Here is a 144179-nt window from a genome sequence, read left to right on the forward strand (position 1 = left end):
AAAAGGGAGGTAGGGATATTATCAGATATGGGATATTTCCCACTGGTGGAAGCCAAGCACAGACTTCCACAAAGCCAAAATCCACTAAGACACCAAAACACTGGGGCAGACTGGGCATACGTCTTTGCTAGGATTGTGTTTTCCTGTGTGTTCAATTTTTGTTCCTTTAGACAGTTACAACACTTGGCCTTCTGCTTTATTGCATTCATTCTTTTCTTACTGCATCTGACATTCTGACCAAATGTGTCTCACTTCACAGTGTTGCCTCATACACATACTTTGGACTCTATGTTTGGCTCATATGTTTCCCACTTGAAAAGCTGTGCTTCTACATCTCCCTGAAGCATTCTCCAATTTTCATGCTCCCACCTCCAGACAGCTGTAATTTCTCACTTGTTTAAGTATGCATTACAGTCTATTCTTCAGTTGTGACAGTAAGATATTTGAGCAGAAAAAGACAAAATCAAAATCAGTTTTTCCTACTACACTTCCCAACATGCTTCTGACAGCAGACATGTGGGGTTTCCCCTACCACCAAGCCAGCAATACTGCAGCAGAGGACACCAGCTGGCATCCTTGAATTCATCACAATTTTGACACTTCCCATACGTAATTTCAGAACTCGTAGGTTGAGAGCTCAGTCCTAACCAAGACTGCCCCCTCCATTTCAGATGCCAATTGTAAGCCCCAGGTCATTTTTTTTAACCTGTGCTTCTGACTGTAAATTGGGGTTCCCACAATCCCCTCCATGGGGTCTATTAATTTGCAAACACAACTAATAGAACTCTGGTATGAGCAGCTGTATGTGGGAAGGGTGTGGAGCTCCTATGTACTCTCGAGGTATATCAACCTTCAGAAACCTCTGTGTCTTCAGCTATCTGAAAGCTCTCTGACCTGATTTTTCTTTTTTTGGCAGTACTGGGTTTGAATTCAGGGTTTCACATGTGTTAGGCAGGTACTTTTTTGTTTTTTAATAGAGACTTCACTAAATAGACATGATTGAGCAAATCATTCACTTTTAGGCAGTTAATTTAACCTTTAGCTCCTCTTTCTACCCCAGAAGTTGAAGGGTAAAGTGGGAAATTCTAAGCCTGTAATCATGCTTTGGTCTTTCCTGTGACCAGCTCTCATCTTGAAGCTATCTTGGGATGCCAGCCTTCAGTTCATTAGTATAGAAAAAGAAACTTAGGACTTTAATTATTCCAAGCATTCTAGGAGTTATATGACAGGGAATTGGAGGAAGACAATATCACAGTGTTGTTTCTTTGGTTTTGGTGATTTGAGTACTTGTCTGACTCACTTTTTGTGACCGATTTTGTCTTACCAAATGCCTTGAACATGCTCAATATATATCTATAGAATAAAAGCATGCAGTGTAGTAGCACTCAACAATTTTAGGTCACAACCCCTTTAAAAGAATAGTTCTCCTTTTCCAGGCATTTGAAGTCCTCTTCCCTTTCTCTACCACCTTCCCAAGTCCATCAAGCCTTTGTTAAAACTTTTCTATTTCTTCAATCTCCTCAGAATGATATTGAGCAGTTGAAGCTCACAGAAGTCAAGTACTTGTCCTAGGCTAATGGAAAGGTAGAATGATGCTAAGAAGTTTTACAGTTTCCAGGATAGAAGTCTTTTTAGGTGTATGACATAATCTTGACCATAAAAATGTACTCCTACTCTTCCATCTCCAAATGGGGAGACAGACAACTCAAGGAAATGTCACTCACTTGTACCATAGAATGGTGTACTCGTGAATATTGCTGTTAATAGAGAAATACTATTCCTTATCAGAACAGAAAGTAGTGAACAGAAAAGAAGGAAACTGATTATAACCTCAAATCCACATTTATCATTTCTGGGTTTCCATCTTAGTCAAAACTTCTGGGAAATTAAGAGGATAATGATCCTCGCAAACCTATGCATACTCCTCGGAGGAAGTCCACAATCAAGCATTGGTCTGCTTGGTTTTATGTTATCAGAGGAAGTCAGACTTGTCTTGAAGTGTAGAGTCTTATATCCTTTTATATTTTAAGTGCTGATTTATTGCTTACTTCCTTTGGAGGAGCGCCTCAAACTCTGCACACCTGGCTTCTCCACAGAACTATAGTAAAGGTCAGTTCAAGGTGCACTGAGACATCCAGGTAAACAAACATTGTGTGATACACCTAAAGATAAATGTTCCTGCCCTTGTTGCAAAGAGCAGGCTGTACTTTTCTGTTGTTAAGCCGGTGGCAAGTCTCACTTCACTGTTCTTCCTTAAAGAAGCATATCAGATAATCCTAAATCCCAACCAAAACACTAATCCTTTTTCGGGGACAAAAATCAAAGTTATTTCCCTTTCCAGCCTTCAGTCTGAAGATTTAGAATCTTTTTTTCTATACCTTTTACATAGTATTACAAAGATACCAAACTCAGATTTTATGTCAATAGAATTTTTTTATCTTGCATTGAACAGTATGTAGTTTTATAAAAAAATACTAAGTTAAATTAATATAATCATCAGTGTTATATTCCACAGAAGGGAAACTTTATGGTCAAAATATTTAAGTTCTCTAGTGCTTTGTGCTATTGAAATGAAAACATTTGAGTGTTTTTCAGTGATCCAACTTTAATTATTGGTGGATATATTTTATTGCCTTTTTTTCCTTATCCACTAATTTTAGCTTTTGTTTCCATTCAAAATGTCTCTTACTTATAAAGAATATACAAAATCATAGTTTTATTGGATAGATAAAAAATAGCTTTATTTCCTATATTCTTCAGATTTACATATAGCTATGAGTGAATGAACTAATTTGTCTAATAAAGTCATGCTCAAATTGGTCTAAGGTAAAGAAAATAATTTTTTAAAAATTGACAAGCAGTGAACACCAACTTATTTTTAATTATTATATAGAGATATCTATATCAAGTATGTTAAAACCTATAAGATTTGCCATATTAAATCAAATAAACTTCAAATTTGTCAAAACAAGATGTTATGGGCATAAAGAATATTTGTTCTTTAAGAGGCCAATATGAAAACATTTGAAATTCATATTTGCTTATATATTTACCCCTTACTGAAAGCTTCTAAAAAGAACTTGAGATGACCTAAAGAAATTTATTCTTTATGGAAGAATAACAAGGATAGTAATCAGAGCAAAAGAAGGAAAACTTTGGGATAGTAAGATGAATCTAAGTATAGCTTAAACAGTGTGAAAATGTATGTTATAAGCTTATCCTTATGTCATAGAAATAGGCTGCAAATTTGGGCCTGAATTTGTCAGCTGCCAAAAGAAGAGTCACAAAAATCACAATAAATATACTAGTGGCTTTTAAATAACACCAAAGACTGAGACAGAGCTTCTTCCTCTCTGTTTTCAGAAAGAAGAACTAGTTTTTGGCAGCAAATGATCAAGTAAATATCAATAATCATTGCAAGAGGGATCTGGATGTGTATATGTTAGTAGATGGAGCAGATTTTAAGGTGACTCCCAATGATCTACACCTCCCAATTATATGTCTTTATGTACCCCCTCCCCCTGAGTGTGTGCAGGGTCTATGACACCCTGCCAACTAATAGATTATGGCAATACTGATGGGATATCCTGCCATAAATATATTAAATTGAATTCTAATTTCTTCATTCTTTCTAGAAGGCTCTTCCTTTCTGGTTTTGATGCAACATGCTGTTGCATTGTGAGGTGCTGAGTGGAGACATCCACATAGCAAGAACCTGACATTAACCTCTGGCCAACAGTGAACAAGAACCAGAAACTAAACCCTGCCAACAACCATAGACGTAGATCCTTCCCTGGCCAAAGTCTTCAAATGAGACTCGAGACCTGATCAACACTTTGATTCCAACTTTGTCAACACTGTAGGGCACAGGACCCAGATTGCTGATCCACAGAAACAGTGAGCTAGTGAATATGTGTTGTGTTAAGCTGCTGTTTGTGGTAACTAGTTATTGAGCAGTTGATAACTCATTCAAGGTATTTTTATATTACATATAAAATATATATGAAAACATTATATAAATATCACATATTATAAATATTATATATGGCAAATATTATATATCACAATATCCTTTAACAGAACATAACACCAAAGTCCATTTTAGCACTAAAGACATACGGGTCTTTAATAAATGGAATTTATTCATGGATAAATTTATTTATTTATTTTATACAAAAATGAGACTGATTTTAAATGGTGTTTATAACACTATGAGGTAAAGGATTGTTAACAGACTCAATGACAAGACTTCTGATTAGTATAAGGCACTATTCTACACGACATGTTTTCCGTGTGTATCCTAAGCGCATAGCATTTGCACACAGCCACTGGTGCATAACACAAGAATATCTGAAGTAGCTGAATCAGAATAAGGCTGTTTAACATGCAGAAAAATTTTGGTACTTATACTTTGTATAAAAACTGATTGAATTTTTGAACCAGCAGGTAGAACTCACCTCTACCAAACACTGTAAAATCCCACCACAGTGTCCGGTTCTACCCCTTCCATCTTCATAGCATCAGTAGCATTTAAAGTGAGTGAGGCACTTTTTGGCAATCACAGTTATTATGAACATATCTTTAGAACAAATTTTCTAGAAGTAAATGTGACTTTTACTCCCTTTCATTTTTAAAGATGAAGCTCTTGATGCTGCTGGCAAACTCTGCTTAAGTTTGTAATCTGTGCCACAGAAAATAATTGTGATGATATTTATTCAAACATCTTTTTGTAATGATGGCAAAAATGTCCAGGAGGAGCTACAGAGCTCTTGGGATAGTATAGGGCCCAACTGTTAGTGATGCCTTCAAGTAACTTCACATAAGCTGGCTACACATTTGTGGTACAAAACTTAGACTTCTTAAGGCAGAAAAGAAGGAATGACAAGTCCTTCAAAGAAGGTTTAGTGAATATCAAGCTGCACAATTGGTTTTTTGAACAGTTGTACACAAAGCATTTGGTATGTGTTCTGACTAAAAAAAAGTTGAAATGCTGATGCTGTAAGTTGCCAATAAGGGTAGAACCACAGCTTGCTGGTAAAGGTAGATAATTTAGACTTTAAGACACTAAAAAATTAAGAATAAATAGGATTAGCTTGTTGGACTTCTGTAAAACATTTTATTAATTTTTTAAATATTTAAGCTTATAAATGTGTGTGTGTGTATGTGTGTGTATAAAACTGTAAGATTTTCATTACTCCCTCAAATACTACTAGGCTGTCCAATTTTAATTACTGTGTGAGATTAACATTTTTATAGTCTAAAAATAAATATAGCTTAAAGAAAGAAGATTTTTTTTTTAGTACTGATGTTCAAACTCTGGGTAGACAGGCACTCCACCACTTGAGATATGTCCCCAGCCTTTTTTGCTTTCGTTACTTTTGCATTTTTGTCCTGGCTGGCCTGGACTGGGATCCTCCTACTTATGCCTTCTGCATAGCTGGAATGATGGGTGGGTATCACTGCACCCAGCTTTTTTTGTTAGGAAAGGGTCTTAGGAACTTTCTGCCCAGGATGACCTCAAATTACAATCATCCAGATTTCTTCTCTGGAGCAGCGAATATTACTGCTATGAGCCATGGCACCCATCAGGAAAATACATTTTCTAATAGGAATAATAAGTTACTTAAAATTAAATGATCTGAAACCAGTGTAAAAGACTGGAAGTAAAGGTTAAACTCTTTAAAATTAATTAATGACAGAATAGAAACATATTGGAACTTATGTCATTTTTATAATAAAACATTTAAGAGCTAATAGACAATAAAACACATTAAATTGATAGTTAATATTCTGGTTATGTATTTTTATAATTTATATGTAACTATTATCATATTTAATAAGAAGCATTTCAGTACAAAAAACTAGTGACTTAAGGCATGACACTTGCATTATACTTCACCTTTTGAGGGTTGTAAATTTGGGCAGGCGTCAGCTGGCAATTCTGTTCTACTACCAGTTGTCAGGAGGTTCAGTGGCAGATTCAGTCACACACAGTATTTTGGTAGGGGAAACTAGAAGACTGGGTTCAAGCAGGTCTGCCTTCTTTCCATATGGGTTCAGGACCTTTCTATATAGTCTCGCCAAAAGGGTTGTTAGAACTTTTGCATGTCTGCTTAGGGCTCATGAGAACACAGGGGGAGCTGCAAGATGTGTTTTGAAAGTTGGGCCCAGAACTGGCATAGTGTCAGTTCTACATTCTATTGGTCAAAGCAGTTCTAATCAGACCCAGATTCAAGGAGAGGAGAAATAGACACCACATCTAAATGGGTTCCAAAGTTTCAAAGAATTTGTGACCATCTATAATTTGCCACAGATGGTAAAATATGGTAAGAATGCAGGAAAAAAATAAAAGCAGATGAGAAAACATTAAACTTTTCATCAGTGCAGAACAATGTAGTTTAAAAAATAGAATGTGTACATCTCCAATAATGATAAGGAACTCAAGTTGATCAAGCAAACAAAAGCATCACTAAAAGTAGCCAAAGCAGTATGAGTCCTTAACAGAGTCAACCAAAGTGAAACAACATGGCAAGGTCAATCACCCAGAACCACTTGTTTGGGTGTGGGTGTGATGGTAGACTGCAGAATTAACTAGCTATTACTGCATAACGAATTACCCCAACAAAAACTTATCATCCTGCTATATAGGCTGACTTCTAAATAATAGTTATTTACTATTTCCATTCCCATAAGAAGGTACAAACAATTATTTCTAGGGTTTTATTGTATCTTGAAATATTTAGTATTAACTTCTTATAATTTAGCACTGTACCAAATGCATTTTCAAGACTACATTTTGATTTAAAAAGAAACTATAGCTTCAAAAACTTATCATAATGCAGTTTTTTGAGTCAAGAATCTGGGAGCAGCTTTGCTGGGTGGTACTGGTTCAAAATTTCTCATGAAGTTGCAGTTAGACTGTCAGTAGGATTGTAGTCTCTTTGGGATTTCTGGGGTAGGATTTACTTGCAGAATAACTCATGAAGTTATCAAGGGTTTCACTTCCTTCCTACATGGGCACAATCATAGGACTGTTCAAGACATAGCTTGCTCCAGGGCAAGTGATCCAAGATTAATTTGAACCAAATAAAAAGTTGCAGTATTTTTAATATATATCTTGGAGGTGACACATCATCACTTCTCTTGAATGCTACTGGTCACAGAGACTGTCCTTGGTATAGTGTATGAAGGAACTACACAAGGATACAAATACTAGGAAGCATGAATTAGATACCATCTTAGAAGGCTGGTAGCCACAGCCATATAGATCCAGATGTAAAGAGTAAGGGAAATCTAAAAGCTAATGCCCTCTGTAAGGAATAGGCTTCTCCAGTTTTTTCTTAAATTGAAGCAGCAATAAAGAGTCCCCTCCCCCCTCCAAAAAAAGCCCAGATCTGATGAATTCACTGCTGAATTCTACAAGACCTTTAAAGAACTAATACCAACACCCCTCAAATTTTCCATGAAATAGAAAGGGAAGGAACAGTACCAAACAAATTCTACAAAGCCAGTATTACACTTATTCCAAAACCGGATAGGACACAAGAACAACAACAACAAAAAGAATTGTAGGCTAATATCTTTAATGAACTTAGATGGAAAAATCCTCAATAAAACATTGGCAAACTGAATTCAACAGCATATCAAAAAGATCATATGCCATGATCAAGTCAGTTTCATTCCACAAAAGCAGGAATGGTTCAACATATGCAAATCATTACATGTTATACAGCATATTAAGTGAAACAAAGCCAAAATCACATGATCATTTGAATAGATGCAGAGAAAGCCTTCAATAAAATTCAACATCCCTCATGATAAATGCTCTGATAAAACTAAGAATAGAAGGAATGTACCTCAATATAATAAAGGGTATATAAAAGTAGCCTATAGCCAACATCATACTAAATGGGGAAACACTGAAACCATTTTCTCTAAAGTCAGGAATGAGACAAGGGTGTTCACTCTCTCCACTCTTATTCAACATAGTTTTGGAATTTCTAGCCAGAGCAGTAAGAAAGGAAGAAGAAATAAAACAAATTCAAATAGGAAATGAAAAAGTCAAACTATCCCTGTTTGCAGATGACATGATCCTATTCCTAAAATACTGGGAAAACACCACCAAAAAACTCCTAGACATTATAAACACCTCCAGGAAACTAATAGAATACAAAATCAATTTACAAAAATCACTAGCCTTTCTATATACCAACAATGAACAGACTGAGAAAGAATATAGGGAAACAATTCCATGTACAATTGCCTCAAAAAGAAAATTCCTAGGAATAAACTTACCAAAGATTTGAAAGACCTCTATAAGGAAAACTATAAATCATTGAAGAAAGAAATCAAAGAAGACTACAGAAGATGGAGAGACCTCCTATGCTCATGGATTGGTAGAATCAACATTGTGAAAATGACTATATTGCCAAATGGTAATCATTGAATATGATTTTACATGTTCAGTACAATTCCCTTCAAAATTTCAATGGTTCATCACAGAGATTAAAAAATCAGCCCTAAAGTTTATTTGGAAACACAAAAGACCGTGAATAACCAAGTCAATACTGAGCAAAAAGACCAAAACTGGAGGTATCGCAATACCCAACCTCAAACTATACAGAGCCATAGCAATAAAAACAGTATGGTACTGGACAAAAACAGACACGAAGACCAGTGGAACAGAATAGAGGACCCAGATATGAAGCCACATGGCTATGCCCACCTGCTTTTTGAGAAAGGTGCTAAAAACATATGATAGAGAAAAAGCCTCTTTAACAAATGTTGCTGGGAAAACTGGGTATCTATATGCAGAAAACTGAAACTAGATCCATGTTTGTCACCCTATACAAGTATCAACTCAATGTGGATTAAAGACCTTAATATCAGTCCTGAAATTTTGAAGCTAGTGCAGGAAAGAGCAGGGAATACATTGGAATTAATAGCATAAGAAATGACTTCCTTAGTAGAACTCAAATGGCTCAGCACCTAGGACAAAGGACTGACAAATGGGACTACATGAAATTAAAAAGCTTCTGTGCAACAAAAGAAATGATCTCTAAATTGAAGATGCTGTCCATGGAATGGGAGAAAATCTTTGCCAGCTATACATCTGACAAAGGGACTTATTACCAGATTATACAGGGAGCTCAAAAAACTAAACACCCAATTTAGAAATGGGCAAATGATCTGAAGAGAGTTTTTTCAAAGGAAGAAGTCCAAATGGCTAAAAAACACAGGAAGAAATGCTCACCATCCCTGGTAATAAAGAAAGTGCAAATAAAAACCACATTACTTTTCCACCTTACTCCTGTTAGAATGGCTTACCATCGAGAACACAAACGACAACAAATGTTGGCAAAGATGCTGGGAAAAGGAACCCTCACACACTGTTGGTGGGATTGCATATTACTACAATCACTGTGGAAAACAGTATACAGGCTCCTCAAAAAATTAAAAACAGAACTTCCATATGATTCAACGATTCCATTTCTAGGGATGTACCCAAAGGAATATAAGTCAACTTACAATATGTGCACCTGTATACCCATGTTTATTGCAGCATTATTCATAATAGCTAAGCTATGGAAACAGCCAAGATGTCCCATTACTGTTGACTGGATTAAGAAACGTGGTATTTATATACAATGAAATTTTATTTAGCCACAAAGAAGAATGAAATTTTGTCATTTGCAGGTAAATGGATGGAACTGGAAAACATCATCTTAAGTGAAGTTAGCCATGTTCAGAAGGCCAAAAGCCACATGTTTTCTCTCTTATGTGAAATACAGACCTCATACAAATACAGCAATATTAAGAAAAACAGGTGAAGCTAAGGGAAGGTCACATATGAGAAGGGGAGGGTAAAAGAAGGAAGTTCAGAAGGTGAATATGGTTGATGTTCTCTCTATACAAGAATGAACATAGAATTTTTAAACCTGCTGAAACCACCACAAGAAGAAGGGGACTCAGTTAGACAAAATAAAAATAGGGGAGATGAACTAATTTGGGTTATAATACATATATACATGGAAATGTCACAGGGAAGCTCCCTGTGTAACTATCTTAAACAAACACAAATGTCACTTTTTTTTTCTTTTGCAAAATTGGAGAACAGGAGGGAGGAACAGGTCCTGTCTGGGGGCTGTCTGGTATTGTCTAGGGATACTGGTACCAGTGGGAGGGGATAGGAGGTTGAGAAAGAGTGTGGGAGGGTGAACATAGTGCAAATACTGTGTACACATGTATGTAAATGGAAAAATGATACATGTTGAAAACTATTCCAGGAATGAGGGGAGAAGCAGATAAAGGAGAATGTTGGAGGGGGTGAATTTAAGTATGATATATTTGATATATTACAAGAACTTATGCAAATTCCACAATGTAACCTCCACTCAGCACAATAAAAAAAAGGTGAAAAGAATGCTCACAGACATCAGAACTTTTAAAGAGAAAGGAGTTTAAAATCCTTTTGTTTTGTTTTGTTTTTTTTTTGAGAATGAAATAAGCTTTAGAGCAACTAAAAAAAGCATTCTATCCTGAGTACATTTCAGCGAGGGTAGAGGTGGAACGTATATGCCCGAGTGTTAAACACATTAGAACTTATAGGGCCATTCACTGAACGCGGAGATTACGCTACCATGATGCTTTTGGTAGAGCATTAATCCTGGTTCCTGAGAAGAAGAAAGATGGTTTTCAATCATAGGTAACAATTGAGAAAAATTGAGATTTATAGTATTTTCTTATAGAATTCAGATGTGTTCTCCTGGTCATGAGACATTTTTGGTTTCTGTAGTGCTGTGACTTTTGTTCTGATATTGACAATGTCTGGATTCTTCTTTCCAATCTGCTTTCAGTAAGTGTGGGCCCATGGGAAGTGACTCAGAACTAACCCAGGGTAACTTCACTCTAAAAAAGAGAAAGTGGACAGATAGATTTTGCTACCTTCCTTCAGTTGTGTTAACTTCACTCAGGATATTTTTAATCCAATAAGGATATTATAAATAAACAAGTACTGATGTCCAAGAGGTGGAAAATCAAAAGTAGTAAATGTGTCTCACTGTTGGAAGTTCCATAGTATTTGCCATGTGTCATAGTAAGAGATCAATTCAAAGGGTAGTTCACCGTTCACAATCTGTTGATCGTGTGATTCTTCAGATCATATTTTCATTGCTCCATTTTTCCAGAAAGAAAGCCATGTGGGAATTTGTGAATATGCATGCAGATTCATCCTTATGTTTCTTAGCATTTTACTTGATGATCTCTATAAATTGTCACTCACAAATTTAGTTGTTTCTTTAGTTCGAGGTAAGAACACTGAAAATTATATATTAGAGTCAGAAAAGAGGTTGTACATTAGAATAAAGTTATCTTAAGAAGTATTTATCTCCAATACATGTCTTATTGCTTTGTCTGCAGTGTTCTTCATGAGGGACTTGAAAATATTTAGAATCATTAGACCCTTTAAACATCTTTTAAATATATTGCGATCATTGTCTATCTATGCTCTAATAAACCTTGTGGTAGACAAATTTCTGTGAAAAATGGAAACAGATGCCCATGCCAGGCTGAATAGATATCCTTCACTTGTTCATAGAAACTGGTTCAGTTAAACTAAATCAGGTTTGATGGCACTTTGATTTGGTAATTGGAAGAAGACTTCCAAAAAGCTGTGAATTTTAAACTTTCCTGGAGGACCACAGGAGCATGGAATTGTAAAAGTGGAAAGAGTGAAGATGAAGATGAGAGTCACAATGAACACATACACACCAAAAAAAAAAAAAATACCCAAAGGAAATAGAGTAGTCATAACTTCCGAAAAACAAATGTTATTACTTGAGTAGCAACAATAAAATTTCCATACACCAATTAAATTGTGTCTTTTTTCTTGATAATAGCATCTAAATGTAGTGTTGGTTAAAGTGAAATAAACATAAAGTTGTTTGGGAACATGTGAATACAAACCACAGGATGAGTCATTTGTATTTACATATGGGGCTTCACTCATCATAGCTGGGTTATAGGATTTACCAAAAATCTTCTGGATATTTTATAGTTTTTGGCTACTCTATTTTGAAAAATTGTTTTCAGCAAAGGATAGCACTATCCACACACCACTTTAATAAAGTACTAACTGTCATGACTGTTAATTTACCAGACTTAAAGGAACGTGTCTTGGCCTCTGATTGAAAAGCACCATGTGGTTTTGCAAACTTAGAACACTGAGAGGGAAATGGTGTACTTGGTCTGGCATTTCCTGTCTTGAAACAGTCCATTTTTGACTCTAAAGGTTAAGTTAGAGGTCACTTGAATTTAAACATCTCAATACACAACTCAACCTAAAAGACAATATATGCCCAACAAAATCTAAGGAAGTATGGCACTGTTTCATTTAAGATCTAAGGTTAGTAAATGAAACCCAAAGTTTGCATAGTTTAGACAATAGTACAGCATTTACTGCAGGAATGAACACCACCAGACAACCTGAGTCACAGAAGCACATGACTAAAATTGCATCAGAGTAAATAACATTATTGTAAGTCCTTTCCAGCCAATTCCTATTGATCATGCTCTTGTCATTGACTATAAATAGCAAGGATTACATCATTCATTTAGCTCCCAGGTCTCTGAATGCACTGAAGAGAACTTACCAAAGTGATAACCATTCTTCATGCAGGAAGGAAGAGGAAAGACAGCCTTCTGTGAGCAATGTGTACTGTAGACCTCACCTCTGTCCCATTCTCTCAGTCAGATCCCTGAATAAGGTTATCAGAGGGAGGAGGGATGAGAGGTTCAAGTTCGCTTGTGAGCAGATGGGCAAAAGAAATTTATTTGGGGGAATTGAGAGCACCAATATGCAGACCTGCCTTAGAATTAAGTGATTTTTACTATAGATACAGAGACATGGGAAGTTCCTGCCAAGTTCTATCCTATGATAGTCATCCAACAGAACTTCTTTCAATGGTGGAAAAAGAAATTCTCTACAATCTGTGCTGTCCAATGGTCATATGTGGCTATTGAGCATCTGAAATGTATGAATGAGAAAATAAAAACTTAATGTAATTCTAAGTTTAAGTAGCCATATGTGACTAGAGGCTACCATCTTGATAAGTGCAGTTTTCAAAGCATCTCGACGTTCATATGATCCTGACCCAAACTTACTATTACAAAGGCTGAAACATTGTGGTTTGTATTGAAACATTAATGAGATGACAAGATATGTAAAATAATTTGAGCATAGATATAAACAAATTATTTAAGAATCAAAGTCTGGCCAAAGAAGTTTCCAAGAAAAGATTTCAAATATTCATTAATTAAATATTTACTGAGAGGCCATTAGCAAGATGCAGTAGTTGATGTTTTAGGAATATAAAGGTGAGACACTCTGCTCTTAATAAGCTTCTAGTCTAATGATGAAAGAGACAAGGAGATATTTACAAATGTATTGTGAAAGTGCTTGGGTAGAGAAAAGAGTTGGGACTAAGGCAGCACAAATGATTTTCATAACAGTGTATACCAATGATCTGTTTGGTAAATATTAACATTTCAAACATATATAGAAATGTAAAGTAGGTGTTAGGTGCAACAAAGGATACAAAAATAAGTGAGATAATTTTGTATTGAAAAACTTTCACTGTAAACATCTGCAATAACTGAACCATTAGGGTTTTTTTCCTTTTTTTTTATTGTTGTGCTGGGTGGGGTTACATTGTGACATTTTCAAAATGAACCATTTGTTATCCTCCAAATATAGAAATCTGTTTTGATAGTAGTAGCATAGTTATTTCAATTCTTAGCTGTAAGTGAAACTACTGGTAGTCACTGGATCTGTTGTGTTTGAGTACACCTCAAACCTCCTCAAAGAACAGTTAGTTCATTGTTGCCCTGGCTCCCAGTCTTCTTTAGCTTCAGTTTATCTAGTCATCGATAGCATAGGCCCTATACTAGACCTTCTTTTGTTCATTCAAGTTTGAGTAAAGCAAGAGGATAGGAATAAACGTATGGAGGTAAGAATGAACAATGCATGTGACTGATGATTTCATTGCCCATGACCTAGCTCCCCTTAATACCCTCTGTGGCTGTGGTCAGCAGACCATACTTGATGCAGCTGTCATGGTCAGTCTGGCTGCTATGATAAGAAGACCATAGATTGGTTTGTTTAAACATTTATTTCTTATAGCTCTGGAGGCTGTGAAGTTTGGGATCAGGGTGCCAGCATGGTTGGTTGAGGGTCTTCTTCATATAAAAGAGAGAGAAAATGTATTGTATCTATTCATCCTTTTATAATGGCACCAACACCACAGTGAGACTGGCACCGTCAAGACCCCACAAAGCAGATTACTTCTCCAAATCGCCATTTCAAATACCACCACATTGAGACAAAGTTAAATTGTGTGTGTATGCATATGACATCGATGCTTAGAATGACTTTCTAACAATGTAGTACTGTTTGTGAATCTCAGACTATATCATGAATTCTTTCATTCCTTAGGGTTCTAGAATGTTCTTTGTTTTTTCTTCTCAGGTGCATCACATTTTTCAAAAGTGAAGTCCCCACATTGGCTATCTCTTCTCCCTGAGTCAATAACTTTCTAAGCCTTAACTGGTTGGAAATCAAAGAAAGATCAGTTAAATATGGCTTCATTATGACCTCATCTATTTACGAAAAAACCTGATGAGGAAGGAAAACAGCAAAAGCTGACTTTGACAACCCTTTGGATTCTTTCACAAAACACTTCCATGCTTTCTTTGTGAAAAATGTAAAATTTTTCTTTTTCTTTTTACTACATTTTTTCATGGAAAAATACTGCTTTTTGTAGTTATTATTGTTTCTTTCTAGCAATTGTAATAATTTCATTTCTTTAAAATTGTTAGCAACTCTCACACTGACCATGTTTTTTTTTTTTATTCATATGTACATACAATGTTTGGGTCATTTCTCTCCCCTTACCCCCACCCTCTCCCTTACCTCCCTGCCCCCTCCCTCTCTCCCTCTGCCTCCCCTTGCTACCAGGCAGAAACTATTTTGCCCTTATCTCTAATTTTGTTGAAGAGAGAGTATAAGCAATAATAGGAAGGACCAAGGGTTTTTACTGGTTGAGATAAGGATAGCTTTACAGGGAGTTGACTCACATTAATTTCCTGTGCGTGTGTGTTACCTTCTAGGTTAATTCTTTTTGATCTAACCTTTTCTCTAGCTCTTGGTCCCCTTCTCCTATTGGCTTCAGTTGCTTTAAAGTATCTGCTTTAGTTTCTCTGCATTGAGGGCAACAAATGCTATCTAGTTTTTTGGGTTTTTACTCTCTGATAGCAAACTGTGTCTAGTTTCACAAAATCTGGTAAATAAGTTATTTGCTCTCCATTAATATTCCATTTGGGTTTTCTAAAATATATTTTAAAATTTTAGTTGACACATGGTAATTATACATATTTATAAAGTATAGATGAAAAATTTCAATACATGTACACAATGTGTGATGATGAGATCAGGTGACACCATCACTTCAGACATTTATTTTTTATTACTCGAAATCCTCTCTACTAATTTTGAATATACAATATATTTTGAAATATACAATTAATTGTTGTCATAATTATCCTACATAGCATAGAACATTACAAACTGTTTCTCCTATCCAACTACACTCCTTTGCCCATTGCCCATCCTCTGTCCACTTCCTCTCCTCCACGTATTCCCCAGACTCTGGTAACCACTATTCAATCCTCTATACCTATAGGATCTCTTTTTAATTTTCATATAGGATGTCTTTTAGCTTTCATATATAAGTGAAGAGATGCAGTATTTGCATTTCTGTGCCTCACTTATTTCACTTAACATAATGTCTTTCATTTCCATCTATGTTTCTGCAAATGAGACTTCCATATACTTATGACTATTATCTATTATATATATGCACCACATTTTCTTCATCTATTCATCTGTCAATGGATAAGTAGGCTGAGAATAGTGCTACAATAAACATGGAAGTGCAGATGGCTCTTTGGATTCTTACTTACATTCTTATAAAAATTTATATATATACCCAATAATAGGATTTCTATATCATGTGGTAGTTCTATTTCTAACTTTTTCAGGAACTTCTATACTGTTTTCCATAATAACTATGTTAATTTACACTCCCACCAAAAGTATATAAGAGTTTGTCTTTCTCTGAATTCTTGCAGCATTTGTTATATTTTGTCTTTTTTTAACAGCCATTCTTCTGGGATGAGATTATAACTCATTGTGGTTTTCATTTCCATTTTCCTGATGATTAGTAATGTTGAACATTTTCATATACTTGGTGGTCATTCATATGTCTTCTCTTGAGAAATTTCTAGTCAGATCATTTGCCAATTTTTAATAAAATTATTTGATTTATTTTGGTTGTTTGAATTCTTAGTATATTCCATGTATTAATCTATTCTTGCATAAACAGTTTGCAAGTATTTTTCCTCTTCTGTAGGTTTTTATTTTAACACTGTTGATTGCTTTTTTTGATGTGAAGAAACTTTTAGCTTGATGTAATGTAATTAATGTAATGTAATGTAATGTCATTTCTCAAATTTTGCTCTGTCACCCGTTCTTTAAGGGTTATATCTGAAAATATCTTTGCCCAGACCAATGTCATGACACACTTTACCTGTTTTCTTCTAGTAATTTAATAATTTGGGGTCTTTTGTTTAAATCATTAATCTGACTTTTATAGATGGTGAAAGATGGGCATCTACTTTTATCCTCTTACTGATACCCATTTTTCTCAGCACCATTTATTGAAGGATCTTCTCTTTTTATGATGTAGGTTGTTGTTGCCTTTGTTGAAAATTAGTTGGTTGTAAATATATGGATTTATTTCTGGGAGTCTCCATTCTATTCCATAAGTCTGTGTGTCTTTATACCCATGCCATACTACTTTGGTCACTACAGATTTGTAGCATGCTTAGGAGTTAGGTAACACTTTGTTCTTTTAGTTCAGCATTTCTTTGGCTGTTCTGGGTCTATTGTGGTTCCATACAAATTTCAGCACTGCTCTTCCTATTTCTATGAACAATGTCATTGGTGTTTCAACAGTAATTTCATTAAGTGTATAGGTAATTTTGGGCAATAGAAGTATTTTCACAATATCGTTATTTTAATTTATGAACATGGGTTGTCTTTTCACTTTTAATACTGTCTTCAATTTATTTCCTTAGTGTTTCATAATTTTCATTATAAAGAAGATTCACTGTCTTGGTTAAACTTATTCCCAGGTAAAATTTTAGCTATTGTGAGTGGGATTGTTTTCTTGATTTATCTCTCAGCAACTTCAGTATTAGTGTATAAAAATACTACTGATTTCATGTATTGGTTTTGTATCCTGCAACCTTACTGAATTGAGTTCTAACACATTATGGTGAAACCTTTAGTTTCTTTCTGTATGTAAAATCAGGTTGTCTGCTATTAGAAATAATTTGACCTCCTCCTTTCCTATTTGGATGCCCTTTATTTATTTCTCTTGTCTTATTGTTGTTGCTGAGACTTCTACTAGAATATTAAATAAGAGTAGTGAAAGTGGACATCCTTGTTCTGTTTCTAATCATAAAAGAAATAATTTTAGAGTTCCTCATTTGTTATAATGTTGTGTAGTTTTATATTTGTTGAGATATGTTCCTTCTATCCCTAATTTTAAATTTTCATCATTCAACTATGATATATTTGATATATTGTAAGAACTTTTGTAAATGATACAATGTACCTCCATCCACCACAATAAAAAATTAAAAATAAAGAAAAAAGACATGATGAATTTTATAACTTTTTCATATAGTTTCTGTTCTTGAGTCTGAGCTTTGATTTGATATATCTTATTTACTTTTTTGAGCATGTTGCGCCATCTTTACATCCTGTGGATGAATCCCACTTGATCAAAACATGTAATCTTTTGGATTTGATTAGTATTTTGTTGAGAAGTTTTACATCTATATTCAGCAGGGATATTCTTCCACATTTTTTGATGTGTCCTTGTCTTGTTTGGGTATCAGAATAAATTTAGAGGTGCATGTTTCTTCTCCTTTAACTACTTGGAATAGTTTGAAAGGAATTGGCCTCAGTTCATCTTTAAAAGTTGGTGAAACTCAACAATAAAACCATTCAGTAGTACTGGGCTTTTTATTGCTGGGATACTTTATATTACTAATTTAAATTTGTTACTCATTTTTGGCCTGACCAGATTTCCTATACCCTCCTGACTCAATTTTGATGGGTTGTATGTATCCAGAAATTCATTCCTTTTTTTCTTAGCTTTCTATTTTGTTGACAAATAGTTTTTCTAGTTGTCCCTAATGGTCCTTTGTATTTTTGTTTCTAATGTTTCCTTTTTCACCTCTGATTTTATTGGCATCTTCTCTCTTTTTTCTTGATTAAAAATTTCAATTCTCTTTTTTTTTTCCACACCCCCCCTCAGCTGGGTGATTTCAAAAGACTTGTCCTTCAAGCTAGAAATCCTTTCTTCTGATCTAGAATGTTTTTGAAGCCCTCAACTGTATTTAAATTTATTTTTATTTCATTGTTGGCTCCAAATATTTCATTTTTAATGATCTTTATCTCTTTTCTAAATTTCTCATTCAGATTATGAAGCGCCTTTCTGATTGCTAAATTTTCAGTATTTTCTTATTTCACATTGAGCTTCCTTACTCTCATGTTTTTTTCTGGCAATTTGTCAATTGCTTTTCTTTAGCATCTGTTGTCAGAGAGTCAAGTTACTTTGGAGGCACCACATTACCTTGTTTTCATGCTCCTTGTGCGTCTAGTAGATCAATTCTCTACCTATTTTATGGGAAGGTTTTCATAGTAAAATATTCTCTTGTTAATGTGTCCTCAGGTGCCAGTTAGATAAGACTACATTTACCTTGCTGCCAAGTGGGCACTTCAGCTGTAATCAATTTCAGTGATATCTACAGGTGTCATGGTGATCTAGCTGCCAGGCTCATTGAGTTGCACCTCCAGCTGTGATGCAGCTTTCCTACGTGAATTGGGTTGGTCAGTGGCTCTAAGCATGGTGCACCCACCTGTGAGCATGAGGTGTCCATCAGTTTTTATAGATTGTGTGGGGATGAGGTCACTCTGGGAGACCCATGCAGACAAGACATGATGATGTGGCAGCAGAGCATGGTGCCTGTCAATTTTTGTAGTCTGTGTAGGAGTGTGGCCACTTTAGTGGGCCTAGGTGTGTGCGACAATATACCCAGTAGAGGAATGGGGCTCTGGTCAGTATCTGAATTTATGCAGAACCCTGGGCATGTCAGTGGGCACTGCTACAGTGATCATCTGTGTTGAAGAGCTCTGCAGGTGACTTTGTATTTGGAAGAAGTCTGCTCTCAGCAGTTCACATAGCTGCTTCCCAGAGCTAAGTGTGGGTAGAAGAGGTCACCTATTTGCTTCTCAGGGCTCCCTGGGCCAAAGTGCTTAGTTGGAAAAAGTTGCTTGGTAGATTCCTGGGGTCATGAGTGGAGGACAGGATAGCCTGACTGATTTCTGAGGGTGAGGATAGGTAGGTTCTGTTTGCAGAGGAATAGCTAGGAACATTTGCCAAGGTTAATGAGGAGATTTTAGCCCTCTGGAGATGATGACAAGATCATGACCTTTACTGCTTCCATTTGTCTCTTACTCAGTGGTTCAAGAATTTACTTCTAATGATCTAGAAATTTGAATTTCAAAATAAGATGTTTTTCTTCTGCAAGGTTAAGAGTTATCACTGAAATAAAAACAATGAGGATAGCAATAAGGTTTCCAGTACAACTTTAATCTAACAATCCACAAATGAATAAATTTGATGTGTACTTCAAACAACAAATAATCCTCACATATTTATATCCTCTCCAAAGGTCATAATTCAATGAAATGTTTTATAGATGACTTTTAGTCAATCACTTTAATCATCCCTTTATTTTCTCCATAAATTGAAAGAATGTACCTTATGAATTTGAAAATTTTCCCCCATTAATTTATTTATCCTAATTTTCAAATACAGTTAAAATTAATGTACTGAAAATTTCCATCTAAGGAAGCTGCATGAAAATTGTATATATATGCAGATGGTATATAAATATTATCTTGATATTAATTTCAAAGAAGTTAAAAGGTTTATAAGAAGCACACTAAGTGACACACTTCTGAAAATTCACCAAGAATTCTCCTTTAGTAAAATCTTCTGCTAAAATAATCAAAAGAGAGAGAAAAATGTACTTACATTCATTTATTCAAAACATTATTTTTCAGCTTATATAGATAGCATGGTATTAATATAAACATTAAATTTCTGGAAACCACCAATGCAGATGTTAACTTTCTGGTCTTTTATGTTTAAAAAATTAGGCTATTACTTAATACTTTATATGCTATTATTTTTACTTATTACTTATTAATAATATGTTACTATTATTTTAATTAGTTAAATAAAACATAATTTCTTTTGTGCTGTCATTATTTCTATCATATGGTCTTTAAAAGTATTATAATGCCAGACAAGGTGGCCTCCTCTGATTACATGAACTGAGACTAGTCTGGATAACATAGTGACCCTATCACACAAATAAAAAATTACAGTCCAACTATTGGCATAAAAATAGAGACATAGACCAATGGAACAGAATAGAAAACAAAGGAAAACCCAAGTTTCTATAGTCAACTGGTTTTCTTTCTTTTTTCATGGACTTGAGCTATGCTCCCAGACCTTTTTCAAATTATTATTTTGTGTTTGAAATAGGATCTCATTTATTTTGCCCAGGCTGGCCTTGAACTTGTGAGCCTCTTGCCTCTATCTCCTGAGTAGCTGGGATTACAGGCACATGCCACCACGCCGAGTTCTCAATATGATGCTAAGTACACAGAGTTGAGAAAAAGTGGTTTTTTCAATAAATGCTATTTAGAAAATTGGATAGCCACATGCAGAATTATGAAATTAGGTCCTCTCTCTCACCAGTTATAAAAATTAACCCCAAACAGGTTAAAGACTTAAATGAAGATATGAAAGTGCAGAAGAAAACAGAAAGGAGATGCTTGAGGACAATGATGGAATAGGAAAGAATTTTTTATGAAATCCCCAAAGTACAAGAAACAAAAGCAAAAACAGACAAACTAAAAAGCTTACAGACAGCAAAGGAAATGATACAGAAGGGACAATCTTCAGAATGGGAGGAAATATTTGCAAAGTATGCATGTGGTAAGAGTTAATATCCAGAATGTAAAAGGAGCACAAAGAAATCAAAAGCTTTAAAAAACCCCAAAGAAACCTAACTTAAAAATGAGTGATAAACCTAAATAGACATTCCCAAAAGAAAACATACAAATTTTCAACATGCGTATGAAAAATGTCCAATATCACTAATTATAAGTGAAATGCAGATCAAAACCACAGTAAGACATTTTACTGCAGTAAGTATGGCTATTGTCAAACAGATAGTAAGTGCTGGAGAGGATACAGGAAAAAGGGAGCACATGCACACTGTTGGTAGGATTGTGAATTAGTACAGCCATTCCGAAAAGGAATATTTCAAATATTGATTTCAAAAAATTAAAAACAGAACTATCGTATGATCCAGTTATTCCACTACTGGGTATGTAACCAAAGGAAACGAACTCAGTATGTCAAAAACACCTGCAGTCCCATGTTCTTTGCAGCAACATGCTACTGAAAAAATAAATGGAACTGGAGATGTTAAGTGAAATAATCCAGATGCAAAAAGATAAGTACTACATGATCTCACTCATATGGGGAATCTTAAAAAGGTGATCTTGTAGAAGCTGAAAGAGCAGAATAGTGGTGGGTACTAAGTCAGTGATAGTGAAACAAAAAGTCCTAGTGCCCTATTGCATAGGGGAGAGAGGGAGAGAGAGAGAGAGAAAGAGAACAATTCAAGACAGAAATTGCAGTTTCTTTGTAACCTAGTCATCAAAATTCCCATCAGGTATCCTGTGTTCTATTCATCATTGACTAGTCATTCAGCCACACACTCAAGGGCACAAAAAGCAGAAGGTAGGAGTCATGATGGGGAGGTTGTCTAACTGGTTGCTTTTCTATCATGAGTTCAGTCCACCTACAGATAATCCCACACAGGCAATGTTGGACACATAAAGAACTCTCTACAAACAACATGGTGACTATTCACAAGTGTCTTAACAAAATTTGATAAGCTATTTTGATGTCCATTTGCATATATTTGGACCATTGAGAACTTATCCTCTCTCTTCATCAAACTATCATTTGGCTTGACTAAATGGAAAACCTTTCTTAAGATATGGTAACTTTTCTGAACAAACAGTCTGAAAAGAAAATTCTAGAAGTCTTGAACTCCTGCTTTATTTCCTCTTTTCCTGCTATATCAGGGAGTGCTACAATAATATAATTGGTATTTTTAATACTGTCCTACAGAAAGACATGGGCTACAGTGATGTTTTTACATGAGAAAATAATAGCTACTTAGGTAGATTCAGCTATATAGCTTTTTTTCTCCATTACAAAATAAGTGTCATGATTGCTGGCTTTGTGGTTGAGGTAGGCGGGAGATACTTAATACTTGTCCCACAAAGATTTCCATGCCCTAGTCCCAGAAACCTTGAATATGCTGCTTGACATAGCAAAAAGATTTTTCAGATTTAAAGTAATCAGAAGCACTCTAACATAGATTACTTTGGGTTATTCAAGTGACTCTAATCTAATCACATAAATTCTTAAAAGCTGAAGACTTACTCTTGTGGCAGCAAGAAAGAGATGCACCAGAGAGGGAAATCTAGGTTGTAAGCACAGGAAGGATTCTGTGCAGTTTCTGCCCCTGAAATGGAAGGGCCCGTAAGTAAGAACTGGACAGCCCTTTAGAAGCTGAGGGTGGACCCCAGCCAACAGCCTACAAAGAAAGGGAACCTTAGTCTGAGACCATATGGTACTGGATTCTTCTAACAACCTTTGATGAGCTTGGAAGCAAGTGGTTTCCAGGGTGTCCTGAATTTTGTAGATTGATAAAAGTATTTACTGAGACAGAGAGTAGGAGAAAGTAAAGCTTTATTAGGATGCCATTGAAAAGGGATATATTGGTGGGTGGCTACAAAAAAAGAGCTTAGCCTGTCAAGACAGGGTGCAGAGCAAGTTTAATACCTCAGGTTAGGCCACTTCTGATTAACCGTCTCCATTTTTGTGGACCTTACCTATTGGTTGTGTCTTCCTGAGATCATGATTTGAATTTCTTGCACATGGGAAAACGTTTGTTCCATCTGGGCCTCCCAAAAGGGATCCACCCCCCACATTCCATCTGTTCCTTGTTATTTTTTTGTCTGCCATGTTTCCTTAAAACAGGGACCTCATCTACCCAGAGTCCCAATAAGAGACAGCTTGCTGACACCTTCATTTTAACTTGGTAAGACCTATGCTGGACTTCTAACCTATAGAGCAATGAGGTAATAAATGAATGTTTTTCTAAGCTTCTAAACTTGTGGTAATTTATTATATCAGAAATAGAAAATTAATACAAAGTGTGAGACACAAATCTCTGTTTTCTAGAAGATGTAGGATCAAGGTAGGCAGCTGGCTAAGGGTGGTGGTTGGAATTCCCCTTAGGAAATCAGTATTTTAAAGGGACTAGAGAATCCAGGTGTCTAGAGGAGTCTATCAACCTGAGGAATTCAGTATATACAGAAAAGACCATAAGGCACATCCTCAGAAGGTACTAATTTATCCATGAACAGTGCAAGGCCAATTTTCTGAAATAAGCAGGCTGCTCAGCCAATTCTAGTTTATACTGGCCCCCTGCCTTTTCCTTTGACTTGGGAATGTTTCAACCCAACCAGTCCAGCCCTACCCTCAGGCCCTACGCAGATATTGAGAGCAGCTGGAAAGCCATGCAATGAAGAAAGGGCTGACATTTAGATTGTAAAAAAGGGTAGGAATGGGGGTATGAATAGAAGACAATAAACTGAACAGGAATAAACTTCATGAATTAACACCCACAAAGGCAAGGGTCACAGCATGAAACCAGACTCATCACAGGAATATAAATCATGAGATAGACAGAAAATATTTAATGAAATAGAATAACAACAAAGATGTTCTAGTCTGTTAAAAAAATGGGTGCTTCAAATTAGTGATGTAGCATATTCTTTAGGAAAATGAGAAGTATGCTCCATTAATGTGATTTATATTGAATAGAACTTCAGTAAAGAAAATATTCATCACATTCAGTTTAAATGAAATTACTTTAATATAGACCTGTGGGGAGCATCTTGACGTTTCTATTGCAATGACCCTACAGAGGTACAGAGTAACAAAGACAAAGGGTCCAGATGTTATGGAGTTTTACGACAAAAGTATGGGCTCAGGGAATCCCCACAGACTAGACTCAGCTACCTGTCCCAATATGCTAATTGAAGATAAGTAGTACTGAAGGGCTGAAATAATCAAACATGGCTGCAGGAAGAGGAACAGTAAACATTTCAGCCCATCTTTGATTACTGACATGAGTTTCCAGATCATACAGGGAAGGGTTATACATAGTTAATCAGTCTTGGTCAAATTGTGGTCTGATCATTATCTCAGGATTGGTCACAAAAAAGAGAGTCATTACTGCATAGGGGGTAGATTTAACTCTTGTCACAAAGATGTTTTTGGATCAGTCCTGTCCTTCCTTGAATCCAAAGTGACTGCAGAAGAACAAGACTCAGGAAGAAATGGTTAAAGAGACAAAAATAGAGTCAGAGAGGGACAAATGGAGTTAGTGAGGCCAAGGCACTCCTTTAAATAAATTCCTACTGTCAAGTCCTCATCCCATTTCTATGCGGAGGGTGTTTAAAGATTGAAAGTCATTTCCTTCAGTAAGGAAATGCCCATAAGAGGGTGCTGTAGGAGTCTATTGTAAGACCCTTGACAAGGTCAGAAAATTTTGTTTCCTGTGTTTTGTGGGATGAGACAGTTTAGGTAGAACCAATTTTTAGACAAACACTTAAGTGATTAACATGGTTATGTGCTGAGTTAAGCTGGAATCTGACCCAAAGTTTTAAGACAAATGAGACAGATGCAAAATGAAGACAGGGATGCCAGACTTTTATCCTGCTTCTAGTTAACTTGTGGGCCCAAGTTAGGAGTTAGGTCCAATTACCTGTTATATAGCTCTACTTGTATGTGAAATGTTTCTCCTAAATATGGTTGGCTTTTATCTCATGAACACTGTGAATCTGATAATAATCATATTTCTTCATGAGTCACCAAGATGCACAGAGACAAAAATATCAACCTGACAATGAGGTATACATTCCCCTCCGTACTGTTACCTACGTGTCCTAGCACCATTTTGATTTTGTGCTTATTTATTCTTCTACTTATTTTTATTACTTTGCATTTTGCCACCAATTTCAATTTCTTTTTTTTAGAACACTAAGAAGGAGGGAGTAAAGGAGAAATTGAGAAGAAAGAAATAAAAAAAAAATACCTAGCATTTATTTCTCCTACAGATGGCTGGGGACAGCCTTTATCTGTGTACATGTCTGTTTCTGTATATGAAAAGAAAAAAAAGGTCATGTGAATTCTTGGATGCTCAACCATTTGTAAATGCTAAGCGTTATTGAAAGGGGTAAAGCTTTCAGCTATAGATGGGTGGCTAAATTCTTGTTTATCTGGTGGGAAGTCCTGCTTGACAAAGCAGCTACCTCTATTGCCTTCCTTCCTGAAATCTGTGTTTTGGAAGTGCTTTAAGCTCCATAGCAAAGCAAGCATAGCAACCACTCCATAAATAATTGTGTGTTGAGATGAAATCTATCTTTTTAAAATTAACAGAATTAGTATATGGTAATACTAGTAAGAATCGACATCAATAGCTTTCATTTTTATAGTATCATATAACATACAGCATACTTTTTTGGATATAATGAAATTTTAATTCAAGTGAATGAAACTTTTTTCTTGGCAAATCCCAATTACTTTTACAAGTTTACAAGTATATTTGATATTCTCAGTGAATATTATACTAATGTTTCAAAATATTTAGTAAGAACTTTTTCAGTTATCTGGATTTAATAAACTAGCAATGAAAGTATTTAAAATACACTTTTTAGTTTTAACAAATTATTATAATTTTCCTTTTAAATTGGCGTACATTGATTGTATGCATGTATGCAATGAGTTTCATTGCAATAATTCCATAGATGCATATAATAAAATGCATTTTTATTTGAACTAAACAGGCTTAGAATGAGATATGTTTAGCAATTAGTAAATGTCTTGTATCTCATAAATCTTCTTCATATCCAGGAAACTATGGAAGTCCACATTTATGGAATAAATAAGTTACTTATGGAATAAGTAATATAGTAGATTGTGGAGAACATGAAGTGATTTAAACATTAAAAAAACAAGTTAATGATTTAACATATAGGATAGAGGAAAAATATATGATTGTCACAAAGAGCAGATATGGTTTTTCTGATTGGAGAAAAGGCAGAAATTAAAATTAGAGATTAAATAGAGAAGTTTAGGGCAACTGGAAAGTTAACATGTAGTCTTTTCTGCTTCATGTTGAATCTAGAGTTGGAAGAAGCAGACAGAAAGCACACAAAACAAAATTTCACTAGACTCAGGACAATCTGAGAGCAAACTAATTATATCCTCCTTTCAAAATGAAGCTCAAAGAGATGATAAGATTTGTTGAGCTACCCACTCACAGAAAGGCATAGAAAACTAGAGTTGGCAGAATTTTAGGCATACAAACCAGAGAAAACCCAGTGATTTTACTTGTGCCCTCAGGATCAGGAGGAAGCACAGGTTTTGGAGTGCCTAGGAGAATGTCAAAGTAGATGAGATAGAACCAGAACTGGAGAGTCCTGGGCGTGGCGGGTGGAGGGTGGTTGGTGGTGGTAATGGGGATGATGTTTCTGGTCTGCCTATACCGATGAACAAAGAAGCAAATGTCAGTTTCAAGAGCTGATGATGACTGAGAATTATTTTCTATTCCTCTTGCCATCTCCTAGGTACAAAACAAATACTTCTTTCAACTTAGAAAAACATGGGGCTCCCAGACCAGAGTGAGATGATTAAGATCTTAATTGATAATGTTTAAGTTTATAACACAGAACGGAATGTGAATTTAAAAATATATAAATGTTTCATTTCTGTTATTTCTGAATTTGTGTGTTCAATGTCAAAACCATATCTTGTGCTAAAAAAATTGTGGCACCAGAACTTCTCACTAAAGATGACTAAATGTGTGCATAAGTTCACCTCTCTACTCTCCTAAATGGAAAAATCAATATACCCAGTGAAGATTTGGACAATATGAACAGGAAGTCTCAAGACTTCCCTTCTGTTATGGACTTTACTGAGCTGATCAGATCATGCAAAATAATTAAGCTTTACTGAGTCACCAAAAGATGCTATAGAAGCACATTGGAGAGGCACTCAACTCACCTAGGGACTTAAAGACATCTAGAAATATCATGTAATCTAGAATATAAATAGGAATTATGTAGGTAACAGTGAAATAAGACTGTGTCCCTGGTGGAAAGCATGGATTATGCAAAAACCTTGGAGTAAGATAGGAAGTACAATTCATTTTGACTGGAAATTAGAGGGCTAAGCATAGCAAAGCACTCAGGAGTAAAGAAAAACACCCCCTGTATTTCATGCTAAAGAGACTTAAGGGCAATGAAGAGTCGCATAAGTGCCTGAAGCAGAGAAAGGTCTCAGGTACTAGTTAAGAGGGGATTGAGCCTGGAGGAGGGAAAAATATTAGGGGCTATTGCAGTAATCTTCAGAAGTACACTGGTAGCTTGAATTAGGGAGCCGACAATAGGAATGAAGACAAGTTGACAGATATGGGAGCTACTCAATCCCTTTTTATAAGTCATTTCAGTGAAATTACAAAACAAGATCTCTTTTGCAACATTGTTTGGGCCTACAAGTTTCTTCTTGATGTTGGTCTTAGAGCTTTACTTTTTCCATGAAGTTCTTTGTGGTTTATATCCACAACCTATTTCTACTGCCTCTGGTCCCAGAGATCAAGTGATGCAATAGCAGAAGATCTATGTGGTTTCCAAACTCACAGTAACACAGATTCACAACTTTAAATTCACATCTTCTGACTTGAGTAGTGGCTTTTTTTAACAAGATTGAGGTAGAAAGTCCATCTGTGTGTGTGTGTGTGTGTGTGTGTGTGTGTGTGTGTGTGTCTGTGTGTAGATAAATATTCTCCCACATTTTTTCTAGATTATATGTATTAGGGTGGGTCATACATTCTAAGTGTTCTTATAAATGTTCAGCTAGTACTGAAAAATTCACATAGTTGGAAATGCAGTAAATGCGGTTTATTCATCCCATCCTGATATCTGTAGAGAAAGAAGGGAAACATGACAGCAAGGAGCTTATTGGGATGGAAGGAAGTTTGTGCTACTCATAGACATCAGGAATGGACTTAAGCTCTCTAAAGTGCATCTATAGATTTAACTGATGGTATGATATCTCTACTCAGAGGAGAGAAAAAGAAGAAAAATTATTCTCGGGTGAGGTCTGTAATAAAATGAAATTTTGAAATGGAACATAGAAAGTGCATCTAGAATTTCAAACCATAGAACTGGAGAAGTCAAAATTACCCATGTCTTATGGTTTGGACATGAATGAAAGTGTAATCTTCCTATTAGGTGCCTAAGTGGCACATTAGGTATGTTGATAGACTAATGTGTGTTATGCCTGTTTGAGGGGCATTTCATTCTAAAGATTTTAGGAAAATGACCACACAGTGAATTACTGGGCATATGCTGGCACTGCATCCTCTCCACTGCTTATAACCACACTCAGCTAGTGAGATTTGAGTCACACTACTACAAAGTTTATGTCAGAAGACCTGCAACAGAAGCAATGGCACACTGCTTGTTCCTAAATGAAGATGTGGTTAACAAAAGGCATGAAATGCTCAAGCTATAATATTAAAATGTTCTGTCAGTGAGATCATTAAGCCTCAATCAAGATGGCTAGAAAGTGGGGCAAGCCATTAGTTTGTATTTTGTGGTCAGCTGTGGCTAATGTGGAAAACCCCTTTTTGGTTTGAAACTTATTCAAAACTCTTCAGAAATGCATTAAATCATTCTTTTGCCTTTGAAACTTGTGGATTCCACACAGATTTGTATCAATACATGAGCTTGGGAGCCTGGCCTGAATGCACTCTTGTCTCCCAGATTTGTGTTGACATCTGCTTCGTTTATGAATCTTTTGATTTCTTGATTTCTCATGCCACCTTCCTAAAAAGTAGAATACTAAATTATTCCTATTAGTTACAAGATTTAGTATTACTTTCAGTTAATTGAGATTTTTCTATATTATGGTTACATGGTGAGCATATTGTATATTTTGAGATGCTCAAAATTACTTTGTAGCTCAGGCTTGTATGGTTGTTTTTAAGTTTTCATTGTTTTATTTTTTTATCCTCTGACTTGTAGTTACTATAAAACTTTTTTTCAGTTTTAGGTTAATAATTTTGGCTTGTCCCACTAACTATATTTCTAAAGATGAGATCAATGATAGTTGTAAGCAGCATGTTTGCCCATATGACTGTGCTTTTAAAAAATATCATGCTTTATTAAAAACCTTAAGCACAAATGCCAGTGGAGCTACACTTAAATAAGGTAAATTAAGGGCAAGATTTATAGAAACAAGTGTTATCATTAGATATCTTACTCACTAAATTTCAGCTTTTAAAATGTTATTTGATCTGCCCACCACCTTTCTGTTTTCTAGGTTTAAACAAAAACAACACATCATAATTTATTTCCTGGTAGTTAAAGTGTGAGGTGGAGATATTTAAATCAAATATGATATATGTCATACCTGAGTAATTAGGCACAGGAGTCCCTGGGAGAAAGCATTTCCCAGTAAAAGAGTTAAAAGAGAAATGGGATAGATGCTGAGATGGGTTTTAAAGAATACTTGGATGAATCAGCCCCTCCTCTTTACTTGATTAGCTCCCACCTAACCTTCAGGTCTCTGTAACCTCCAGTGGCCACTGTGACCTACAGCACCCATGGCAGAGGGGAGCTGACTGATCACTTATCCAAACTAAGTCATTTCCATGTGTAATAAATTTCAGTAAAAGTAATTTGACCCTGAAATAGCTGCCATTCTGATGAAAGTTGAGGATGAATAAACACAACACCTATCTGAACTTGGATATTCACTCTGTGGATGGCCTGTGTTTCTGGCTGATTCTCCAATCTTTGTTTTCCTTTTAAGTATTGATGGAATATGTCATTCCAATTAGCATTTGAGTACAGATACTTTATAATTTTAAATGTTTTCATTTTATTTTTTCAAGTAAGTCCTTAAAAGGCAGGGATTTTGTGAATGCTCAACATTCCGTTACAATTCTGTGCAATCAATTACTGCCATTTTCATTTCTAGACTAGGTCTCACAAAAAGTACACTTGAAGCTTTTGACATTATTGATTGGAATATGATTTGGGGGATAAATGTGTCTTTCAATTTCCCATGCTACTTTTATTCTCAAAGAGGGACTATGATTTACAAGTTAAAGATTGGGTCTTTGAGTCTGGGTAGGTTTGCATATGAGCTTTACCATTTCCTAGAAATGAAACCTTCTGTACGTTACTTTCATCATTAAAAAATGGAAATAATAAAACTGCCTACCTTACTACTTAATCTTCCATTATGCACATTAGCTAAATTAATACATATGAGAAATTTAAAAATGTATCCAACATAAAAGTATTTGTGATATGAAGAATTTTCTCCTCTCCTACCCCGCCAGAGACGTCCCAGTTCTCATCTCTAGATGCCCTTTTTCATGGTAAAAGGGACTTTGCAACTTGGACTTCATGATTAAGTTAAGCATCTTCCATGGGAAGATTATCTTAATTATCCAGGTAGTCCCAATGTGCCACAAACATCCTTGTAGGTAAAAGCAGAAAGAAAGAGGGTCAGAAAAGAGATGCGACTAGGTAAATAGAGGCTACAGTGAGGCAGGCCCTATGAGCCAAGCAACATAGGCAGCATCTAGAAGTCAGAAACATCAAGGATGTAGATTTGGCTTTAGTGCTTCTAAAAGGAATGAAGTTTTATTGATCGGTCATTTCAGCTCAGTGAGAAGCTGTGGAATTCCGGCCTCCAGACCATATGGTAAATTTGTGTTGTTTTAAGCTGCTGAGATTGTGGAATTCTTTTGAAGTAGCAAGAAGAAAATAATATGGTACTCAATAAAGGTGATTCTTACTCTTCATAAGCACAAACAATTGAGACGGTCTACCAGAGTAGGAAGAATTTATATAACTAAGGCAAACTATAGAACTTTAATGACAAACTACATAGCTTTAATTTCATTAACTCTGAATTTTGCAACCTCTAAAATCAAGATAAAAGAGATGACAAGAATTGTAATAAATATTCCAGTTCCTCTACTTTATTTTTGAAATATACATTTAAAAAAAAATAAAGCAAGCACATGAAGTTCCCTCAATTCCCACTTTTAAACAGAGAATGGCCATTAGTGAGCTTGTGGTTATGCTGCTTGAATTTTTTTCTCTTTCTTTCTAAAACTCTTCTTGTTCCCACGAGAACCCAGAGGTACCCAAGTCACATGGTGTTCTTCCTGTAGTATTTTGTCTTGTACAAACAATAGGATGCCAATTATCCAGCCTTCAAATGACAAACAATAAGAAACTATGACAATTTTATTTTTGTTGGACTGGTCATATGAAATTAGAAGATTTCAAGGAACCACATGCCTAAAAATTATCCAGTTTATTGTCTCTTTTTAGAGGGTTCATTTTTATACCATCCAAGGCACCCAACAAATCAACTTTTTCTCTTTGAAAGCCAATGCTACTTCAGACAGCTGTATTTTCCTTTCAGTTCTTACTTCCCTATACCCATATAAATGATTTTATTTACACAGACCAAACTAGGCTCATGATGCAAATGTTTAAATGTAATTGTCTCTGTGCATCTTAACAATATTCTCCTTCACGGTCCTAAAAAAAGGAAATAGTATTGGTATCTTTTCTCCTTATTGTATTGCAGATCCATGTTCTCTGTCACAAAATATATGGTGGTAAGGGGAGATGTGAGATAATTGGGAGTTTTCTCCTCAGTGACTGCTGTATATGTAGAAGGATTTAAACCATCCTTTAATTTTAGGTTTGTCTTCATTTGTATTCAGTTGATAACTATCAACCACCTGGATGATATTTCCATTAGATATAGCTACAAATATTTGAATGTATACACACAGACATGAGTATTCTGATCATGCTTCCACTATTTCCTTAACTACAACTAAGATTATGTCTAAATGGCTCAGGAAGAAACTTGAACAAGCTGCCATTAATTGGAGCATCAAAATGGATTATAAATAAATGGGTTATATATACCAACTACTTTGGGGGATAAAATGGTTTTCTTTCTTCTATCTTTTCTTATTAGCATATTATAGTTGCTTTTAAATCCAGTTAATTCATAGTAAGACTTAAAAATATAAGTGGTGACTGTTGAAGGATGCAAGTGAACCAATTTAGTGTTCTGAAAACTTATAAATAAAGGAAAATAATCAGGTTTATCTTGTCTTCTATATGAACTCATTCTCTGGGTAACCAAATAGTGTTGAGGGGAAATTTTTTCTTTATAGAATATTCCAGTTAACAATGATGAAAATAAAATTAGATAATCACCTCTTTGCAACTCTAGATGAAAGAATGGATCTAGACAATAGGCACTGATGGCTGTTACCATCATAAAGGCAAGGGCAATTCATCATTACATACTTCTTAAGAGGTGTACACATCACTCCTGTGAAGTAGTCTTGCCAAATAAATTGATCCTGAATCTCAACAAACATCCAATCATAGACAATCTAACTGCCAATCATAGACAATAGAGAAAATATAAGAACATACCCAGTTCACCAGGGGAAAACAAATAGCATATCCAAACTGTGGACACTGTAGGACAGATAACCTGGCTTTATAAGGAAAACCTACAGGTTAAAACCCATAGTTTTTAATCTTTTAAAAATTGTTATTTTTAACTAACAAATACAAATTAAATATCTTTATGCCACATATCATGGTGTTTGAAATATGTATATATTGTGGGATGGCTAAATCAAGCTAAATTAATGTATGCATAATCTCATATTCTTACTATTTTTGTGGTGATGTGCTTTTAAACTTGTATTTTAAAAGACCCTTGAGAACTGTGTCAATCAAGCAAAAATATATGCATTTTAAATACCATTTAAAATAATTTATTTAAAAAATTATGATACATTTATAAGACATCTGAATATGATTGGATATTCATTTTTATGTTTTATATTTACATTTTAATTTTTATATCTATATTTTTATATTTTAAAAATGTGTATTTATAACTGAAATAATTAATTTTAGTGATTACATTTTTTAGCTCAGGAGTATGCAATTATTTTTCTAAGGAAACAGATTTCATTCTCTGAATAATTTTTCCTTTTTGTCTTATACATTTGTGAACATATTAATCATAATTCTTTTAAAGATTGTTGATAGCTACACCAATATCTGCAGCACCTGGGATCCTTTTTCTTTTCTTTTTAATTTTGGTAATGTTTCTTGGCATGTCTGGTAATTTCTGATTATCCAATATTGCATATGAAAAGTTGCAGATGCTCTTCCATTATTCTGACTGACTAGTTACAGAACACCCCAATTCACTCAGTATATTTCTGGTTTTCTCCTTGCTAGAAGATAGCTCTCTAGGGTTTGGTTGGCAGGGCTGAATTTTTGCTTTCTCTTTTTAGACCTATGAGAAGACAATCTCTGCTGGCTTTCCTGCCTCTTAGCAGGATCTAGATTTTCAATCTCTCATTTCTGAAGCTGAAGGACTGGCAGACTGCAAAAGAAATAGCAGCATGAAGAATGTTGGGATTACTTAGTGAGCTTACTTCCCCCTGGGATCTTGACCTTTCAAGTACTGCCTGCCTCAAAAGCTCCCAGATGCCTTTAGCCCCATCCATCTTTTCTACTCCTTCGGGAGCTGTGCTGTTCTGTTACAAGCTACTTGTTTGTTGCCAGAAGCAAACTGGATAACTGATGGCATTAAGAATTATTGTTTTATTTTAAGCCTGTAATGGTATTAGGGTTATATCTGTTTTTGAAAAATATCATTATCTTTTAGAGAAAACTGAAGTATTTGAAATACTTGCATAATAACGATCTACTTAAAAAATAATGGGTGTGAGTAGGTAAGGAATGCACACCCAAGAAGATTTGCTGAGTTCATAATTGTTGGGTCTGTCTGTAGGAAACATTTAGATGAGTTATATACCTGAAATTTTCTATAATACGATGTATGACAGATAAATAACAAATGGCCTTTTGTATGTTGGTTTCTTATCAACAGGTGTGAGATTATCTTTTGACAAATAGACTACTTAAACCAACTTCTGCAAATAATCTTTCTTTTCTTTGTGGTTGCTTCAAGTGTGTTTTGTTTTTGATGTTTTATTCTCTTACTATAATGTGTTAAGATAAAGATTTCTTTTATTCTGCTTTTTGAAACTTATTATCCTTGTTAAATATATAACACATACTCTTCATCCATTCCAAAAAATTTAATCATTGTGACTTCAAATATAATTTGCCTATAGCTTCCATGTAGAACTCCAAAAAGACGTGTTGAAAAGTTTTTATTTTTATCTTCCATTCTCTTAATTTAATAATTTTACTTTTTTATTGTTCAGGGTGTACATTATGACATTTACAAAGTTCTTATAACGTATCATGGTTCAATTCACTCGTTTCATCATTCTCTTTTATCATCTCTCCCCCATTCCTGGAATAGTTTCAACAGGTCTCATTTAATAATTTTACTTTGTATCTATTGGTTTCCTTCCAAGAAATTTCTTGTACTTCCTTAATTGTATCAGTTATTGGTGAATAAAAAACCATCCCAAAACTCAATGGCTTAAAGCAAAATGAATGAATTCATGCTCATGAACCAGATCAGCAGGCTGGTCCACCAATTCTAGGTTGAGCTTACATATGTATCTGTAGGCATCTTCGAGTCAGTATGTACCTTTGCTGATTTTGTCTGGTTTCTTCCAAAATGTCTGAGGTTTCAGGTGGGATGACTCAGTTTTGCTTCAGGTAATCTCTCATCCTCCATGAGAATAGTCTGTGTATATTCTTGTCACAGTGGTAGGGTTTTGAAAGAGAAGGGCACATTGAAGCCTACATTCACACTGGCATAATATCTGGTTTCATTATTACTTTGTGACCACTCCATACTTTGTCTTTGAACTTCCTTCTATAAAAAAAGTATTAAAATTACATATTGCAATTGTGTTGTTACAAAGATGAATGTTATCCAACTGGACTCATTACTATATATTCATCTTTCTTCTGCTTTTAAAAGAAATTAAGACTACAATATTTTTATGGGCTCCTCAGGCTCCCGTGGGTCTTTGGCATTCTAGGTATTTTGACCACCTTTTCTATGAGTGTTGGTCCAGCACACTGCCTCTTATGTATTGCAGTAGTCAAAGTCAATCAAAAGGTAAGCCCAGACTGTAAGACTGGAAAAACAGACTCTATCACTCAATGAAAAGATCTGCAAATTCAGATTGCAAAGGGGTGAATTGATTTAGGAATCAATCTACTGCATCAATTTTCTCTTCTGGTATTTTTAATCTATTTAGTTCATCTGCTATTTCATTTCCTCCTTGTTTTGTTTTTGCTTAAGTTGTTATTTTCTTCTTTTGTTTCCAAAAGCATTTAAAAATGCTTCTTTTAGTATTGGGATTGTAATAATTACTTTCAAAACTAATTGTGCTGCTTTTGTTTGTCATAGCTCTTGCTCTTGGGAGCTTACACTTTATCATTTGGTAACTTGGGTTTGATAGTATGTTCATTTGTCTTTGCTCTTGCAAAATGCCTAGAATATTAAACACAGAACCATGTAAAGTGAAGTTTATTTCTTGATTTGGAGTTTCTTGGCACTATATTGGCCAAGTAGGTAATGTGAATTCAACTATCAGTTTACTGGGATGGAGTTATTCTTGAGGGAGATGTTTTCCCCTCACATGGAGCTGAGAGAGTTTCCTTGACATCTCCCCCTTTTTGAGAAGCATGAAATTTTTCCTTTCCCTTACCCAAAGACCTAAGACCTTCCCCATGCTTTTTCCTGCTCTTTATAAAACAAAGAACTAAGTTCTTCTTTTAGAGAAATGTTCCTGGTGAAATTATCTCTTTAGAGTTTTCCCATAACTTTTTTTTAGAAAATTTATTTTTTCTTCCACAAGATACTCTTTTGGTTTCCTGTGAGATTGTTTTTATGCATTATTTTTACAACTATTTGTTACAACTATAATTTTTAGGAATTCTGTAGTTAAAGGGCTTTAAAATTATAGTCTGTCATAATGCTGTAAATGGAGGTAAGTTTTACCTGATTTAATACATAAATAAAAAAATCAGTGAAAAAATTCTATAGCTGCAAGAGGGACATGAAGCATTGGAAGTGTACTGGAGATGTAGGTAAGTCATCGCTAAGAACTCAAGGAAATTTTCTTTTCTTTAGTTTCTTTGCAGACCTTGATATCTCTCTTCTCCTACTCTGTTTTAATTTTTCCATGCATATTAGGCTTGTCAGTGTCCACATATCTCTTCAGACTGCCAGTTTCTTCCACATATTTGCCTCTGTTCTTGCTGGGACTGCTTCCCCACTATGTAGTATTTTTTAGAAACATCATAGTCCATCAACTCTTATTTGGCCTTCATCATATTCTCTAAGGGTTTTATTTTTCTTTATCTTGATAAGAATTAAAAATTAAAATTGGTAAGAAAAATTCTGTGTGTCTGCTTGTGGTTGAAGATGGATTAATGTGTATCAAGAGAAAGATATGTGGGCATGGGTATTTTTTTCTGATGTTTAATCACATATGACTCCAAAAATATCACTCATATTCACTAAACTTTAGCTTTATTATTCATACTATAAAATCTTTCCTAGTCTTTACAGAAGTTGGAAAGGCCATATTCTAGCATGTCTATAATAGTCTGTGAATTCTGATGTGCTGGGCAGTTTACCAGTATCCATTTCAATTCCAATTCAAAAGGGGGTACAAATATAAAAACAATGATGAACACAACAAAACTTGACCTTAAGTCTCAAGGTATTCCCTTTGCAGTGCAGAAGATAAAAGGTAAACCCACAAATGGCCAGATATGGGTAGATTTGAACTTGAGGTAGAGGCATTGGCACAGTAGAGACCATCACATTTCCCCAGGTGGGGGTAATAGAAGCAGAGTCCCTAGGGTGAAGAAGTTTCCCTAGGAAGACATGATTGAGAAAGACATAATAGATAAACAAGCATTTTCTGGAAAAACAATGTGTACCCTTGTTTGAAATAGTTTTATTTTTCAATTTTCAGGAAAGTGTCTTCAATTAAATCCAGTGAAGATCTGGCATATAGGTCACTGGAAGGTCAGGAAAACTTCAGTTGTTTAGAGTCAGTTGTGATGAAATGCAATAGTCACTTTAATGTTTTCTAGGCACATGCTGCTGGCAGTGGAAAATTTTTGTTCACATTGGCTGGGGGAAGATATATTTAGAGCGATGTAAACTATGGATTTAGTCTCTGCCTTTCCGATGAACATGTACTCTGTGGACCATAGAATAGGGGTTACCTGGTACTTGCTGAAAGCTCTACTGAATCAGAATCTGCATTTTAATAGAATCTTGGGTTTTTTCTCATGCATACATTAAAGAAAGAAAACAAGAACAACTTTAAAACAAAGATCTAGAACAGTGGTTCTTCAACTGTGTGTGTAACAGAATCTATCAGAAGGTGAGTCACAGACTCACTGTAAGGGCACAATGGCCCAAACCTTTGTATTTTTTACAAAGTTTCCCATGAGAATTTGGTTCATATTGGAGTGGAGAAAAACTGTTTTAGAACGTACACTTTCTATTTGGGATCGCTAAACTCAAAAATCTATAAGAGGTATATTCCCTAAGAATAAAGCTCTGATTGTATTACTGAATCAAAATAGATGTACTGTTTTATTTAAAATTTGTCCACTTAAAATTACAGTCACAAAGATTTGTGGCATCTTGAATTTCTGTCACTTGAATGTGAATTGAGCACAAGCAACATTATTTTTAATTAGAAAGCTGTAAAATGGATACTGCATTTGGAAGAACACTCCAATAAAAATAATTCTTATTAAGAAACAAAGAAATTCTTAGTTCTTTAAAAATGGCATAAATAATCAGCAGTTTTAGCTATTTACCGGGGGGGGGGGGGGAAGAAAGGACTGAATCTCAAATTATATTTCGAAAATTTCTCCATGTTTTGTGTATCAAAGCATTGTCTTTGAAAAATTAGAAACTCCCTCTTTCAGTTGATAAAAGCTGGCTTTAGTTCTCAAGGTTTCTTTTATGAAAAGGTAAATTTTGGTGTGTCATACTTCTTGAAAGCCATTTTAACCAAAAGATGACAAGTTTTCTTCCCACCACTTCTCTCGAGGGCACCCTGATATTGGCATTTGAAAGAATGAGATCATGTGCTTTTAATAAGACCAAATGTCATCAAATATAGGAAATTATTTGGTTATTTCCTTTACTGGATACAAAACCTTATATTTATTAGTCATTTAATTATGAGTTCAGAAATGAATTTGTGATGCTAGAAGAACAATATTCATTAATAATTAGGGAAATGAGCAATGCACAAAATTTTCTAATAGGTCCAACCCTTCTATTTCCTGCATGGTAAACATTTGTGAAGGAAATATGCTTTAATAAGATAAGAGATTTCAGTGGAGGCATATTTGTAATTTCTCCCCGAATAGACTCAACATGATACTGGCAACTGTTTTAAGAATTATATTTAATCCTAGCTCATTGTTATTACATACCACTTAGACCATTAAATCCTCAGCTTGTTTTTCAAAGCCTTACACAATGCTTAATAAACAAGTCCCTCATTTACCAGTGAGGAGAAATTGAGGCCAAAAAACCAGATAAACTTAGCTATTTGGAGATACAAGAAACAAATTAGTTCTGCAAAGTATAATGCAAAGAATTTTTTAATAAATTGTTTAGCATTAGATTTATACCTGAACAATATAATACATTTGTGAAAAGAAACTGGAATATTGTAAAGAAGAACAAAGAGATTTTAAGCATATGTAGACTTTTAGATTGAGTAATTCCAGATCAAGGCCATTATCCAAAGGAAATACTCAGTAATCTGTATAATGGTAAATGGATGAGAATATGACTGCAATGCTAAGAAACATGAAAAAAATTTAATTTTTAACTCTGACTTCTGACTTCAGTTTATAGAAGTTGGATCATGTTACCTTGTGAGAAATTTAGAAGGTAATTAAGTCCATTTTCTGCCCAGACTCACATTCAAAATTTTAATAAAGTATGTTAACAATAGTTTAGGGTCAGGATATACCTTATAGAGAACTTGAAAGTTTTAAATCTGAGAAAAATCTAGATAGCCTGTTGACAGCATGGGAAGACATACTTTGTTTATATTGAAATTCCTATGGAGTTGCATGAACTCTGAACTCTTTTAATATATAGGCATAGTGTTTTCAATAAAAACCTGTCTAAGTTTTGGGTTAAGTGGTCTCTAAAGAGATCCAGTTTACTTTTAAGGCTTTGAAGCATGAGATTGGATCCGCATGGATTATCTAATACTCTCCTAAATTTCGTTCACTAGCAATTTTAATTCCAACCTGAAAGTCCCACCTTCCATTTAACAATATTGGAAACAAATTAAACATTCAAAATAGTGCACTAGACTGTGCTATAACTATTTGGTGGAATAGTATTAGCTAATAAGATTGTTTGTGGAAGAATGTTTAAAACCATGGACAGAATGTCACAATAAAATGTTGGGTTTAAAAGAAATATGTTCAACATAATTTAAAAATTATACTGATATATTTATAGACATAAAAAGGATAGAAAATTGTAAACTAATATGCTTACAGTAATTATCTCTGTTATCTTTGGGTAGGTAAAACAGCATTTTCATCACCTACAATCCTGCAAGCAAGTTACAAGTTTGACCACATAAAATTATCTTTTCACAGTTTTATAGATCAGAATTGTGGCAGGACCAGCCCATCGGCCACAGTCAAGGTGTCAGCCAGCTGGGGCTCGTACCTGAAAGCTCTAGAGGAGAATCCAATTCTAGGCTTATTTAAGTAATCGAGAGTTCAGTTTTTGTTATTGTAGGACTGAGGTCCCAGTTTCCTTCCTGAATGTCAGGAAGGGTTTGTTCCCAGTTCTGGAGAGTGCCAGCACTTTCAGGCTTGTGCCATCTTCATCTTCAGCTCTAACAAGAGTGGGTGAAGTTTAGGGTTTACATCTCTCCTGCCTTTCTATACCATGGCATCTCTCAAACTAAATCTAGCTAGAGAAACTTTTTTACTTTTAAGGCTCTGATGGATTAGGTTAGATCCACATGAATAATCCAGATTTTCTTAAATTCCACTTCATTCCACCCTGAAAGTCCCACCTTCCACTTAACAGAACAAGCTCACAGGACTCATAGATTAGGCATCTGTTGGGGATGAATCTGTGGCCTACCACAAATACTAAACTAGCTAATGGGATTTACTTTGGAGAAAGATGACAGATTTTGTTTTTATCCTAAAAGCTGCCTCTTTTTCATACAGACTTTATTAATTTTTTAAATATAGACTTTTTTAAGCTTTTGGAGTTCCATTTTTCCCATGTACAAAATGGAGAACACTGAGCATTTATGAAGATTAAATGACTCTGACAAAAGCATTTAGTGTAATTCTTAGTAATGGTTATTAATATTACTGATGTTACTTTTGGTACATTGTGTCTCTTTTGTAATGAACTTATATTCGGAGTCATAAGAAAAATAATACAACTCACTTTCAAAGAAAGAAAATCTTGATTTTTGTTTATTTGGCTTGGTCTGTTTATAAATCTATATTTTCCTTTTCTTAAAAGTTTTTCTTAAAACTCCTTTTTTCTGTTAGCACTTACTAACTGAAATTGATTTTCTATATCAAATATATACATTAAAATGCTAATCTATTTATTTCTTTTCTTTCCCAACTAGAAGAAGTGTTAGTTTTATTCCCCGCTGTATCCTCAGTTTTAGAAAAATTTCTGGTGCTTAATTGGTACTCTATAAATATGTGTTAAATAAGTTAATTTGAACACACACTTACAAGAGCCCAACAAAAACACAATTGTACCATTTAGCAATTTTCCTTTATATAAATTCTCCAGAGGAAAAAAAGGTGAAAAGAAAGTTTCCATTTTTTTGTGGCATTGAACCCAGGCCTCATGCATGGTAAGCAAGTGTTTTACCTCTTGAGCCACACCCCAGAATTTTTGTTTGATTTTTTTTAATTTTGTTTGAGATAAGGTCTTGCTAACTTTGCCTGAGTTGGCCTTGAGCTTTCAATCCTCCTGCCTCCACTTCCAGAATAGCTGGGATTAGAGGTATGTGTTACTATGCCCAGTTTAAGCTGAAGTTTTTGAGGAGTTTAAATACTCACTCATCTAAAATGTTCTTTTATCTTAGCATATTTAAAATACAATTTTTCATATGAAACTTCTCAACTGAAGGCAAGAGAAGTAAATGTACTCAATAATAATATAATCACGTTGCTGTATTTTAGCCTATGAAGACTGGCATTAAAATTACATTTCTTATTTCAATTATAAAAAACTATTATGTCTATATTTAATGCAGTGAGATTTACTTGCTTCCTTTGACAAGTAGCCTTGGCTCTAATAAGTATAATGGGATACAGATTTATATTTTCGATGAGTGATGCAAATCTCTAAAACTGTTTCATGAGTTCATGTTCTGGCTCCCTAAAACTTTCCTAAGCGCTTTCTTTTGTTTCAAATTCCACAGTCCTATTTCTCTTAGTAATGGTATTTGCATTTTAAAGGTCATAGCTTAGTGTGAAGAACTGTTATAAAGACAGGTGAGAGAGAGAGAGAGAGAGAGAGAGAGAGAGAGAGAGAGAGAGAGAGAGAGAAAAGATAAATACTGAAGAAAGATGCAGTATGAAGGAAAAGAGGTGCTACCATGAAGGAGGGGAGAACAGATGAGAGTAGCTTTAGATGACTGTGGGGACTGAGAGACTAAATTCACCTATATGGGTTTGCAGTAACTGTCATGATACTGTTGAGTCAAAGCTCAGAACCCTTAATGCATACACAACTCCACTCTGCCAAATGAGTCCAGAGCCCAGTAAGGAATGTGAAATAAGACTTCATTTCTGGGTGGCACTCAGGATTGATGAAATGAAAATGTTCTGTATTAGAACTAGCCTTACATGTTTTCTCAGGTTGGTGAACAGTAAGAAACAACTCTGAAATAGCTGGGTATTCTATTCCATGAGGCAGATGATTGCTGGAAATGTGTGACTAATGCACATTTAGTGAACCAAATCACATTTAGGCAGATAACAGCTTGGATAATGTGTTTGTTCTGTGTGTCTGAAACACAAGATGAGGATATGATATTATGGGCTTGGACTTTATCTTTACCAGGCCATTAGGTCAAAGGAATCATGAAAATGAAATAATGGATGAAAAGTCATGATTCAGTTGAACAGGAACAAAAACCCACAATTACAATTCAAGGAAAAATTTAATTGTTTGAACGCATCAAAAACTTGAAGAAACTCTTCTGCTTTTAAGGAATAACACAAGGCTGAATCCTACCATCTCTACTAGAGTAGTAGTTTTCAAACTTTATATAATCCATTAGTAAATTATGAAATGAAATTTGTGAATTCCATCCAGAATTAATTTTAAATGAAATAGGAAGAAACATAGACTGCATTCCTTATGAGAAAGATAAGTTGTTTTCTTCTTTTTTCTTTGTGATGTCAAAGGTGTAACTTACTGCTAGCTGTTATCAGAAATGTTTCAAATGGCTACAGAAAACCAGGGTTCATAAACTGAGACTACAGAATAAAAAGATCACAGACTTGACTGGGGAAAAAATGACACCCTTATCTCCACTAATAGTGAGCCAACATTTACCATTGCTTTCAATTATTACAGGCAAAAAACCAGCAATATAATTAGCTATACCAATACCGTGGCTATGTCACTAAGATATATGACATTTTTATCAAATTATTGTTGCAAATGTTTTAACAATATCCCCCAGTTACAGTATTGTTCTAAGTGCCCTAGATCTTGCTATTTAAAGTGGTTATTAAAACATCACATAAATTACTGCATCATTTTTTGCACTTTGATAATTTCAATACATTGGATTCTTTGTTGTATTTTTTGCCTTACCTGTATAAATACAAAATAGTAATTTAAAAAGATGTTCATAGGCTTCACTAGGGGCCCAGAGCATGAAAAAAGAAAAGGGAGAGAGAGAGAGAGAGAGAGAGAGAGAGAGAGAGAGAGAGAGAGAGAGACAGAAGAGAGAGAGAGAGAGAGAGAGAAGGAAGGAGGGATGGAGTTTTGTTCTTACATGGCAGAAGAGCAGAAGACAGTGAGCTCACTCCACCAAGACCCTTTAGAAAGATCCCAATCCCATCTATGAGGACCCTACCCTCCTGACTTAATCACTTCCTAAAGCCATACCTCTTAATACTATTATCACCTTAGTCATTAAGTTTCAACACATGAATTTTGATGACATATTCAGTCCATGACAGTCTCACTGTGGTACAGACTCGGTAGTACAGAGCATAGTACCCACTGTGGGAAAAGCATGAAGTCCCACCCAGGATCCTTCTCCCTTACCTCTAATATGAAGCCATGAAGGGAAGAACAGCAAATACTGTGCCTCAGGCATAGTGAGTGATTATTGCTGCTGGGGGAAGGGGAACAGAAAAAAGAAAACAACAATAACAAACAAAACACAAAGAGTACTGAGGGTAACTATAGAAACAACAAAACCCAGAGACAGTTTATCTTCTGTCTAGATTGAATCAACTCCAAAACTAAGGGTCGAACAGAAGGAAGCATGCCCAAGCATAGGCTTATGTATCTCATCTCCATTTTCCATTTTAGTATGTCTTCTGTTGGATAACAAAATATCTGGAACTGGATACTTTCAAAAGACAAAAGCTTTATTCTGGCTTATGGTTCTGGAGGTAGGGAAGTTCAGGATTGGGCAACTATAGCAAGTGAGGGCCATGTACTGCATTACAAGATGGAAGATAGCATCATATTGGGGAGCATTTGTGAAAGTGGAGAACAGGCACAAGAGGAAGAGACAAAGCAAGAGGGACAATCTTGCTTTAGAAAAATCCAATTCCAGGACAGTGAGACCCTACTTCCAGGAGATGGCATTAGTCTATTCATGAGGGTTCCAACAGCCTTCATTAGGCCATAGCTTCCAACACCACTGCACTGTGGAATTAAGCCTAACATGAGTTTGGGTGGAGATAAATCATATTTAAACCATAGCAACTATCCTACACAAAGCATTGAGCTTTCATCCCCAAACTGGAATACACAAAGAAGCAAGAACAACAACAAACTACAAAAAGGCAAAATGATGTAGTCAAACTTAGATGTGACTCAAATGTTGGAACCTCTACATGGGAAATTTCAAATATACATACTTGATAAGGGCAGGCTTTAGTATAAAAGGAGGGCAACAAATATGAGTGGATGTGGAATTTCAGCTAACAGGTAGAAAACTAAGAAAGAACCAAACAGAATAATAAAAGAGAAAAACATGGTAATAAGAATATGAGGGCCTTTGGTGGAGTGATCAATAGAATGAATGTTGCTGAGGAAAGAATGGGTGACTTGGAAGGGAGGTCATTAGATACTACTTGAGTGGACATCGAAGAGAAAAAAGGCATAGAAAACAACAGAGCAAGAGATGTGGGGCAATATCTCATGGTCTAACAAACATGTAACTAACACAATAGAAAGAGAAAAGGATAATGGAAAAAAAATCCCAAACAATGAAATCATCAAACAGACCTCAGATGGGCACCAAATGAGCTGAATATCTAATTAATTAATTAAAAACACTTAGACATATAGAAATCAAGGAGTAAAACAAACCTTGAAATCAGTCAGAGAATTAAAAAAAATTAGAGGAATAAATATGAATTTTAGAAGACATCTCATTAAAAATTTTATATGACAGAAGAAAGTGAACTGACATCTTTAAAGTGCTGAAAGGACAAAAAAGGAGCTATCAGCTCAGACTTCTATACATAACAAAAATATCTTTCAAAATTTAAGAAGAAATATTTTTTCTCAAGTATAAGCAAAAGCTGAGAGCATTGTACTATAACACATGTACTACATGTAGCAGGTCTATCTTTGTTGGGGGTCCTGATTTAAATTTCTTTTCCACCAACTCTCAATTAAACTCTCACTAGCTCTGGACTTTAGTGACATTTCATAAATATTAATTTTACAAGTATTTTTAAGCTATAAATATATTTTTGATACTCCTTTATATACAAAACTCACTTTAAAAATTCAAAATATCATGAAATGTAACAATTTGACAAATCTCAATGATAGATACACTGTTTTTCACTATGTAAGTCTCTTCAATTTTATATGTTTGAAACATTTTTTGAAAGTTTTTTTAAAGGAAAAGGAGTTTGAGGTGTTATGGAAACTGCATTTGGTTTGTAGTTGCCAGAACACTGAGTACAAGAGGAAGTATGAGTTAGGGAGCTCTTGGTAGTGCCAGGGAGCTATTCCAGATCTTTTATGGAAAATCAGTAAGATGATGTCTATCTTGCAGAAAGCTAACTCTGGTAAAAATGTAGTCAGAAAGACTGGTACTAAATCAAATCTTTATTCAGTTTATATCAAACATTTGATCTTTTTTAAATATCTTATTTGTTTCTCACAATGGAGATACAAGTGGGCAGAATAATATTATAATTTCAGTTATGACATTTTCTTAGTATGTAGTTTGGGGACAGTCACTCTGAGCAGTAATATTCTCACTTTTAAAATAGCAATGCTGAGTCATAACTTATGGGTTGCTGTGCAGCTTAAATGAGATAAAGGATATAAATTACGGACCTATCTAATACATACAAGATATGCATCGTATGTTAATTCCCTTCATTATTCTTTGCTAAAGAATTCATTAGAAATAAGTTGTTACCCATTATTAAGGTCTAGTGTGGTGGAATAATCTCTCCATGTTGATCAACTCTGAAGGCTTTCCTTCTGGAGTAACCAAACAAAACCAAAACTTTATTTTTTTCCTTCTTTCTTCTTATAATGAGTTTGACTTTATTTCCTTATATAAGTTAATTTCTGCCTCTTAAACAATTGCTCTAAAAGTTAATTTAATTGCTTCCAACTTTTTAGCTCAAAATTCTGTGTGTCAGCAATTTGCTTTGAGTTTAGTTGGTGGTTATTTATCTGTGATCTCACACACTTCTGCCCTCAAATGGAAGTTGGTTAGTCTAGCAGATAGCTAGACTGTCATTTGGGATGACGATTAGGGTGATAAGAAAGACAGCATGTCTCTTTGTTAGTTAGACTTTCAATCACTGGACAAATAATGGAGAGATTCAGTTTAAAGGAGGAAACATTTATTTTGGCTTCAAGTTTCAGTTCATAACTGGCTGGTTCCATTGCTGTGTGCCTGAGATGAAGCTGAGCATCATAGCAGGGAGCAAGTGGTGAAGCAAAGTATCTTGTGACAGATTAGAAAGCAGAGAAAAAACTAACAGGAAAAACTAGGGACACATTTTGGCCTCCAAGGACTATAATGTCCCCAAGGACACACGCTCCAGTGACCTCCTTCCTCCAGCTATGCTCCACTTCCTCCAGCTTCTACCACTTTTCAAAATAGTGCCAACAGCTGAGGACCAGTGTTTAACACATGAGCTTGTGGGGGACATTTCATATTTAAGCTGTAGCAATCACTCATTACACATCTGGTCACTCCAGGCCTTTTCACATAGTAGTTGCAACTTTCTAAGACCAGCAGCAGAGGGTGAGCCCCAATGTACAAGCATTTTTTTTGAAGTCCTGTTTTTGAGCAGGCTTGCTAATTTCTCATTGGCCAAGAGGGGATTGTTTGGCCAACTCAGACTCATGGAGTGAGTACCAGACTTGATCTTTTGATATAATATTCTTTAACATCATACAATAAGGGTGAATTCAGAGACGGTAAAGAATTTGTGCTCACCTAGGATACTCTACCCAGCAAAACTATCATTCAAAATTGACAGAACAATAAAAATCTTCCATGATAAACAGAAACTAAGAGAATATATGCTACCACGCCACCACTACAGAAGATTCTACAAGGAATTCTGTACACAGAAGATGAAAGCAAACAAAACCACGAGAGGACTGGAAGTCTCAAACCACAGGACAAGTAAAGACAGGTAATCAGAGAGCAGCATTGATTCAATGGCACACAATCAAATCCTTAAACAACAAAAACAACTAAATGGCAGGAATCACCACATACTGACACTGAATGACAACAGACTCAATTTCCACATCAAAAGACAATGTTTGACAAACTAGATTAAAAAGAAATCTCCAACCATCTGTTGTTTACAAGAGACCCATTTTATTGACAGAAATAAACACTGTCTTAGGGTTAAAGGCTGGAAGAAGATTTACCAAACTAAAGGCCCTCCAAAACAAGTAGGAGTAGCAATACTGTATCAGACAAAGTGCTTCAAACCTACATTGGTCAAACAAGATAAAGAAGGACATTTCATTTTAATAAAAGGGGCAATACATCAAAAGGAAATAACAATTATCAAGCTATATGTACCCAATGTCAGTGCACCCAATTTCATAAAACATACACAAAAGGACCTAAAAGCACATATAGACACCAACACAGTGGTAGTGGGAAACTTTTATACCCTTCTATCACCAATAGATAGGTCATCCAAACAAAAAATCAGCAAAAAAATCCAATAATTAATTGACACCATGGATCAAATGAACCTACCAGATGTCTACAGAATATTTTACCCTGCAACAGTACAATACACATTCTTATCAGCAGCCAATGGAACTTTCTCCAAAATAGATAATATCTTAGAACAAAAAGCAAGCCTCATCAAATATAAGAAAGCAGAAATAACCCCCTACATTCTATCTGAACACAATGCACTAAAACTAGAACTCAACAACAAAAACAACAGCAGAAAATATTCAAATAATTGGAGGCTAAACAACTCATTACTCAATGAACCATGGATAATAGAAGAAATAAGAGAGGATATCAAAAGATTCCTGGAAGATTAATGAAAATGAAAACACACCCTACCAGAACTTATGGGACACAGCAAAGGCAGTCCTAAGAGGAAAGTTTATAACCATGAGTGAATATATTAAAAGGAGAGAAATCTCTGAAATAAATGACCTAATGCTACATCTGAAAACAAGAGCATCTGAAAACCAGAAAAACAAGAATAATCAAAACCCAAAACAAGTAGAAGAGAAATAATAAAAATAGGGGCCAAAATTAATGAAATAAAGACCAAGGAAAAAAATAATACAAAGAATCAGTGTAATAAAGAGTTGGTTCTTTGAAGAAATAAACAAGATTGATAAGTCCCTGGCAAATCTGACTAAAATGAGGAGGGAAAAGATCCAAATTAGTAAAATCAGAAATGAAAAAGGAGAGACAATAACAAACAATAAGGAAATCCAAAGAATCATCAGCAAATACTTTGAGAACCTATATTACAATAAGTTGGAAAATATTGAAGAAATGGACAAATTTCTAGATTCTTATGACCATCCAAAACTGAACCAAGAGGATATTAACCACCTAAACAGATAACATGCAATGAAATTGAAGCAACAATAAAGAGTCTCCCCCCCAAAAAAAGAAAGAAAAATCCAGGAACTGACAGATTATCAGCTAAATTCTACCAGACCTTCAAAGAAGAACTAATACCAACACTCCTTTTTTATTTATTTATTTATTTTTATTGTTTTATTATTCATATGTGCATACAATGCTTGGGTCATTTCTCCCCCCTGCCCCTACCCCCTCCCTTACCACCTACTCTGCTCCCTCCCTCTTCCCCCCACCCCCTCAATACCCAGCAGAAACTATTTTGCCCTTATCTCTAATTTTGTTGAAGAGAGAGTATAAGCAATAATAGGAAGGAACAAGGGTTTTTGCCAGTTGAGATAAGGATATACAGGGAGTTGACTCACATTGATTTCCTGTGTGTGTGTATACCAACACTCTTTAAGCTTTTCCATGAAATAGAAAGACAAGGAACACTGCCTAAATCATTCTATGAAGCCAGCATTACCCTCATCCCAAAACTGGACAAGGACACATCCAAAAAGGAGAACTATAGGCCCATCTCCTTAATGAACATTGATGCAACTTGGTCGTGGTGAATGATCTTTCTGATATGTTGATGAATTCAGTTAGCAATAGGTATAGGCAAGGACTTCCTCAGTAGAATTCCATCAGCCTAGCCAGTAAGATAAAGGATGGACAAATGGGACAACAAGAAATTAAAAAACTTCTGTACAACAAAAGAAATGGTCTCTAAATTGAAGAGACCACCCATAGGATTGGGAGAAAATCTTTCTACCTATACATCAGACAAAGGACTAATAACCAGAATATACAGGGAGCTCAACAACCTAAACTCCCACAAAAATCAATGAACCAATAAAGAAGTGAGCAACTGAACTAAACAGTACTTTTTTAAAGGAAGTAGTCCAAATGGCCAAAAAAACACTTGAAAAAATGCTCACCATCCCTGGCCATAAAAAAAATGCAAATCAAAATCACACTAAGATTCCACCTCACTCCTGTTAGAATAACTAGCATCAAGAACATCACCACCAACAAATGTTGGAGAGGATGCAGGATAAGGGAACCCTCATACACTGCTGGTGGGAATGTAAACTACTACAACCACTATGGAAAGCAATATGGAGGCTTCTTAAAAAACTAAACATAGATCTGCCATATGATCTAGCAATATGACTCCTAGGAATATACCTGAAGGAATGCCGCTCAGGTTATTACAAAGGCACCTGCCCACCTATGTTTATTGCAGCACTATTTACAATAGCCAAGCTATGGAAACAGCCAAGATGCCCCACTACTAATGAATGGATTACTAACATGTGAGAATGAAATTTTGTCATTCACAAGGAAATGGAAATGGGAGTGGAGAACATCATCTTAAGGGAAGTTAGCCAGGCTCAGAAGGCCAAAAATCTCATGTTCTCCCTCATATGCAAATTATAGACCCCCAAAAAATGCAGTAATATTACTGGATGTGGGTCATACACTAAGGGGAGAATGCACACAGGAGAAATAGGGAAAAGGAAGGACACCAAAAGCTTGAACGTGATTGATGTTCTCACTGTAGTGGAGCTAATAAAGTAATCTTAAACTGGCAGAGGCCACTATGGGAAGGGGGCCAGCAGGTAGCGAAGAGGTCTGGCAGAGATGAACCATTGTGGGTTGTAATACACAAGTGCATGGAAGCAACACTAGGGATACTCTGTAAAGCTATCTTTACCTCAAACTAGCAAAAATGCTAAGTCTTTGTTTTTATCGTTTGTGGTTTCTCTTCAACAAAAGAAGAGGGCAAAACAGATTCTGCCCAAAACTGATGGGGAGAGGAGAGGTGGCCCAAACAATGTACACACATGTAAGTGAATGTAAAAATGGTAAAATAAAAGAAAGGAAAAAAAATCAGAATAAAGATAATGGAGAATAATATACGTAATAAATGCTAAATCACAGTATAAAAAAAGAATTTGTGCTCAGGTTTATAATCTATTGCATTGCTGAAAACCTAAACTGAAGAAAACAGTATTTCATTTTTATCTATCGCTTCACATGTAGACACATTTTAATCCTTTGATATAGTGTAGCAATAGTGTTATAATAAGATTTTCCTCTAGGTCATGAAAAAGATACTTGATAAGGAGAGAACACTGTATATCTTTGGGGGAGGGTGCCATTTCATTCAGTATTAGTTGAATATTAAAGGATATTTCTGTATTAATGCTTTAATGTTTGGGAATTGAGGTTCTGGATTGAAACTTTCACTTTGATTGAACATTTTCTTTCTTGTAGCTTTGCTTGTTTAAGACCTTAAGGTATTAACTAATATATTCAAAATCATTTATTAGCTGTTGTGTACTACGTTTTGTATTACATGGTGAATAAAACTAGTGTATCATGGAACTTAGCACACATTTAGCAAAAGAGAGAATGGGTTTAACCTTAGAGAAATGGAAGATATTAAATCTAAGAAGAAAAGCAATAAAATTGCTCTAATGACCTGGAAAAATTCTGTAAATACACATTAGGAATAAGAGTAGAATACATAACAAACCAGTATTAAATGAAGAAAAACAGTGCATCTTTCATATTCTCAGATATGAGTATGCTCGATTTTGTTCTATCTTAAGAAACTTATAGAGCTAATTGACTTTTTACAATATTATAAAATACAGGCTAAATCACTTAAAACAAGCTTAATTTGTACAAATAACTATTTTTATGGTCAAGTGGACTAAAATGAGCTATGGGCCATTTTAAGAAACATTTTCCCCAAAGCACCATTCTTTGAGGGGAAAATGTGTAGCTCAATTTATTTTATGATAGTCCTCATGACTCAAATAGTGTACTTGATTTTGATTTTATAGGAATTAAAGAACTTAATTTTTCCCCAGGGTATCTTTGAAAGATTGTGTTCACAGACTACATTCTTTCACATTGTCTGAAGGTCATATTCTCTTTGACATCCAAGGATGCACATGATTTCGATGGATGTTGACGTCTTGTTTTTTAACTGAATTTTATTCCAATGGAAAGGGGCAGCAAATTAATTTGAGTAGCTGCAGGAATTTAGTTATTTAGATAATAATAATGGAAAATGTGCTCAACATCATTTGTGTCATTTACTGACCCACTTTTTTCCTATATTATTCTGAGTGTCAGTCTTAAATAACGCAGGGATAAAATTCAGTAGAATTAAATCTTTTTATTACCATTTATAAATTGTACAAAGTGAGGGTTTTCACTGTGAATTTAATCTTCACGTTTTAAATGTTACACCAAGTGAATATCTCATGCCATTGATTGTTTTTGTAATGGGAAAAAAATCCTTTACAATACTGAATTCAATTAGGAAATCAGACCTGTAACTACATGTATTTCTATAAATCATAAAATGTGGTAACTCAAAATACCTGGTTTGGAATCAGGATATGGTAAAATCTGAGAAATTGAAACCAGTAAATTGTATCCTGCAAATACCAAGAAGTTATGATTCAATAACTCAGTATCAGGACTAAGGAATCAGTCAGTTTTTTAAAGTTGTCAAGGTGATTCTGAAGCAACTAGCCTAGTAGTGGTTCCAGGAAAGGCAGTGGGTACTACCTATCTCCTCGAAGTGTGATAGAATAAATAGGACAGAGGCAGCTTTGATGTGTATAGCATGTTGTGAATGTGAATGTCCTTTCTGTGAAAGTATGCATTGTTTGTATTTTGTTTTCTAAACATCACATTTGTTCTATGCAATTTCTGTGAATTCTGCTGATTTACAAGCCAGTAACAAGCAATGATTGCACAATTCTTCAGGGCAATACCACTCTAGGTCACTAATTATTGTGTCTTATTACTGCATAACTTATAAGAATCCACCTGTCCCTTACTTCATTGTTATTGGTGCAATGACTGAAAAAAATACTGCAAGAAATGGGAATATTGGAGCAGAGTCAACTATAAGAGACATGTTCTGGTAATTCAAAGACTGGGTTATGAAGCCGAAAGAGCTGAGGTCAAATTTTTGAAATTTATGATAAGAACAGCTGGCTGAGAATAATCAACGAACAAATAGAACTAAGTGCATTTTTTTCTCTTGCGGCTACTTATGTGCCAGCTGTAGCATGTCACTTGTTTGGAGTGGAATAAGGCAAAAAGCCAAGCAGAGTTGGAAAGTAACCCAGTAGTAAATATTCGTGCACATGGAGTCTTACTTTGAGAAATTACAATCCAGTGGTAGAAAATTATCCATATGTTTGCTTGATTTTTATGATTTAAAAAATCTTTTACAAATATGTTAACTTGGATAATATTTGCAAAAAGATCTATAAAGTAGAAACCAATAACTACCTTTCATAAATTTGAGATGGAGACTAATAGATATTAAGCGATTTTTCTCAATTTACACAGACAATATGAGTTGGGATTTGAATAAAGAAAGGAGCTTCTTAAATACAGAAATTTTTTTCTCATTTTTTCTATACTCCATCTGCCATATGATACTTAAAATTGTGCTTTTAAAAATAGCTTCTATACAGAGTGACCAATATACCATTTTGATTCCTGAGCAGGGGCCATAAACTCCCTTTATTAAATGTCTGTTTCTTTTGAAATCCCACCTCTTGTGGATTATTTCTTTAGTTCTCAACTATTCATTTTCTTCTCAACATCTTTCATAGCTCCCTTATTTTTATACTCCATAGTTCCAAGACCTGACTGACTCTTATCTTAGTGTCTAGTCTTGGCCTAAGGGCACAATCTGTTCTGCATAAATACAGGGGAAACATTTAAGTTATACACCAAACACATACTTCCCCAAAGCTCATTACACAATATCCCAAATACCTTATCAGGGATTTTTTTGTTTTATGGTCACATTTCATGTGGGTATTCATGAGAGACATCCTTCAGAACATACCTGGAAGAAGCAAAATTCACTGATCCATCTACACTAGCCCATCAGTTCATCAGATCAGATAACTTAGAATTGATGACTTATTTGTGTTGCTCATTTTGATGTTCACAGTGGCTAAGATGAGTGATTAGTCTTGCAGGATCAAGAAAAAACTACTAGTTTATTATTACCTAAATAGTTGAAACAGGATATCAATAAACTTATTGTTGAATTTTAGTGCTGAATGAGACCTCAGGCATAATTCAGTTAAATATCTTCATTATATGGATGAAGTCATTGAAGTCCAATGTCACAAACTCACACATTAACATTAATGATTTTGTTGCAAAGATATGTTTTAGTATCCTAATTATTCATGGTTTTTCCCCAAACATACTTCTACAAAACTGTCCCTAGCTCTATATAACAATGACTGTGGTGAAATTCTTTTGTTTTCAAGCCAAGACAATGGGAAGGCTTAAAACACAGAAGAAGGGTCAGAATTCCAGAGCAGTAGGAAAAAGGTTGGATCTACAAGGAATAGAGATACAGTCAAGAGAATGATTTGTTCTTTTAAACTACATACCAAAGTGGGAGTTAATTTGGAAATTGAATGGTAATCAAAACTCTCAGTGTACCCAGAATAAAGCAGTGCAATGCAGTGGTTAAGAGTTTTGGTTTTGGAGATAGTCAAGTGTGAGCTTATAACCTGTCACTTAATCACTATGTAAAAACAATGAGTTTTCTGACTCCCCTTTTTCCCCCAAACAGGAATTTCTGACCCTCCTTTTCTCCCCAAATAGGAATTTCCCCAAACAGGAGTTAAAACACATGTTATGAAGATTATAGCTGTGTCTTAAAAAAGAGTAAACCCTGACTGCTAATAAATACCATACCAGCATATATGTAGAAAAGTATTAATTGTATTGTATTTGTAGAATTGCAGAATGAGAAACACTATAAAATATAGCTTACGAAGGATTGTTTAAATAGGGTACATTATAGACACATAAAGGAACATCACATTGCTGTTAAAGAATACAAGGTGGCTTTATATACCCCTTACATAGCTAAGTAAGATTTTAAGGAATGCAGCGTGCTAACATGACTTTATTGAAATATTTTAAGATGGTTCAAACCTGTGAAGAGCTACTTAGGAGGTAGAGATTAGAAGGATCACAGTTCAAGGCCAGCTGGGGCAAAAATTTAAAAAGAACCCATCTTAATCAATGAGCTGGGCATGGTGGTTTTTGTCTGTCATCCCAGCTACCCTGGAGACTCTAGACAGGAGTATCAGAGTTCTTTTTTTTTTTTAGGGTTACTCTGACTTTTAAGCATCACAGTCTTAAGCCAGACCTGAACAAAAACTTGAGATCCTATCTGGAAAACAAATAAGCAAAAGAAGGGCTGGAGGCATGGCTCAAGTGATAAAGTACCTGCCTGGCAAGCGAGAGGCCCTGAGTTCAAACCCCAATACCACCAATGCCTCGAGCCACTCCACCAGCCCTTTTTTGTGATTTTTTTTTTTTGAGATAGGTTTCTCACAAACTATTTCACCAGGCTGGCTTGGATCTGCGATCCTCCTGATCTCTGCCTCCTGAGTAGCTAGGATTACAGATGTGAGCCACCGGCACCCCCCAAAAATGATTTTTTAAAATGTATATTCTGAAAAGGTCTTGTGATCTTGGGTTCTTTTGACTTTTTTTTTTTTTTTTGTCTTTTGGCAGTACTAGGGTTTGAACTCAGGCCTCATGCTTGCTAGGCAGGTGCTCTACTACTTGGGTCACCAGATTTGCAATGGTTATTTTTGAAATCACGTCTCACTTTATGCCCACGCCTTTCTACACCACAATCCTCCTATTTTTGCTTCCTCAAGTAGTTGGGAAGACAGGTAGGTGCCACTGAACCCAGCTATTGCTTAGGTTGGGGTCTTGGGGACTTTTTTTTACCTGGCTGATTTCAAATTGCAATTTTCCCAATCTCCACCGACCAAGTATCTAGAATTATAGGCTTGAGCTGCTGTCTGTTCTTTAACAGATCTACAGAATAATTTCCCCTGAGGACTGAGATTATGATGTGGGTGGGGGAGGCAAGGAAGAGCCAATATCACCCTTGTTGTTTCTTTTGTTCACTCCTGTAACCTTCAAAATATTTCTCAACAGCAAAAATCTTTATTTTTAAGTAATAGTACAAATCTAGCAAAATATGGTATGAAAAGAATGCAGCACTAAGTCAAGTAAAAGCACACAAGGAGTTAGAGGCAAGAGGATCTTAAGATCAACCATACCCATATCTCTAAACTGATCTCAGAAGGCCACCCACTCTCATCCATAAGTAACAAACAGAATTGTTTTATTTCAGGTCACGAGAGTACTTAAGTGACATTAAATAACCGGTAAGAGTAATGCTCCTCTTTACACACCAGGAATACTTTCTATAAAGGGGAAAAACATCTGGCTCTTATCTATTTAGTGTGCTTATGAAAAATGGCTTCTTCCACACACCCCGAAATAATGACACAGCAAGGTCCATTTACTAAGCCTTGCATACATTCTCCAGAGCACTACCACACAACTGGAGCCTAACATTAACTTAATTTATTGATATTTTCATTGCTGCCATGCTCTCTTTCAAATTGGTGGAGCATAGCAAATGAGGGGAGAGGAAAGTTGTAAGTCTTGTTGAATGAGTAGCAATGAGAACCCACAATTTGCATAGGGAAAAGATCCTGGTGATGGATTGGCTGAGTGGTTGCAAGGCTTTGAAATTTGGAGCAATTGACTCCTCGAACATTACAGAGTAAGTAAGCAATTCATTTGTTTATAATTATTTGTCAACAGTCTAACCTCAGCTGTCCTTTGTGGTAATGTTTTTGCGTCAGTTTGAAGTACATCTTGTGTTGGATTAAAGAAGTAGGTCTGGCAATATAAACCAGAAGCATGGTTTTACAGAACCATCCCTGCCTGGAACTTACCTTGTCTCTAAATATTGGTGATATAAAGAAAGATAAGAGAAAATGAGAAGAAACAGAGAAGGGAAAGCACAAGTTCAGCTTTACTTTTTCCTATTGATTAATTTATTGATTACATTAATTTTATGTAACATTTATTTGATTATATTTTATATTATTTATAAATATTAATATTTATATTATTTTTATTTAACACAAATAATACCTAGTTATCTTTGCATTTATTGATAAAGTTAGGAAACTACAGTTTTCAAAAGGAAGATGCTTATATAGATCATGAAAAATTCTCAAGTTTATTAAGTCATCTGACATGCTGATTATAAATGATTCCATAATCATCAGACAACAGTTTAAAAAGTTCAAAATCCTGTATTCTTTGCCCCTCCTTGACCATCTCTTTCTTGCCCACACAGTATATACCTGTAGAGACTGCCTTCTTTACTGTTATCATACTATTTTTTTCACTGCTAATTTTATGAAAAATGATATATGTGTGTTATAACAAATTTTAAAAATCTTGATGGACCCCAACAAGATCTAGATGTGGGAGAAATGCAAACATGCACTGATTTGTTTAAACATAGTAATAATGTAATATATACTAAAATAGATTTCATCTCTCTATATTTATTTTACATGTTAGAAAGTCTCAATAATGATAAATTTATCCAAACATGATAAATTCAAACTCAGTATTTATTATATGCAGTTATTTTAAAATAAACATAATATCATGTATTTTATTAATTTCAACATAGTATAAATGCCTTGTTGGCATAATCTAATTGCTATAGTTCATTTTTTTATACTCTTGATTTCATTCTGTGGGAGGAGAATAATCTAGAATGTCCTTGAGTCCTAGGTGACAGCTTTAATCTTCCCATATGCCATACTACATATTCTAGCTTTTATTAACAGTCATTAATGAATATTTTGAGAAAACTATAGAAGCCCAGAAATGTTAGAGTCTTCCTCCTTATCTTCTTTCTTTATTTTTTTATATGAAAAATCTAAATTTATTTTATTTTTTTGTTAAAATATTTTATTTAATAAAAATATTAAATAATATCTTCTTTAAATGTATACTACTTTATCAAAGTAGCACCAAAATGTGAAAGAAGTTTATGTAAGAGTTTTGGAAAAGACCAGAAGCATGACTCAAGCAGTAGAGTAACTGCATTGCAAGCACAAAGCCCTGAGTTCAAAATCCGAGTACTACTAAAAAAAAGAGTTTAGGAAATATTAATGTGCTGTATGGATTTCCTTTAGACAGACAACACATGAGCAGAGAGAGAACTTGTGATCAGGGAAAGCATGGATGTCTGGGATGCTTTTGTGTATAGAAATGATTTCTGCATTTCATACACAGTATTAGTGATGTTGTTCCATATTCTATGAATGTACAATGAATTTTAAATCCCAACACATGTAATTGATATTTTGCTTTTTAGTTAACTGTGATCTGAAGTTTAACATGACTTAAATTATTCTACTATTAGGACATGGCCTTTTCAGACTTCTGTGAAACTTAATGATTTAAAAACAAATTTAAAATTTATTTCTGAGAATAGTGAAAAGACATTATGATCCAGCCCTGATCTATCATGTACACTTTTATATCATTTCTATAAAAATGGGGTGTAAATTCTTAGATCACAAGGAAAGTAGCAGGTTCAAGAACAACCTGACATAACCTTGTCTCAAACAAAACAAAACAAAACGAAAACACAAGATAAGAAGAGAGAGAGAGAGAAAAGTTAAAAAAGATCAGTAGTTATCATTGGTGAAATTATCTTTTCTGATATGTGCATATATGCATATAAAGATGAAAAGTAAAATGATTTACTAATGAACATATTCAATATTAGGAAACAATTTTAAAACTATTTAAAACTGTGATAAATGAATTTTGATGACTAAACACTATTGAAGCAATCTGGTTTTCTGCATAATATGAGCCAAAATGTCTTTTAAAAATCTGTATTATCATATTATTGTTATACAGGTGCTACATTGTGACATTTACAAATGGGCTTACAATATATCTTTGCTAAATTCACCCCCTCTTCCCTTCTTAGAGTAGGTTCAACAGGTCTCATTTTCCCATTTTCATACATGAGTACATATTTCCACCACATTCACTCTCCTTCAACCTTTCCTTATATCCTCCCTGCTCCCACTGGTACCAATCCCCAGACAGGAATGGTTTTACCTTCCTGTCCTTTGTTTTTTTTTGAAAGAAGGATATTTTCATTTGTTTAAGACAGGTATACAGAGAATTTCATTGTGACATTTCTATGTATATAGGTGCTATATCCTGAATTGATTCATCACTTCCATTTTTTTCTTTCTACTTTAGTTCACTGCTTGCAGTGATTTCAACGGGCTTAAATATAATATTCTATATTAATTCACTCTTTTTTTTGATGGAACTGGGGTTTGAACACAGGGCCTCAAACTTGCAAAGCAGATACTCTACTGCTTGAGCCACTCCTTCAGTCCTGTATGCCATTAGTGCCCTCCCCTTAGGATGACCTGTTTTTCATTCTTGTCCTTTGTTTAGGTGTCTGTTATTGGGGGGAATTTTTGCCTTGATAGTATACCTGTACATGCATTGTACTTAAGTCAGTGTTACTCCTCACCACTGCACTTCCTCACCCTTTCCCCCATCCTGTGTTGTTTTCAATGTGTTTCCTTGTGTCTTGTTCATACACAGATGTGATATATTTCATTATTATTTACTATCTTTCTTTGCTTCTTTTTTTCCTTCCTTGGTCTCCTCTATCTGTCCCACTTTCAGTTACAGGTTCTGTATATATTTGTATGTATATATGTATATATAATATTGATTATATTTGTATTGGATCTATTTTCCACATATTACAGAAAACATGTGCATTTTGGCATTCTGAACCTGGCTAATTTCACTTAAAATGATGCTCTCCAGTTCCATCCATTTACCTGCAAACAACAAAATTTCATACTTATTTATGGTTGAATAAAATTTAATTGTATATAAAACCACATTTCTTAATCCATTCATCAGTTGTGGGGCATCTTGTTTGTTTCATAGATTGGCTATTGTGAATAATGCTCCAATAAACATGGGTGTGAAGGTGAGTTTATTGTAACCTGACTTATATTCCTTTGGGTATATTCCTAGGAAGGGTATTGTTGGATCACATGGTAGTTCTATTTTTTGAGGACCCTCCATGTTGTTTTCCATAGTGCTTGTACTAATTTACATTCCCACCAACAGTGTATGAGAGTTCCCTTCTCCACACATCCTTGCCAACATTTGTTTATGTTCTTGATGATAGCCATTCTAACAGGAGTGAGGTGGAATCTTAATGTGATTTTGACATGTGTTTTTTGACCATTTGGACTACTTCATTTCCCATGTCTTCATTGGTTATTGATTTTTTAGGAGTTTAGTTTATTGATTTCCATATATATTCTGGTTATTAATCCCTTTTCAGATATATACCTGGCAAAAATTTTTTTTCCATTCTGTGTGCTGACTCTTCAATATGGTGACCATTTCCTTTGTTGTGCAAAGTTTTTTAGTTTCATGTAGCCCCATTTGTCAATTCTTTCTCTTGGTTGCTGAGCTATTGGAGTCCTATTTATGAAGTTATTGCCTATGCCATTGCATTCCTGAATCTTTCCTGCACTAGCTTCAACTTTTCAGGTCTTACGTTAAGGTTCTTAATTCACTCTGAGTTGATATTTGTACAGGGTGAAAGACGGATCTACTTTCAGCTTTCTTTGTGTAGATATCCAGTTTTCTCAGCAATATTTGTTGAAGAGACTATCTTTTCTCCAATGTATATTATGGGAGCCTTTGTCAAAAATCCAGTGAGCATAGCTGTGTGGATTCATATCTGAGTCTTCTATTCTGTTCCATTGGTCTTTCTGTCTGCTTTTGTGACAGTACTATGGTGTTTTTTTTGCTATGGCTCTGAAATATAGTTTGAAGTCAGGTATTGTTATACCTCCAGTGTTGCTCTTTTTGCCAAGTATTGACTTGGCTATTTGTAGTCTTTTGTGCTTCCATATGAACTTTAGGGTTGATTCTTAAATCTCTGTGATGAATGTTATTGGAATTTTGATGGGAATTGCATCTTAATTACTTTGGTGACTAGTTTATGATTGGTTGTCTTATGATTTCTTTCTCCACTAGTCTGTGGGAGCCATTTCACAAACTAATCACTTTCCTCTAATCTCTTATACTGTGTTATTAACCCAAATGTGTCACAACCAGAGACACTTTCTTATCTACCATGTATATCTGTGTTATTTCTCTGCCTTTATGCTGTATAACACCTTTGTTTCATTTTACCTATCATATTCTTTCTTGCTCCACTCCATATAGTTTGATGTTATGGGGGATTCTTGGGAAAAATCTTGAATAGAGGTAAGAGCTAAAATGTGGCCCTGGTTCTATCTAAAGTAGGGTAGCCACAGAGAGGGAAGATAAACAATGAATGACAATACCCTCTTTGAATTTACGCTTCTCTTATTTATTAGAGAGAATTTGTTCCTTTAGTCAATGATTGATGCGATTTCTTTGGGCAAAGACTGGGAATTTCCCTGATCAATTTCTTCTGGGATTAGTATTAGGGTAACTTGTAAGTCAATCTCATTATTCACACTCAGCCTAGCAACCTTCTACAACTAGGTCAAACTCTCTTCTCTGTTGCTGGGAGAGAAAATGGGTCAAGTCCCAGGTACCATTTCATCATACTCCTGCCCCCAAGCATTAATGACCTTTGACCTACAGTCCCTGAAGTGAGCAATGTGATACTGAAGCCATAGGTCATTCTAAAAAGTGACATTATCACCTTCAGGCTGAGGGGAAAAGCAGCATAATAAAGAGACTCTAAAGAGTAAAAGGATTCAAAACTCCTTGACTGGTTTATTTCTCCTAGAACAAAAATTTTCTGCCTTATTGTGTTTATAATATAATGATGTATCCCAGAAAAAAAATGTAACCAAGAGAAGGAGAATATTTTTAAATTTGGAAGGCTTGAAGTTGTATATTTTATATAAATTCATAACTAATTTTAAGTTTATACAATATGTGCTCATATATAATGATTAAAAGCATGAGCTTTGATGAACTAGTTCTTGGATTCAAGCCCTGTCCTACTGGGCTGTTAATTAGTGGCCAGCTCTTTAATCTCTCTGTGATTGGTTTTCTCACCTATAAAATAGGGAATAGAGAGAATTAAATGAGTTACTACACATAGAATGCTGAATTATTTGCTGTTGATAATGTTACAATGAAGGACAAGAAGAAGAGGAAAAAAGAAGAAAAATGGGACAGAGAAGGTGATGTGACCATTATGGAAGGACCAAGAACCTGAAAAGCAGAGATCATATCTTATATATTTCCCTTTTAAGACTTAGCTGAAAAGAAATACAGTCAGCCCTCAGTGTTCACAAGAGGTTTGTTCTAAGACCTTCACAGATACCCTACTCTGTGGATGTTCTAGTTTCTTACATAAATGACAGATTTTTCATATGACCTATGCACATCATGCATTCCTCATATACTTTAAATAATTTCTAGATTGTATGATACTTCATACAATACAAATGCTGTGCAAATAGTTGTTGTGCTATATTATTTAGGGAATAATGACAAGAAGAAAACTGTACGTGTTCTCTACAGATGGAATCATCATGGACTTTACTATGTAGTTCATTACATGAGGTGAGAAATACTTAAGCCAGGAGTGTTCAGTAGAGACTACGGATCTGTAGAAATTGTGGGAAGACACAGGAGTGTATGCCTACACGTCACTTCATTTGAATGGATTTAATGTAGTGCTTGGTGCATGGCCAATTTAGGTTTTGCTTCTGGAATTTTCTAGAAAGTTTTCAAACAATTTTGATCAGTTGTTTGTTAAATCTGCAGATGTGGAACCCATGGGTATGGAGGAAAGACTGTACTCAGTAATTGTTTAAATATATGAGTGAATAAGTAAGTAAATACAGAGGAATATCAAATTATGGTTGGTCACAGCTGACTGATTCTTTGTTTACATTGGCAAAGCCTTACAATGAACTCATTAACTTCTTTTGGTGTTGTGAACACTTAACCACAGATATAAAAATGTGCCCTTCTAGACTTTAGGGCACATAAAGCATTTTGCAGTCATAATGGAGGACCTGGGGCAAGAAGCATCATTCCTTTCATAGTATATGCTTCTTTTTGTTTTCTGCACGTTGGAAACTATGCTGATATCTATGCCTAACTAAAATTAATATCAAATCACATACTCTGCTATATCCAGCCCTCCCTCATCATCCTTAACCCTCAAAGTTCTAGCCCTTTTGGGGCTTCATGAGGAATGTGAGTTAAGAGTCTGGTATAGTGTCAGCTTTAAATCTGCAGTGATCATATGATCAATGGGGAAATTAATTTGAGAAGTTACTTGTTCTTAGGCATTAGGGAACATGTATAATCCTTTGGAAAGGTATTTGGATTTTAGAGAATTGGTAAGTGCTAGGGAGTTCATGGTATTTCATCTACTCACTCACCAATCATGTGCCAGTGTTGGATATTCAAATATTAATTTAAAAAATGGTTGTTGGAAGCTACAGAAATAATGACCACCTTTTACATTTTAGACTTGAGTAGGGTAGATATTTTGAGAGAGTCTTTTCTTGACAAGTCTCATCACATATTTTATATCTATTGATCACAAGTACAGCCATCCTGGACCATTATTTTGGAACTCCAGACCACACCAGAATGTGCAGTGTAGAGAAATAATTAATTTCCCAGGGACTCATCCATAATGTCACAAAATCTCATTAACCTTTGTTTATTCTTTTGCTTTTACACAGAGATTTTCATACTGATTTTGTTCATCTCTTATCCAGGTCTACAAGATACTAATTTCAAATGTTTATGATTATTCAAAGTCAGAAGTAAACAAACGAGCTCATTTGTTTCTTAAAGTAATATCTGAAAACCATAATTTTAAAATGAAATACTGATTATTTAAAATGGTGCTATTTTTCTCATTATAAAAATCAGTATATCTACATTGTAAGAAACATAGATAACCCAGTAAAAAATTTTAAAACTTCTTGGCAAAATGAAAATTCATATGAAAACACAACAAATCAAAGGCTATGAGATACATCAAAAGCAGCATTAAGAGGGAAGTTTATAGCAGTAGTTACATACAGCAAAATTTAAAAGATTTCAAATAAAAACATAAGAATGTACCTCAAGGGCTTAGGAAATCAAGGACAAACCAAATGCTAGAGTAGTAAAAAAAATAATAAAGATCAAAGCAGAAAGAAGAAAGTCAAAACTAAAATAAAAACAACAACAACTACAATTAATTCAATGAAATAAAAGTTTGGTTTTTTGAAATGATAAACAAAATGGGTAAGCTTTTAGGCAGACTAACCAGCAAAAATAAAGCAAAAAGTCAAATAAATAAAATTAGATTTGGAATAAGAAGACATTACAACTGATATTCAGAAATACAATGATTATAAGAAACTACTATGAACAATTGTACCCTAGTAAAGTGTAGAACCTAGGAGAAGAGATAAATCCCTAGAAGAAGTGACACATACAACCTACCAATATTGAAACAATAAGTGTAAAATCTAAAAAAGACAAATATTGAATAAAAATGGACATAATTAAAACTCTCCTATCAAAGAGAAGTCCGGGACCTAATGGCTTTATGAATGGGTGTCAGAAAATGCTTTAAGCAAAATTAAAAATATGTCCTGCCAATCTAGTCTACAATATTGAAAATGAAGGCACTTTTCTAATCTTTATTTTACTGTACCAGAATTCAAAATGATCTCCATATAAAGACACAACTATAGACCAATAGAAAACTGTATTCCAATGTCCCTGATGAACATAGATGCAAAACTCACCAAAATTTGCTACCAAATCAAATCTAACAGTATTTCAAAAAGATCAAACTCCATGATCAAGTAGGATTTATTTCTGGGATGGTAGGTAGTCCCAATCCTCACAAATGTGTAAAGGAAATATATCACATCAACATAATGAAGAATAAAAAGCACGTAATCATCTTAATAGTTGGAGAAAAAGCATTCTCTAAGTTTTAACATTGCTTCATGATAATAACAAAAGAGCTCTCATCAAATGAGGTATAGAAGGAATATAACTCAACGCAATAAGTGATATATGCACAAACTCATAGCCAATATCATATTGAATGGAGAAGAGCTGAGACTGTTTTTCCTAAAATCTGGAATAGTACAAAAAAATCCACTCTCATCACAACAATATAATATTGAAAGAAAGAAATAAAGAGCAATTAAATAAGAAAGGGGAAAGAAAATTATCCTTGCTTGCAGATCATATGGCTTTGTGCTTAAGAAGATTATAAAGATGTCATAAAAAGAAGTTAGTACTAATAAAGTAAATCAATGAAGTACAATATACAAATCACCATATGAAAAAGTAGCACTTCATACACCAGTAATGAACTTTCTGAAGAGGAAATAAGAAAGCAATTCCATTCCAAATAGCTACAAAAAATATGAGAATAAAATTTAACCAAGGAAGTGAAAGTATCTATAATAAAAATTACAAAACACTGTTGAAAGAAATTTTAATAGAACACAAAAAATGGAAAAGTATTTGTCAAGGGGCATGGCTCAAGTGGTAGTATACATGCCTAACAAGTCTGAGGCCCTGAGTTTAAACCCAAGAACCCACAAAAATTAAAAAAAGGAAAATAAAGAGAAGTGTCCCATGCTTACAAAATGACAATTTAATATTTTTAGTGGAGAGGGTGGTCTAAGTATTCTATATTCAGGTATGAAATAAAATGATGAAACCCATTAAATGGTAAAAAAAAAAATAAAAGAAGGGAAGAGGGATAAGAAACAGTAGCATAGGGGGTTAATTTAACCAAAAGGGCACATTATATGTTTGTATGTATGTATAAGAATGAAACCTCTTTGTATATGATAATAAAAAGGTATCAGGGAAAACACACCCAATGTGAACTATAGGTTTAATGTGTTCCTTATCAAAATATCAATGGCATTCTTTACAGAAGTAGAAAAGACAATCTTAAAATTCGTATGGAATCACACACTGAAAATCCAGAATAGCCAAAGCAATCTTGAGGAAAAATAGAGGTTTTACAATACCTGACTTCAAAACATGCTTCAAAACTATAGAATCCTAAAGAACATTATACTTGAATACAAACTGACATATAAATCAGTGGAACAAATCAAAGAACCCAGAAATTAATTCATGTACATACAGCTAACAAAGATCTCAAGAACATGTATTCAAGGGAGGATAGTTCATTAAAAATAGTATTGGAATATTCGGGGAATTTGGGGGAGGAAGGAGAATGATGGACGGGGAGAATTCAAGTATAATATATTTAACACATTGCAAGAACTTTTATAAATACCACAATGTACCCCCACCCAGCAAAAGAATTAAAAAATTAAAAATTAAAAAAATGGTGTTGGAAAACCTGTTTATACATATATTAATAATATATAGTAAATATGTATATATATATATAAAGTGCAAAAGAATGTAACTAGTCAGATGCTGATGGCTCATGCCTGTAATCCTAGATACTTGTGAGACAGACTGGGAGGACTGTGGTTGAGGCCAACCTGGGCAAATAGTTTGTGAGACCCCCTTCTCCAAAATAACCAGAGCAAAATGGATGGGAGGTATGGCTCAAGTAGTAGAATGCCTGCTTTGCAAGCACAAAGCCCTTGGTTAAATGCTAGTCCCACCAAAAAAAAAAAAAATGTAACTTGATCTCTACTTTTCATCATATAACAATCAGACTCAAAATGAATCAAAACATAATGCAAGACATAAAACTATGAAATTACTAGAAGAAAGCATAAGGGAACACTTCAAGATATTCAGTTAGGCAGAGACTTTTTGGATAAGACCACAAAAGCAGAGACAACAAAAATAAAATTAGACAAATGGTATTATGTCAAACTAAGAAGCTTCTGGACCTCAAATGAAGCAGCAGAGAGAAGAGACAAGCAGTAGAGGGGAAGAACATACTGTGACCTATTCAACTGAGAATAAATTAATATCCAGAACACAGTAGAAACACAAACATCATGAAACGAATTATCCAATTAAAGAATTGAGCAAGACAGTTTGCAAAATAAAACATAAAATGATCAGTAAGTATACAAAACCATAAAGGAAATGCAAATCAAAATCACAATAAGATTCCACCCCTCCCACTCCCGTTAGAATGACTAAGTAGCATCAAGAACACCACCAACAAATGCTGGTGAGGATGCTGGAAAAAGGAACCCTCATACACTGCTGGTGGGAATGTAAGCTAGCACAACCACTTTGGAAAACAATATGGAGGCTCCTTAAAAAACAAAACACAGATCTGCCATATGATCCAGCAATACCACTCCTAGGGATATACCTGAAGGAATGTGAGTCAGATTATTACAAAAGCACCTTCACACTCATGTTTATTGCAGCACTGCTCACAATAGTCAAGCTATGGAAACAGTTAAGATGCCCCACAACCAATGAATGGATCAAGAAAATGTGGTATTTATACACAACAGAATTTTACTCAGCCACAAAGAAGGATGAAATTTTGTCATTCTCAAATAAATGGATGGAACTGGAGAACATCATCTTAAGTAAAGTAAGCCAGACTCAGAAGGCCAAAAAGCTCATGTTCTCCCTCATATGCGGATTATAGACCCAAGATAAATGCAGTAATATTATTGGACATGGCTCACACACTAAGGGGAGAAAATAGGGAAAGGAAAGGAAACCTAAAACTGGAATGTGGTTGATGTACTCCCTGTTGAGGGGCGAATAAAGTAATCTTAAATTGGCAGAGGTCACTATGGAAAGTGGCGAAGAGGTCTGATAGAAATGAAACAATGTGAGTTGCAATCCAAAAGTGCATGGAAGCAATGCTAGGAATCTCTCTGTATAGCTACCTTCATCTCAAACTAGCAAAAATGATATGTCTTTTTCATTATCTCTTATGTTTTCTCTTCAGCATAATTGGAGAAGAAGAGGGCAAAACAGGTTCTGCCCAGAAGTGTGTGTGTGTGGGGACAACATATACACATGTAAGTAGATATAAAAACAATAAAATAAAAGCAGATATTTTAAAAATATACAAAATATTCAAGATCATTAATCATCAGGAAAATGCAAATCAAAACCACAATGAGATATAACACTCCAGTTAGAATGTCATGATGTCAAGAACACGTATTTTAGGAAGGATAGTCTGTTAAAAATGTTAGAATGGCTATTACCAACAAGACAAAAATAAGTCCTGATGAGGATATGGATAAAGGAGTAGTATTATGCATTTTTAATTGGAAAGTAAATTAGTATAATCACTATGGAAAACAGTATGGAGATTTCCTAAAAATCCAAGATAAAGTTATCATACAATTTAGCAATTTAACTACTGAATATATATCCAAAGGAGATGAAATAAACAAGTCAAAAAGTTATCTGCACTCCCACATTTATTGCAGCATTTTTTACCATAGCCAAGACCTGGAGTCAACAAAGGTGTCTATCCCTGGATGAATGAATAAAATGTGTCACTTTCATCGAGTGAAGGGAACTGGAAAACATCATATTGAGTGAAATAAGCAGACATGTGAAGACCATCACCACAGGTTCTCTCTTGTTTGTGGAAACTGAAATACTGATCTCATAGAAGAAGAGAGTATAATAGAGGTTACTAGCTTGGAAAAGGTAGGGAAGTGGGGAGATGGAAAGAAATTAGATAAGGGGTATCAAAACATAGTCAGATAGTATTAGTTATGGTGTTGCATAGCCAATGTGGGTTACTACATTCTATAACAATCTATTTCAAAACAACTAGAAAAAAAGGGTTCCTAGCACATAGAAATGTCTAATTTTTGAGGAGATGGAAGATTTAATTACCCTGATTTGATCATCTTACTTTGTACTGTAAATCATAAATATATACAAATGTTACGTGTCAAAAAGATTAAATTTAAAAAATAAAGCAAGTAAAAATTTAAAAATTATCTTTAAAGTCATAGATCCTCAGGGTGAGGAAACTTAAAACTAAAAAGAGAACAGAAAGGGAGGTGGTGGACGGAAACTACACTCTAATTAATTGCCAATTAATGGCTAGGTATTGTGCTGTGCATTCAATATGTCATAATCTAAGTTGGCTTTTTAGACATTTCAAGTGCTTATTTAGCTACGTAGCTGGAAACCACAGTTTATCTGATATAAATAGTTGTTTAAGTATCGAGAGTTCCAGGACAGGGCTATGAGTACAAACTGGTGTTCATAAATTCTGTGTAGGGTTCTTTGACCATATAAATGATGTAATGCTTTTAGTGCATCATAATAACAGACACATGATCCAGTTTATTCCATTATTGATTGTATGAACTAAAGGTTGACATGATAATATTTTGGATCCACTAAAACACATACACTAAAAATATAAAGCAAAAATACATGCATAATAAGTCACTGAAAAATACAAAAACAGAATCTAAGTCAAGACAGGAGAAAGAGGAAAAATGAATAATGGTATGAGAAAGCAAATATATGATAGATTCAAATTCAGCCATAGCCATATTGATAATCAGAGTAAGCATTCTGATGAATAGTCAGAGAATGTCTGATTGGTAAAAAAAAAAATCATGACCTACTTATATAAACTCTATAAGAAATGTATTGATAAAGAAAAAATGATAAAATATTTTGCAATTATTAACCATAGGAGACCTGGAGTGGCAATGATAACATCAAACAATTGAAGACAAGCCTCAGTTAAGCCCTGCCTGATTTCTTGCCTGGCTTCCTGCCCACAGATAAGGAGAGATAATAAATATGTCTCATGTTAAATGGCTAGGTTTTTATAATTTGTTTTGTAGACCTGGAATATGAGCATAACTTTGTGCTAATAAATTGACAACTTTGCTGAATTGGAGAAATTTGTAAACACATAAAAAAAGAAGAAAATCTGAATAGGCCTATATCTTTTTTAAAAATTGAATTTCATAAATTGAAATGTCCCACAGAATCTGGTCCCTATATCTTCACTGTGAAATATATCAAAACACTTAGAGAAGAAATAATGCAAATCCTGCATAAACTCTACCAAAATGTGTGGAAGGAATACTTCTCAATTTATTTCATAAAACCAGATTACCCCAGTACTAAAACCAGACAAAAACTTTGCAAACATAGAAAACTATCAGCCATATGCCCTATGAACACAAATACAACAATCATGGGAGAAAATAATTTAAGTTCAATGATATATGAAAAGGATAATAAAATATGACAAAGAGAAGTTTATTTTAGGAATAAATGCAAGCTTAACTCAAGATGTGCTAAGTAAATTTGTTAGGAATATATTTTTGGATATTGAGAAATCAGTCAATGCCATTTACCATATTAAGAGATTAAAAAAGAAAAAACATAATCATATCAATAGATACAGAACAATCTTCTTATGCTATTCAACATTCATTAATAAAAAAACTTTGCAATTAATAATGGAAATCACTTTATTCATCCTAATTTATGACAAACTTGAGGTGAACCTCAACTTAAGAAGTATTGAATATCTTCTCCCTAAGATGGGTAGCAAGGCAAAGATGTCCTTTCACCATGTCTATTTGACATTGTACTAGAGGGCCAACCCAAAAGCACCTATTCAAAAAAGGAAAAAGGCACACAAATTGGGAAGAAAGTAGCAAAACTTTCTTTGCAGATGACATAAATATTATGTAGAAATCTAGATTCATCTATAAAAATTACTAGAGAAAAATAAATGAATAAATTTGGCAAAATACAAGTTTGATGTATAAAATCAATTGTATTTCTATATTACAGCCACAAGCAATTTGAAAACAAAATTATTTATCTATATGTGAAGTGACATGTTTTGATATTTGGTAAATGCCAACAGAGAGGGTGCATGGATGGCTACATCTCCATTTGTTTCATATTTGGCTGGCTGAATCACTTTCTTGTACACATAATTGAATATGTAACTTCTTTTTCCTGTTTTTTCATAAGTACGTATTAGGCATTTGGAAGAGATTATAAAATGAGATGCTAGCTAAATATCATATTAATTAGAAATCTTGACCTTTTCAAAGTAAAATTATTCTTAAAGTAACTTTGGTGAATATGTTTTCCAATGTATGTAATATTAGGATAAACTTTGCCTAAGTGTCATCTAGTTGACTAATTATTATAAGCAAGCCACTTTGACAGAGTGGCTGAGGATTAAGGATATGACTCTTAAATTCTGAGTTTAAGACAATGAAAGAATAGTCAAACAATTCTTAAGCTCTATCTATTTTAAATTGCTTGTACTTCATAATTATATAGAATCATTTATTCTCTATCTTACTAATATTGGGCCTAGTTGTTATTGTCAGTCAAAACTATCAACGTGTTCTAGAGGAAAAACATAAAAATTTATTTTTCCATTTAAATATAAGTTCTCAAAATATATTTTCAGATGAAAACTCCTATACTTCCATCACAGTCGCAACTAGATGATAATCTGGTTTGAGCTTTTTACCAGAGGGAATAGAAACTTGTAGAATATAAATATACATATAATACCCAAACAGGTTTAGATGTTGAACTTAATTCCATGAAATGATAATGCAAAAGTGAAAAGTAACAAGGTACAAACCAAAAGGACTAAGTATCATACAGATAACTTTTAGAAGATCAGATATTAGGCAAAGTTTGAATATTTACTGACAGCAATATTGGAATTGGCCCTAGGGTATCCTTTAGAGATAAGCCTTTTGCTCTATGTGTGAAAATTCTTTTGAGTCTGACACTTTCTTTCTTGCCATGGTAAGACATAGTGAGACAAGGTAGAATAGTATTATCTCTCTATAGTAGAATTTAATTATTAGGATTAGGAATTTAAAGATCCTAGATCTTAATAGTAAATGAGTAGCCTCAGATATAGGATGTCAGATAGAATGTTGATTGAATATAAAGGTGAACTTTACACACGTAGTCTAATCCACATGTACATATTATGGTTAGGTTAGGAGCTGTCCTGGGAAGATGAATGGTGATTGAGATGAGTTTCAAGGAAGAGACTAGATGAGACTTTTGGTCTCAATGATAGGCAAGAGATAAGTGAACAAAGACCAAAAGAGAATCAGGATGATGTAAAGTCATACTTGGATGCAATAGTTGGAATAGGGAATGATTAGAAATCAAAACATTTGAGATATGAGTAAGGAAGGAAGAAGGGATGAAAAAGTCCATATTTTCAAAGTTGGCTGATATTTTTTAATTTTGAGGAAATTAGAAGAAATTACTTACAATTCTAACTTTAACCTGATATGAAAATTACTTACAATTCTAACTTTAACCTGATATGAACTATGTAGCTAATACAATATTCATTTAAGGCATATATTACTGAAGAGAAGTGTTGTTTAACATAATTTGTATGTTTGGGTTAATTTTGGATCATTAATGCTTAAGAAACAAGAATCACTTATTCTCAGGCCTCACTCATGCTCTGGGAACTGTACTAAGCATACAAGAACAAGAGATACTTTATCAAACCCTTAAAGGGTAAAAAATTCTAAGACCTGACTGACTTTGGGAAACAATGACACAAATACAGGACACTTATCTACACTTATCTGCAGCAGGACTTTAATTCAAAATCACTAATATGTTTATACACAACATCTTTTTCCCACATCAGGACTACCTTGACTTCTGTTGTATTTCCCAAGATGTTTTCTGTTTATGTTTGGCTCCGTTCTAATATAGAATAACTTTTATGAAACATTTATTGCTTAGAGTCCTCCAATTGTTCCTCAATGCCTTCCTCTAGTTGACACACAAGGCCTCTCACAATAAAAACTTCGCTTACCTCAACAATCCAAACATCATAAAATGCGTGGTCTGTTGTACTTTCTTTACACACCTTAAGAACACCTTTATTTAACTGGAGTATTTTCCTCATTTGTGCTTTGTTTTTCAATTTTCCATAATTCAGCTACTATGTTACCCTTCCAGTTTGTTGACCTTTCTTCTTTTATTGAGTGGCTTGTAGTACCAGTTCCTGTGACAAGAACAGACATGTAGAGATGAATAAGACTAAGATTTGTCTTATAAATTTAAATTTGAGCATATGGATATATGCTCTTTCTTATTCCTCTTCTCCCTCTTGCTCCCTCCCCCAGCAGTTCTTTTTTACATTCACGTCCTCTCCCCAGATCCCACATATGAAAGAAAAATGTGACTTTTGTGTTTGCAAAACTGACTTATGCATTTTAACATGATGATCACCAGTTCCATCCATTTTCCATTTTATTCCTGGCAGAATAAAATTCCATTACTATGTATACAGCACATTCTCTTTATCTATTAACCTGTTGATGGACACCTAGGCTGATTCCATGACTTGGCTATTGTGAATAGTGTAGCAATAAGCATAGGTATTTAAGTGTCTCTATAGTAAGTTGACTTTCATCCCTTAGGGTACATATCCAATAGTGGCATAACTGTGCTATATCATATGGAAATCCAATTTTTAATTTTTTGAGGAACATATATGTAGGTTTTCATAGTAGCTATACTAATTTACATTTCCTCCAACAGGGTAAAAGTGTTTCTTTAAATTTTCAGGTGCATACCACTTTATGTTTCTTTTTTTAAATCACTTTTATATTTATTTATATGTGTAAACATTGTTTGGGCCACTTCCCCACTCCTCTTCTTCTCTGATTTTGTTGAAGAGAAGACACAGTGACTCGGGTTATAGCAGAAGCACCTGCACAACATGTTTATTGAAGCACTATTCACAATAGCTAAGTTATAGAAACAGCCAAGATGCCCCACCACTGACGAATGGATTAAGAAAATGTGGTATTTATACACAATGGAATTTTATGCAGCCATGAAGAAGGATGAAATCTTGTCATTTACAAGTAAATGGATAGAACTGGAGAACATCTTCTTAAGCAAAGATAGCCAGGCTCAGAAGGCCAAAAATCTTATGTTCTCCCTCATATGTGGACTTTAGACCTAAAACAAATGCAGTAATATTATTGGACATGGGTCACACACTAAGGGGAGAACACATATAGGAGGAATAAGGAAAGGTAAAGAAACCCAAAACTTGAAAGTGTTTGATGTGCCCACTGTAGAGGAGCTAATATAGTAATCTTAAACTGACAGAAGTCACTATGGGAAGGGGACTGGGAAGTAGTGAAGAGGTCTGGTAGAGATGAACCAATTCGGGTTGTAATACACATGTGCATGGAAGCAATGCTAGGAATCTCTCTGTATGGCTATCTTTATCTCAAACTAACAAAAATACTATGTCTTTATTATTGCTTATGTCTTCTCTTCAACAAAATTGGAGAAGAGGACAAAACAGGTTCTGCATGGATGCAAGGAGAGTAGGGGCGAAGCAGGAAGGGGGCGGGGGACAAGTGGGAGAGATGGCCCAAACAATGTATACACATATGAATAAATGAATAAATAAACAAAAAACCCCAAAAGAATAATAAGAAAGACATAGTGTTTTCTGCTAATCTGAGATAAAGGTGGCTATACAGAGAGATTCCTAGCTTTGCTTCCATGTATTTGTGTATTGAAAACCACATTGTTTCATCTCTACCAGACCTCTTCACTACTTCCTGGTTCCCTTCCCATAGTGGCCTCTGCCAGTTTAAGATTACTTTATATTCTCCTCTACAGTGAGCACATCAACCACATTCAAGTTTTATGTTTCTTTCCCTTTCCCTATTCCTCCCATGTGCATTTTCCCCTTAGGGTGTGATCCACCCTAAGGGATTTTTTTTGCATTTGGTTTAGGTCAATAAAAGGAGTACATGCATTTTTTGGCCTTTTGAATCTGTCTAACTTTGCTTAAGATGATGTTCTCCTGTTCCATCCATTTGCTTGTGAATGACAAAGTTTCATTCTTCTTTGTGATTGAGTAAAATTCCATTGTGCATAAATACCATATTTTTATAATCCATTCGTCAGTATTGGGGCATCTTGGCTGTTTCCATAGCTTGGTTATTGTGAATAGTGCTGCAATAAACACGTGTGTTCAGGTGCCTTTGTAATAACTTGAGTCGCATTCTTTCAGGTGTATCACTAGAAGTGGTATTGCTGAATCATATGGCAGATCTATGTTTAGTTTTTTAAAAAGCTTCCATACAGTTTTCCAAAGTTGTTGTACTAGCTTACATTCCCACCAGCAGTGTATGAGGGTTCCTTTATTCCCACATTCTAACCAACATTTGTTGTTGGTGGTGTTCTTGATGATAGGTATTCTAACAGGAGTGAGGTGGAATCTTAAAGTGGTTTTGATTTGCATTTCCTTTATGGCCAGGGATGGTGATCATTTCTTCATGTGTTTTTTGGCCATTTGGACTTCTTCCTTTGAAAAAGTTCTGTGTAGTTCAGTTGCCAACATCTTTATTGGCTCATTAATTTTTAAGGAGTTCAGTTTTTTGAGCTCCTTGTATATTCTGGTTATCAATCCTTTTTCTGATTTATAGCTAGCAAATATTTCTCCCACTCTGGGGGTGGTCTCTTCAGTTTAGGGACAAATTCTTTTGTTGTGCAGAAGCTTTTAAATTTCATGTCCAATCTTTCTCTTAGTTGCTGGGCTATGGAGTTCTACTGAGGAAGTGCTTGCTTGTACCTATTATTTCCAGGGTATTTCCTGCTCTTTCATGTACTAACTTCAAAGTTTCAGGTCTGATATTAAAGTCCTTAATCCACTTTGAGTTGATACTAGTGCAGGGTGACAGGCATGGAATTAGTTTCAGTTTTCTACAGGCAGGTAACCACTTTTCCCAGCATCTGTTGAGATGATCAAGTAGTTTTTGTCTTTGCTTCTGTTAATATGCTGTGTTACATTTATTGATTTGCATATGATGAACCATCCCTGCAACCAAGTCAGATGAAGCTGACTTGGTCATGTTCTTTCTGAAATGTTGTTAGATTCAGTTTGGCATTATTTTATTGAGGATATTTGAATCAATTTTCATTAATGAGATTGGCCTGTAGTTCTTTTTGTATGTGTCCTTGTCCAGTTTTGGTATGAGTATAATGCTGGCTTTATAGAATGAGTTAGGCAATGTTCCATCCCTTTCTTTTTCATGGAACAGTTTAAGGAGTGTTGGTATTCATTCTTCCTTGAGGATCTGATAGAAGTCAGCTGAGAAACTGTCAGTTCCTGGACTTTTCTTTTTGGGAAAACTATTTATTGCTTCTTCAATTTTGTTATCTGTTAAAGATCTGTTTAGATGGTTAATATCCTCTTAGTTCAGTTTTGGATGATTATAAGTATCTAGAAATCTGTCCATTTCTTCACAATTTTCCAATTTATTGGAACATAGTTTCTGAAAGCAGTCTCTGAGGAGTCCCTGGATTTCGTTATTGTTTGTTGTTATCTTTCCTTGTTTGTTTCTGATTTTACTAATTTGGTCTTTTTCTTCTTCATTTTATTCAGATTTGCCAGGGGCTTGTCAATCTTGTTAATTTCTTCAATGAACCAGCTCTTTGTTTTGTTGATTGTTTGTATGGTTTCTTTGGTCTATTTCATTAATTTTGACCAATTTTTATTATTTCTCTCCTCCTGCTTCTTTTGGGTTTTGCTTGTTCTTGCTTTTCTAGGAGTGTGAGATGTAGCATTAGGTCATTTATTTCAGATCTTTCTGTCCTTTTAATATCTGCACTCTGGCTATAAACTTTCTTCTTAGGACTGCCTTCACTTATCCCATAGGTATTGGTACATAGTATTTTCATTCTCATTAGCTTCCAGGAATCTTTTGAGTTCTTCCCTTATTTCTTCTATGACCCACTGATCATTGAGCAATGTCTTATTCAACCTCCTTCTGCTGTTGCTTTTGTTATTGAGTTCTGGTTTTATTGCATTGTGATCGGATAGAATGCAGGGGGTTATTTCTATTTTCTTATATTTCCTGAGGCTTGCTTCCTGCCCTAAGATGTGATCCCTTCTGATAAGAATGTGTATTGTGCTGTTGCAGGGTGAAATATTCTGTAGACATCTGGTAGGTCCATTTGATCCATGGTGTCAATTAATTATTGGATTTCCTTGCTGATCTTTTGTTTGGATGCCCTATCTATTGGTGATAGAGGGATTTTAAAGTCTCCCACTACCACTGTTTTGGAGTCTATAAGTGCTTTTAAGTCCTTTAGTGTATGTTTGATGAAATTGGGTGCACTGACATTGGGTGTATATAGATTGATAATTATTTCTTTTTGATGTATTGCCTCTTTTATTAGTATGAAGTGTCCTTCTTTATCTCATTTGACCAATGTAGATTTGAAGTACTTTGTCTGATATATGTATTGCTACTCCTCCCTGTTTTTTGGGGCCATTGGCTTGATAAATCTTCCAGACTTTCTCCCTAAGCCAGTGTTTATGTCAATAAGATGGGTCTCTTGTAAACAACAGATTTTTGGATCTACCTTTTTAATTCACTTTGCTGAGTGGTGTCTTTTGATGGGGGAGTTGAGTTCATTGACATTTTCTGTTAATATTGGTATGTATGTGGCGATTCCTGCCATTTAGTTGTTTTTGTTGTTTAAGGATTTGATTGTGTGCAGTCAAATCAATGCTACTCTCTGATTACTTGTCCTTTCTTCTCCTGTGGTTTGATGCTTCCCATCCTCTTGTGGTCTTGTTTTCTTTCATCTTCTGTGTGCAGAATTCCTTGCAGAATCTTCTTTAATGGTGGCTTAGTGGTCATGTTTGTTATGGAAGATTTTTATTGCTCCATCAATTTTGAATGATAGTTTTGCTGGATAGAGCATCCTAAAGCTGATGTTATTTTCATTCAGTGCCTGAAATACCTCACTCTATGCCCTTCTTGCTTTTAAAGTTTCTGTTGAGAAATCTGCTGCTATTTTGATGGGTTTTCCTTTATATGTTATTTGTTTTTTTCTTTCTCATAGCCTTCAGTATTCTCTCTCTGTTCTCTGAGCTTGTTGTTTTAATGATAATATGCCATGGCGAAGTACTATTTTGGTAGTCTCTTTGTATCTTGGAGGCTTCCTGTACCTGAATGGGCAAAACATTCTTGAGATCTGCAAAATTTTCTATTATTATTTTATTGAATGTATCATGTATCCCTTTGGCTTGCACCTCTTCTCCTTCTTCAAAGCCCATGACTCTGAGGTTTGGTCTTTTGATGGAGTCATCGAGTTCTTGCATATTCCTTTCATAGCTCTTTAGTTGTTTGACTAAGATTTCTTTTGTTCTTTTCTTTAATTTCTATTTTATCTTCAAACTCTGAGATTCTGTCTTCCACTTATTGTGGTCTGCTGGAGTGGCCTTCCACTGTGGTTTTTTTGTTGATTAAAAGGACTTTCTATTTCCAGGATTTGTGGTTGATTCCTTTTTCTGATGTTTTCCATATCTTTGTTCAACTCCTCTTTTATCTTTTATGTTTAGTGTTGTCAACTTTAATTCATATATCTCCCTGTTTATAGTGTCCTTCATTTCACTTTGGTGTTTGTTGAAGTCTCTGAAGTCCTTTATTTGTTTCTGTGTCTTCAAATTTCTTGAGTGCATCTTGTACATTCTTGTTAACCATGTCTAGTATCTTCTCCATGAATTTCTTGGTGATATCTTCCTAATACTTCTTTGAGGGTTTTTATGTGGGTGTCCCTGGGCTCCTTAGTGACATTTATCATCATTTTGTTGAGGTCAGGAACTGGGCATCCATTTTCTTCATTTCCCACTGAATCCTGTATAGAATTGTTTTTCTTGAGGAGAGTGGTTTTCATCTCCTCTTCTTCCCATCACTCTACTTGGTGCCATGGAGTGATTTTTGTTAGGCTAGTTGATGGACTTGATTGCCTGATTTCTTTCCCTGATTTACTTTTTGTGTTGTGACTGACATGGTTGTTAGCTGGGTTGATGTACTAGCCTGGAGGTGTTATATAACAATAACAAATCCACAGGTTCAATGCCAAACCAGTTGTGTACATATTAAATAAAAAACACTTTGATGATAATATCTATAAACAGTGGGAGTTGGGGCAGGTGATGGTTATTATGCTAGTTATAGATTTTGGGGAATTGGTAAAGGTGGTACTAAAAGAAGGGTGGGAAAAGGGTGGGTAGGGGAAGATGTATGGGGGCTTTTGAGTTTTGTGGCCCTTGTGTGTTTGGGTGTATTTCTATTGTTGTAACAGAGACTGCTTGTGTCAGGGATTGCAGGGGGCTGGGGTTGTGTACAGTTGGTACAGTTGGCTAGTCAGTGGGTGGTGAGTGTGTAGGAGGGAGGGGTGTTATGGTGACAGGTTGGGGGAGGTTAGGAGGTATTGGTGAAGACAGGGAAATGAGTAGATGAGAAGAGGTAGAAAAAATAGTTGGGAGGGAGAACAATGGATTGTAGCACAGGATGGTGAGGGAAAGTGAAGAGGGTAAGAATAGGGATAAGAGAATAGTGATGGATAAGTTAATAATTCAGGAGTAATAAAAATAAGAATAAAAAAAGAAACACAATAAAGAACACTAGGTTCAGGAACACAGAAAGTTCAGTCTTTTGGTGCAAATTCTGGAGTTTTTCCTTAGGTGTCCATTCCTGGTCCTGGTATTGGCTTACAAGTGAAAACAGTGATGTGGTCTCACCAGGTGACTGGCTTGTGAGTGAGTGGTATTTGGTTCCTTCTGTCCACAAGATTAGTTGAAATTGTGAGGTGAGGTAAGAATGCCAGTTTGTGCAGGGTGGTCAGAGCTGTTTTCATCAGGCAGCAGCTGGGTTGCCCTTCAGCTGCAGCTCTGTTTGGTCAGCTCATCCCTCAAGATAGTGAGCAATTCAGTTTTGAATGCTGTCCTCTGTCCCAGAGATCAGCTCTGGGATCCACTACCTGCCCTGCTTTGGGAAGTTGGCCTGTCATCCCACCCCCGCTCTTAGCCTTTGTGTTTTTTCTGATCTCTGCTGAATTCTAGCAGCTCTTTTGGGAGGTTGGCTCGTCACCCTACTCCTGTTCTCGCCTTTATGCCTCACCTGATTGCTGCTAGGTGCTGGGTGCTCCTCTGGGAGGTTGGCTTGTCACCCTGCTCCCACTCTCAGCCTTTGCTGCTTTACATGTGCATTAGTTCACTGAGAGTTTGACCCTGAGAGTTTGGCTCCTTGACCCTCCCCAGTTCTCTGGGGCAGGTTCAGTGTTCCAGCTCCACCTCCACTGTCAGTGTTAGATTACAGTTCGTTGTTTATATTTTTCAATTTTGCTGGGGAAGGGGGTTCAGTCTGCCCAGGGGCTGCACTGGATTACTTTTCCAGGGGGTAGGTAGAGGAGTCACACGTGGTACATGATGCTCACCTGTTCTGCAGTTTAATGCAAGCAACTTTGGAGCCAGCTTGCAGGGAGAAATGGCATCAATTTTCTCAGTGTGGTGAGGCTTAGGGAGGCTTTCCACGGGCTAGGGTCCTGGATGTGGCAGAGTTTGATTCTGATGATCCTGTCTTCTGCTTGTTGAGAGAAGAAAAAAAAAAGAGAGAGAGAGAGAGAAAAATGGCCAGGGTTTTTTTCTTAGGGCCAGAGGCCAGACATGACTTGCTGGCTATGCTGTGTGGGATTTTCATGGCTGTTAGGTGCAATTAAAGGCTGATCTAAGGGTAAGTCCTTGAATTTTATCTGCACCTATTGTGATGGTGGTTATTATGTTGGCTAGGAGCAACCAGGATTGCCCAAGAGTAGTTCCAACGGCTCAAGAAGCTTTCTGGGGTCACAGAGCTTAGGATTTCTAATTCCCTACCCTAGCCACCATTTTGGGTTGGTGAAAAGTTTCCTTTTTCTCTGCATCCTCAGCAACATTTGTTATTTGCTTTCTTTTTTTTTTTTATTCATTTATTCACATGTGCATACATTGTGTTATTTGCTTTCTTGATGATAGCCATTTTGACTGGAATGAGAAGAATTTCAATGTATGTTTGATTTGCATTTACCAGATGGTTAATGATGTTGAATGTTTTTATGTATCTATTGACCATTGATATTCCTTCTTTTGAAATGTGATGGTTTAGTTCATCTGACCATTTTTAATTAGATTATCACTCTTTTTTATTCATTTATTCATATGTGCATACACCATGCCCCCACCACCCCCATCATCTCCTCCCCATCCCCCCACCTCTCTTGCTTCCAGGCAGAACCTGTTCTGCCCTTTTCTCCAATTTTGTTGAATAATAGACCTAAGCAATAATAGAAGGCATAGCATTTTTGCTACTTGAGATAAGGTTAGCTATACAGAGACTCCTAGCATTGCTTCCATGCACAAGTGTATTACAACCAAATTGATTCATCTCTGCCTGACCTCTTCACTACTTCCCGGTCACCTTCCCATATTGACCTCTGTCATTATAAGGCTACTGTATTAGCTCCTCTGCATTGGGGGCATCAAACACTTTCAAGTTTTGGGTTTCCTGTCTATCCCCATTCCTCCTGTATGTGCTCTCCCCTTAGTGTGTGACCCAAGTCCAACAACATTGCTGCATTTGCCCTAGATCTAAAGTCCACATATGAGGGAGAACATAAGATTTTTGGCCTTCTGAGCCTGGCTAACTTCGCTGAAGATGATGTTCTCTAGTTCCATCCATTAATTTGTGAATGATAAGATTTCATTCTTCTTCATGGCTGAGTAAAACTCCATTGTATATAAATACCACATTTTCTTAATCCATTCATCAGTAGTGGAACATCTTGGCTGTTTCTATAACTTGGCTATTGTGAATAGCTCTGCAATAAACATGGGTGTGCAAGTGCCTCTGGAGTAACCTGAGTTGCATTCTTTTGGGTTACCCACAGGAGTGGGATTGCTGGATCATATGGCAGATCTATGTTTAGATTTTTAATAAGTCTCCATATTTCTTTTCCAGAGTGGTTGCACTAGCTTGCATTTCCACCAGCAGTGTAAGAGGGTTCCTTTTCCCCCACATCCTCACCAACACCTGTTGGTGGTGGTGTTTTTGATGATAGCTACTCTAACAGATTTGACTTTTGTGTGTTGTTTTTGCTTTGTTTGTTCGTTGGTTGGTGCTGTACTGTGATTTTATGCTCTCAGCCTCCTATGTAGCTTGGGAAGACAGACCTATGCTGCCATCACATGCAGCTATTGATTGAGATGGAAACTCATGACCTTTTTGCTAGGGCTGGTCTTGAACTGCCATTCTCCCAATCTCAGCCTCTCACAAAGCTAGGATTATAGGCATGATCTACCAGCACCCAAATTCTATATGAATTATAGGATTTTTTTATTTTGTGAAGAAAACCAATGGGGATTCCATTGAATATGTAGATTACTTTTGGTAATATGGTTGTTTTAACAATATTTAATCTTCTGATCCATGAACATGGAAGGTCTTGCTATCTTTTATTGTCCTGTATAGTTTATTCATTCAGTGTTTTACAACTTTCATTTTAAAGATCTTTAACATTGGTTAAATTTATGGGTACGTATATTTTTTTGGAACTCATTGTGAGTAGGATTGTAGCAACTAAGGGGAGGCCAGAAAAGAAACAGACAGGCTGGTGTTCTGACAATGAGACAGGGGGAGGGGACGGCAAAGCAGAGATAAAACTTAAAGAATTGAAACATGAAAGTCACATAGCACTGGGGAAATGAAATAGCCAATGAAGTCACATGCAGCCATATGTGGGTTGAGCTTTGCTTTTTGCTTCTGTAACCTGCTTGCAAGGGTGTATAAGGTGAGACCCCCTTTGTTTTCAGGGCTCAGCCCTTGGACACGAGTCCACTGGGTCTGTGCTGGCACAATAAAGATTGCTTCCTGCTCTTCTGCCTCAGAGACTCATAGCCCCTGCAACATTTTTGGGGGTTCATTATCTGGGATTGCAGAGATAGTGAGTTGTCACCTTCCTTGTCACCAGGGTGTGTCCCCCTCACCCCCAGGAGGCAACCCCTCCAGGCACCAATGGACAGCTTGATCCGGAGAGGGATTCATGCTCCTGGTGAGCTGGGGTGAGGGCCTTGAATGCATAAAGGAACCCACTGAGGCACAGAACCAACTTAGGAGCACTGTTCTTCATACTGGTAAGAACTCAAGTTCAAATTCAGGCCTGCCTCAGGAGGCAGAAGGAGAGTCCAATCACCTCTCAGAGACTGCTAGTAACTGCCTGTTGGGATGAAACCATGTCTCTCTGGCTTAAGGAACTGAGTGAAAGTATTATGCCATGTGAGAATGTATAAAAGTGCGAGCCTAAGATGCAAAGTGAGTGAGGATTCCCGATCCTTGGTTCCATCGCGAACTCATAGGATCAAGGGTGAGCCCCAACAGGGCCTCTAGTCTGGGTTTTATATAGATTCACTGGGGCCAAAGAGTCACCCACATCCCTATGAGGGGAGTGGTGGGAGATGGATGAAGCGAGTGCTTTTCCAAAACCCCTTCCCTTCTGTTCTGTCTTCCATCTGGTAATGGGAGGATATGGGTGGACATCAGAGTAAAAACACTCCCTTGGAATGTATGATTAATAACTTTCAAAAGAGATTTAATGGAGACTATGGACTTTTAACTCCTAATAAGCGAAATATCCTTTGTAAAGTACATTAGCCTGCTTTTGATATAGGATGGCCCCCAGAAGGGTCACTAGATAAAACTGTGATTGATAAAGTTTACAGAGTAATTGTAAAAAAAAAAAAAAAAAAAAAAACCTAACACCCAGGAGAATGGGAAAAGTCAAAAGGCTAAAACTGGTCTTCAAAAACCAGACTCTGTTATTTATTTAAATTCAGGTACCAATTTATTGGGCAGACTGAGGAAAAATCAGAGTCTTTCAGTCTTGATGGGTAGCTTTGATGTCTGAGTTTGCACATCTTCACCCAAAATGGGCATCCTGAAGGTGGACTGAGGCTCAGCACTAACTGAGCTCTTACAAAAATTAACACATGAAGAATGGCCTTGCACTGATACATAAGATCTGGTCTGACTTGAAAGAAAAGGAATATTGCAGAAGTGTTGTGAATATAGAGAAGGGGAAATGGAGGAATGGTAACAAAATTGAGATAAGGTCTTCATGGATGAAGCGAGGAGAGGGGGAGAGAGAGAGAGAGAAGAAAAAAGTGGACAAAGAGAGAGAAAAAAATGAAATGTCATAAAATGTTTAAAGACAGAAAAGGAGAAAAGGTTTAATACACTCCTTCAGTTGAGTTTTTATGTCTTAAAAATAAAAAGTAAATTAAAAACAATTTAGGATTATTAAAATATGCCAGAAATACTGAACTTGCTGGCATAGGGAGCATAAACATGGAGAACCTACTTAAAAGAGTGAGAAAAGAAGAGCAACTTTGACTGTTGCTAGTAAACAAAAAAGGTTGATGCAGTAAACTTGGTCTGTTATTGAGACAGTCATGAGATGCTTATGTTTCCCTTGCTAATGGCTGGTCAGATTATGCATCCATCTAATGGTATGCTCACAGTATGTGTGTATATGTAAACATCTTGAGAAGAATTCTTATTATGGAGTCAATGTAAAAATTATTACTCTGTTCTATTGCTACTCTTAAGAAAACAGGTTATTAAACTTATTTCAACCAGGTCTCAGTAAAATGCAGGCATTCAGGGGTTAACTCTCCAACTTAAACCAGAGAAGAGAGAAAGAAAAGTGGGGGCCATAGCTGCAACAACAACAAAAAAATCTTGGAATTTGAGTAGGTAAAGAAATGACGTTTGCTTGCTTCATTCTGCCATAAATACAATTTGGAATTAAATTCTCTCATAATACATGGATCTATTAACAAATGAGCTTTTTATAAATTGCTTTTATGCAAAAATAATTTCAAGATTGCTTTCTTTCTTGTTTTTTCATGCAAATGTAAGGCTCTAAGTTAAAAGATTTTATGAGTTATTTTCCGCAAATAACAAAAATATATAAAAGATATTATATGGTTTTAAAAAAAAGGTAAAATAATAACAATAATAATAATATTTTTGGATAAAGGATAATGACAAACTTCCCCAGAGTGTACATACTAAGTTGTCACAAAGATATAGATGCTTATGTAATTGATTAAATTAACTAAATTCTAAGAGTTACATTAAAAGTTTTGTAAGGTCAAAATTTAATGTACTGATGTTAAACTAAAACTCTAAACTCATAACAACAAGGCTATCTTTAAAATATTATATTGTTCTTAATAACATTTACAAAAAAGTTGTCTTAAAAAGTGGTTTTTGTTTTCAAGAATTTTTTGGTGCTACAGGTTAATTCACAAATTTTTCAAGACAACAAGAGTTTATTAGAACACAAAAAGACAAGAGGCAGCTGAGCACAGGGAGTTCTGCAGCACTGATATAAAAATTGAGACAGATTTACTTATGTAAAACAAAGCCAAAGTACACCCTCCAGATAGGATGAAAATAAATAAGTAAATAAATAAATAAATAAACTCAAAAAGGAGCACTACACTGGAAGTCAAGACCTCCAATTTTTTGGGGGGGTTCAACAGAGTGGAGGTGTCCTTCCTACTCCTTCCACATGTTGGATAGAGGGAATTTTTACCCTGGGATGGCCAGATTGGACTTATTATTTTAGGGGTGCTCCATTGACTACAGGTTGGTGGGATCTTGCTGTATATCATGAGCCATATGTTAATGTCAACAATCTGGGATGTGATTTTTTAGCAACATCTGAGCCATGACTCTTGGCCACTATGTTTCCTAACTCCACACTTAGTCCCCATAAATATTTACCTGTGTTCTCTGGTGATTTTTGTTGGGGTTTTAACTACTAAGGTAACTGAGTCATGTTCATTTAGGAGTTGGTTTTTGTTGGGGTTAACAATGAGGACAGCCATGTTAGGACTAGACTCCCTCCCCCCCTTACAGATGGCTTACTAGAAACTCCTCACTCAACCCCAAAGACTGACAAAGAGGCAGTTGTTAACCTTTATTTCCCTGGATGGATGCCAAGGACAATTGGGCAGACAGTGACATAACTACAACTTATCTTTCTTGGTTGCCCAAAAACGGTATCCCTATGTGACCTTCCTGGTACTTTTCCACTAACCCCCTATGTCTAGCCCAAGCTTGTGTATGGCAATGGGCTCTAGCTCTCTTGTTGGGGTCTCCCTCAACAGGGCTCCTGCCTAAACAATAAACCCTGTACTGGTATTTGAGCCATCTCTCTGCCTCTTCCATGCCTCTTATTTTCTAACAGTTTATATAAAATTTTCTAGATGAACTCATGGTTAAATAACTGTTGTATTGGGTGATTCTAATACAGCTGATATCCTATATATGTCTGTGACTGGGCTATTTGGGGTCACTGACCCTACTGATAAAAATCTAAGGTTTTTCTTCAAGAACACCTAAACTAATATGTATATATAACCTCTATAGAGTTGTGATGCTGTTGCTGGTTCCTATATTTATGTTTTTCAAGTATATCAAGCATTCTAAAATACAAAATTTAGATAAACATGGTAACAGAATGTTAATGGTACTGATATACTGTTCTGTTTGTTGATAAATTGTCCATCAAAATTTTAACCAGGACTCTTAAGTTTTTGTTATTACAATTCTGATCCTTCTGGGGCATTTACAATTAAATACATAAAAAGTGATTCTAATGACTACTTATGTGTCAACCAGATTAGGTTTTTAGACAGCTGCTTTTGTTAGATTTTGTTTTGTATTATCCTTATCTAGAAGCCCCCTGCCTAAGAGCCACTCCTTCTAAGGCTCTTTTTTCCTTAAATTTGGCCAAAAGATTTTAGTTGGCATTGACTCCCACCTAATCTGTTTGTTATTCACCCCCCCCAACCCCGCCACCTCACCGGCTTAGGGCCAAAACCAACCAAAGAAACAAAATCCAGGAAAGAGCAACTGATCAAGAAAGATCTTCAGTCTATGGCCATACCACCCTGAATGCATCCTATCTCGTCTGATCTCAGAAGCTAAGCAAGGTCGGGCCTGATTAGTACTTGGATGGAAGACAGATCTTCAGAAGAGACTGATCAGAGACAAGCAGTTTGGAGACAAAGAGGGGAATGCCATCAAATTTCCAATGTTGTCACTGGTGCCAGACCTCTCAAAAATAACCAAGGCCGAGAGGATTACAGAAATGATTCTTATGCATGTGTGGCTATCCGGCATTAAAGCCCTTCTAGACACAAACTCATATTTTTCTACAGGGTCTTCTACTTAAATAGAGATTACTATTTTTACTGGCTCTAAACATGTCCTTTGATACTTAAAGATGATGGTTTTAACTTTTTAAAACAATGTGTTTTCTTGGACATATACTATAATATATTGTTGCCATGGTAATTCTACTCAGTTTTAAAAAAAAGTCATTGTATAGATAAAAAATTTATATATAAAATGCCCACCCATTAAAACCCTATTGGAGATGCCCTTTTGTTTTTATCTTGTTTACTACTCCCACCGCAAATAAAGTAGCAGAGATTGCCCCTTGGATCCACCACAGTCAAGTCAAGCCAGCTTATCTGGAATGGGAGTGCATCCCTGATCCAGCTTCACCATGCAGGATCACTCTCTGGAACCTGAGCACCCTCTCTCCACAGGACTCCGCTTCCCAGGAAACAACAAGGCGCCACAAATGGCAGGACGACAGCCCTGCTCTAGTCACCCTGAAAACTGACTAGTCTACACATGGCAGAAGCTTGAGTAGTCAACTCTCCAACAGGACAACCACACTGTTTTTACACCAGTTATCTCACTGTGATACATTGTATTGTTTGTATCTGTTGCTATAATTCGCACCATAATCTTTGCCATAGGCCTGGCAAAACCCACCCCTCTGCGATTGGACTCACGGTGAAAGGTTTTTAATTTGCTCTCTTCTGTTTCTTTTGAGAATTACTGTTTACTGTTATTGATGTGGTTTCCCTTTGTGGCCTCAGAACCTTCCTCCTGTGACCTATGTATGCATACTACTCAGGGAGGAAATGTCACCAGGACTTTGCTATTCCATACTTACTATTCTTGTGCAGGCACTGTCATTGGGTCATGCACTCATAACCATACTGTCTATTCAGTGTGTTCCCATGGTAATCAACATTTCTGCTTCAACCCCACTTACCGCCCTGGGGAGCAATGGTTAGAGATCAGGAGCGTCCGCAATCCTGGGAACCTCATCAGCCACACCTGATAATAGCCCTGATAAACCAATGTCAGTGCTCTTTGATGCATGTACAGCCTAGACAAGGGTGGATTTGGAGGCATAGGCTATGGCTATGGGGGCCTAACTTGGGAAAGAGCCTATACATTAAATGATAAGTGTATGTGCCAGGGAGACAACTCTTGGCCATGTGATGATGTGGGTTCTTATTATTATCCTTACTGGAGTTGTGTTTCATGGGCCACATGACGGAGGGCTAAGCCCTCCTTCACAAGAGGAAACCTGCCCCTGACTGCACCTGTAACCCTGTAGATTTCACTGTACTTAAGCCATTGAATTGGACACGGGATGCCTTACAAATTGGCAATTAAAAAAATAACAATTGGCCTCCTGAGGGAATTCTCCAATACTATGGTCCTGCCACCTGGGCAGAAGACAGGTCCTAGGGCTATTGTATCCTTATATTTATGCTCAACTACATCATCATGCTACAGTCTGTTGTTAACTAATAAAACTGCAAGATCTCTCAATTTGCTGGCAAAACAAAACACTAAGATACGTAATGCTTGGCTTCAGACTATTTATTGGCCTCTGAGAGAGGAGTTTATGAAAAATTTAACCTAAGCAGCTGCTGCTTACAGATTGATGATTTAAAAATAAAAAAAGGTCATAAAAGAGATCACAGACAAAATAAAAAAGCTTACCCATGTTCCTCTCCAGACTTGGAAATGATGGGATCCCAATAACCTGTTTGGAGGATGCTTAATATTTCTCTGTCTGGCTCCCCTGATGCTACGGTCTATCAAAGCTACAAACACCTACATCAAGGTGATGCTCTTTGACACTGAGTGGGCCCGAGCATCAAAGCGGGGAATAATGTAGCAAGAAAGGGGAGGCCAGTAAAGAAACAGACAGGCTGGTTTTCTGATGATGAGACAGGGGAGGGGATGGCAAAGCAGAGAGATAAAACTTAAGGAATTGAAACATGAAAGTCACATAGCACTGGGGAAATGAAATAGCCAATTAAGTCACATGCAGCCATATGTGGGTCAAGTTTTGCCTTTTGCTTCTGTAACCTGCTTGCAAGGGTATATGAGGTGAGACCCCTTTGTTCTTGGGGCTCAGCCTTTGGACACAAGTCCGCTGGGTCTGTGCTGGCACAATAAACATTGCTTCCTGCTAATCTGCCTCAGAGACTTGTATCTCAGCTAACAAACTCCGGCAACAGGATTGCTTTCCTGGCTTCTTTTTCTTTTTTTTTTTTGCCATTTAAATTGTCTATTTTATTTATAACCTCAATGATTTTCTTAAAATAATGATTTTCATCAAACCATGAACTGTGGTTTAACTTTCACAATTTATGCAGCTTATTGTAATTTTTTTTTTCAGTATGTTTGTTGTTTGTGTAGAGAAAAGCTACTAAATTTTATATGTTGATTTGTATCCTGCTACTTTATTGAAAGTGTTTACCACATCTAGGAATCTTCTTGTGAATTTGTTTAAGTGTTTAAATATACGATCATATCATCTGTAAACAAGGACAGTTTGGCTTCTTCATGTTCTATTTTTACCCCTTTTATTTCTTGCTATTACCTTATTGCTCTGGCTAAGATTTCAAGCACTATATTGAATACAAGTGGTGATAGTGGATAGGCTTGTTTCATTCTTGATTTTAGAGGAAATCAGTGTAATATTGGCTATAGGTCTATCATATATAGTATTTATTATCTTAAGGTATGATGCTTTTTTCTTAGATTCTTCAGTTTTTACCTTGATTGGATGTTGGATTTTGTCAAGGGTTCTTTGTGTGTCTATTTAGATGATTATTTCATTTTCTCTTTGATTCTGTTTATATTCACTTATATTAATTGTTGGCATCTGTGAAACTATCCTTGCATTCCTTGAATGAAACCAAGTTAATGATGATATATGATTTTTTAATGTTGTGTCAAATTTATTTTGCAAGAATGTTACTGAGATTTTTGCATATATGTTCATCAAGGAAATTGGCCTATAGTTTTCTTTTTTTTTTTTTTTGTTTCCTGTCCAGTTTTGGTATCAGGGTAATACTGGCTTTGTAGAATGGATTTGGAAATGATCCTTAGGTTTCTATTTTGTGGAATGGTTTGAGGAACATTGGTTTCAGTTATTCTTCAAAGATGTAGAATTGAGCAGTGAATCCATCTAGTACTGGGAGACTTCATTGTTTCATCACTCTGTTTCATTATTGATGTGTTTAGGTTTTTTATATCTTCTTGGTTCAATTTTGTAGGTCACATGTCTAGAAATTTTTCCATTTCTTCATGATTTTCCAACTTATTGGGACAATAAGTGTTCAAAATATTCCCTAATGATCCTGTGGATATCAGTGGTATTTGTTGCAATTCACCTTTTTGTCCTTAATTTTATTAATTTGGGACTCCTCTCTTTATTTCTCTTTCTCACTCTGTCTGTGATTCTCTGTCAGCTTAAAGATTTGTCAATCTTTGTTATCTTTCCAGAAGACCCATCTCTTTGTTTCATATACTTTGTATTATTCTTTTAGTTTTCATTTCATTAATTATAGCTCTGATCTTTATTATTTTGTACTAATTTGGGACTGTTTTGCTCTTGATTTTCAAAGACCTTTGACTGCATTATTTGAGATCTCTCTGAATTTTTATTTCAGTATTTATAGCTATAATCTTTCCTTTTAGAATTGCTTTCTGTTTCACATAAGGTCTGTTATTTTGTGTTTTCATTTTCCTTTGATTCTAGGAATTAAAAAAATTCCCTCCATGATTTATTTGATGATCTACTAATTGTTTAAAAGCATTTGTTTATCATCTATGTGTTCATATATTTTTTTCATCTGTATTGCTTTTGATTTCTAGTGTTACTGCATTTTGAGCTAATAAAATTTAAGAAGTTGTTTCCATTTGTTTATTTGTTAAGAATTTCTCTATGTCCTAAAATATGATCTATTTTGGAGCAATTTTCATAGGCTTCTGAGCAGTATGTGCATTCTGCAGATTTTGGGTAAAATATTCTGTAGATGTCTGTTATGTCCATTTGATCCACAGCATTATTTTACTCTATGTTTCTTTATTGATTTTTTTTTTTGTCTACATGACCTATTTGTTATTATACTGGGGCATTATGTTGGGATCCACCTGTGTCTTTATTTCCATTAGTATTTGTTAATAAAATTGGGTGCATCAACATTTACTGCATATGTTTATAATTTTTATATGCTCCTGATGGATTATTCCCTTTGTCAATGTGAATTGATGGTCTTTATCTCTTGCTTGAAGCCTGCTTTGTCAGATGTGAGTAAAGCTATTCCTTCTTGCTTTTGCTTCCATTTGCTTGGAATATCTTTTCCCATCCTTTCACTTTCAGGCTTTGTCTGTCTTTGTCAGTGAGGTACACCTTGCAGTCAGCAATCAGTTCAGTCTTGTTTTATAACCCAATCTATCATTCTCTGTCTTTCAATTGAAGAATTGAATTAATTACATTGAGTTATTAATAAAAGTTATGCAGTAACTCCAGTCATTTTGTTGTTTCTGAAATGCTTGATTCTTTCCCATCCTCATTTGATTATCTACACTTTCAACGTTTTTTGATTTTTTTTCTCCCTTTGTTGTATTTATCTTCTCTTCTCTTCTCTGTGTGGATTCCTTTAAGTATATTCTGCAGTGTTGGTTTAATGCTCATGAATTCCTTAAGCTTGTGCTTATCATGGAAGATCTTTATTTTTCCTTTAATTTTGAAGAATAGCTTTGCTGGATATAGTAATCTAAGTTGGTTATTTTTCCCCCATGGCTGAAATTACACTATTCCATGCCCTTCTGGTTTCTAGAGTTTCTGTTGAGAAATCTGCTGTTGTTGGTTTTATCTTTATACATGACTTGACAATTGTCTCTTGAAACTTTCAGTAGTCTTTCTTTGTTCTGTGTACTTGGTGTTTCAACTATAATGTTATGTGGGGAGATTCTTTATGATCCTGCTTGGAGTTCTGAAAACCTTTTGTATCTGGGTGCCCATCCTCTTTTTCAATATTTGGGTATTTTCTGGTATTTATAGAATATGTTTTCTATGCAATAAGCTTGTACCTCTTCTTCTTCTATGCCCTGTTTCATAAGGTTAGTATTTTAATGATGTTCCAGAGGTCTGATACTTTCTCTTCACACATTCTTATTTTTTACTTATTATTCTTTAAATGTTCTAATTGCTCTATCTTTGTTACAAGTACTCTCATTCTGTCTCTTCTGCTTGATCAAGTCTCTTGATGAGTCTTGTCTTTTTGTACTGTGGATTGAACCAAAGGCCTGGTGCATGATAAGAAAGCATTCCTCTTCTTGAATCATGCCTTCAATCCTTTTGTTTCTATAGTTTGTATTTTCTTCTTGAGATTGGTTCTTGCTAACTTTGCTTGGGCTAGCCTCAAACTTGCATCCTCTTTTCTCCACCTGCTGAGTTGATGAGATTACATCAACTCAGGCACCATGGCTTGCTTATTGGTGAGGCTTTGAATTGAGTTTTCCACATCCAAAACCTTAACTCTTATCAATGTCACTTGAATTTAATTTGACTTATTGAGTTTTTCATACACAAAATTTCAATTTGAGTTTTTCAGAATTTCTATCTCTTTATTTCATAACCTGCACTTTCTTCCTTATTTCATTCAGCTATTTATTTGTAGTCTTTTTAGAATTAATTCAGGTGATTACTCTTGTCTTCTTTCACTTCATTGATTACTCTTATGATCATTCTTTTGAGTTCTTTGTCTGGAACTTCATCCACTTTGCTATCAGAATTACTATAGAACTGTTAGCTTTTAGAAGTGAAGTGTCCAGGTGACTCATTGTATTTTCATATTTCTTGTATTATTGCTTTCGTATTTGAGCATCTAGGACTATTTATTGGGTAGAATTTATTTACTGTTTTAAATTCTTTCAGTTGAATTTTTTTCAAGTTTAGATGGAAGTAGGTTGTGGAAGACTTGTGGGGAATTTTCTCAGAACTTTACTGGGGGCATTGCTCAGTAGGTAAGCACTCATTCAACATAGTCTGTGTAGTGAGTCTCATCTTCAGTGCTACTTAGAAGAAAACCAACTGCAGTAGAAACCACAACTAATAGAGCTACTAGAATGGAAATACAAAAATAATCAAATACAATAACCAGACTCCAATAACATTGGAGAAAAAAGGACCAAAGTTAATACTTATAAGAAGTACTAGCAAATAAAGATAGAAATGGAAAAAATAAGAAAATAGTACTACAGAATAGTAATAGGAAAATATAGGCTAAGGAAAATCCAAGCAAAGAAACTACAAAAATTATGACAATCATGAAGAACTGTAAAAGGTAGAAAGATGAGAAAGGAGAAGAAACAATAGAGAGAAAAATCTTATTTAATAGATGATAGAAAAGAGAGCAAAATTCAGGAGAAGAAAAGAGAGGAAGAAAGAAGAGAATTAAAAATTAAAATTTAATATCTGGGTTTGGTTGTATGTGTTTTTAATCCCAGCACTTGGGAAGCTAAGCAGGGAAACTATAAGCCCAAGATGAGTGTAAATTCTATGATGAAAGTCCAAGTGCCAAAAAAGGAAAATACAACAGGACAAAACAAGACACATAAACTAGATATTAAGAGGAGTAGAAATGAGAAGGGACTATGAAAAACAGAAAAAAAAGTGAAATTGCACAAAAATAGAATAAAAAAATTTAAATATATTTAACCTATCAGTCTATGGAAAAACAATTGAATAAAAATACATAACACCAAAAGTGAGGGGAAAAATAAAACAAATAATTTTTTAAAAATTAAGATTTATTTCCAGACCTCCAAGATCAATGGAATATTTGTGTGGGCATCAATGGAATATTTGATTGTTGCAGACTATCTTTACTTTCTGTTGCCCCTTGAGCTATGCACAAACTGGTAAAAGCAGAGTGTGTGTGATAGTTCACTTTCTCTTTTTTCTTTTGTGGTATTTGCTTAGCAACTAGAGGTCATGGTTTGTGGAAGAAGCTGCTGTGATTATTCTGGCTATCCTGGTTCTCTGGACCAGTTAGGACAGATTACCAGATTTCCACTAGCTGGTTCTAGTCTGTACACCTTCAAATGTCGGCTGTGAGGTAGAGAAGCCCTATTGGGTACAGTGATCAGTGCTGTCACTGACTACTCCTGTGCATCACCCTGTGGATCTTGGATTTTCTACAACTTAGCTCCCACATGTAATCACTTGCAACCATTCCCCACTGTGACTCTCACTGTTTCCCTACTATGTGGGGCAGGAGTTCTGACTCAGTCTTTTCTCTGAAGCCAGATCAGCTCTTCAGGCCACTACTTGCTGGGGGGAATACCTCATCTTTGCTCTGTGTGTCTTAAGACAGGACAGTGCAGGGAATTTTGACTCCTGAAGTTGGAGACTCAGATAAGAGCCTCTTAAAATGGGTTCCTTACACTGCACCACAACTGAATGTCTGGAAAAGTAAAAAATTTTCCCAGGGTCAATATGCTCTGCAGACTCCAGGACCCTGTCTGGTTAGACTGCGAATCTTCTCCATAGGACACCAGTATTAACTGTGTTTTCTTAGTCTCTGATTCTTTCTTTCATCTCATACCCACCCTCTTCTGCACTACTTCTGCCAGTTCCACACACTGAAGCTCTTTTTCTTTCTCCCCATTCTATTTTCTGTTTTTTTCAAAATATGATTGTCTGTTCACAACTGAAACTATGCAATGTATGTTTTCTGAGAGTCTCACTCTTTGCTTCTTTCACTTCATTTCTACCCTTTGAAGCTGCAAACTCTGTTCAACTCTTTGAAGTGGACTTTATTTCCTTCTGTTCCACTCTCCACATTTTTTATTTCTATAAGGTTCTATTTGTTCACTACTGAACTTCAGTGCCTTCCCACCACCACCTACCTAGAAGGGTAGCTGCTCCACAGCTGTTCTACCTTTGTACCCCAGAGATGCTAGTGATTATTGGAGACCACCACTATCTCACCATCTTTCTTTCCTCTATTACTGACATTTAAGGAGTTAAAATTTTTTTTTTAATTTTTTTTTTCATTTTTCTTTTATTATTCATATGTGCATACAAGGCTTGGTTTATTTCTCCCCCCTGCCCCCACCCCCTCCCTTACCACCCACTCCACCCCCTCCCGCTCCCCCACTCAATACCCAGCAGAAACTATTTTGCCCTTATCTCTAATTTTGTTGTAGAGAAAGTATAAGCAATAATAGGAAGGAACAAGGGGTTTTGCTGGTTGAGATAAGGATAGCTATACAGGGCATTGACTCACATTGATTTCCTGTGCGTGGGTGTTACCTTCTAGGTTAATTCTTTTTAATCTAACCTTTTCTCTAGTTCCTGGTCCCCTTTTCCTATTGGCCTCAGTTGCTTTAAGTATCTGCTTTAGTTTCTCTGCATTAAGGGCAACAAATGCTAGCTAGTTTTTTAGGTGTCTTACCTATCCTCACCCCTCCCTTGTGTGCTAAAATTTTATACAGTAACACACTCATAGTTACTGATATGAAATGTGAGCTAATCACATCAGGCCTCCTGATACTACCAATGATGTTATTTGTTATTGTACTGCAAATGCAGAAAAAATTATATATTATAAATTTCCAGCTGAAAAAATACAAGATGTTACAGGATATTCAGAATGCTAAAACACAATAATATATACCAGGTGACTGAAACCATACAGAAATGTATTTCTCACAGTTCTGAAGGATGGAAAGATAAATATCAAGGCACCAGCAGCTCCATTATCTACTGAGGCCCTGCTTTCTTGTTCATAGGAACTGTCTTTTCACATGGTAGGAGGGATGAGTGAATTCTTTATGGTCTCTTAGTATAATGAAGGTTCCAACCTTATGACTTTTCACCTCCCAAAGGACCTCCTCCAGAAACCATCACAATGGGGATGTCTCAACATGTGCATTATAGGGAAGAAGGTTACAAGCATTAAGTTTATTGTAGATAAACTTTGTACTTATACAAGCATACAGAAAACATGAATATACTTACGTAAATAGGCAAAAAAGCAACTGAATTTTGTGTCTAGTCTTATCATCTCAAAAAAATCTTACTACTAACATATATTGAATAATTTACCTCATAATGAATCCATACACCCATAAGTCTAATTATCTTAGGCAGCCAAAGTTAAGAGCATCTATAAGCCAGAATTTCTTAAATAATTTAATCCCTAAAATGTTAATCAGCTAATAATATTTACTCCTTGCTTTTGCCTTAGTAGCTTTTTATAATAGCACTCAAACATGAGATTTCATTTAACAAGAAGAAAAGGTATTCAATTCACAGTTTATCTTCTATAGCATCTTTCCCCTAAAAAAATGAGTTCAAAGGCAATTTGGTGGTCATAGAAAATCAAATAATCTTTTTCCATGAAAAAGGAGCAGCTATTTTCTTGTCTTTTTCATAAGAGAAGATGTCTTGATGCTATAGTCAGAAAAATCCTATCTTTTCCCTCAAAAGGTTATAAAATGCATGCTATGAGTAGTACCAATTTTTGTTTTTGATCTTTATTTCCTGTATGAACAGATTTTTAAATTTGTTTTTAACCTAATGTTCTCAATATTTGGTATTAGTTCAAAATTTTCCCTAATATTGAAACTGAATTTAAAAAAAAAAAAAACAATGTGAGGGTAGAAGTAAGCATTTCAGTCAAATTGTCAGGATTGTTTTTGCCTTCATATGACTGACCATGTTTACTGTAAGTGTGCAAGTGTTCCTGGTTGTATTTCTGTAAACAGAAGCAATTTTGCTGTCTTAGAAATAAATCTGTGTTCTTAGAATTATCTTAACTTAAAGCAATAGGACCTATCCCTTTTCTCCGAAGCATTAATTTTCAATCTTTCCTTGCCATTAAAACATTCTCACAAAATATGGAAAATATTTATGAAACACATTTTCCTAATGGAAAATAGCATGTTCACTCTTCAGAGACTGTTTTAAAAAAGTCTTGTTTTAGTAAAAACTCTATGTCATATTAACATTGAGATAATGGAATGCAATACCAAACTGAACACCTGATGATTCAGGAAGAATAATCTACCTTAACATTGTTTCCCATAATAACAGTGTGCCTGTCTCAATCTCTCCTTCATTAACTAATATCTATGCAATTATTTTCTGTACTGGATCTCTAATTCTGCTCATTTCCTTTCTCTTTGTGGATACTGTTGGTTTACTCCACCTGACCAACCTTTGTGTTGGTTCTTGCTCTTAAATTCTACTTTCCCTAGTTCTCTTAGTGTTTGTCTATAACAAGAATCACACACAGAAGTCCAACCCCAGAGACAGACATTCAAACAATCTGTCTTGTTTTTGTTTTCCCTCTCAAACATCTCACCACAGTACTTAGCTTGTAACAACATCTCAATGCCTTTCAAAATATCCATTTGATTCAATGTCTCTCTTCCTACCTCCAGTGACTGGTCAGAGGCTTACTATTAAACCTCATTTACTCTTAATTCAGCTATTAAGAGAACTATGGTCCCTAAGACATTTTATTATTGAGTTAGGAAGATATAAGCATACCAGAAGACATGGAAGTGTCAAACTCTATCATTCTTACTGGGAAGAGTTAAGTCTACATTAAAGACGAAAACTGTGCCACAGGCTCCTAGGTGGTGGTAACAGAGTCTGGATCAGAAGACCTAGAGGTGAGCTCCTGTAGTTTATTGAGGGATCCCAGAAACAAGATGTATGAGTGAAGGTACCCAGGGACACAGAGAACACTCCTTTTAGAGAAAGAGCATAGGATGTGAAGAGAAACAAGAAAAATAGATCTGTGGCAGAAGTAGTAACATGTATACAGGCTGCCCCTAGAATTCCCTTCATACACGTATTTATTGCACACTTAGGGCTGGAGTCATCCGCCATTTCAGAAGCATTACAATGTAACATATAGAGAATAAAATGTGATAAATCCCCTTACAATGCTGCAGTCTTCTAAAAATCCCAGAGATTTGGTTTTAAAAAGGGGAGGAGTCCAAGAGGAAATTCTAGCTTTGGAGTTTAAATTTTAAATAAATGAAAAACCCCTGAAGCAACTGAATTTACCTGGAAGTTTCTAGAGAAATCGTGTTTACTCTGTGAGATATAAATGGATTCATAAGATAGAAAGGAAAAGCAAGGAAGGTCACATTTTTGGTGTTCTAGGTTTGTGACTAATGATGAGTATACATTATAACTAGTATTTGTGTAAACAGAATAAACCTGGGTCATTAAACAGATAAAGTCAGATCCTGATGGCTAAATGTGTGAATAGACAGTGACTCAGACACTGATTTATTAAACAGGTAATGAGTTGTGAAGGAAATGAGGATGGGTCTCATTTCCAGGATCAAGCACAGTTGCAAGATTTAAGACTATGCAGGCAGTGTGTACCTAGCCAATTTCCTTGGCAGCATCAGATGACAGTGCCATATTTGGAACAGTTATCCCACTCATGTTTAAAGGACTTATTCTAGCGAATCTCCAAAGTGCAAAGTAAACTGCATTGTAGTATAACCCTATTATTCAACATAGCTCTGAGAAGCCCAAAGTGAGGAGTGATTGGTGCACTGACGTCTACATTGGAAGTGTTCTAGAGAACAATACAACCTTCTCAAGGGCTGCCAGATTGAAGTCACACAGGTTGATTTAATATTTTCTGCTATTATTAAATAACTAATCAAGTTTAGTTAATGAGAACTAAGTAAGCCAGACAGAATGTCCTATTGAATCTTTTAGGTCAATCCATCATGGATACTGAGACCTAGAGGGCATAATTTAAGAACCATGTGTGCAGGTGCCATGTTAGTGAATGTGGAGGTGATTCACGGCAAGAGACCTGGAGCCCTGGTTAAGGGTTGTTTTCAGAAAAAACAAATGCGCTTGTTAGTAGAATCCACATGTACTGGCAGAGACTGAGCAGTGTCTCAAGCCCCAATCTCAGGTCTTAAATAAGATTATAGGAGCTTGCAAACCCTTGGTAAAGTAGGAACGAAATTGAATTTGAGTCTATCTGGTGAAAACCAGTGTTATTTTAGTTATGGAATGTTTACAATAGTAGGATTTACTCATTGGTAAAGATTAAAATGGTTAAGGATTCCCTAAGAATGGTAAATTTAGATGGTTTTAGACTTCTCTGCAATTTCTCTATTTTCCTTCTATGGAATAAATCAGTATTTTTAATTAGTAATGTTGGCACTAGTACAGGCCAGAGTTGTACACTAAATTGTGCAATCAGTGATGTCTTTTTAACACATTAGAAGCATTCTGGTCTAAAGATTGAAATGGATGTTTTCCTGGAAACCAAATGCATGTGCTTATAGAAAATCTGTTAGTGCGTTGGATAAGTTGGATAAGTTGACCACGGGTATTATGTGATATAAATATTAATACTCTGCTTGGTTATTAGATGAAAAAAGGGCAAAAAATCAATATGAGAAAATACATTAACCATTGGAGAATTTGGTTAAAAAGAACAATTATTGACCTCTATGCACCCAATATCAGTGCACCCAATTTCATCAAACATACACTAAAGGACTTAAAAGCACATACAGACTCCAACGTAGTGGTAGTCAGAGACTTTAGTACCCTTCTATCACCAATAGATAGGTCATCCAAACAAAAAATCAACAAAGAAACCCTAGAATTAAATGAAACCATAGAACAAATGGATCTAACTGGTGTCTACAGAACATTTCATCTGACATCAGCATAATAGACATTCTTCTCAGCAGCCCATGGAATTTTCTCCAAAATAGATCATATCTTAGGGCAAAAAGCAAGCCTCAGAAAAATGTAAGAAAATAGAAATAATCCCATGCATTCTATCTGATCACAATGCATTAAAACTAGAAGTTGATAACAAAAACAACAAAACAGCAGAAAATATGCAACATTCTTTAAACTTCTCCATGAAATAGAAAGGGAAGGAACATTGTCTAACTCATTCTATGAAGCCAGTATTGTATTCATCCCAAAACTGGACAAGGACACATCCAAAAAAGAGAACTACAGGCCAATCTCCTTAATAAACACTGATGCAAAAATCCTCAATAAAATAAAACCGAATCCAACAACATATCAGAAAGATCATTCACCAGGACCAAATTGGCTTCATCTCAGGGATGCAGGAATGGTTCAACATACACACATCAATAAATATAATACAACACATTAATAGAAGCAAAGATAAAACCACTTGATCATCTCAATAGATGCATAAAAAGCCTTTGATAAGATTCAACACAACTTCATGACAAATTTTGCTGGGAAAAGTTCCTATCACCCTGTGCTAGTATCAACTCAAGTGGATTAAGGATCTTAATATCAGACCTGAAACCTTGAAGCTAGTACAGGAAAGAGCAGGGAATACTCTGAAAGCAATTGATATAAGGAAGGACTTCCTCAGAACTCAAGTGGCCCAGCAACTAAGGGGAAGGATGGACAAATGGGACTCCATGAAATTATAAAAACTTCTGCACAACAAAAGAAATGGTCTCTAAATTGAAGGGACCACGTACAGAGTGGGAGAAAATATTTGCTAGCTATACATAAGACAAAGGACTAATAACCAGAATATACAGGGATCTCAAAAACCTAACCCCCTCAAAAATCAGTGAACCAATAAAGAAGTGAGAAACTCAACTAAACAGAAAAAGGAAGATGTCCAAATGGCAAAAAAGCACTTGAAAAAATGCTCACCATCCCTGGTCGTAAAGAAAATGTATATCAAAACTAAACTAAGATTCTACCTCACTCTTGTTAGAATAGCTATCATCAAGAACACCACCAATGACAAATGTTGGTGAGGGTGTGGGGAAAAAGGAACCCTCATGCACTGCTGGTGGGAATGCAAGATAGTACAACCCCTTTGGAAAACAGTATGGAGGCTTTTTAAAAAACTAATCATAGATCTGTCATATGATCTAGCAATTCCACTCCTAGAGATACACCTGAAGGAATGCAACTCAGGTTATTACAAAGGCACCTGTTTATTGCAGCACTATTCACAACAGCCAAGCTATGGAAACAGGCAAGATGCCCCACTATTAACAAATGGATTGAGAACATGTGGTATTTATACACAGTGGACTTTTACTCATCCATAAAGAATGAAATTTTGTCATTTGCAAGCAAATGAATGGAAACAGGAGAACATCATCTTAAGTGAAGTTAGCCAGACTCAGAAGGCCAAAAATCACATGTTCTCCTTCATATGCAAATATAGACCTAAACCTAATGCAGAAATTTTACTGGACATGGGACACATACCCTAAGGAGAGAACATGCATGGGAGGAATAGGGAAAGGGAAGGAAACCTAAAACTTGAATGTGGTTGATGTGCTCACTGTAGAGGAGTGAATATAGTAATCTTAAACTGGCAGAGGCCACTATGGGAAGGGGACCAGGAAATAGTGAAGAGGTCTGGTGGAGATGAATCAATTCAGGTTGTAATACACTTGTGCATGGAAGCAATGCTAGGAATCTCTCTGTATAGCTATCATTATCTCAAACTAGCAAAAATGCTTTGTCTTTCTTATTATCTCTTATGTTTTCTCTTCAGTAAAATCAGAGAACAAGAGGTCTGAACAGGTTCTAGCCAAAAGTGGGGAAGAAGATATACGCATGTGAGTAAATGTAAAAACGATAAAATAAAAAAAAATTAAAAAGTGATTCCTCAGACTTCTTCAACCTGGAAAGTCAGGGAGGAAGCAGAAATGACACCTATGTCATCAAAGAGTTAATTAAGCCTGCTTGCACTTAGTGGCCAAGAGACATATAAAAACATATTTCTTCCATTAGTCACATTCAAACAGTTTTATATGTGGAAGAGTCCTTTATAAGGAATTTATCTAATTTTTAACTTACATGTTTAAAAAGCAAGCAAGGTCTTAGCTCATGTCCTGCTGGTCAGATTAGAATCATGTTCTGTTCAGCCCAATTTCTTTCCAGTACACAACAGTCATTCCCTGGTTTTCATATTCTTCTTGGTTGTTGACTAATGAATTTTTCAAATAATACACATTTAGAAATACTTAGATACCACTTACAAAGAGCTTAGAGTATCCAGGCACTAAGAGTGTTTAATGTCTTTTCATTTTGCTGACAAGGAAACTGATACTGAGACATTCAGTAACCTGCCCAAGGTGACACAAATAGAAAGGCTCATAGCTACATTTTCAATGTTAACCTGACTGCAGAGAGCAAATGTCCAACATCATATAAATGTGAAAAATGTAATAGAATTTAGCAGGAAAAGGGTATGAAATGATGCATAGCTATAAAAATGATACATGACAATTTTTGTTTTATAAAAAAAGCTGCACTCTATCATCTCACAGGGGAAATAGAATCATATAAAAATGAAAATAACAGATCCTATTATGATTTACAGCTCTGAAATATTTCACCATTTAATAGGACTCTTTTACTACTTTGTTTGAATCATATTGGAGGTGGTAAAAGCAACTCTCTATCTCTTGGATTAGAATACTAAAATTTAGAGAAGATGTCCTTTCATAATGCAGCACTAAATAAGTTTGAAGAGTATCCAAGCAAATCTTTAAAATATGATTCCAGATAGTATGGTGAATGGCTTATGTAGGAGAAAAATATCCTACAGGGATAAAATTCACATCATTTTCAGTCTAAGTATATCATATGGTATACATTACAGTATACTTCCATTTTGCCCTTTTAATGTATTATGGTAATTTCATTCCCAAATTCTTCTTGAGGAAAAAGATGCATAGGATAATTTTGTAGGTAAAGGAAGAACACGAGAAGTGATTTTCCTAAGGCCAAACTACATATGTTACTAGACAGTGGAAATTTGCTCAGAATATCCAAGTAATGCGGAAAACATGGGGGCAAAGCATCTCCCTTAATTCTTTGTAATGACTTAAAATCCAAAATATAGTAGTATTGTGTTGAGTGTTGGGACCACTAACTGCAGCAGAGAAAAACTTTTCTAGCTATTTTAAAATTAGAATTATATGCTGGCTTTGCTTTGTGGTTACTGTTACAGGCTGTTTTTGTTTGCTTGCTTTATTATTCTTGTTTTGCTCCTTTATTTTGTAGTTCTTATTCATACAAATCCAGAGTGTTCTCTTTTAAATTTAGAATTGGGCAAACTTCCAATAGAGCTAAAAGGGAAAGCAGAAGGGAATGTATTTTTTATGATTCCACAAATCATCTCGGTCTTTACTAACTTTGTTCTATTTTCTCTCTATTCAATGTCTTGAAGCCTGAGTAACAATGAAATTTATCCAAATTTATGATCAGACTGCAAGACCAGCAATATGGATTCTGGAAGCCTAAGGTAGATAAATGGAGCATGTGGAGGTCAGATAAATTGTAATCATCCAAAAGAGGAAGAAAGCAGGGAACTGAGCACCATGAAGCATCATTATGATGACATAATTAAGGAAATGGAAAGGCAGCAGGGTATGTCAAAACTAGGGGCTTAATACAGGAACTTAGTTACAAAGTTCTGAAAGGAATAGAAAAATGAAAGAGAAAACTGAAGGATTTAGAGGAAGAAGGGGTGATAATAATACTTCTAATATCCCCAGGCTGGAACCCTTGGGACTGCTCCTGCTGGACTTTCTGGAACCAGGCTTTGCTTATACTCCCCTAGGTTCCAAAGGTCTGAAATCATCCCACCTTTGACTGCTACAGTGACATCTATCAACTGTCATGTTAGCACTGTCCAAAATTGTAAGCTTCCCTTCTTCCACTTCTGTTTTCCACCCAGCATCTCCCATTAGCCAGACATAAACAAGAAACCAGACAAAACAAAAGGAGTCTGGGAAATGTAGTTTTAGTCTTTCAGTCCCAAATGTGCAGAGCAGTATGGAGAGGGAAGTGAAAGGCTTTACTTGCTCTTACTAGTAATTGCAAAATCACCATTAACTGGACTGCAAAACTACCTTATGTAAGAGGTATGAGGAGTAGCTAGCAAAACCATTGCATTTAACTTAGTTTACATGTTTGAGTAAAGGCATTTCAATCTATAGTCTATTGAAAAGCTAGGGAAACTTTTTCTTAAAGATCTAAATAGTGACTATTTCAGGCTTAAGGTCCATTCAGTCTTTGTAATGACAAGCGTCACTGTTATTACAGAGGACAATAAAATGAATTAGCTTATCTTTATTACAATAAAACTTTACTCACAAAAATGTGTGTAGGGCTTAGTTTGTAGATGCTTGGTTTATTTAATAACAGAACCCAACCACCTAAAGAAACTGCAATGATTTGAAAAATATGAACCTATTGTGACCAGAATTTAAAGATTTTATTCTGTTTAATTTGTAAATCTTTTTTGAAGAATGTCTGTGTTGTAAATATAAAAAAATTATAAATCCTGCTTATGTTGCTAATGATTTAAAACTATGCAGAAGAAAGAGTAACTAATGTTATAGAAATTTTGTTAAATTTTTTCTGTGTAGTCAATTCTGTTCAGACAAACCAAAGCTGATATGATATTCAACTCTTTAAATTAAGTGTCTACCAGGAACCTCTGATTTTTCCTATACCTTGCAAATTCTGCCTATCAAAGTAAAATAGCTTTTTTTTAAGTTTTCAAGTCAAATTTGGCTACATTTCATTATTTCTCAATTATTTGGCTCTGAAGTATGTAAGCATGCCTTATTATTGTTCAAATTCTGAATATTTCTGGAGCTAGGTATTTATGATGTAGACATAATGTCTTGGAAGAAAGGGTAAAACTTCATAATCTTGCAACCACAAATACCTTTAATTTAGCAAAACTCATATGCTAAATCCAATATCTAAAGCACACAATTTTAATGTTTCAATGGTTACTTGTTTTTCTATTGTGTTTTACATAATAATCTTTCAACCAATTTGATCAATCAGTCTCCTATCAGATGTGTAAGAGTGCAGAATCATACAGCAGCATTGCTTATTTAATAAAACTTCTTCATATAGAAAAATTTAAGAAATTTCCAGAGTGAAATGAAACTACTTATCAAATAATTGTTAAGGTGTTCTGAGTTACTCTGTAGTAATAAAAATTACAAGGTATATTTTGAGGGTGAGTAAACTTTAAAATCTAGGTCTAGAAAGAATTAAATGTTTTCCTTATTTTCAAGCATAGCATCTTCTTCTTGCCTTATTTTCTGTTGCAATATTTTCTTTCCAGAATACTAATTGTGGGAACGCCCATTCTCCTCAGAGAAACTGCTCCTTATAGATCTCATCATGTACCAGACTGAGAATATGCTTTTAGAATACTCTGTTCAGTAGTGTTTACATTTCAAAAACTGTGAATCTTTGCGTCTCAGACTGTGAATGGGGCTCAGGTGTAAGGTGCCATACCATCTCCCGTGTGATGATGCCTCTTTTATAGGTTTCATAGTTTTACTCCCAAAGATGAGAAGGTTATATCTGCACATTTTTCCTGCTATTTTTTCATTTCATTGAAACAATCACTGAAAAAGAATAGTCATAATTTCATAACATGAGTTCTAATCATTCAATGATGCCCAGGAATATACTTGTCCACATTTGTTCAGCTCCTACAGTCTTTCTTCTACCCAAATAGCAAACAAATAATAAAATCTATAATAATTAAAATGCAAGAATTTTGGGTCAGCTATCTGCTTTAATTTACATTAGACCAAGTGAACATTTTACATGTTGAAGATTTGCATTCAAGTTGGTAGTGATTTTCAGTTTATGGAAAGTACAAAAAGAGAGTTCTGCTTTATGCACGTATACACAAAGGGCCCAATATCAAGAAGTATTCAAGAAGGAACAAAACTTTCCATAGGGTCTATTGAAATCTTCCAATTATAGATGTAGAAAACTTCTTATAATATTCAGAAGACAAAATTATTGCTCTTATTTATTGAAGTATTTAATGAAGATTACCCCAATAACACATATGTGCTTTAGAAACATAATCATCCTATTATAATTCTTTCTAAAAATGAAGCATTGCTGAACATTATAAAATTGGTTAAACAAATCCATTCTTCTATTGACCATGGACTCCACTATACTTTTCTCAGAAGGAATCCTTTGAACCAAAAAAAAAATTGTTTTATAGGTGTGGTGGTGCACACTTGTAATCCCAATATTCAGGAGGCAGAGGACAGAAGAACAAAAGTTCAAGGTCAACTCAGGCTGCCTTGTGAGTTCAAGGCCAGCTGGAGCTACCTACATTGAGATCCTGTCTCAAAAAAATTGGTTTAAAGCAAAGTTATACCAGCTATGACTACCACCGATACGAACTAGAAACAGGATAACTTTATGACCCATTAAAGTTAGTTTAGTTTCTCCATGCTAATTTTTAGAAAGTATCACATTTATTCATTTTTTTCATATATTAAAAACAACATTCTGTTTAAAAACCTATTTGAACTTGAAGTGTTTAGAAAATACTAAGCCCATATTATTTTAGAAAATTACAGTAGCAATTTATAGTACTAAATAAAAAAATACTTTCTTCTTCATTTTCAGACAATTGGCTAGCAAAGGCTAGAATGTTTGCAGCTCGAGTTCTTTTATTGGTTTTATTGATTATATGTGTAGTTACACATATGGACACAAACACATTATTACGTCATTTGGACATTCAAAATGTGACCTAACTGCTTAAGTATTTTAATAAAGAAGCATGAAATGTATGTGCATATATATATACATACGTAAGCATATACATATGTAGTTTTTCTATTGCAAAGATAAAAAGGGGGATGAACGGGGGAGGTGGCCCAGGCAGTGTATACACCTGTAAGTAAATGTAAAAATGATAAAAGAAAGAAAGAAAAAAAAGAAAGGAAAGTTAAAAAAAAGAAGTGATTAATGGAAGGGGAAGCTTTCAACAAGGGAAAATTGCTTGAGGTTACAGCTCACTAATGGGAAAGACTGAGTGAATGTCTTATAATGATTTGAATTTCCCTGCAAGGTTCAATGAGCCCCAGAGTAGTAGCTCATGTTTAATTCATAGGGTAAGTGCTAAAATACAGGTAAATGAAAAAGTTTTCCACCTTTTGTGCACTGAGCCAATCAAGATTTTTTTTTAAATGTACATTTACAACAAGACAGTTCTACCTGGTTCTATGCTGCTGAGTAAGTATTTGTAGGGCTAAGATCACATTCTCAAGATTACGATAATATTCTTTTAAGACTATGTGCGATTAAAGGGTAGAATATCAGTTTCCCAAAAGGGAAAGGAAAAATGTGCTCTCTGAAATGTTGGTAGAGCTATGACAAGAGAAGATATGTGATCTGCTCTATCCGACATCTCTCTGTCAGCACATGCCAATATTGGAGAAGCCAGGACAATTCTATGGGTTTATGAGGGCCTATGTCACACTGAGATGGTTGATCAGTGGCCTTGCTTTGTGATCACTAATGATTCTTCCTGATAATTTTAAGAAAATTGTATAGGCAATAAAAAAGCAATAAGCAGTTAAACCTGAGATTACTAGAAGTATTTACATAAGGAGTTATTAAAGGTCTGATCTATGCCCATATTAAGAGGTTGAGTTTAACATAAAGGCTGCTAAAATCCCTGAAGATATTGTACTGCTAATGCTGGTACCCAAACCATATGGTTATAAAATTTCTGATATAATATTCATTTCTATTACTTTTTGCTCTTGAGCAACGCGAGTATGAAATAATCTTCCTCCATGTTACTTTAAGTTACTTTTTTGTGGTACCATAGGAATTTTTTAGCTTTTAGAATTGCTTCTGTGAAAAATTATTGTGTAGGTATTTCTTGACTGTTTTATATATTGATGATATTCTATAAACTTACAAGATTTATTGTGAAGTATTTCCTTATGATTTCCAGTTCTGTAAGTAATGTGAATAAAAAACAAATTGAGTATGTAAACGTTGGCATCCATTACACTAAGGAATATTTGTGAGACGGCAATAGGAAACAGATGAATTCAAATAACTTGAGCCATTCCCTTAATTATCTCTGAACTTCACAGTCAACCCAGAAGACAGCTCATAGTAACTGCCTCATACAAGTATTATAAAGAAATCAAATAGTGTGCATAATATGCCTAGCTCATAATGAGTATTTAGCAAATGATAACCCTCCTTCAAGGTTCATATTAGTCCATTTTAAATTTTGTTCTACTTAAATAACAAAGAGATGATTCACTGTATTAATTTTCTCAGTAATATCTATGACAGAAAACTTTAACTTTCATGCAAATCTATCTTTTAACAGGGCAGTTGAAAGACCTAGATAGGTACTTCATTTGCTTAAAAATAAAAGTTTTATAAAAATCTGGGTGGGAGTGGGGGAAGGACAACTTTCTGAAAAATAACATAATGCCTTGAGAAGGTAGAAAATATGCCCTTGTTTTTGTCAGAAGTTAATTTTGTAATGTATTTTGGGTCTTCTAGTCTACAGTCTTCTCAAGGAATTTGGTTGTGTTAATCTTGCCTGCTCTCTTTTGTATTTTTTTTTAATTGTTGTTTCGCTCGGGGGTACATTCCGGCATTTACAAAAGTGCTTACAATATATCAAATATATCTTATCTCTTTTCCTCCATATTGTTTTTTCCATTTACTTGCACCTTTTCAATCTTAAAAACAGACAAAACAGGCCACAAATAAAGCATCGACATATGTTGATATCTCTTGTATTAAAACAGCACCCTAGATAACTTACCATGGCTTATAGTTCTTAATGTCTGATAATGAATTTATGAATTCTGTTTGTGTCTGCAAAGAATTTTACCACAAGTTCTGGAGAAAAGGTAGCTTCTCACAATATACCTGGAAGAAATTATAGAACATAAGATCTTTGTTACTCATGGAGAATCTTATCTTCTTCAGAATACAAGTGGGCCAATGCCATGTCAATTTTTAAAAAATTGATAAGCAAACTTGCTCAAACTTTCAACTGATCTTGGCAAACCCCAAGCAATTTCTTTTCTCTATTCTGCACCAACAATCCACTACATCAATACTTTCCTTGAAAATAACCCATTGTCAATTGTAAAATCAAAGGGAAATTCCAACCTAGTACCAGGCCCCTTTTTTCTCAAATAGAATTTCATATTAAGCCACATATGTCCATTCTCTATTTTGCATAAAATAATGAGAAAATCTATGTTCTTTTAACCAATATATGTGTAAAACATCTAGACAAAATTGTTTAAACTCTCAGTAAACTGCATTTTAAAACAATTTAAAGTTGGTAGGTGTGTATTTTTCACTTCAATGATTGGTATGAGGGAACTGGAATTTGGCAGAGTAGGATATGAATCAAGTGCTCTTTGAACTTAGTTGTACGATCCTATAAATGAATCAAAAAGTATTCTTGCAATTTGAACTGTGATCTGAGAACATTTGTCAAGTTGTCTATGAGTCTATGTAGTTCAAAATTTTGTTTCCCTGATCAGTTGTGCTGAAGAGACCAGCCTGAATCTGGGCATACAATCGAGGAAGAGAATGATCAGTCATGACTGCCAATTCAGTTGACTTCATATGGATACTAGCATTACGATTACCCGAGAACTTGCAAATCAGAATATCTGGGTTGGGGCCCAAGCCTTGTAGGGGATTCTGATGCATGATAAAAATTTCAGCCTTGCTGGCCACATTCCCTGAATCTAGTTCTCTCTAGTGCTGTGGAAGTAATTTGGGGTACACAGGAAGAGGAATAAGGACACTGATCATGAAGACTCCAGAGGAAAATTAAGTGGTAAGCGACTTTAAGAAAGTGGCAAAATAATCATGTGTCCTGGTCTGCTAGGTTTTCCCTATATGGTTTCATTGATTACATCTTCCCTTTCTCCATATATACTGTACCTTATTGGACATTTATCAAGCTTCATGTCCTTTGGTACTTTTATACAAAATAAAAGATTTCATTATGATATTCTCGTGCTGGTGCTCTCTCTAGTCATCTGTTAAGATTCATGTCTTTCCATTGTTTCTGTTGTTTTAGATATACATTCTGCACATGAGAGAAAACATGAGATATTTGTCTTCCTAAGTCTTGCTTTATTTAATTTAGCATAATGATCTCCTGTTCTACCCATTTTCCTGCAAATGATAAAATGTAGTGTGTATATATAATTTCTTTATACATGTATCTTTTGGTGGGCATCGACAGTGATTCCAAAACATGGCTTTTGTGAATAGTGCAGTCATAAACCTGGGTGTATGCAGACTTTGATTTCTGTGGGTATATGCCAAGGAATGGGTTAGTGGAGTCATAAGGTAGTTCTATTTTTAGTTTTTTGAGGAACCTCCTTACCAATTTCCATAGTGGCAGTACTAATTTACATTCCCACCAGCAGTGTACAGGGTTCCTTTTCCCAACATTCTTGCCAGAATTTGTTGTTTGTTTTCTTGATGGTAAACGTTTTGACTGGGGTGAGATGGAATCTCAGTGTAGTTTTGATTTGCATTTCCTTTATGGTTAAGAATGTTGAACATTTCTTCATGTATTTATTGGTCTTTCTTTATAAAACTTTATTGGTATTTCTTTATAAATCATTCATTTGTCCATTTGGATTGTCCTATTTTTAAATTTTTTTTCAGTTTTCTATATGAATATTTATAAATTTTCACATGAATTGCTGGCAAAGATTTTCAACCATTTTGCCTTTAATTTTTTAAATGTAGCATCCTGCATTTTTTTCTAGGGCCAGCCTCATATTTTGATTCTCCTATCTATGGCCACCTGCAAATCTGAGATAACAGGAGGATTTCACCATTTCTGACTTATTGATGGGTCTCTCTAACAGTTTGCTCAGGTTGGGCTTGAACCATGAGCTTACCAATCTCTGCCTCTCATGTAGCTTGTATTTCAGGAATGAGCCTCTGCATCTTACCCCAGAAGCTTTTCAATGTGATGAAATCCCATTTGTCAATTCTTCCTGTTATTTTCTGAGTTATTAGAGTCCTATTGAGAAAATTGTTGCCTATGTCAATATATTGTAGTATTTGTTCAGAGTTTCAGGTCTTATGTTAAAGTCTTTGATCCATTCTGATTTGGTGTTTCTACAAGGTAACAGGGATCTTGTTTGAGTCTTCTATGTGTGAATATTCAGTTTTCCTAACACCATTTTCAGCTTTGTCAAGAATTTCTACTGTATGTTTTTTTTTCAACTTTTACTGAAGCTATATGGGCTTATTTCTGGATCCTCTGTTATATTCCATTGGTCTGCAAGGCTAATTTTGTGCTAGTACCGTGTTGTTTTTACTACTGTGGCTCTAGAATGATTTGAATTCAAATATTGTGATACCTTTAGCATTGCTTTTTTTTTTTTTGCTCAACATCATTTTGGCTATTTGGAGTCTTTTGTGTTTCCTTATGAATTTTAGGATTATTTTTTCTATTTCTGTGAGACTGGTATTGGAATTTTGATGGGTCACTCACTTTTGGTAATATATTCATGTTTACATATTAATTCTGCTTATCCATGAATGTGGGAGCTCTTTCTACTTTTAAGTGTCTTCTTCAATGTCTTACTTTAATGTTTTATAGTTTTCATTATACAGGTATTTCACCACCTTCACCGGGTGCATTCCAAGGTATTTTTTGTGGCTATTATGAATGATATTATTTTCCTGATTTCTTTCTCATCAGTTTTGCTATTAATATGTAGAAAATCTACTTATTTTTGTATGTTGATTTTGAATTCTATTACTTTGCTAAAAGTGTTTATTACATCTAAGAGTTTTCTGGTGGAAGCTTTAAGGTCTTTTAAGTATAGGATCACATCATCAGCAAGTAAGAATAATTTAGCATCTTCTTTTCCTATTTATATCTCTTTCATTCTTTCACTTCCTTAATTGCTCTTGATAAGAATTCAAACACTCTGTGTAATAAGAGTGGAGAGTGGATACCCTTGTTTTCTTCCTTATTTTAGAGGAATGCTTTCAGTTTCTCCCCATTTAGTACACTGTTTGGATAGATTGGCCACATATAGTCTTTATTATGTTGAGGTATGTTCCTCTTATTTGTACTTTCTTCATGTCTCTTAGTATGAATGGTATTGGGTTGTCTCAAAGGCTTTTTCCACATCTATTGAGATGATTGTGTGATTTTTGTTTGTAATTGTATTTATGCAGTGTATTAAGATTATTGACTTTTATATGTTGAGCCATCCTTTCATCCTGGAATAAAATCAACTTGATCATGGTGTCTGATCTTTTTAATGTGTTTTTGAATTTGATTGTTATTCATCTTATTAAGAATTTTTGTTACTATATTCATCAATAAATTGGTCTATTCACTTTTTTATTGTGTCCTTGTCTGGTTTTGATATCTGGGTAATACTGGTTTCATGGAATAACTTTGGTAGCATCCCTTTCCTTTCAATTTTAGGTAGTAATTTAAAGAGTATTAATGTTAGTTCTTCTTGAAAGGTCTGTTCAAATTCAGTGGTGAATCTATAAGGTTCTGAGATTTTCTTTGTTGTAAGACTCTTCATTGTTCATTCAATATCATTTCTTGTTATAAATCTTTTCATGCTATTTACAGCCTTTCAGTTCATTTTTTGGTAGATGATATGTATCTATAAATGCATCCATATCTTCTAAGTTTTCCAGTTTATTGTAATATAAATTTTCAAAATATTCCCTAATGATCATCTGAATTATACCAGTATCTGTGGTAATATCTTCCTTTTCAAATCTGATTTTACTAATTTGGATCTGATCTATCTTGCTTTTAGTTAGTTTGGCTAAGTCTAACCTTTCTTCCTTCTTTCCTTCCTTCCTTCCTTCCTTCCTTCCTTCCTTCCTTCCTTCCTTCCTATAACAAGAGTCTTGCATATCCTAGGCAAATGTTTGCTCTACCACCTGATCTATGATGTTAGTACTTTTGTTTTTATTTTTATTTTGTGAGAGGTTCTTGATAATTTTCCCTAGTTTGGCCTCAAATTCATGATCCTCCTGTCTTTGTCCTTTGAGTAACTTAGATTAAAAGTGTGTGCCACCACTCCAATATCTTATTTTTCTTTTCAGAGAACCAACTCTTTATTTGACTGATCCTTTACTCATCTTCTGTTAACCTTTATTTATTAAATTCTACCTGATCTCTATTGTTATTTCTTTCCAGGTACTAACTTTAGGTTTTGCTTGTTTTTGTTTTTCTAAGAGCTTGTGGTGTATCACTAGGTTATTTGAGATCTCTCTGATTTTTAAATGAAGTTGCTCATAGTTATAAACTTCACTCTTAGAACTGCCTTAAGTTGCATTCCATAGGTTCAGTTATATTGCATATTAAATTCCATTTGAGTCTAGGAACTTTTAAATTTCCTTTCTGATTTCTTCAAGAACCCATTGATCATTCAAAAGTTCAGTCTCTATGTGTTTGTGTACTTTCCCTTAATATTGATGTCTTTATTCCTTTATGCTCTGATGAGATATGAGAAATTATTTTAATTTTCTTGTGTTTATTAAGATTTGCTTTATGGCCTAAAATGTTATATATTTTGTAGAAAATTCCATGGACTGCTGAGAAGAAAATACATTTCAAACTATTGGTTGGAATATACTATAGATATCTTTTAAGTCCATTTGCTCTATGGTACAGTTTAGCTCTGAAGTTTCTTTGTTGATTTTTTTCAGTATAATCTATCTATTGATGAGAGTGAGTTATTGAAGTCATCCACTAATATTGTATTTGAACCTATCTAGCTCTTTACATCCTGTGGTGTTTGTTCTATGAAATTGGGCTCATCAGCATTTGCTGCACATAAGTTTATAATTGTAATGTCTTCTTAATGAAATGTTTCCTTTATTAATATATAGTCACCTTTATCTCCTCTGACTAATTTTGGCTTAAGGTCTACTTTATCAGATATGAACATAGCTATTTCTACTTTCTTTTGTTTTCCACTTCTGGATATATCATTTTTCATCCTCTCAATTTCAGTGTCTTTGCCAGGGAGGTATTTCTCTCACTGACCACAGATTTGGATTGGTTGTTTTAATAAAATAAGCAAGTCTGCATTTTTTAATTAGAAAGTTGAGAGCTTTTGCATTTAGGGTTATTATTGAGAGATATCTGTTTATTCTGTAACTTTGTTTTATTTTGCCCCTGGTTGTTTCAAGTACTATTTTTTCTTTTCTTTTTCTCTTATTCATCTTATGAGTTTGCTGATTACTGAGTTAAACATGTTTGTTTCCTATTTGTCATTTGTTCCTCTATTTCTCTCTTGAAATTCATTCTTTATGGTTTTGTTTATGTAGCTTTTCCTTGAAGAATTTCTTATCTCTGTAGTGTGAATCACTAATAGAAAGTAATAAGTTCCTTTCAGGAAAATACCCACTTTGAAAGGAAATCTTTCATAGATTCCATTAAGATAAAAGACTACATCTATAAATGAAATTCCCCAGTCAATGGAAGACAGAAAATAACTTTTGAGGAAAATTTTTGCAAAACTCCTCAAATATATAACATATATCTAATCTTGATTTGAACCTATGAACATTAAGTATAGACACTCTGATTAAATTTGAGTTTTCTTCAATTTATCAAAGAAGAAATGAAAATAGAGCCAAAAAACAACCATGAAAACTTTTTGTCAATATAATTTATTTCAACACTTAACCTTTTGGGTGATTTTTCAATACTTTATAATGCATATAACATCCCAAGTAACCATTCTTTCCTCCCCACACACAGAGTGGGTGATGATATAGACATGCCATTTTATGGATATTCTTCTCTTTGTAGTCTCTGATCTGTTCTTGTCTTTATCATGGAATGCCATTTTCAGAAGCATGTCTCGTTTTCTTAAAAAAAGACATGGTTTCAGTTAATATGTTCAATTATTTTGTCTTGATGTTGGTACCGAGGGTGAGAGAAAAGGTGAGTCACATTCAGAGAACCTATTTTCAGATATTTTATCAGCTTCCCTTTGTTGGTTTTCCATGTTGATTTTGCCCTGCACATAGTGTTATAGGAAAATTTATTATTTTGTCCATTGATTTCAGGTTTCTTAGACTTTTTGGTCCTTAATTCATTTTCCACCTTCCAAAATTAAGTTCTTAGAATTTATGCCTGAGAAGTATCTACTTATCAAGGCGAGTTCTTCAGAAGACCTAATAGCCTCAAAATTCTGTGGGAATAGTCAGTCTAATAGCAGTGTCCCAGGCATAATTCTGGTTCATTTTTTAACCTGAAGAAAAAGTCTTAACCAAATTACTCATCTATTTGAAATATGTGTCTAAGTATCTTTGAAACAGAGTAATTTAGCTTTGAAGAGGGAGAGGCCATGCTTAACTACCTCTCATCATTCTTTAGGTCTTAATAAAATGCTTAATATTTTTACCTGCCTAGTGCACCAAAAAAAGAATGATATTGCAAACCCTGACACTTTAGCTTCAACCTTGCCAGCCTTCTACACTAAATAGATTCTCTTCTTTTGTCTTTCTTATGTCAGATAACTGAGTCACCATTGTCTCAATCAAACCATGATTAAACTCTTAAGAAATACTTGCCTCTTTTATCTCTCTGGTTCATCTCATTTAGTCCAATGCCATATACACTTGAGTATCTCTCTTATATCTCTAGTCTCATTTATAGCCCACTGTCATCACTGCAATGTAAACTCTCTTTCTTTGCCAGAAATATGGTGCCTTCATTTCCTTGCTTCCTCCCACCTCTTTATCTTCTTAAAATATCTACTATGATACTATTGTTACTGTCCCAAATATCATTATGAACATGTGTCTTGAATTAAAACAACTTCTTTGTCTGCTATAAGAACAAAATTTGACCACAGCTTAACTTTTTGATGTCTCTTCTTATGATTGACCTATACAATAAGTGAAATGAACTTGTGCTTTTCCCAGAACATGCATTGGTGATTGTGTTCTTGCATCCATCCTTTCCATGACCACTTGACACATTCTTCAAGTTGCAGTTACTTTTTGATGTTTCCGACCACCATCTCTACCTCCTGGGCCTCCATTATACTTTACAACAGCATTTGTACATTATTGGTCCATATTGACTTAAATTCAAACCCTAACTCTGCCTGACAATGATTTCATAACTGAACAGATTATTTCTTTTTCAAAAATCTGCAAAAAGTGTATAATATTTCTTATTATGTAAAGACTAATTGAAATCATCTGTGTATAGTACATACCTAACTTGAACATATATTAGAGATTCTAAACAAATGATTCTTTTTTGGTAACTCTTCTTTGGTATTGACTACCTCTTCTTACATTGTAATCATTTGAGATTTTGGTCAATCCTCCAGTCAATTGTGCATTCATGAATGCCATTACTTGGATCTATCAAGCAAAAGCAAAATTATGCAGAATTCTGAAAACTTGATTCTTTGAGAATAAATTAGAACCCCAAGTGAATTAACATTTGTGAATAGATGGCAGCATATAGCCTACTACTACTTGTTATCTCCTAGGGATGCTCGGTTTCTGTTAACTACAAGTGTAGCTTCCTGGAACTGACATATCTTATGAGCATATTTGATAGAATGTGTAAGGAGAGCCCAAGAACACAAAAATATAGGGAAACAGTTACAGAAGTGTAAGAAATAAGAATTGAATGTGGAATTGGGCCATTTTCCCTGCATTTTGCTATGAACACAGATACTCCTGCTGGGTTGTATTAGGGAATATTATTCTAAAATCAACTAACATTTTAAGAATAGTTCAAACTGAGTTACCTACATTTAAAAAAAATTATGTTATAATAGATTGATAGGAGCAATGTACATAACATGGTGGCCAGAGATTTCTCTGCTACTTTTAGAACTCTGCTGACTGGGGGGGTAGAGGGAGAAAGAGAGATAACTTCAGGAGGTCAGAAGTAAGTCACCTCATACAAACATATTCTGGAATAAATTTAATGGATAGCAAGTATTCTATCAAAAACATTTTATTTATTTATTTATTTATCCATTTATTCACATGTGCATACATTGTTTGGGTCATTTCTCCCCACTGCTTCTTGCTCCCACCCTCTCCCCTCTCCCCCCTTGCTTCCAGGCAGAAACTATTCTGCCCTTATCTGTAATTTTGTTGAAGAGAAAGCATAAGCATAATAAGAAAGACAAGGTGTTTTTGCTAGTTGAGATAAGGATAGCTATACAGAGAGATTCCTAGCATTGCTTCCATGTACAAATGTGTTACAACCCAAGTTGATTCATTTCTAACTGATCTTTACACTGGTTCCTGATCCCCTTCTCGTGTTGACCTCTATCGCTTTAAGGTTTCTGTATTAGTTCCTCTGGAGTGGGGACATCAAATGCTTTCATGTTTTGGGTTTCCTACCTATCCCCATATCTCCTGTGTGTGCTTCAAATACTTTTGAAATTAGAAATTTTGAAATTTCATTACATAGACAAGAATTATCCAAAGAGTTATCTCCAGACTTTGGAAGGGATAAATGGAGCCACTTCCATGGGTTTTCTGCACTAGTCAAAACTATAAAGGTTCTTTGGGAATATGTAGTTTTCTACCTTTTGTGTCGGAATCCTAGAATAAAAATTTACTGTGAGGGAAGTCAAACCTTCACCTTCCTTACATGAAAAAAATGAGTAAAGTAGGATTTGGGGGGTCTTGTGGAAAGCCTTGACAGTGATATGCAAATGTCTAAAAACCACCACCAAGTGATTTCCAAAATTAAATGAATTTTAGCTTCAGGACTGATAGACAAGTTCTGTATTCATATTGGGGAAGGTCAATTAGATTACTAGTTGTGCATAAAGAGAATTTTCCTAATCACATTAACACTCACATAAACCATGTGATTCATTTAAAAACAGGGAACTTCCTTCCACAGTATGACTCCTAAAGGATTATACATTATTATCATTTGAGACTAGTATGCAGCTTACCTTTTGAAGTCACCAAATACTAAACCTATAATAGATCTTCCTTCAAGTTTCATTTCTTGTGGAAAGGCATCCCAAACAAAGAAAAAAAGTATGAAGAGTTACTGAAGAAGCTGCACTTATGATTTGATTCTTAAAAGCTCCATGACATTGGTTTAGGCAGTGATTTTTTGAATATGATCATGAAAATGAAGGCAACACAAGTAAATATAGAGAAATGGGATTACATCAAGTTGAAAGCTTCTGCACAACAAAAGAAATAATTAGCAAAGTGGAAGGTATGAATTCTTTCTATATCCTGTTTCACACCCTTATAATTAGTAATCTGAATAATTACATTGCTTTGTTTTTCTTTTTTTGTTGTTGTTGCTAATGCCTTATTGCTCTGTGGTATTTCATTATTGCAGTACAAACTGAACAAAATACTCATTTTGAGGCAGTCTTGTTGGTTTTCCAAGAAGGCAGCAGAACCTGTGTTTTATGGAGTTTATTCTTAACTGAACTTGCCTTCTGGTTAACTTTATGACCTAAGCTCTTCCAGCAGGATGGTTATGAACTCTAATAAGTTGGCCTTGGTAAGTTCAGGAAGAGTATATCTCATAGTTTTCCAGTGACCGCCAGAATTTTTCTCACATCTCTTGGATGAATGACTACAGTTCTCTTTACTTTCTCGACAGGAACAAGAGCTTCAATAATCTGACTCTTACTATGCATTAGGTACTTTATATTCATATGACTCCATTTATTTGATAGAGGAGCTTTAACCATTGCTGTTTTTTGAGAAGCAAAAGTTTAGACATATTCAGAACTTATCCAAAGATTCACAATTAGCTGTCATATGAATAGACCAGAATTTAAACGCAATCTTGTCAGATTTCAAAGTCTCAGCTGGTAGGTACTGTGTAATACCAGTGCACACAGGCAGGTGTCTAGAAAATGAAGTTTTTCTCAAAATACTTGTTAAGCTGTCTGATTTATTGTGATGGTTTCATAGATAGGATATGTTTTGCTATGGTGCTTAAACATTTTGTTGCTGTTTATACACCAACAAAGAGAAAAAGAGTCTCATTGCCATATGTGTTGGTTTGAAATAGAACATGGCAGTGAAAAATGGATGTTTCTCTATATTTGTAATTACAAATCAAAGGAAAATGAACTTTTTAGTGATCTGTTATAGATAGCAAGTTCTTGTAATAAATTAAAGATGTTTCTATTTTCTTATTTTTTTTCTGTTAACCATTTATGTTACTTTGCAAAAGTAGGCTCACAGCTTTGAGGTTACTAATGGAATATTCTGTACTTGAGACTGGTTTCCAGGTAAAGATAGATGTCATGTCACTGAAATTTCATGATACAGTATGTCCTTTCCTGTCCTATTTCTGAATGGCAGCTACCATAAAAGATGATTATATTCAACAAAGGATTAGCTTCTGTCCTTTTGCCCAACCTCTGCTTCTAGAACACAACGGACTAGGCCCCAGTCTCCAGAGATTCTAAAATTAAGTCTGCAATTTAAAAACTCTCTGTTATTGTTAAGTGACAAGAACCTCCACCAGATGTCTTATCTATGCCCCTATAAAATCCTAAGTAAGTTTTTTTTCTATTCTTTAGAAGCTCTCTGTTTTTCTTCCTCTTTTTATTGTCAGACTCTAAAAGGTGTCATGTATAAATCTCCATACTGCCCTCCTTACAGTTGACAGGATAGGGAAAAATTATGAATTATTTATTTTCTAGCATTTCTCAGTTCTAATCCATGGTTTTAGGAACACTTGAGTCCTAGGGGATCCCCTTTATCCATATAAGACATATCCTTAAATCCATTTCTATGAGCGTGATCCCAGGGACACTGTGAATATGTGAACGTGTGTGTGTGTGTTAGTTTTGTAGAGATTTCTTTTTTGAAAAAATTTTAAAACTTTTATTTCTTTTATTCATATGTGCATACAATGTTTGGGTCATTTGTAGTGATTCCTTAAAACAACCAAAACCTACAGCAACCACTTCTGGCTCTGGAGGTCACAGATCTGATGTCATGGTGTTGGCAAGGCCATACCTTCTATATCTGGTGGTGAGAATCTATCCCTGCTTCTTTCAGGTTTGCATAGATGCCTGTTATTTTTTGGCTTGTGGCCACATCATTGTAATGTCTGCCTTCACCTTGGCGTTGTATTCTTCTCTGTGTATGTGTAATCTCACTCTGCACTTCTAAGTATATGCATATTGGCATTGAGGGCCTGGATCATGTAGGATAAGCTCCTCATGATCCTTAATTCAATCACATGCTTTGCTGCACAATATTCATTCCTTTGTTGCATAATATTCACAGACTCTGGAAACTAGGAAATGAGAATATTCTTGAGAAGCCATTTTCAGTTTACTGCTACATCTGTGTGTATGTTTGAGTACATGCATGTGTTACTCTTGGAATCAGATGACCTATCTGAAGAGTTGGAGTAATTATAAATTTCATCCTTCCTGTTTACAGATTCTGTGTCTAAAAGGCTCAACTAATCACAGATTAAAAATGGATCATATGGTGGTCCAGTTTAAGGGACTTGAGCATCCTCGGATTTTGTTGTCTATGTAATAGTGGTGGTAAAGGGCTCCTGGGATCAAACTCCATGACTATTTAGGGCTGACATGTATTTCCCTTCAATTTTCTAGGTAAATAAAATTAAGCTTACTTTATATAAAGCAGAGATTTGGATTGATCATAGCATATATATTAATATCGAAAGGTAAAAATAAGGTATGCTTCTTTACATTTTAATTCAATTCATTATATTTTGTTACCTCCGTACCGAAGTCATTTTAAAACATCTGCAGAACACTCATTGTATATTATACATCATGCTTCGTCCTGGAGCACAAAATTAAATAAGTTATGGTCTCTTCCATTAAGCATTCAGTAATCTAGGAAAAAGAATAATTATATCTTCATTCCTTTCAACATCCATGTATTATCAAAGTTCTATTGCAATGTCATAAGTCTCTCTTAATCCGCACATTGACTTTTTAGGTTAACACTGGTAATTTAAATTTTACAAAGAAGAGAATCAAAAGAGGACAATAGCTTAAAACTATACAAATAGTTGGAAGTAGATTTGGGACTTCAACTCCAGCAGTCTGATTTCAGAGTTTAAGGTATTAAGCACTGCATAAACTACATTGACTACAAGTGTTCATTATGAAGAGGGTTAATACTTAGATGTTTTTTCTATCCACCAAAGGACTGAACATAGTAATACATATTTAGTAACATTCAATAAATTCATGGTGAGTTGTATTAATTGTCTATCTAATTTTATTAGCAAACAACAAATGACAAAAGAAAAGATGGTGTGTAAGATAGTCGATATATATATCTGTAATATATATATGTTATAATTAGATGAGAGAGAGAGAGAGAGAGAGAGAGGAAATACCTCAGTAATGCCACTAAGAAGTTGATTGTCACTACATTCAAGAGAATTGCTTATCTCTTTGTGTATTAGCGGCAATTTTTGACAATTCATTGAATTCACTGTGGTTTTACTGTAGACCTGGACCAAGTATTCATTTTCAGAGGGACACACTCAGTGGTGGGTTGCATTGTCCCTATGAATTCCCAGCCTCTAGTACAAGCATGAAGATTAGAATCATCAGTTAGATGATGTCTAATTACTACAGGACTGTATTTTATTTTAATTGTGTTTTTTCAGCTGGCTCTACCAAAAGTAGTCCTCTCTTGGTTACCTATATTTTATGGCTTTTCTGATTAAACAGTCTAACAGCTATGCAATTGGTTGATAATCAGAGGACACAGGGGATTTTTTTTCTTTTTACCTTACCAAGCACTTTATTTTAATTTAAATTGGAATTAGTAAATTAACTCAGTACTCCCTTATTATTGAAGCTATGTCTTCAGACTTACAACCTCTGTCTCTTCCAAAGAATACTCAACAGCCTATTTGATACTGTCTAAAGGGAGAACTGGCTAGCTGCAGAATTCTACTTTCCTTCACCTCTTTTTGGATCAGTGATGTGGTATACATTATTCTGTGTTACTGAAACACTGGTAAGCTTCCACAAGTAATTCCACTAACTTAGCACTGAATTTTTTTCTACGAGAAGCTCTCACTATTTAAGAATAAAGTGGTTCTGTATTCAGTAGCTTTTACTTGGAGGAATCTTATTCCCTATGTCAATAAGGTAACCTACTCAATAATCTCATGAGGAACTGTATTGGGTAAAATTCTAGTCTCCTCCATCTTCATCATTTCTTCAGGAACAAAAAATTTCCTATTTTTGCTGTCACGTTCAGCTACATCTCTACTTTTATTTTATTTTCTTTCTCATTCCTCAACTTTTCACACACACACCCCGTATCTATACATCCCAGCAAACTCTCTGACAAAAACTGCTGTTTTCCCCATTTCCAATTATTAAATAGAAAACCACACTGGAATAGGTTATAACCCATCTGAACATCTACATATTGAAGTTCCCTGGAGCTCTCAGTCTTCTCTGTGTGCAACTGAGAAATAAGATATAATCAATGTGGGACAAAGCATTCTTGTCATATTTTACACTCCAACTTTATAAGAAAATATGAAACATGTTATTGTGGCAGCTTTATCCCTCATTTAGACTTCTGTGCTTGTCCTTTAGTAGTTTAAACTAATATGGTAGAGGAGCAAAAGTTAAGCATCCTATTCTCCAGTCTATAGGAGGTGTATACTTGAAAGTATCTTCCTAGAGAATGATTTGAAAGTTGTGTATTAATCTGCTCTCAAGAAAAGGGGTTTAGACACAATTTATTAGCAATCAATCAACAAATAAAAAATAATCCCCTAAGAATATCATCCATACTCTTGTTTCTGGCTAAACACTTCTTTCTTAGAATAAAGCTTAATAGACTTGTCAAGCACTTTTCATTTGGCTATTTCAATATGTGAGCATGTTATAATCAGGTATTAATAAAGGTATACATAGATGTATTGTCAGCTACAACTGTGGCAAGTCAGGATTAAATATGTTGCAAATGTACTTGTCAGACCACCATGGCTTTCTTATTTTCATTCTTAGTTTCTTTGAAAATCTCTGTGTTTGAACTTAAAATGCAAATAGGAAATTTTCTTTTCCTAAGGGGGTTGGATGTAAACCACTGATTAATTAATGTCTCTACCTGAATTTAGGTAAGGCTATGAATTCTCAGCGATCTTGACAACTTTACCTATTCTGATGTTATCTCCTTATCTTTCCAAGAGGAAAAAGGGGACTTGAAGTTGTAAATCCTAATACATCAATGGGTTGTTTAGTTTCGTCTTAAGTTTGACGTGGACTTTCTCAATTCATGGTTAATTCCATTGTACACAATCAAATTTTCCTGAACAAATTTAGATAAGAAACAAGTGGTGATTTAGGATTGGAAACATAGCTGTGGTTATCTGGTGTTTGGGATTGAAAATATCTGCTGATCAAGTTTTGGCTAGAGTTTGCTAAGTGGAAGTGGACATGATTACCCTATGTTACTGGTATCGACAAGGTCATTAATTCATTTTCTCTCTGTATATTGAACACTCAAATTATCTGCTGGAAACTGGGGTGTGTGTTATACTTTCTTTGTTTCAGAATTTCTGTTTTCTGTCCAGGGCAACTTGAAACCATGAAAGTTCTCTTTTACAATACCAGTAATGATATATTTTGGTATGAAGAAGGAACTATGGGCCTCTTCTTATTGTTTGAAATATTGGCTTCCCATTTGCAGAAAGATTATACTTTGGAACCTTTCCCTGCAGAAAGATTACTTTTCTGTCCTCTTGAATTCATGAGACACAGAACCTGATACAGGCAATGGAATGCAAAAAGAATTGATATATTTTTGACCAGAAATTGACTGTCTCAAAGCTTCCATTCTGTTTTCCCTCTGAAGATACCAAATATAAGCTATTTTCAATCTGTGTAAACAAGAAATAAGCTGTGTTTTAAGCCACTGAGCTCTTTTGAGCTGTTTGTTACTATAGAAAAATATAGATTAAGATAATTAATAAAATCCCTTTGAACAGTAATTATACCCCTTGGAATTTATTGACAGTAACAACTTGATGAAGTGCATAAATATGCAAAAATAGAGTTACTTATCATATTGTAAAAATAACAAAATATTAAGGTAATATATTAATAGTGACTTCATTAAATGAGAGCAAATCCATACAATGGGAAATTATGCAACCACTAAAATGATGATGGCATACATACTTATATAATACTTCATATATAATCATATATAATTTGTCTATCTATATAACTACATCTATGCATCTATATATTTGCAGCTGTTGTTAAAATAAATTAGAATGGAGACCAAGCTTAGAATCCATGAGCAAAGCCAGATAAGCTTCATAAGGGACTTTAATCTTTTTTGAATTGTGACCACAAACAAAACTTAATTTGAATTATTTCTTGTAAGAGCCTATATTAAAGAAATACAGAACCTAATCTCAATCAATCAGGGGCAGCAAATAAACATACAATTATATAACTAGGGACTTTCCAATGGAATGGAACAAATTGGCAACAACTGTGTAAATGTAATCTAACACATACTTTCTTTGTTTTCCTTCTGCGTTCTCTATATAAATGCTTTCCCCCTTGCATTGCATTGGTGGAGCTCCTGGAGCACTTCTGGTTTAGAATTGCCCAGTTCATGAATTACTGTTTGCTCAAATAAAGTAATATTTTATTATTGTACCTCAGGTTATTTTTAAGGTTTTTTTTTAACCAGAACATCACATAAGTTTATTTTCGATGTAACAGCAATGTTAAAATTGACAAGTTTAATTCTTAAATGCACCCAACAGTAAACTTAGTCATTTAAGTTTTTTGGTTTTTTTTGTTTTTTTTTTTTCAATACTGGGGCTTGAACTCAGGGCCTTCACCATGAGTCACTCCACCAGCCCTATTTTTGTGAAGGGTTTTTCCGAGATGGGTCTAGCAAACTATTTGCCCTGGCTGGCTTCAAATCACAATCCTCCTGACCTCTGCTTCCTGAGTAGCTAGAATTACAGGCATGAGCCACAAGCGCCTGGCACATTTAAGTGTATTTTTTCTTCTTTTATTCATTTATTCACATGTGCATACATAGTTTGGGTCATTTCTCCCCCATGCCCCCCACCCCCATCCTCACTTCCCACCCCCTCTCACTTCCAGGCAGAACCTGTTCTGCCTTTATCTCTAATTTTGTTGAAGAGAAGACATAAGCATAATAAGAGACACAAAGTGTTTTTTCTAGTTGAGTTAAGGATAGCTATACAGAGAGATTCCTAGCATTGCTTTCATGTACAAATGTGTTACAACCCAAGTTGATTCATCTTTAACTGATCTTTACACTGGTTCCTGATCCCCTCCTCATGATAACCTATCATTTTAAGGTTTCTGTATTAGTTTCTCTGGAGTAGGGACATCAAACACTTTCATGTTTTGGGTTTTCTACCTATTCCTATATCTCCTGTATGTGCTCTCCCCTTGTCATGTGACCCAAATCCAAAAACATTGCTGCATTTGCCCTAGATCTAAAGTCTGCATATGAGGGAGAACATACATATTTTGGTCTTCTGAGCCTGGCTAGCCTTGCTATTTTTAAATTAAGTCCCTCCAAAAAGTGAGGGAGTTTTTTTTTTTTTATTTTTATTTTATTCATATGTGCATACAATGTTTGGGTCATTTCTCCCCCCTTTCCCCCACTCCCTCTCTTAACCCCCAACCCCTTCCCTCTCTCCCCCACCCCCTTGTTACCAGGTGGAAATTATTTTGGCCTTATCTCTAATTTTGTTGAAGAGAGAGTATAAGCAATAATAGGAAGGACCAAGGGTTTTTGCTAGTTGAGGTAAGGATAGCTATACAGGGAGTTGACTCGCATTGCTTTCCTGTACATATGTGTTACCTTCTAAATTAATTCTTCTCAAACTAACCTTTTCTCTAGTTCCTGGTCCCCTTCTCCTATTAGCCTTTGTTGCTTTAAAGTATCTGCATTAGTTTCTCTGCATTGAGGGCAACAAATGCTATCTAGTTTTTTGGGTGTCTTACCTATCCCCATACCTCCTTTATGTGCTCTCTCTTCATCATGTGATCAAAGTCCAATCCCCTTGTTGTGTTTTCCCTTGATCTAAAGTCTGCATATGAGGGAGAACATACAATTTTTGGTCTTTTGGGCCAGGCTAACCTCATTCAGAATGATGTTCTCCAGTTCCATCCATTTACTTGTGAATGATAAGATTTCATTCCTCTTTATGGCTGAGTAAAATGCCATTGTGTATAAATACCATATTTTCTTAATCCATTCCTCAGTAGTGGGGCATCTTGGCTGTTCCCATATCTTGGCTATTGTGAATAGTGCTGCAATAAACATGGGTGTGCAGGTGCCTCTGGAGTAACCTGTGTCACATTATTTTGGATATATCCCCAAGAGTGGTATTGTTGGATCATATGGTAGATCTATGTTTAGGTTTTTAAAAAGCCTCCAAATTTTTTTCCAGAGTGGTTGGACTAGTTTGCATTCCCACCAGCAGTGTAAAAGGTTTCCTTTTTCCCCACATCCTTGCCAACACCTGTTGTTAGTGGTGCTAATGATGGCTATTCTAACAGGGTTGAGATGGAATCTTAGTGTGGTTTTAAGTGGTTTTAATTTGCATTTCCTTTATGGCTAGAGATGGTGAGCATTTTTTCATGTTTTTTGGCCATTTGAATTTCTCCTTTTGAAAAATTCTGTTTAGTTCACTTGCCCATTTCTTTTTACTGAGTATTGCCTTGGCTATTCATGGCCTCTTATGTTTCCAAATAAATTTAGTGGTAGATTTTTCAATCTCTTTGATGAATGTCACTGGGATTTTGATGGGAATTGCATAAAACTTGTAGATTACTTTTGGAAGTATAGACATTTTTACTAGTTTATTCTACCAATCCATGAGCCTGGGAAATCTTTCCACTTTTATCGTCTTCCTCAATCTCTTTCTTCAGAAGTTTATAGTTTTCCTTGTAGAGGTTGTTCACATCCTTTGTTAAGTTTACACCTAGATATTTGATTTTTTTTTGAGGCTATTGTAAATGGAATTGTTTTCATATATTCTTTTTCAGTTTGTTCATTGTTAGTGTATAGAAATGCTAATGATTTTTTATGTTGATTTTATATCCTGCTACCTTGCTATAGCTATTGATGGTGTCTAAGAGCTTTTGAGTAGAGTTTTCTCTAGATTTGGGAAATTTTCTGTTATTATTTTGCTTGCACCTCTTCTCCTTCTTCAATGAACATGATTCTCAAGTTTGGTCTTTTGATGGAGTCAGTAAGTTCTTGCATTTTCTTTTCACAGGTCTTGAGTTGTTTACTAATAGTTCTTTGGTTTTTCCTTTAATTACCATTTCATCTTCAAGTTCTGAGATTCTGTCTTCTGCTTGTTCTGTTCTGTTGGATTGGCCTTCCATTTTGTTTTGCATTTCTATTTCGTTCTTTTTTCAGAGGTTTTCCATATCCTGAGTCACTTCCTTGTTAATATTGTCTATTTTCATCCTGAGTTAATTTAATGACTTTATTTATTGTGTTCTTTGTTTCACTTTGGTGTTTATACAGTGCTTCTATAGTTTCTTTTATTTGTTCTTGTACTTTCTCAAATTCTCTATTTTTGTTGTCTTGGAATTTCTTGAGTGTGTCCTGTACATTTTGGTTGACCATATCCAATATCATCTCTATAAAATTCTCATTGATTTCTTGCAGGATTTCTTCTTTTAGAACATTCTTGTGGGCTTCATTGGATTCTTTTGTATAGTTTATCTTCATTTTGTTGGAGTCTGGGTCTGGGTATCTGTTTTCTTCATTCCTTCTGGTTCCTGTACTAATTTATTATTGGGGGTAAAGTGTTTTCCTTCTTTTTTCCGTCTTCCCATCATTGCCCTTGCTATTGTTACTTTCCCTGTACTGTGTGTAATTCAGTATTGTCTAGCTTGTACTATAACAATGGTGATATCTAGAATGGAAGGGTGAGAGGAGAGGGAAAGCAAAGAAGGTAACGAAAAAGGGAAAAAACCAAAACAAACAAACAAAAACAGAGCAAAAGAAATAAACAGGGAGAGATAGTGTACTAATCAATGGTAAGCTAAACAGGCATTAGAGAGCCAGAGAGAGAATAATAAAAAAAAATCCCCAAGTTCAAATGCAATAAAGTTTCAGTCTTAATAATTTTGGTGTTAGTCCTTCAGCCTCCAGTCCTGGTGTTGGTGTCTGAGAAGTAGTTCTGTCATTGTCTCATCAAAGGAGAAAAAAACAAAACAAACAAAAATATATCCCAAGTTCAAATGCAATACAGTTTCAGTTAGTCCTTCAGCATCTAATCCTAGTTCTGTTGTTATCTAATTAAAGGAAGAGAAAAAAGAAAAAAAGAATCTGGAGACAGCTTTGTGATGTCTATCTGAGGCTGTGGCTCACCTGCCAGTTACTGTCAGCCATCTGCTGCTGCAGGCTTTATTTATGCAGATCTCAGGAATGAGCTTTACACTCACTTAGCCCTGCAGGGTTTTTTTATTTAGAGTTCTCCTGGATGCATGCCCTTTTTGTTTTCTCCAGTATACAGCCCTACCTGCCTGCTGCAATTGCAGTCTTTTTTTATTTAGAGGGCACGTGGGGCTGTGCCCCTCCCCCACTCTCCAGTGGAGCGTGCTACACTTTAGCCACCATTGGAAGCCTTTCCTTCTCCAAGCACACTGGGGGAGGTGGCGCCTCTCCTGCCTCCTCCAGCCAGTGTGTTTATTTGCAGTTTGCATGGGGAGTGCCCTTACCCCCACTCTGGTGGAGTGTGCCACACTTTAGCCACTGTTACAAGCTTTCCCCTCTCCAAGGTTGCTGGGTGGGTGCGCCACTCCTGCCTTCTCTGGCCGGCTTGTTTATTTACAGTTCACGTGAGGGAGTGCCCCTCCCCCACTCTATGGAGCTTGGGCACCCCGCCCTCTTTGCTACTTTTTTTTTTCAGCTTCTTGTTTATTATTTGGTTTGTTTTTTTCCCCTGGGTGGGAGTCAGTCTGTCCAGGGGGCTATGCTGATTTGTCCCAGGTTTGACTGTGGAGTACCATGTGCTTCTTAGCTCACCTGGTGGTCTGCTTCTCCTACGCAGGTTAGGAGCTGGTGTTTGGCAGCAGGGGAGACCCCCTGGTTTCTCCATTTAATGTGGAGTGGGGACACCTGCACGAGCTGGGGGTGTGGAGGTGTGGAGTTTTGCCTCTTCTTGGTGGTTTTTCCTGCAAGGTGTATCTCCAGCATGTCTCCAAGATTTTACTTTAGGAAGCATGTTTTCTGCTTCCTCCCTCTAGTAGCCATCTTGGAATCTCCTCACTATTCATTCTTTACAAATTATTGCATTCCCAGATTCTAAAATTAGAATTACAAAATGTACCTGATAAAATTGATTAGCTATTGATCTGATTTTTTCTAAAGTTTTAAACCCTTTTCTCACTTTACACCTGCCAAAATCTTCCCAAGTGCAGACTTCTAAATTTTGTGACTTCATTTCTGATGAATATGGGGAAATACAGTTGATTAAATATAGTGCTTGCTATCTTGGCTTGTGATAGTCCTTGCCCATATGCCTCCACCCTCTATCTTCTGTATTGCAGGGAAATTGACCATATCAACTGCAGTTCCCAGGCTCCCACAACTGCTGGCTTCTGACTGGGACTGTTCAACAGGAACCACAGGCTGTATATTTGAGGGTGAACAAAGAAAAACCCCAGGGTACTCTTTTGTTTCCTGTTTTGCCTGTGCAGCATTTTTCTGAGTGGCCTGTGACTTCAGCTTCTGTTGATCAGAACCACTGGGTTTCAGATTCTACCGAATGACTTTGGATCTGTGACTCAAGTACCATCATCTCACTTTGAACTTCCAATTCAAAGGTGTAGGTAGCCACAGTCTTCCATTACTTGCGTAAATAATCCCTTGCATTGAGTACCCTCCACTATGAGTAATTAGTATCTGTTTCCCTGCTTCAACTCTATTGTCTAAATGGCTACAAAAGGTTATTTAGCATTGTTTTGTTTGAAATATGGCTTGCTAGCATGGTGAGGGAAAAATAAGATTTGACTTATGGTGATTTTTAAAATTTCAATTTGTTGGTATTCGAAATTATTTTAAGGGAGTATTTTCTTTCTTAAAATAACACAAAGCTTCAGGTTCTGACTAATCAACATCCTGACACTGCTGTAGTTGAAAAAATAAGAATTCCAGATTCAAGGCATATAATCTAGGTCACATTATTTTTATTAGCTACACCCATGAGAGGCTTCATCTCCATATTTCACTCTTCAGTCCTGAACTGATTACTGTTTCTTCTCAAACAGAAGAAGTGAACATCATAAGACTTGAGATGTGTCCTATCTCTGTACACAGATAACACATATCTCCTGTCATTATCTCTCCTTCAAAGCTGCAGCAATATATGGCAGACCAAAAGTAATGAACTAAAAACACTGTTTATTTATACTTGGAAAGAGAGTTTTATATCATGGTTAAAAGACTTCAGACTTGTGGGTTTGAAAACTTACTTAGCCAGTTCTGAGACTGGAACAAGTTACTTAAAATCACTAAATCTTTATTATATTATCTGTGAAATATACTGAAACTTAGCCATACCTAATGGTCATCTTTGAGAATTAAACTTTTATATCAAGAACTCTTAATGGTACCTGAAACATTGGGACATATTAAACATTACATTTAAGCTATTGCAACGGTGATGATGCTGTTGCTGATGTGTGTATAACAGTCTAAAGAAAGACTGGTAAAAATAGCTAGCTATAATGTGGTATATTTTAAGTTCCTTGTAGTACTAGAATGTATTTATAAGTTTATTTCTGTATATGAGTTTTATACATTTGTGTTATTTGTAGGACAAAGTCCACAGAATGATTAGGACTCTTCCAGAAAAAAGTTTATATCCAAATAAGGTCCTATTTTCTCTTGTTTTTCTTAAGTCAAGTAGAAATCTATGGGAGGGCATAGAAAACAATAACAGAGCCAGTGTTGTGCTACTTAAAAGGTTGGAACTAATCTCAAGACGCAGCACAGACATTCCCCTGTCTAGTCGCAGCATTCTTCAGTGTGTAATACAATGCAGGACAATCAAGTTCAGACATGAGGAACCTCTTGTCTAAGCTGCCTTGTATTTGAATAGAAGAAATTGGGCATATATTTCTACTCATGTGTATCTGTTTTGCTCTTCTTTCTACCATGGACCTTGTTTCTTCACCATGGTACTCCATCTTCCAGTCTCACTACACCCTTGTCTATCCATTAGCTCCTGTTCATCTTATTGAATTCAGCTAAATATCATTTCCTCAAGAAAGGATTCTCCAATCCTCCCACCAGATTAATTCCTCCTTTTATATACTTGCAGGGCCATTCAGTTCTCCCCTATTTTTATCCATAACAATATGATTTAATAAATAGATTGCTTAATGGATCATTTAATATCTGTATTCATTGATAGAATGTAAGTTCTTAGAAAGCAGAGTCTGGATCTATCTTGTTCATTACTGTTTCCCTAGAGCTCATACAACGTCTGAGTACATCACAATTTTTCATGACTTAAATCTTTTAAATTCAATATATATCTGAAATTTTGCATTTTCAAAAACTTTTCAGGTATTCATTAGATAATTATCAAAATAATCCACAAAGTTTAAAAAATTACAAATTACACTTCAGTTAGAACTCTGCTGTCCTCTTTTTAATTCTTGGTCTGGAGATAGTCTGTGGAAATTTTTGCTACCCAGAAAAGGAAGATCATAATAAAAAATCTCTTCATCTTTTCATGGCAAATCAATGATTAATTCTGAAGAACAACATCCACTGATTTCTTCCAGTAAGTCATGCATTGAGCCTGACACTGGAGAGACAAAGGTGGATAAGTTGGGCACAATATTTTTATGAAACTTATAGTTAGAAAACACAGACTATTTACATGGTGAAACTATACAAATTAATGATCATAATGTTCTTATTTGAGAATTGATTTCATTTACCAGTACTACTAATTTTTACACAACTAAAACAGAGAAAATATGCCTTAAAAATGAAACACAAAGTTAAGGAAAGGCAGCACGTTGGGAGCATGATGCTGAGATATTCATGGGCCAGTAATTTTCCCTCATCTGCAGGGAATTTGATGCATTCTGCTTGAATTGGTTGCTGTAACAGTACAGGAAAACATCTCCAGTAACAGTGTATTGCATAATGCTATTCAGGAAATCACATGCAGAAAGTAATGCTGCCACCGATGTAAAATTTCTTTTATTTCCTAAGCAGAGTTTATAAATTGGATTTTTGTTCCAGCAAATTCACTGCAACAATAGTTGTAAATTAAAAGGAAATATTAGTTCCTTAGCATTTACTAACATTAAATAAAACAAAATTCAAATCCTCAAAGAATGCTGCCATCTTTGCTTCAGTAATAAATAAATTAACCTCAGTTTACTCACTTGCTAGTATTACTATGAGAAGAATTCTTTCTCTCATTTCACTTTTTTTTTTTTTTGGTCTTGTCATCTCAAAAGTTGGTTGAAAAAGATACTATAGTTCAGTATGTTTTATAAGATTGATATTTCAGATTGTGACATTTTGTCTTTTTAGAATTGTTATAAAGTTAATAATGATGCTTATTTTACATTGATTGTTTTAGAGTTAAAATAATTCCATCTAGTATCATGGTAACATAATCAGAATCTGCCATAATCTTTTTTTCTTTCTGGCATCACTAGGGTTGAACTCAGGGCCTTGTGCTTGCAAGGCAGGCACAAGTCAACTCTACCATTTGAGCCATTGTGACTGCCCTTTCTCTGCTAATTTTATTTTTGAGATGGGGTCTCACTTTATGTCCAGGCCAGACTGGACCTTTATTCTCCTACTTGTGCTTTCTCATGGGGCTAAGATAACAGGTGTGTACCACCTTGCCCAGACATTGTTTTAGATTGGTCTCAAAACTTTTTGCCAGGGCTGGCCTTGAGCAACAATCCTTTCTTCACCTCAAAGGTACAGGCTTGAGCCATCACACCTGACTGGAATCTGTCAGTCTTCATGAATCAATTAATTGCATGAACATTTTGATTTGTTTTCTACCATTGAGTTAATTGGTTGAATGAAATTCAATTGGAGTGAAATTGTTAGTTGTGTAAAATTTGTTTTTGATTATTGAACTTAAGAATGGTATTCACTCATATTTTCCTCCCCTTTCTAAGTTTGGCCATAGAGTCGACCAATGAATGTCAAAGCAGCAACAACGCTATTTATATTAAAGGTATGGCTACAAGTAGAAGAATTTAAACCTTACTCTTAATCTGATACTTAGATGTCCTACTCAAGGGTGGTTGTTTAATAACAGGTATGCATATTCTTTTGCATTTTCCCTTTAAAAGGTATAAAACAAATTACCTCCCCTTGAATATGGGTAGATTTAATGACTTGCTTCTAAACAGGGAAATATGGCTGAGGTTATATATAAATTTTGGCATTCAGTCATAAAAGACATTATGGCTTCCTCCTTGTTCTTTATCTTAGCTCACCCACTGTTAGGGAAGGCAGCTGCCATATCATAAGGAAATTCAACACTTATGAAGAGATCCATGTGTTGAGGAACAAAGACTTCCTGTCCATAGCTATCTGAGAGAGCCAGCTGGGAGGCAGAACCTTGGGGAGTCTGGGTCTTGGTTAGAAACTGATGTGTGATTTTTGAGACCTAATCATGAAGGGTTTACCTGGCAAGCCTCAGAGAGGAAAGTTTCCTTCCCCACAACAAACTCGATGGACAGTCAATATATAGCAGTCTATAAATGGAAGTTTCAGTCAGGAACTCAGGCCTCCTGGAAGTCATGCTACATATTTACATTATTACTCAAGTTAGGCATCTCATTTCTAGGACTCTTTGGCTGTGTTCTGAGGCGGAGGTCCTCTTCAGGTGCCTCTGCTAAGACCTCTTTTTAGGGGAAAGAGAAGTAAACATTTTTCCCCACTCTGACTTGGTACTCAGTACTTTTACACTCTTAGTCCTCCTTCTCTCACCCTTCCCCTGACCCCAAGTCTATAAAACTTATGAATCCCTTTGTTTGGTGTTCTCTTAACAATGTAAACCTTCATGTCTGTGCTGATCCACATGACCCTTGATCACTGGGCTGTTTAATGGAGAAAAATGGACAAAGGGAGTAGCTGGTTTTACCCTCTTGCGTATTCCTTAGCAGTAATTGATTAAGATTTATTTTATTTTTGTTTATTGCATTAATTGGCTACTGACAGTTTAGCAGTATTTCTGTCAAGCTCAGTTCAGTTTCTATCAACCTCTTCCCCAATTCAAATCTGAGAATGAAAGCTAGCCTGACTAAAATCTTGATTATAACCTCATGAAAAAATCTGAGCAAGAACTACCCTTTAGGTCATATTATGAACCCTAAAAAGATGTCTGTGTCAATTGATTTTTTTAAGATACTAAGTTTTAGAGTAATTTGTTATATAGCAATGTATTACTAATATATCAAAGGACAGACCAGGCAGGGAGTTGACTTATGAAGGTGTTAGGAAGACTTCTTAAGAGAACAGTCATTAATTCAGATATGAACAATACTGAGAGCTAAGTAGATGAAGTAAGAGAGGTACATATAGGTAAGTGATATCCATAGTACGTGCTTACTAAGATTTCCTGCCTTATATCAATGAAGTCTCTGTAAGATACATAGAGAAAGGAAGCAACATGAGCCAAAGACACATCTCTGAAATATTGCCCCTGATGTATTTTTAGAAGCAAGTGTGTACAATGCATTTAACTTCTTGGCAAAAAGAGTCTAAGGAAAAAGGAGAAAGGCTGAATTGAAAGTAGCTCTCAAGCTATTCTCAAGAAAGTTATCCTTCTTCCACAAAGGGCGCAGATAAAGGGAAGCACTTCAAACTACAGACCAAAATAGGGTTCTAGTAAAGTTGTGTTTTGTTACATGTTGCTATGATAGTCAATGTCTTGGGAAAAAATTTTAGGTCATGGTATCAGCCAATGTACTACATGTTTTAGTCTATTCAAACTACTAAAACAAAATACCAGAAACTAGGTGGCTTATAAGCAATAAATATTTCTGGGAGGTGGGGAGTTCAAGGTCAAGGTGCTGGAAGATTCTGTCAAGGGACAGTTCCTCTGAGATGGCCCCTTCTCATTGTGTCCTCACGTGGTGGATGGGGATGGGCAACTTCCTCGGGTCTCTATTAGGAAGAATTAATTCCATTCATGAGATCTCTACCTTATGACCTAATAACTTCTTAAAGACCTCATGCTTACTGTCACACTGGGATTAAGTTTAATGTATGAATATTGGGAAGGTACAAATATTCAGACCATATAACTATGATATTTTGGGTCACAGTAATTATGATTCTTAACAGAAAGTAAAATGAAACTTCTGATGAAAAAGTACCATCAAAATTTGGTACTAAATTTACTGCCATAAACTGATAAGGCAATTTAAAGCCAATTTATCTGTGGTCCATAGACTATTTTCTTTCATTAAGACAGTAAAAGACTAGTAATTAACTTGAAGTAAAAAATGAAAAATGTAAATTCCATCAAAGTGTCTTCATCATGTTATTTACATTCTCAGGATTTCATGTCATAATACCACACTGAATTATTTATTAATTATTTTCATTTAACAAATATTTACCCAGAGACTATTAAATGTCAGACAATGTGTTAGATAGTCACTGTTTTTGCAATTGAAAAACATATAGCCTAGTGAGGAAAACAGAAATCAATCAAATAATTATAAAAAAAAACAAATGTAACATTATGATTGTGCTATGAAAGCCACCTATGACCTACCTAGGAGGGAGGTAAGGAAAACTTTTCTAAAGGTAATATTTCAACTGAAATCTGTAGACAAGTAGAAACAGATAAAGTCAGAAAGGTAGAGATAGGGTACCAGTGTTTCAGCCCACAGGAGCAGCTCCTCTGAATGATACTTTATGCCTCGATATGGCTAATCATGAGATGTAGATGATACTTAGTTGTGTCTAAACCTAATTAAGAGCTTGAAGGCAGACTTGGCTTTTCAAACATTATGTATTTCTGATCAAAACAAAACACATACTCCAATGATAGAAATGTATTTAGAATATTCAATTAGGATAATATTAGCTATTGAGAATTTTTTAAAAGTTCAATGACCTAACACAATCGAAGTTTATTTCTCTACAATGGAATTGGATTAGTTCATTGAAGGTGCTGTAACGTGGTGGTGGCATTCTGTGTACTGTTTCAATGACAAAATCTTTCATACGTCTGCCACCCACTAGGGCTCAACAGATGTTGGGAGATGGAGTAAAGAATGTCCACCTACTTTAAAAATCCATGCTCAGAAATAACGTACATCACTCTAATCAGACATTTTTGATGCAAATTAATCATGTGACTATACCTTCATTTAAGGGGTTGCTGAGAAATGTTCTCACTGCCTGAAGACCTGGCTCCCAGCAACTACTACCATATGCTAGAAGAAGGACATACATTTTTTTAGTTGATAACTAGCATTTCTTACCATACCTAGCCAATGCAAACTCTTGATTATTTACTTAAATATACTCTTGACCTTGAATTTTATCACTCTTTAAACAACTATATGAAGTTTTCAAATAATATGTTGATTTTTAACTTCAAAAAGTACATGCAATTTGGAACTTTGGAGTTGTAAAGATCTTCATAATTACAGATATTTTATGATATTTTTATAAGAGAAAAATAGCCTCTGGTAGGAGAAGAGAAATTAGTTAGAATGACTAGCCCAGTTTATGAACAAGGTCTTTGGTAATGAGAGTGCAGGAGTATTTGACTCAACTATAATACAGATACAAAAATAACAGGAATTTATACTTCATATCAAGAGTAATAAGGCATTGGATGCTGGAAATCTTGACCTGATGTACATAAATTTAAAAATAACCATAAAATTATATAGGTAAAGGCTTTGTGATTTCCAAAGTACCATGTATGGTTCATATTTAGCATGGTTGCAGCATAGCAATAAACTTAGTCAGACAGTTATTAGGTTTAGTACTTCAGGGATGTTATATATGCCTAGGTCCTTCAGTTAAATTATTGATAGTTAACATGTGCATAATACTTGACTCTGAAATTATGTCACTTCTTGTTTTCCTATTGCTTGGTTGTACTTTTAGTACAATTCTAATATACTAATACTCAAGAATAATATCTTCAACTAAGTGAGATAGACTATTATGTAATCAGGTTACTTTTCAGCACAGAGGTTGAATTATCAAGGATTCTTGTGTAGTCTTGGATTTAAGGTTTTTATTTCCTGACACTTATGAATTTTATGACCTTGACTAAATTCTTAACTCTTTGAATCTCCTTTTTTTTTCTGTAAAATAGAGATAAAAATCTGTTCTTTTCTGTGTTAAAAACTCATATGGGGTCATTTAAAAATATTGTGAACAACTTTCTTAAACCTTAAATGTACTAAAAAGATAATGAAAATTACTATGAAGCATGCTTTTCTTTATTGACCCCTATAATCCAATTCGAACCACAGATAAATAGACCTAAATTAATTGGGTTGCACTAAACTGAAAACAGTCCTTGAGATCATATACTTACTACAAGATTCCCTTGGGCTGGGGGGAGCTTTGAGACAGGGTTTTGCTATACTATCTCTTGTTGACCTCACAGTCTGGCTCTTCCTGTCTGAGCTTCCCAAGTGCTGGGATTACAGGTTTGTACCCCATGCCCAACAAAATTCTTACCTTGATTTAGATTTGCCTGGGATTTCCTGAGCTTTATCACTGAAAGTCTAGCCATGACAAACTCTGAAACAGAATGGTTGGTGATGCTACTTTGACTCCTTCTGATTGTAAGAATTTCTAAACAGAACTAGCTTTAAATCCTCTCTTATTGTGAACATGAGCTCTTCCTTTGGCATGAAAGTTCTTGTCCTCTGATTCATTTTTCCAGAACATGGGCTATATCAGAGTTTGAATAAAAACATATGGCTAAACAGTGTATCTAAGGTTTATACAATGACATGAGACTTATACACAGAGATATGTTTTGTTTTTTGTTTTTGGCAGCACTGGGGTTTGAACTCAGGGGCTCACACCTGCTAGGCAGGTGCTCTTAATGCTTGAGCCATTCCACCAGCTACACAGAGATATGTGCTAAATTCCTTGCTTTCCTAATTAATAGACCTGATAATCTCCACTCTAGCACTTATTACATTTAAGTGAAGTTATTTTACCATCTGTCCCTTTCATCAAACCAACAGATAAAAATCCAGTCATATTCATTTTGATTCTCTAGCATCTAGATTGCTAACTGGAGATGCATACAAAGTGTACAATAATCTGAAATATGGAACTTAAATTTGCACACCTCAATCTTACTAGAATCAATTTTTTATATGCTATAAATGTACATAATAAAGTTTTCATTTAAACATCATAGAATTTATTGTGTTTTAAATTAAATAGCATGAAAAATATGAATTACTTTTGTAAGCTGTAAAGTATAATAAAATTTAAGTTTGATAAAGGATTAACATTAGTATTTAATAGCACTAACAGTTTGCCTTCCAGTCTTACATGCCTCCTGGATTCTTGATTTGATCTTTGAATATTAAATTTATACTTCTGTCTAGGAGTTCATATCATCTATCCTCTTCATAAATGACCTTAGAACAATGTGAAACAGACCCTTCTTGTCATGGATACTCCACTAATAAATTAATGTAATCATTTCTAAACATATTAAGTAATAAGAATCCATTTAAAGTCAGCCTAGTTTATTTCTCAGAAGACTTTTCTTAAGATTCATCTACATTAATATTGTGCAATAGTTGGAAATACAATGAAACTCCAATAAATTATGTATTTATTATTAAAAGAATTGTCTATATTGCAAGAGGATTCATAGGTTTATCCTCTACAGTATTTCTCCTTAAAAGTTCATATTTTATGTATTATTGTGTCCATAATATCTGGTTCATCACAGATATTATGACCCTATGGCAGTTCCTTTTTAGTTTCTCCTAGGTTTTAATCATCCATCAAGAACTCAGGAGTTTTTACTCCCATTTCCTGCATGAAGAGCAGGAAATGTTTCTCCCTTTCCTCCTTATTTCTTCCTACTTTTATCCTGTCATATTTAATTTCCTTTCTAATAAACTTTGCTATCATTTTCACTACAGAAAAAAGAACACAGAACAATATGACTGTGAAATGTCTTTGGCTCTGGATGCAGATAAATTTAGATAAGTGATTTCTTATTATTGTTATGATGCAATAATATAGAACAGGTGTTTCTTCAGTTTCTTTTACTGAAGAAAGTAAATGTGTAGGGTCTCCAGAAACAATCCTCTCTTTTCACAATGATCTAAAATCAGGTTGTTTGCAGAGAGAATATTCCCAAGCCATTTGCCCTATGAATTTCATGCTTTCTTATTTATGATATACTTGAGTGAGAACATATCATTTGGAGGGTTGATTGCACTGGTCTTCCACAATATGTACTCTGAAGAAGAAATGGACATGAGTGACTTAGAGTAGACTTAGCAGTACTTTTGATATGAATCTGAACTGCAGGTTGTAAGAACTCCAGTAAAGAGTAGTGGAGATGATGATATAGGACAAATGTAAATTTGGCCAGCAGAAAATATAGCATGCTGGCTATCTGTTCCATGTTACCAGGAAGTAAAAACTACAGTAACCATTTTGTCATACTTACATTCTTCTGTTCAACAAGTATGTTTGTTACCTTACCTTGAACTTACAGAGTTAACTATAACAGATCATCTGTGATTTCATAGAATTTACATGTATTTTAGGGGAAGAGGCATTGATAGATGACTAATAAATAGGTTAAAATAACCAAGCAAAAACATTGGATATTGATGTGTCTAATGCAAATAATTAAATAGGCAGCATGATAATCACTGTGTAGACACTACACTGGTTGTCAGATTAGGAGAATCTCATTATTGGAAGTGGGGTTACCTGAGATCTGACTAATAAATTGGACTCAACCAGGCAAAAACTAAGGACACAACTTCTTTACCATCAGAGATGGCTAGTGCAAAGTCTCTTAGGGAGGAGTAAATTTGGTGGCTTGTAAGAAACAATGAAGACCAATGTGACTGGAAGAGAGGGACTGAAGTGAAGAGTAAGAGAGGAGGCTAAAGGCATTAAAGTGGGCTAGATTATTCAGTGCTTTATAAATCAGGAAAAGGATGTTGCATCTTTATATGCAAGGAAGAGCTATTGAGGATTTAAGCAAATGATACCTAAAAAAGTAATATACTGTGTTTATAAGGTCAACTTGTGGTATTTTATATGGTGCTTAAGATACAAATTGATTAAGAAAATTATTGTCTATTTACATGGGGTCTAGATGAGCAAGAGATGTGAATTTAAAACCAAATTCCTCTGTTTTCCTGGTTGTAAAAATGGCTTCCTTTGTCCTAATACTAACATAGCAGCAATAGGATGCCTTATACTAACCAAGCAAGAAAGTATGTGTATATCCTTTTCCTAGCTCCTGAGAAGGCCACTCCACTGTGACATTACATATAAAAAGCTAAAATCTGCCATACACAGGTGAAGCTCCCCAATCAACCTCTGCATGCAGATTCGATTTTATTTCAGGAATAGACACAGGAGCAAGTTCTCCTACTAACCAAATGTTTAAATCATTTTGTGAATGAGTACTTCATGACTTAAAACAAAAAAACTCAGGAAGCTAATCATTTTTAAACTCCAAAAAATACTGTCTTTGTTTATTGGATCTTTAAAAAATTATACCATTTATTTTTTGCAATGTATTATGTGTGTTTTGAGTCAATAAAAGTGATATGAAGTCATGTTCCATATGTTTGATCTTCAGTAAAATAATTTTTTATGCTTAGCTACAAAAAATGCACTGTATATAGCTGCTGGGATTACTGAAAAACAGAATGAGTCAAAAAGAAGACTGTAGAGAGTGGTATTTAATAGCATATGATTCTGCATGCCATACATTTCCATCTCTGGCAGATGAAAAGTTAACAGCACTTTCTTCTAGCACTTTTATTTCTGGACTGTGGGGAGAACTGAGTACCCTAGATGTTCTCACTGGTAGTCAACATTAAGTGAACCTAGAAAGAGCTTTTATTCTGAATACTCTGTAAATCCACAATCATCTTTTCTTCACAGATGAAAGATAATTTTTTGTATGAGACTGTTCTGTTCTATTTCTCTGCATGAGACATTTCCTCATTTCCTGTCCATATCTCTAAGTGCATGTTACAAGTAAGAAGCTCCAAGACTTTTAGTGACTATTTGTCATAACACTATTGTGGAAATTTTTCCTGGCTTAAAATCTTCACAGATTTGGAGCTCAGCCAGTAGGGATTGAACTACTTTCAGATGGTTTCTAAATGTCATTAAGGGTCTGAGATACAGAGGCAGAGAAAATTGAGTAGGAGTGTATACTTGTCTTGGTTGCAGACAGCTTTTTAAATTCTGAAAAAAAAGATTTAATAGTTTTTAAGGCTTAACATTATTTTATTGAAATTATAAAATTACTTCATAAAAATTTTAATATTCATTTTATAAAAATGAGTGCAATCTATTGAAGCAAATTGTTATATAGCTATAGAAACTATTGAATAAAAGTAAAATTAAGAGAATTTTGGTTAGAATGGAAAATGTCATTTTTATTATGCTAAGATGTAGTTAGCAAAAAAGAAAATGGTTGGCCAAAAGGGCTTGGTCATGCCAATTCACAAGTTAACAGTTTTGGGTTCAATTATGTCAATAAGAGTCTTAAAACAGCTCAGATGTCAAAATTTATAACTTCCTTCTTGGAACTCTTAGTGTTCATACAGGACCATTTAAAAAGAGAAATAAAGGCAGAAATTTAGCTAAGATCTCCCACAAAGCAGTCAGGAAATATTTTCAATGCAGTGATAATTTATTAACCCAATGGCATAATATATGTTGCCCTAGGTCAAAGGAGAGAAGCCTTATTGATGATGTGACAAAAGACATTCTTATTAAAAAACACTGTTGAAAATTTTCAGCCCATTTTTTGCCTTTCAATTATTTCTAGTTATTTTTAATCCTCATTTGTATCTTAAATGTAAATTCAAAGAATCAAAGATGTTTAAAATTAAGTTTTGCCAGATTGTGTAGAAAATGTGAGGGAGAACTATGTAAAGAATGGATACCCTGCCTTTGCCTAGCATGTATAAGGCCTAGCACCACAAAATACTAGAAGAAAACCAAACTGAAGCATGCAAACAAACAAAACTAGAAAGGTCTCTGTAGACTTGTACCAAGGCTTCTGATACTACCTGTGAGTCCACCTCCCCACCATGGACAATGCCACCTTTTCTCTGATCACCACTGGTCAGGCCACCCTGGTGAACACCCACACAAAGCTGTACAACATCCTAAGTAACCTTCTTAGTGCTAGCAAGAACAAGTTGAATAAATTATACAGAAAGTTAGCTGAGAAGTGTCCTTATTAACTCAGTGGGTTTTTGTGTCTATTTGTTTTTTGTTTTGTTTTTTTACAAAAGGTCCTGCAATATACCCCAGGATGGTCCCAAACTCATGATCCTCCTGCCTCAGCCTCCTGAGTACTGGGATTATGGTATGTACATTCAGACAGCAACAATGAAAAAAATAAACTAGCCTAACAGCAAATTTCAATAACTCTGGGACGGACATGATTAAGATACCAAACTTAAAAATTCATGGATTAAAAGAAGGTGCTGATATACAAAATAAAGACATACAAATCTATTCAATGATATTATAGCAGAAAACTTTCCTTAAACTTCTAAGGAATAGACATGAACAAGAAAGACGCTCTCCGTGTCACATTGTAGTTAAAATGCCATGACTACACAACAGAGAAAGGACATTAAAAGCTGTAAGAGAAAAATACAAACTTACCTAACAAGGCAAAGTAGTCAGAATTACATCAAACCTCTCAGCAGAAACCCTAATGTTCAGGAAATAATGGAATGACATATTTCAAGCTTTGAGAGTAAATAACTGCTAACCAAGATTACTAGATGTGAAAAACATATCCTTCAAACTCAATGAAGAAATAGAGTCTTTCTAAGACAAACACAAACTAAAAGCAATTCATGAACACTAAGTCAGTATTACAGAAGATACTTAAAGGACAAGGAAGACAGACAGACACAAACATAAATGCTCAGAAAAGAGTAAGTTTCTTAAGAGCAATATATGAACACATGTGAATTAGATAAGAATCAAACATGTTCAACTCAGCAAATTATCACACTCCTAAAATAAATAAGGGAGAAAAAATAGTACTTGAATCAATAGGAAAACAACAACAACAACAACAAAATCACAAGAATCAACAAATGTCTCTCAATAATAATTCTAAATGTAAATGGTCTTAGTTCTTCAATCAAAAGACTTAGACTGGCTAGGCACTGCTGGCTCAGGCCTATAATCCTAGCTACTCAGAAGGCAGAGATCAGGAGGATCACAGTTCAAAGTCAGCCTGGGCAAATTGTTTGTGAGACCCAATTTGAAAAAACCCATTACAAAAAAGTTCTGGTGGAATGGCTCGAGGTGTAGGCCTTGAGTTCAAGCTCCAGTACCACACACACAAAAAAGACATAGACTGGCTCATTGGATTAGAGAATAAACACACACAAGACATAGACTGGTTCATTTATTAGGGAACAAGATCCAAATGTTTCTTGTTTATAAGAAACATACATCACTGACAAAGACCCAGATAAAAAGTGAAAGGATGCCAAGCAAGAGGAAGTCAAAAGCAAACAGGAATAGCTAGTTATATCCATACCTTATAGAGTAAGTATCAAGCCAATATTAATTAGAAGACATAAAGAATGTTACCACATATTAATAAAGGGAATAATCCATTAAGAGATACAATGATTATTAAGACTTATGCACTGAATATTGGTGTACCCAATTTCATAAAACAAACACTACTTTACATAAAGTGACAGATAGTTCCAGACATAATAATAGTTTATAATTTCAACGCTATACTGTCATCAACGGTATAGTTACATTCAGTCAGAAAATCAGCAAATAAACTTCAGAGTCAAAGAGCACCATAGATCAAATGAACTTAACAGATATCTACAGAATATTTATCTAACAACAACAGAACATACATTCTTCTTAGCAGGCCAGGAACTTTCTTGAAAATAGATCACATTTTAGGCCATAAAGGTAATTTTAACAAATATTAGAAAACTGAAATCATTTCCTGAATCCTAACAGATTAAAGTGGAATAAAATTAGAAATCCAAACCTTATAGAAAATATACAAGGACACAGAAATAAAAAAATATACTTTTGAATATCATTTTGCCATTAAAGCAAACAGGAAAGTGTTTAAAAATTCCTAGAATCAAATGGAAATAAAAGTAGAACATAAG

Source organism: Castor canadensis, chromosome 6 (genome assembly GCF_047511655.1).
Source record: "Castor canadensis chromosome 6, mCasCan1.hap1v2, whole genome shotgun sequence".
Classification (NCBI taxonomy): Eukaryota; Metazoa; Chordata; class Mammalia; order Rodentia; family Castoridae; genus Castor; species Castor canadensis.